Source organism: Equus asinus, chromosome 6 (assembly GCF_041296235.1).
Source record: "Equus asinus isolate D_3611 breed Donkey chromosome 6, EquAss-T2T_v2, whole genome shotgun sequence".
Lineage (NCBI taxonomy): Eukaryota > Metazoa > Chordata > Mammalia > Perissodactyla > Equidae > Equus > Equus asinus.
Window position 1 is genome coordinate 28019474 of NC_091795.1, and position 144179 is coordinate 28163652.

General features: G+C 41.1%; 2 protein-coding genes across 2 annotated transcripts; one reads left to right on the forward strand and one right to left on the reverse strand.

The window, feature by feature from the left end:
* Positions 1–36465: 36465 nt before the first annotated feature.
* Positions 36466–104957, forward strand: EIF2AK3 (eukaryotic translation initiation factor 2 alpha kinase 3). The gene is made up of 17 exons (XM_014852775.3): positions 36466–37043; positions 48646–48775; positions 67919–68113; positions 69576–69706; positions 71364–71598; positions 73067–73229; positions 74161–74301; positions 74926–75048; positions 76644–76864; positions 77226–77338; positions 80524–80646; positions 83838–83987; positions 85264–86044; positions 89939–90106; positions 95887–95988; positions 102405–102467; positions 103754–104957. The coding sequence occupies exons 1-17, from the start codon at positions 36742–36744 to the stop codon at positions 103952–103954; spliced, it is 3342 nt and encodes a 1113-aa protein (XP_014708261.1). The 5' UTR covers positions 36466–36741; the 3' UTR covers positions 103955–104957.
* A 19254-nt stretch (positions 104958–124211) lies between these two features.
* On the reverse strand, positions 124212–127134 carry SPMIP9 (sperm microtubule inner protein 9). The gene is made up of 3 exons (XM_014852863.3): positions 127108–127134; positions 126290–126382; positions 124212–124634 (listed from the first exon to the last, which is right to left on the reverse strand). Exons 1-3 carry the CDS (start codon positions 127132–127134, stop codon positions 124212–124214), a joined length of 543 nt encoding a protein of 180 aa, XP_014708349.1.
* Positions 127135–144179: the final 17045 nt, after the last annotated feature.

Below are 144179 nucleotides of genomic sequence, written 5' to 3' on the forward strand. Positions count from 1 at the left end.
ACCCAACACAAGAATTGTGTTTACCAGGGAGCAATGCTAAGAGTTACCACCAGGTGGCAGACCATCCTGTCTAGTGAGGGATCAATTTGGTCACCCGAGGTGATGGTAACCAGCTATATTTAGAGCATGCAGTCTTTCTCTGTTTCCTGCTGAGAAGAATTTCTAGAACAGCCTAGTTTCTTCAGATTTTCTGGCCCCGAGGTTTTTTTAATGTGATCCAATAATGTACTCGGTTAAACTTGGTTCAACAGCATATCAAATATTTATTAAGTTCATATGGCAGATGCTGTGCAAAGGGCAGGGACCAGAGCCATGCTAAGTGTTCAGGCTGTATGGCTTGTTTGCTTTTAGGCTGTGTGTATGTGTGTTTATTGCATTCCCTATCGAATCCTTCCAATATAAAGTCATACAAGGTATTGCAAAAAGTATTTGTTCTTTGGAACCTAACTTCTACAACCTGGGCAAAGCTAGAAAGAATAAGATCAAGTGGACAAAAGTGATTCCATTAGATTTAAAACCAGCTATTGCACTTTATCAAGACATCTGGGGTCAACTGATCCCAGTTTTCCTGGGACTTTCCCAGTTTTAGATCTGAAAAATACCATAACCCATGAAACACCTCAGTTCCAGGAAAACTGGGGTGGTTGGTCCCCCTACCTAGGAAGGGACCTTTCTCTTCCTCCTAGCCTGAGGGGATTTCAGAACAGGAAATAGGAGGGGATTTCAGAATGACCTTCTCCTGGGTTGTCACTTAGCCTGTCTTGTCATGGGGCCTGCCGACCAGAGCACCACGTCTAGCTGTCAGGCAGACCTAAAGCTACCCTTTGAATCCTGGGACAGCATCCACAAGCAAATCTGAGACAGAAAGCCTGGGAAAACGCAGGAGGGTCAGAGGAAAGCCGCTCTGAGGAAGCAGCTCAGCTGCATTCAGGCTGAGCCCTGAACGAAGAGAAGGAGGCAGCTATCCAAAGTTCTGGGGAAAGCATTGCAGACAGAGGGAAGAGCAAGTTCCGAGGCCCTAAGAAAGGGACCAATGTGAAGTGTTGGTGAAACCAGAACACACTCAGTGTGGCTGGATCAGAGTGAATAGAAGAGGGATCGGAAGTGAGTTTGTCAGGGTAGGCAGGGGCCAGGTCAGGTATGCTCTTGTGGGCTTTGGTAAGGAGCTTGGATGTTGTTCTTAGTAAAGAGAAAACGTTGATGAGTCTTAAGAGGAGGAAGGACACGATCCAGTTGGTGTTGTATAAGGATCACCCTGGCTGCTGTGGGGAGAATGGACTGTGAGGGAGCTGAAGGGGAAGAGGAGAAACCATTCAGGAGGTGCCCACTATTTGAAGCAAACTCATAGTGTCAGACTGGTAAGACTCCCATGCCATCATCTGAGGGTACAGGACATGGTGCAAGGAAAGGGGGCTGCCGCCAAGAACAGCTCCTCAACTGGAATCTCACCCCAGCTTCTCACACCCCACTTTGTAGCTAAGAAGCAGCTCAGTCACTGAGCCTGAGACCTCATGAAAAGTCTGTGGTGGGGAGCCAGGATGACTCCCCCAAAGATAGATACCTAGCGCTTGGAACACTACTGTCCACACTACTTCACCATGAAAGCAGGCAGAATAAGGAGAGATGAGGGAGTGAGGAGATGTGGTAGAAAAATGAGAGAGGAAAACGATGAAGACTTTTTAGTGCTCTTTCTTAATCCTGAAATGCACCATCACTGCCCAACCCCACTAGTTTTTCCCCTTCTGTCCAGTCTGATGCTGGAGCTGAGCAGAAAATGACTGGAAGTTTCTCGCAGAAACTCAGGATGCAACTGCTATAGTCCTTGAAATGAATGGGAGTGCAGATGCAGAACAGCCAGCCTCCTCCAGCATGGCATGCACACATCTCCGAGGTGCCAGGCCATTTGGGTGGTCAGGCTCTAGAGAGGAGTGGAGCCTGCGGTGGACCCCCAGCTGCAGGGCATTCGTGAGATTTTTGGTGGCAAAGGCAAGAGCTCCAAGAGAGAGTGATCTTTAGCAGGCCCCCAAAATAGTCATGCTGCTTGCTCTTGTGGGAACCCCGTTTCGCCCTTAGACTGGGCATAGGCATAGGGAGAGTGATGCAGGAATGAAACTTGGGAGAAACAGAGGTGATGAATTGGTCAGCGGTTGCTGATGAAAACACTCAACTACCCACTGTCAGTCTTCAGCAATACTCCACCCCCCAACCCTCTAAGTTCAAGGAGCATGTGAATTACACACCTGTGCATTCCGCTATGAAGAACATTTGGTTAAGCGTGGTTAAGAGCAGCCACCAAATAAATGCTTAAAATAAGTTAGACAGACTGCACAAAGGTGGATCTCCTGGGCCAAGAAAGATGTCACCTGGATGAGCAATGCTGGGAACAAAGAGGGACGATGGGGCAGAGGAGTAGGAAACTGGACGCCAACATGGAGCCCAGAGAGTTGCATTGGGCACAGCCTGTAAATCAATAACGGATATGCTGCAGTGACTGTGCCAAGTTCTCAAGGTAAACAAGGCTCAGAGATCCATGGCCAATTGCCTCTGTGGACATTATGTTTGATCTGGCGGGACCAGGGCGGTAGGAGAACATCCCGTGATAATGACTCATAGCTGTACTATCGGTATCGCCTGAGAATAGGGGCACCTGAGAATGGCAGAGCTGAGGCAGGTGGGTGAGCTGCCATCCAACCACCCTTGGGAGAACCAAATCTAGTCGGGCTAATCACAAGGCATTGTCAGCCAGCCTTGTTCTCTGCTCCAGCCCACGTGGGGTATGGTGATTTCAGGCATAATCTTTCTCTGAGGGAACAGAATAGATGTCTATAAAGATAAGCCTTCCCTTGTCTACTCTCTGGTTAGCTTCTGGGGAAATTTGTATAAGAAATAAAAGATAAATGACTGAATCTTTCTCTTTGTTTATAGGCCACTGTCTCTTTCAACATGGTGCTAATTGATTACTCCCCATCCTGATACTTTTACCATTGTATTTGGTCACCAATATATTTATATGTCTCCCTCACTCAAATGTAAGTCTCCTGATGGCAAGGGGGTTATTGGACATCCCCAGAGCCTAGCACTCTGCCTGGCATATAATTGATAGTCAAGATTGTTGAATGAGGGAATGGCTGTATTCTTGTCCAGGATTTTCTCTGTGTTTTTACCTCTGTGCTGCTACCACTTACCGCTTCAAAGCGGAGCTTCTCTCCTGCCTTGATCCTGAATCAGAGACAGGATGGAGCCTTTTTCATAAAAACAAAACCCAGAGCTTCCAGACTGGAACTAGACCAAGAATCTCCACACAAGATGCAGGTAGCTGGGCCATGAGGTGGCACCTTTGTTCAGACCCTTTGGACTTCTTCCTCTGCTTACCCAGCTGTGAACAAACTCTTCCTATTATAGCTCTTGTCACAGCTGAAACAGCTGGAATGTGGAATCCTTACTTCGAGAAGGACTGGGCAATTTTACCCAATACTTTGAATGTGATGGCTCTTTTTTCACTGATGTAAAAAAATCTTGCAGATCTCTACTTGTTAGTACTTGTTTTTTTGTAGTATTCGTTGACCTAAAAAAACTCAAAATGAAAAATCTACTGTAAATTCTCCAATGATTTTAAATATATTTGTATTTTATTAACCATGCAATTTCTCTATTTATTGGATTGTCATATATGTGTACGAGACATTGTTTATTCAGCCTACAGGCAAAGGCTTGGTGATCATGTAGGTTTTCAGAAGCCTGGCAATAATACCTTGGTCCCAGAAGTTGGGATGCAACATGCTAGGAAAGAGAAGGTAACTTGGCTACAAGATATAACTTGACTCCAAACTCAGGAGACCCCCATTCATATAGGATCCTAGGAAAATAAGGGAGCTTCCCCTTCTCAATCTCTTAACTTTTTCTTCAATATTAGATCTGAGTTTCCCCATCCTTCTAGAAAGGTGCTCCTTCAGGATCCCCCAGTGAAATATTTCATAACTCCAGTAGTTCTTTAGGGTTAGCTGCCAGTTCAAAGGTCTTTGACTTTGACTAGTATAAAACAAAACAGGGGGATGGCCCCATGGCATAGTGGGTAAATTCACGCACTCCGCTTTGGCGGCCAGGGGTTTGTGGGCCCAGATCCAGGGTGCGGACCTGCACTCATCAAGCCAAACTGTGGTGGCATCCCACATACAAAACAGAGGAAGATCGGCACAGATGTTAGCTTAGGACCAATCTTCCTCACCAAAAAAACAAAACAAAAGGTGAGGGACTTCCACAAATACCAGAGTTCCATGTCCTTCAAAGAATCCTGGATGCCATCAAACATGTCCATGAGAATCCTCTGGCTCTACCAATTGTCTATTTGTAAGCTATGTCTGTTTTGACCTCAGCTTTACCTGTATTCCAGATGTTACCCTTGGCCATTCAGTGTTACTGTTTGCATTTCTTCTTATAACACCTGGTGTATTGGTCAAGGTTTCATTTCAAAGAAGAGAATTCATCCCAGCTAGCTTATACAGAAAGGATTTAGTTCAGAATGTTTTAAAGCTTACAACGTTGTTGGAAGGCTTGAAAACAGAGTCTAGAAGACTGAGCATTCAGGAACAAGTCCCAAATCCACACTGAGGAAATGGGCCACCAGGGGCTGTGCTGCCACCCTAGCCCAGCTCTAGAACTTTTGCTACAATCCACAGAGCAAGATGCCACCTTTCCCACTTAACTCAGTTCTGAATCCAAATGTCCCCTGAGCACTTATGACTGATGGAATGGGAATCAGATTCAGAGCCCTAGATGTGATGGGAAATGTAGATTTTAGGTTTCCTGCCTCTAAAATACAGGAAGGCACACTAGAAGAGGCTGGAACAGATGTAGAGGGACAAAATCCGCAGCATCCACTGTACCTGACCACACTTCGTCTTGACTTTACTCCCATTGGAAGTCTTGGTATCCTACCCAGATTCTCTGGGACCCTGTTAATCCAGTGTGGGCTGTGAACCAACAGCATCAGCAAGCTTTAGATATGCAGACTCTCAGGCCTCACCTTGACTTACTGCATTCACATTTTAACAAAGTTCCCAGGTAATTTGTATGAATACTAGAGCCTGAGAAGTACTGGTCGGACACTGGTTCTCAAATTCAGTTTCACACTGGGAGAGATTTAAAAACTACCCATGCCTCCACCACCTCCAGCGATTCTGATTTTGTGGGTTTGGGGTACAGTCTGAGCATCAGGATTTCAAAAATCTAATATGCAGTAAAGTAGAGAACTACTAACCTGAAGAAAAAGAAACACTTTGCTTTGTGCTTCGTGCTTTGGCGACAGTGCTAAGGCCTCTGACTGGTCTCACAGAGATTGGATGCTAGTAACCTTGCTGGTACCCTCCCTCTTAGTCGCTGAGGGTTTCAAGTAATCACAGAGTTAGGTTACTATTCCAAGGATTTGCTATTTAATTGGAGAGACCATGAAAATCAGAAAGGTGCTGAATATTAAAATTTCCAAATTACCATGAGAAATAAATTCCAAGACAAGGGAGTTACAAATTGGACCACACCCTTTCTTAAAGTCTCCTGCTTAGATACTTAGCATAACACCCACCATATTACGTATGTCCATTAAATGGCCACAGTAGTGAATGGGATATGATGATGTACTGTTTCTTAATGGGTACAAATACTTTCAGACTGGCCATATTCATAAGAATATTACTGCACAAGCAATTAAGACTTGGATAAGAGCAAATTTTCCTTATGGTGATACCCTTGGGCTCCATGTCACGGGGCCTGGGGAAGGTGTGGTCCACTACATTCTAAAGCAGCTAACCCCTTGCCACAAAAGACCCATATTAGAACAAAATTTTTTAAACATAATGGCATTCAAGAATATGTGGTGTTATGAGTTATAGGGTATGTACATCAATACCATGTTTTGTCTAGGGTAGATGCTCACAAATATTTTCTGGCTTTGGGTACAATTGGTTTTTCATTCAAAGCTGGACAGATCCCACCACCTACAAAGACTGGAAGGTGAGCCACATAGGTGAGCAGTGCTCTTCATCTTCCAAAGTGTATATGCATTCCCCCTGCACCTCTCTGGTATGAACATTGCCCTGGCCTTCTACAGTCTGTAATGAGGCCATTTTTGATGAGATTATATAAGATTTAAGTGGCCCCACCCTTCTCAATCCCCTCAATATACATTGTTAGTGGCCAGGATTTAAAAGGGTAACATTTCACAATGGACTATGATGCCTGAACTAGTTTATTGTGTAAAATTGACAAGGAGTATCAAAATCAGTTTAGGTGACTGGTCATCAGACACTAGTTAGTGACAGAGGCCTGGCTTCCAAAAGAATTCCAGCATTGGCATCTCTGATGAGGAAAGACTGAAAAAAGAGAAAGGATAGGATTTCAGAATGAGAAGAGGAGAGAGAAATGAAACTTAGAGAATATTTAATAGATGAAACAAACAAACAAAAAACAAATAGAGGCTGGCCCCATGGCATAATGGTTAAGTCTGGCACACTCCACTTCTGCAGCCGGGGGTGGCGGGTTTAGATCCTAGGCACGGACTATACCACTCATCAAGCCATGTTGTGGCAGTGACCCATATACAAAATAGAGGAAGATTGGCATAGATGTTAGCTCAGGGCTAATCTTCCTCAAGCAAAAAAGGAGGAAGATTGGCAATGGATGTTAGCTCAGAGCGAATCTTCCTCACCACAAAAACCAACCAACCAACCAACCAACCAACCAACAAATAGTCTTAATGAATCTGAGGTTGAGAGTCTAGGTATGTCTAAATCACTATGGCTGAAAATATTCTCTGCCCCTCTCTGGACCTATAGAGTGTGACACAGGCTCCCTGGCCTTTTGTACCACCCATCTGTTCCTATTATACACTGACATTCCCAGATATCCTTCCATGCTCTGAATTCAGTCTTCTGAACATCAAGCTATGGGATTGTGTATCTGTCTTCCTGCTATTTTCTGGTAGCCAGCAACATACTTTCCATTTCTATCTTGTCATTCAATTGAGTTTTTAAATAATAAAACTTAAAGATTTTAGTCTTTGAAAAATGAAGAAACTCTTTGGGAAAGAGACTTTAAAGACAAAACTACAAATTTCATGCAAAACCCATATAGCTGGCTTGATGGGTTTAAGAGAACGGCTCTGTCCACTTTACACACTACTTTGGCTGTACCTGAGCTAAGTGTTTAGTTACAGCCTGACCCCCATGGATCTCAGATTGGAGAAAGGGACAAGCAGTGTGAGAGGAAAGTGACTGCGAGGGACCTTGGAGGCTGGCAGAGTGGGCCCAACTCCACAGCATACCTGGTGTGATGGTTAATTTCATGTGTCAACTTGGCCATCCCATTGTATCCAGTTTTTTGTCAAACACCAGTCTAGAGGTTACTGAGAAGGTATATTTTAGATGAGATTAATATTTAAAGCAGTAAACTTTGAGTAAAGCAGATTACCCTTCACAATGTGGGTAGGTTTCATTCAATCAGTTGAAAGCCTTAAGAGAAAAGACTGAGATCTTTCAAGGAAGAGGGAATTCTGCCTCCAAATTGCCTTCAGACTTGAGCCTCTCCCCTGGGCCTATAGCCTTCCCTCCTACCCAGAAAATTTCAGATTTTTCAGCCCCATAGTCGAAATGATGCGGGGTCAGTGAGCCGAGGAGTTGAAAGAAAGATTTCATGGACTCTCAAGGTCTGGCAGTAGTGCTCTTTTATTTAGAGAATAGAATAGCATGGGGACAGGACCCATGGGCAGTCAGAGCTTCTGCTGCCGCCGCTTCTGCTGCCCCCACTGGCATGCGGACAGGACCCATGTGCAGTCAGAGCTCCTGCTGCTGCCCCGAGTTGAGGGTTAGGGCTAATTTTATAAGGCATGGGTATGTGAGTCATTTCTTTACAAGACAAAGGAAAGAACATGAAAAAAAGTTAAAATGGTATCAGTGCAGGTGGGGTCCGGTCGTTGGGTGATCCCATGACTTTTAGACAAGAATCAAATCGGATTAAGTAAAGGTCAGAAGCCACCATCCTAAATCAGTTACATGAGATTGCCAGACAGCAACCAACTTAAGTTCTTGCCTTCCCCATTAAGAGTTTCTAGGGATAAGGTCATCTCTCTTCTTCTTCCTGGTACAGAGAGAGAGAGGCACCTTTTACAGATAGATTTACCTTACAAATGTAAATGTGTCCCAACAAGGGCAAGTTCCATTCCCCAGAGCCTCCTTCCCTGTCCCAGTTTATCGAAAGCAATCAGCCCTAAACAATCCCGATGCCAAAGAGACATGTCCTGGGGTGGCCAATTTCAGGTCCCTACAAGGTCATCCCCCCTTCCTTCACAAATGCAAATGTCTCTCCAAAGGGCAAGCAAAATTCCAGTCCTCGGAGCCTGCTTCTCATCTGCAGTTTTAAAAATAACCAGCCTAAAATCCTCATCATAAACCGTTTTAAATTAAGCAGCCTAAAAATCCTCATCAACATGAGCCAGTTCCTTCAATAAGTCTTTTTCTCTCTCTCTGTCTCTGTCTCTCTCTCTATTATATATAAATGCACACACTCTATTGTTTCTGTCTCTCTGGAGAACCCTGCCTAATACAGGAGGTGGCTCTGAGGCCCAGCTCTCCCCATTACACACATCTGGCACGCTAGTGTGTTTTATGCTCTGAGAAGGGGAGAACCATGACACGGGGCCTACAGCTCTCCCAGGAACAATCCTTCCAAAATGAGTTTCCCTGCTGGTGAGAGAGGAGATGAGCACAGGGCTTCATGCAAAAGGTTTCCAGGAATGAGGGCAGGAGGTGAGCGGACAGTGAGGAACAGCGGCAGCCTGCAGAGCAGGACCCTGTGAGCTTGGTGCAGGTCTCAGAAGGAAGGGACTGTCCCTCTAGCCCTTTCTTCCTCCAAACTAGAGAGCCAAAGGAACTTAACTAGAACCACAAACTGGCCAAGCCCAGAGGGCATTGGGACTATACCTGTTTCTCTAGAAACACAAGACTTTCTATTAAAGGCACTGAACACTGAGTTTTTAAATATTACCATCAATGGGACTTTATGTTGTGGTCACTTGCTAGTGGGGTTTGGACATGTGAGTTATAGTTGCCTGATACTAAATAGATTGGACAGTATACTGGTACAGATAGCGAAGCTACCCACAAACTCACTGTTGCAGTATTGGCTAGAAAAATGGAATCAGGTTCCTAGCAATATGCTCTTCTTTTTTTCTCTCTCCCTGGGTTAAGTAGAGTAAAGTATTTCTTAAGACTGTTCAGAGACTTTAAAACAAAGGCACTTTATGAATCTCCAGGGGATTCCAGAACTGGTGTGGACTGGGTCTCCAAAAATTATTTGTCTGTGGGACCCTATTTTCAAGAAGCATTTCTTGGGATTAGAGTTTCATGGAACACATGAAATAATATAATCTTCTTTTAAAGACGCTTTTCCTGTTACTCTCCAGCTTTCTCTTCTTTTTGCTTGCAGAACAAATTCCTTAGTGTGACACGAGAGGCCCTTCGCGATCCGCCCCCTCCTCTATAGCCGTGTCTCCCACAATTTCTGCTCAGTGATGGGCTTCTGCAACCAAATTCACCATTCCTGGAACCCATGAAGTCCATGCCCACCTTTTTGCTCACTAAAAAAGGCTTTACTGAGTTTGTAATGACAATAAAGGTCCATGTCCAAAGGTCCTGTCCTAGAGTATGCACACAAAGGGCCTTCAGGATTTTAAAACAATAAGTAGAGCCGCCTGGTCTCTGGAGGCCCTTACAGCTCTGGGGGCTGTAAGAGTTGTAAGAGCTGGGGTTGACAATCAAAGGGCTTTTCTGAAAGCTTCCCTCTTTATGGTTTCGGTTATTTATATGCCTTGGTTATGCAGAGGACCAACTATAGTTTCCTCCTTTAGCCACCACAGTAAAGCCAAAAAAGAGTCTCTTGCACCTCTGCAAGCTGAGAATATACCCAAGTGACTGCGCAGAGTGGTAAAATATGATCAGGACTGGCCGAGAGTTAAGTCGGTGCTTGTACATGGGACACTGTTCTATTCACCAGCTGTTATATTGCTACACTTCAGAAGTTTCCTTTCGGACAGAAGATTCTGTCTCCCATCCTTCAAGAACACTTAGTTGGGGTTTATATCTGCTCCTCCCTGCTGAGCTGTTTATAGCTACCTGGTACACATTCAAGTTCACGATGTGCTTGGCCTTTTAACTTAAAAAAAAACATTCTGAGAGGAACGTGGGAGGCCACAGCTGTGTATAGAAACAGCTTCTTTCTGCCTCCTTTCAGAACTAAGATCAAAGTTTCCCCGATCAATTTAGCAAAGAGGGAGATGGTCATCGGGGAGGTGGCCAAGAGGAGACGGTGGAGGACACTCCTCCACCTCACAGTCTCTCTCTGAGCTCACTTTTCCAGTTTCTGCCAGTTCTCCTAGAATAAACTGGTAAAGAAAGGCACAGATCCTTCAGGCCCCACCCTCTAGCAGCCAGGCTACAGCCACGTCTACTTCCAGGGTTTCAGAAAAACAGATACATATCAGAGTCACTATTGGCCTCTCTGAGTGAAACTGGGGCTCAGCTCCAGGGTCAGGTGATTGTTACCCTACTGGAAGCACAATTACCAAGCCAACAGGAAGAGGTTATTATAAATACATATTTCCTGCTTCTGGAACTCAGGAGCTGCAAAGAAGCGGCTCTCACAGTGAAAGGAGGATTTCAGGAAGCTACAGACTGCTGAGAAAAGAAAAACGTGGAAACATCTTCTTACCTCAAAGTACAACCACAAAAGAGGAAGCCTGTGTTCCTAAAGACAGAGAAGAGGAGCAAATGTAGCAGGCTGACAGCCATCCACATCATCTCAGCCCTTTGTGGATCATTGCACTCAGAATGTGGCTGTTAGAGGATGGCATTAAGGCATGGGATAACACTGGCCTTCACTGAACTAATCCTTTTCCTGGACCCTCTCTAATGTCAGCACTAGGAGAAGGGTGGAGACCCCATAGTCTTAATTTCAGAAGAAGTCCAGGCAAACAGTGCTTGTTCAAGTCATTCATTTATTCATTCATAATTTAACCAGTATTTATCCAGAGTCTACTAAGTGCTGGGTCCTGCAGGGGTCCTGAGGAGACAGCAGTTAACTCAGGCCGGGGGGGGGGGGGGTCATACCCCAGCTGGGGGCAGCCCTGACCCGCTGTGCTTCAGGAGAATGGACAATACTACCCTGTCACCATGCTGCCAAGAAAGAACCAGCATGCAAGGGTTAGAAATGCAAATAGATGAAAATGTAGGGCCAAATGACCTTTGGGTTGGAAGGGACTATCAAGATTATCTCTCAACGTCTTCGTTTTATGACTACCTGTGTTGTTTCTATTCAACCCAGGAAAATGACACTTACTGACTCATGCTCAACAGCATAAACACTGAATTATTTTTCTAGTTCTGGATCAGCACTAAGTCAAACTCTTTTCACTAGCCTTCTCTATGACCAACTGCCTTAATTTTTAAGAAAATTAATGGGATGGGGCCAGCCCGGTGGCGCAGTGGTTAAGTGCGCATGTTCTGCTTTTGCAGCCCGGGGTTCGCTGGTTCGGATCCCGGGTGCGGATATGTCACCGCTTGACAAGCCATGCTGTGGTAGGTGTCCCACATATAAAGTAGAGGAAGATGGGCACGGATGTTAGCTCAGGGCCAGCCTTCCTCAGCAAAAAGAGGAGGCTTGGCAGCAGTTAGCTCAGGGCTAATCTTGCTCAAAAAAAAAAAAAATTAATGGGAATTATTCTGTAACCACACAATAGAAGAGGAAGGGTGTTTGTTTCTCCTACTGTGCACATTCAAAGGTAACTGAGAAGTAAACTAATGTCACTGATGCCGTTAGTACCTTGGCTTTATCAAAATAAATGTACAAGACAGGAAGAGAAGAAGTAGGGAGGAAAAGGAGAAAGAAACAGAGCTTAAGAAACAAGTCAGGAGCTTGCTACAGTGACTCAGTATGATTGTGGGTAAAGCAAGATTAGAATTTAATAATGCCATCTCCAGGGGCTCTCATAACTGTGTCAAAGGTCATAGACCTTTCTGAAAACAGATGAATAAAGACAACAGCCACCCATTATCTAAATCTCAGCAACCAAGCTTCAGAAGGTGAAAGCCAGGAATTATGCAATGTACCCAAAAGGTCATCAAAATTATAACTCAAAGACACATTATATTTTCTATTTTTTTTATATTTTGACCCTTGAGAGAATAAAAAGACTTAGGACAGGAGGAACCCAGAAAAGCCATCTTGAAATTGATATTTAGCTGGAAACTTATTTTATTGTGTATTTAAAGATATCCGAGGAAAGAAATTCCAAAGCCTCGTGGATAAATCACTCCAGTGTTTAGTAACTTCCTTAGCTTTCCCTAAATCTATTCTCCTGAGTTTATTTAATATGCTCTGGTTTCATGATCAGGAATGTTACTATTCTATATTTTCACAATTCAGCGTCACAGCACAACAACCTTTAATAGGCAACACGAACCTCTCAAACAGTGGGATTTACGTGAGTTGGCTGTGCTGGTGAATTGGGAGAGGCTGCAAACACAACCCTCATTAACTGGGCCAATGGATGGAAACCTATTTGTCAAGAGCAAGTAGCAGAGCTCTTGCCTCGAGCTGTAGAGAGTCACTGCACGTCCTCCTGTCCAGGAATCTTTCACATTGTTTCTCCTCTTTGATTAGTTTGAGATATATTTTTTCATGTCCAGGCAGTTCTAAAACCTCTATTGAATGGGAAAAGGCAGGACAGTCCTAAGCCTTCTATTTCTCTGGTGTAGCCCTTGTTTCTCAGGCTACACTAATGAAGAGGAAATCAAGGCCCAGGTTATAGCTCAAGAGATTGACTCTCTAAGGCCCACGCAGTCTTTCTGGAACTCCAGCTCCACAGTTGGCCTTGCTAAGGTCCCATCCCAGAGTCCTTCCTCTCCTCAGTGTTAGACATTTGGTATTTTGTCTGCCCAGCATCCATCCCTGAGAAGTTGATGGAGCTACTCTGATTTCCGTGTAAGAATGCTCCCCTTCCCTACCCACTCTGTGCAGTCTTGAGGGGACTATTGACCAAGGGTGTCTGCCCTCCTCTAGCTGAGAATGGACTCATAATCCAAGGTAGGTCAAAGATTCCTCTCTCTAGGGAAGGTGAACTTTAATGGTGTGACTCCAGGAAAGAAAAGGATAGAGGTAGTTCTCTCCTGATGATTTCTCTCTGAAGAGACTGTCCCTTGGGTCCTGTTTCCTAGATTGCCCCAAAGCTGCCTCGGTTCCTACACTTTCGGAGACTTGGTTGTTCAGCTTTTCCTTTAATTCTATGAGCTATCCCATATCCTTCCAACAACAATGTATCTTTTAAAATTTCTCTTAAAATGATTAAAGTTGACTCTTGTGGCTTTCCACGGAAGAATCCTGACTGACATATTCTCCCAAAGCCTTAGGATCAGTTATCCTAAGATAGCACAAGTGCCACAAGCCACAGAATCTGGCGATCCTGGAAAGACAGACTTGTTGCCCTCTGGCCGTACAATTCACCTCCTCTAGTTTCTCAAAGACCTGGAGACCCTGGTAGGATAGTGCTGCTGACTCAACGTTTGTTCCACTCTAGACTCTGATACTGCTGGACACTGCTAACCCCGGGGTCTCCTGTGGTAACAACAATCTCTCTCTACTGCAGTGTTTGTCCTAGTTCATGTTGCCTCAATTGGGACATCCTCTAGGAATCACCACATTTTCACCTGGTCTGGCCGACACTACAGCTCTTCATGTTAATAGTTATTTTTGGGGGGATTTGGGACTAGCCACTAGGTGCTCACCTGAGAAGCAATTCAAGTGGACTTGCACATGACATGAGGGTCAGGTTCTAAAAACAGTGGCAAGGCAAATCACAAAGGACCACCCCATATGGTGAAATACTCTGCAGCAGTGAAAAAAATTAGGAAGATTTCTGTAAGCTGAAATTAAAAGGTCTCCAAGATATATTCTTTCTAAAAAACTTTTTATTGTGGAAAATTTCAAATTTATACAACGGTAAACCAAACAGTACAATGAAGCCCCATAGCCATACCCTCCAGCTTCGACAGCCATTAACTCATGGCCTGTCTTTTTTCATCTTTACCCTCACCCACTTCCAACACTTCCTTATAGATTATTTTGTTGCAAATCTCAGACATCATATTATTATTTTATCCACAAATATTTCGATATATGTATCTCTTAAACAGAGCCATGATACTATTACCATTTCTAAAAACTTAATAATTTCTTGGTATCATTATATTGTGTTTAAATTTCCCTGATTGTCTCATTTTTTTTCTAGTTTTTCGTTTGTTTGTTTTATCCAGATCCAAATAAGATACTATGTCTGGGGGTCCACAAGACCACTCCTAGGTTGGGTGATTCATTAGGAGGACTCATAACACTCAGCATATGGTTGTACTCATGACTATGATTTATTGCAAAGAAAGGACACAACGCAAAATCAGCAAGGGAAAAGGCACACGGAGTGAAGTGCAGAGGAAACCAGGAGCAAGCTTCCAAGAGTCCTTTTCCAAAGGAGCTACATAGGATGCATTAAATTCCTCTAGCATTGAACTGTGACAACATGTGTGAAATATTGTCTATCAGGGGAACTCATTAGAGACTCAATGCACAAGGTTTTTACTGGGGGCTAGTCATATAGGTACTCGCTGTCTAGCATATACCAATATTCCAGATTCCCAGAAGGAAAGCAGGTATTTGGCATAAACCACGTTGTTTTTATGGTGTGTGCACAGTGAGCCATTCTTATCAGTTAGGGACTGATGAGAACCATCCAGAATCCAAGTTTCCAGGTGCCAGCCAGGGGCCAGCCTTGCAAGCAGGCTTTCTAAGGATAGCAGTCTCAGGCCTGCTGTGTTACCTCTTTTCCTCACAGGTGCATACATTGTAACTGGTTGATATCTTTAAATCTCCTTTAATCTAAAAGATCTCCTCCATCTCTTTTTTCCCCTTCTAATTTATTTGTTGTTTCACATAGTCTGGATTTTTCTTATTAAATCTCTGTGGAGTTATTTGAAATATTCCTCTGTCCCTTGTCTTCCCCATGAACTGGTAGTTATATCTACAGGCTTGATGCAATTTAGGTTTGATTTTTTAGATTTCTTTGGCCGCCAGATGACTTCATAAGTAGTAGTGTGAACTTCTATTAGGTAGTATATTACATCTGGCTGTCTCTCTATTGTGAACCCACTGCCATGGCCCTAGACCCTATGTCTGTAATTCATGAGAGGTGAAGAATAGCTGAATTCTGTTTCTATCATTCCTTCTTCATATGCTAGAATATTTCTATAAAGAGAAACCTCCCTCATCATATTTGATTACTCAGTGGTAGAGTTTGTATAGAAATGCTTGATCCACTATCCTCCTCTCTTCTTTTTCCAGTTTTAAACTAATGAGGTTCTCCAAAATCCTCCAAAGGTGACATACTTTTGGAGTGTCTTTTGAAATTATGGATTTAAATATATTTGATGATTTTATTTTCTTTTTGATTTATTTTTTTATTGCAGTAACATTTATAACATTATATATATAACATTATATAAATATTTATAACATATTTATAACATTATATAAATTTCAGGTGTACATCATTGTATTTCACCTTCTGTACAGACTACGTTGTGTTCACCACCAAAAGTCTAGTTGCCATCCATCATCATACAAATGTGCCCTTTTACCCCTTTTGCATTTCCTTTGCCCCCTTCCCTTGCAGTAACCACCAATCTATTCTCTATGTCTATGTGTTTCTTTGTTGTTGTTGTCGTTTTATCTTCCACATATGAGTGAAATCACACAGCATTCAGCTTTCTCCATCTGACTTATTTCACTTAGCAGAATACCCTCAAGGTCCATCCATGTTATTGCAAATGGCAAGATTTCATCTTTTTTATGACTGAGTACTTATTCCACTGTATATATCACATCTTCTTCATCCATTCACCCACAGATGGGCACTTAGGTTTTTTCCAAGTCTTAGCTATTGTGAATCATGCTGCAATCAACATAGGGGTGCATATGTACTTTCGAGTTAGTGTTTTCATGTTCCATGGATAAATACACAGAAGTAGAATAGCTGAATTATGTAGTAGCTCTAATTTTAATTTTTTGAGGAATCTCCATTCTGTTTTCCATAGTAGTTGCACCAATTTATACTCCCACCAGCAGTGTATGAGCGTTCCGTTTCTCCACTTCCTCTCCAACACTTATTTCTTATCTTTTTAATAATAGCCATTCTGACAAGTGTGAAGTGATATCTCATTGTGGTTTTGATTTGCATTTCCCTAACAATTAGTGATGTTGAACATCTTTTCATTTGCCTGCTGGCCGTTTGTATATCTTCTTCAGAAAAATGTCTGTTCAGATCTTCTGCCCATTTTTAAATTGTTTTGTGTTGTTGTTGAGTTGTATGAGTTCTTTATATATTTTGGATATTAACTCCTTATCAGATATATGATTTTCAAATATTTTCTCCCAGTTAGTGAGTTGTCTTTTCATTTTATTGTTGGTTTCTGTTTTGCCATGCAGAAGCCTTTTAGTTTGATGTAGTCTTATTTGTGAATTATCTTTTGATTCCCTTGCCTGAGGAGACATATTCAAAAGGATACTGCTAAGACTGATGTCAAAGAGCATACTGTCTATGTTTCCTTCTAGGAGTTTTATGGTTTAAGGTCTCATATTCAAGTTATTAATCCATTTTGAGTTCATTTTTGTGTATGGTGTAACATAATGTTCTACTTTCATTCTTTTGCATGTGGCTGTCCAGTTTTCCCAACACCATTTATTGAAGAGACTTTCCTTTCTCCATTATATGTTCTTGGCTTCTTTGTCAAAGATTAGCTATCCACAAATGTGTGGGTTTATTTCTGAGTGCTCAGTTCCATTCCATTGGTCTGTGTGTCTGTTTTTTAGCCAGTACCATGATGTTTTGATTACTGCATCTTTGTAATATACTTTGAAATTAGGGAGTGTGATGCCTCCAGCTTTGCTCTTTTTTCTCAGGATTGCTTTGGCTGTTCAGGATCTTTTGTCATGCCATATAAATTTTAGGATTCTTTGTTCTATTTCCATGAAAAATGTCATTGAGACTTTAATAGGGATTGTATTGAATCTATAGATTACTTTATGTAGTATGGACATTTTAATTATGTTAATTCTTCTAATCCATAAGCATGGAATATCTTTCAATTTCTTTGTGTCTTCCTTGATTTCTTTCAATAATGTCTCATAGTTTTCAGTGTATAGGTCTTTCACACCCTTGGTTAAATGTCTTCCTAGGTATCTTATTCTTTTGTTTTGATTATAAGTGGAATTGTATTCTTGATTTCTCTTTCTGCTACTTCATTGCTAGCATATAGCAACATAACTAATTTTTATATGTTGATTTTTGTACTCTGCAGCTTTACTGTATTTGTTTATAATTTCTAATAGTTTTTGGTGGATTCTTTAGAGTTTTCTATATATAAGGTCATGTCATCTGCAAACAGTAACAGTTTTACATCTTCTTTTCCAATTTGGATCCATTTTATTTCTTTTTCTTGCCTGATTGCTCTGCCTAGGACTTCCAAAACTATGTTGAATAAGAATGGTGAAAATGGTCATTTTAGTCTTGTTTCTCTTCTTAGAGGAATAGCTTTCAATTTTTCACCTTTGAGTATAATGTTAGCTGTGGGTTTGTCATATATGGTCTTTATTATGTTGAGGTACTTTCCTTCCATACCCATTTTATTCAGAGTTTTTATCACAAGTGGATGCTGGATCTTGTCTAATGCTTTCTCTGGATATATTGAGATGATCATGTGATTTTTATTCTTCATTTTGTTAATGTGGTATATCACATTGATTAATTTGGGGATCTTGAACCATCCTTGCACCCCTGGATTAAATCCCAATTAACTAATTAGTGTATAATCTTTTTAATGTATTGTTATATTCAATTTGCTAATATTTTGTTTAGGATTTTTGCATCTGTATTCATCCACAATATTGGCCTGTAATTTTCTTTTTTTGTGTTGTCTTTGTCTGGTTTTGATATCAAGGTAATGTTGGCTTCGTAAAATGAGTTAGGAAGCATTCCCTCTTCAATTTTTTGGAAGATTTTGAGAAGGATTGGTATTAAATCTTCTTTGAATATTTGGTAGAATTCACCAGAGAAGCTATCTGGTCCTGGACTTTTGTTTTTGGAGAGGTTTTGATTACTGTTTTGATCTCCATAGTAGCAATTAGTCTATTCAGATTCTTTATTTTTTCTTGATTCAGTTTTGGAAGATTGTACAATTCTAAGAATTTATCCATTTCTATTATATTATCCAGTTTGTTGGCATATAGCTTTTCATAGTATCTCTTATAATCCTTTGTGTTTCTGTGGTGTCTGTTGTAATGTGTGCTCTTTCATTTCTGATTGTATTTATTCAAGTCTTCTCTCCTTTTTTCTTAGTGAGTCTAGCTAAAGTTTTGTCAATTTTGTTTATCTTTTCAAAGAATCTGCTTTTAGTTTTATTGATCTTTTCTATTGTCTTTTTAGTCTCTATTTCATTTATGTTGTCTCCTGATTCTCATTATTTCCTTCCTTCTACTAATTTTAGGGTTCATTTCTTCTTTTACTAGTTCCTTTAGGTATAATATTAGATCATTTGTTTGAGATTTTTTTTCTCTTTTTTGAAGTAGGCCTATATTTCTATAAACTTCCCTCTTAATACCACTTTTGCTGCATCCCATAAGTTTTGGTATGTTGTGATTTCATTTTCATTTGTCTCCAGGTGTTTTTTGATTTCTCCTTTGATTTCTTCATTGACTCAATAATTGTTCTGTAGCACTTTGTTTAATTTCCACATATTTGTGACTTTTCCAGCCTTCTTCTTGTAGTTGATTTCTAGTTTCATACCATTGTGGTTGGAAAAGATGCTTCATATTATTTCACTCTTCTTAAATTCTTGAGACTTGTTTTGTGGCCTAATATGTGATCTATCCTGGAGAACATTCCATGTGTATTCAAAAGGAAAGTGTATTCTGCATTTTTTTGGTAGAACTTTTTGTTGGTATCTATTAAATCTATCTGGTCTAATGTGTCATTTAAGGCCAATGTTTCCTTGTTGATCTTCTATCTGGATGACCTACCCATTGATGTAAGTGGGGCATAAAGTCTCATACTTTTATTGTGTTGCTATAAATTTCTTCTTTTATATCTGTTGATATTTGCTTTATGTATTTAGATGCTCCTTATTGGGCACATAGATATTTACAACTATTATATCTTCTTGTTGGATTTTTCCTTTTATCATTAGGAAGTGCTTATTTGATGATTTTCAATCCTGTTGATGCTCATGTTGTCCCATCTTTTCCCAGAGGGAGCCCCTGCAGCCTCTGCTGGTCTTTGAAAGCTTTCTTATTTTCTTGTAAGACAAGTCATTCCAAGACCATCTTGTACATTTCTTGTCCAAATCTGGAATAAGCTATTTCTCCTGGAATTCCTGGCTCCTTTAAGTGAAAATTTGCATTTCAAGATTTGGGTGCTAGAGTACCAAAATATTCTTATATTTAAAAAGTAAAGAGGGGCTGGCCCCGTGGCCAAGTGGTTAAGTTCACGTGCTCCACTGCAGGCAGCCCAGTGTTTCATTGGTTGGACATCCAACCTGGGCGTGGACATGGCACTGCTCATCATACCACACTGAGGCAGCGTCCCATATGCCACAACTAGAAGGACCCACAATGAAGAATATACAACTATGTACCAGGGGACTTTGGGCAGAAGAAGGAAAAAAATAAAAACTTTAAAAAAAAATAAAATAAAAAGTAAAGAAAAGAAAGATGCAGAATAGAGCAACGTATATTCCAAAAGTAGGAAAATAATAAATATTTGCACTAGCTGAATTTTCATTTAAAAAAACTCTGGAAGAATTCACAAGAAACTAATAAGAGTGGTACTTAGTTGGGGATAGGAGGAGGAAGTAATGGGTGGGTTTTAAAAATCACCTTTGAAACCCTTTAAATACCACAAAGAAGAGTATACAGATGTATAAACTCTTAATAAGTCAAACACAGACAACATTGGAACAGGTTGCTTTTCCCTTTGATGAACACCAGATGAAATTATAGACTTGAGTTTGGAGGTCATTTTGAGTGACAAAAACATGTCTTTAAACACTAGAACCACACTCAGCACAGCATGAAGTCATACTAGGAGCGGTAATTAGGAATCAAGCCCAACTGCAGAGATTCTCAACACTGGCTGCAAAATAAAATCATTTGAGGAAGAAGTAAATTATTTCTGTTTCAGATTATTTGATCTTATGTGTAGCAAACCCTAAAGATCCCACCAAAAACTGTTAGAACTAATAAATGAATTCATCAAAGTAGCAGATATAAAGTCAACACACAAAAGTAAGTTGCATTTCTATGCACTAACAATAAACAACCTGAAAAAGAAATTAATAAAACAATTCCATCTACAATAGCATCAAAAAGAATAAAATATTTAGGAATTAACTAAGGAGGTGAAAGACTCATGCAATGAAAATTACAAAACATTGCTGAAAGAAAGTAAAAAAGCATAAATAAATAGAAACACATTCATGTTCAGGGACTGGAAGACTTAACATGTTAAGATGTCAACACTAGCCAAAATGATCTACAGATTCAATGCCATCTCTAGCAAAATTCCAATGAAATTTTTTGCAGAAATAGAAAACCTTATCCTAAAATTCCTATGAAATGTCAAGTGACTGTGAATAGCCAAAAAAAAAAACTTGAAAAAGAAGTACAAAGCTGTATGATCCACACTTCTTGATTTCAAAACTTACTACAAAGCAATAGTAATCAAAACAGTGTGTTATTGGAATAAAGTCAAATTTATAGACCAATGGAATAGCGTAGATAACCTAGAAATAAACCCTTGAATATGTGATCAAATGATTTCTGACAAGAGTGCCAAGACCATTCAAGGGAGAAAGGGCAGTCTTGTCAACAGACAGTGCAGAGAAGACTGGATAACCACATGTAAAATAACGAAGTGAGACCCTTATCTAACACCGTATACAAAAATTAACTCGAGGGGACAGCTCCACGGATGACTGGTTAAGTTCATGCTCTCCATTTCAGTGGCCCAGGTGTTTGCCGGTTGGGATCCTAGGCATGAACCTAGCACCACTCATCAAGTCACGCTGAGGCAGTGTTCCACATAGCAGAACTAGAAGGTCTGACAACTACAATATACAACTATGTTCAGGGTGCCTTGGGGAGAAGAAGAGGAAGAAGAAGGAGAAGGAGAAGGAGAAAAAGAAGAAAAGGAGGAGGAGGAGGAAGAGAATGGGAAGAAGAAGAAGGGGAGGAGGACAAAGAAGAAGAAGAGAAGACTGGAAATAGATGTTAGCTCAGGGCCAATCTTTAAAAAAAAAAAAATTGAGTCAAAATGCATCAAAGACCTAGATGAAAGACCTAAAACTATAAAACTCTTAGAAGAAAACATAGGACAAAGTTTCATGACACTAGATTTAGCAATGATTTCTTGGATATGACAGCAAAGATACAGGCAACAATAGAAAAATAGACAAATTGGACTTCATAAAAATTTTTTTAATTTATGCGTCAAAAAACACTATCAACAGAATAAAAAGGCAACCTGCAGAATGAAAGAAAATAGGTGTAAATCATACATCTGATAAGGGATTAATATCCAGAGTATATAGAGAACTTCTAAAACTCAACAACTAAAAAACAAACAACCCAATTAAAAAATGAGCAAAGGACTTGAATAGACATTTCTCCAAAGAAGACGTATGAATGGCTAATAAGCACATGTAAAGATGCCCAACATCAGTAACACTAGAGAAATACAAATCAAAACTACAAGGAGATACCACCTCACACCCATTAGGATGCCTACTATAAAAAAAAAAACAGAAAATAACAAGTGTTGGTGAGGATGGGGAGAAATTAGAACACTTGTGCACTGTGGTGGTAATGTAAAATGGTACAGCCACTGTGGAAAACAGCAGGGAGCTTCCTCAAAAAATTAAAAATAGAACAACCATATGACCCAGCAATTCCACCTCAGGGTATATACACAAAGAACTGAAAGCAGGGTCTCAAAGAGATACTTGTGCACTCATGTTTATAGCAGCATGATTCACATTAGCTAAAATGTGGAAGCAACCCAAATGTCCATTGACTGATGAATGGATAAGCCAAATGTGTTATATACGTAGAGTGGAATATTATTCAGCCTTAAAAAGGAAGGGAATTCTGACATATGCTGCAACACGGATGAACCTTGAGGATATTATGCTAATTGAAATAAGCCAAATACAAAAAGACAAGTACTGTATGATTCTACTTATATGAGGTATTCAGAGTAGTCAAAATCATATAAACAGAAAGTAGAATCATGGTTTCCAGGGGCTGGGGGAGGGGAGAATGAGAGTTATTGTTTAATGGGTATACAGTTTTCATTTTACAAGATGAAAAGAGTTCTGGAGATGGATGGTGGTGATGGTTGTACAATATTATGAATGTATTTAATATCACTGTGTACTCCTAAAAATGGTTAAGATGGTAAATTTTATGTTACTTGTATTTTACCACAATAAAGAAAATTGGGAAAAAAATGATTTGAGAGCTTTTAACCAGTCTAATGCCTAGGCTGAACTCTGACCAATTAATTACATCAGTCTCTCTGAGGGTGGGATCCAGGCCTCTGTATTTTTTTGTTGTAAGCTCTCCTGGTAATTCAAGTGCAGTCAAAGCTGAATCCAAGCACACTAAAGGTAAAGCATATGCCACTTCTCCCTCTCAAGCTCTTGAGGAACAACACCGAGTGGAATGTTGGATAGGATCACCTGTATATTAATAAAATATAAAAACCTGTATTATTTAAATGGTTATTTCTCTTGTATCTTCTCTTTCCACCCCTTCCCACTTTTGCTTCTCGCCCTCTTCCTCCCTTCCTTTCTGCTGAGTACATCTAACTGAGTTTGTGTAAGTTCAGTGTTTGTATGATGCTCTGTCCTTCCTCCATCTATTTGTCCTCCAAAGCAGAGATTCATGCCTTCACTGCCTTTCCACCTCCCAATTTACATCTTGTCTCAAGATACAGTTGCAGTCCCTAATTCCTCACCCTCTTCCCTTTACTTTTCATTCCAGAGGACCATAGCTCTCACCTAAATAATATGCCTGAGGACATGCCTGACTCCCAGCATTCCCAAGATGGGTATGCCCATCAGGTCCCTCTGGAATCCTCATTTTCTCATATTCATGGCACCGTGTTGGGTAGTCAGTTACGACATATCGGTAGATTGAAGAGAAGAAGTCTTCTTTGGTTTCTCTGAGAACAGGTGTGGAGTTAGTTGTTGACTGAGTTGGGTGTTAAAGGCAGGACACTTAGGGGAGTTGGAAAGAAGAAAGCTCCTTCTGTGCACCAGGCCCTATGCGAGGCCCTAGGGATCCAGTTATGAAAGGCACAGCACCTGCTGTAAGGGAATCATGGTCTAAGGGGGAAGCAGGTGATTAAACTATCTTATGGTAAGTACTGTGCTAGAGGTGTTCATGGGTCTTATGGGAACTTAAAGAAGGGAACCAAAACTACCATGGGGGGTAGGGGAGGAGTCAAGGAAGGCTTCTTGTAGGAGGCTTCATGAGGACTGCATTTTATTTTTAACATAAAAAATACACAGGTAACATAGGTTCATTGTAGAAAATTAGAGTGAATTAAGAAAGGACACTAAAGATAAACATAAACATCTTTCTAAAAATGTTTTAACTTGTGCCAAGTTGGAGGGAGTTATGAGAACAAACGTGTGATCACTCCATTGTGCGTGGTGCTGTCCTGAGATGCCATGCTCAGTGACAAGTGCCTGAAAGTGCTGATTGTGTGCTTTGCTGAAATCAATATTCTGCAAAGAGGCAGGGTCCATGGGGAGGCAAGAAGGAAAGGCCTGGATCTTAAGAGGAGCTCCCCTCCATCCTCTGACTTTTGGCAACAAAAGTTGCTCAACCAGTTAAAAACCTTGGAGGGGTCCATCTGTTTGGGATGTGCCTTGGGCCCTATTTTATTTTTCATTGCATCTATCCCATAAGCACCAAGTGTGTGTCCCCAACTGCCTGAGGGGTGCAGAATGCAAAAGGGGGTATAGATCAGATGTTCCTCCAAGGAACTACCAATTTTGCTAGGAACATATAAAATGAACACTGTATGCTCCCAAGGACAAGAATACTTCCTGTCCAAGTATGAAATCTCAGCACACAGTGGGTCTGCCACAGACTAGGCATTTGCAGTCTTTGTTGAAGAACTGAACGAATGTATGAAACAAGTAGAAAACACTGAGTCGGTTTACAAGCTCCTGCCCAATTTTATGATAAACACAAGGGCAACAGAGACTTTTTTGGTTGTTGTTAATTAATTAATTTATTTATTTATTTATTTATTTAAATCGTAGTAGTTAATATACTATCATAGTTCCTAATTCAAAAGATACAAAAGGATATACATTTAAAAGTCTCCCTCCTGGTTACACAACTCTGTCACTATATTAAAAACATTGAATTGTATACTTTAAGTAGATGAATTGCATGCTATGTGAATTATATCTCAATAAAACTGCTAAGAACGGAAAAAGTCTCCCTCCTAACCTCCCAGCCTTGTCCCTTGGCCCATCATTTATTGTCCCAGAGGCGACCTTGTGATCTGTTTACTTCTTCTGGAGAGACCCAGATATAGATAGAATATGTGGATATATTTTTTCCTTCACCCTCTTTTTAATACGAAATCCTATGGCAGAGTCGTAAAAGAATTAGGATCACAGCATAGAGAGAGACTAAGTCCGACTACCTGGACAATAGATTAACAGCCCATGTGGTCACAGAATGGAGGTGCAGGCAGCAGAGCTATAAACTGGATTATCTGGCAGTAAGTGGAGTTGAGACTGTGTTTGGAGTAAGGGTGGGAAATGCAGCAAATCAGAGACTACTAGAAAGCCTATGGCTTCTTTTCATTATTATTATTATTTTATCGCGGTCATATTGGCTTATAACATTGTGTAAATTTCAGGTGTACACTACTCTATATCAGTTTCTGTATAGACTGCATCATGTTCACCACCAACACTCTAGTTTCTATCTGTAACCATACATATGTGCCCCTTTACCCCTTTTGTCCTCCCCCCAATCCCCTTCCCATCTGGTAACCACTAATCTGTTCTCCTTATCCATGTGTTTATCTTCCACATATGAGTGAAATCATATGGTATTTCTCTTTCTCTGTCTGGCTTATTTTGCTTAGCATAATGTCCTCAAGATCCATCTGTGTTTTGTAAATGGGACAGTTTTGTCTTTTTTATGGCTGAATAATGTTCCATTGTATATATATACCACATCTTTTTTTTATTCACTCATTAGTCGATGGGCACTTGGGTTGCTTCCACATCTTGGCTAATGTGAGTAGTGCTGCAATGAACATAGGGGTGCATAAATCTCTTTGAATTGTTGATTTCGTGTTCTTTAGATAAATACCCACTAGTGGGATAGCTGGATCATATAGTATTTCTATTTTTAACTTTTTGAGAAATTTCCATACTGTTTTCCATAGTGACTGCAACAGTTTGCATTCCCACCAGTAGTGTATGAGGGTCCCCTTTTCTCCAAATCCTCTCCAAAACTTATTTCTTGTCTTGTTAATTATAGCCATTCTGACAGGTGTAAGGTGATATCTCATTGTGGTTTTGATTTGCTTTTCCCTAATAATTAGTGATGTTGAAGATCTTTTCATGTGCCTGTTAGCCATCTGTACATCTTCTTTGGAAAAATGTCTGTTCAGATGCTCTGCCCATTTTTTTGAGTTGGTTGTTCATTTTTTTATTGTTGAGTTGTATGAGTTCTTTATGTATTTTGGAAATTAACCCTTTGTTGGATATATGATTTGAAAATATTTTCTCCCAGTTGGTGAGTTGTCTTTTCATTTTGTTCATGGTTTCCTTTGCTGTGCAGAAGCTTCCTAGTCTGATGTAGTCCCATTTGTTTATTTTTTCTTTTGTTTCCCTTGCTTGAGTAGACATGGTGTTCAAAAAGATACTGCTAAGACCAATGTGAAAGAATGTACTGCCTATATTTTCTTCCAGGAGTTTTGTGGTTTCAGGTCTTACATTCAAGTCTTTAATCCATTTGAGTTAATTTTTGTGTATGGTATAACATAATTGTCTACTTTCACTCTTTTGCACGTGGCTGTCCAGTCTTCCCAACACCGTTTATTGAAGAGAATTTCCTTTCTCCATTGTATGCTCTTGGCTCCTTCATCAAAGATTAGTTGCCTGTAGATGTGTGGTTTTACTTCTGGGCTTTCAATTCTGTCCCACTGATCTGTCTGTTTTTATGCCAGTAGCATGCTGCTTTAATTATTATAGCTTTGTGGTATAATTTAAATTCAGAGAGTGTGATACCTCCAGCTTTGTTCTTTTTTCTCAGGATTATTTTGGCTATTTGGGGTATTTTGTTCTTCCACATAAATTTTAGGATTCTTTCTCTATCTCCATGAAGAATGTCATTGGGATTCTGGTTGTGATTGCATAGAATCTGAAGATTGCTTTAGGTAATATGGACATTTTAACAATGTTAATTCTTCCAATCCATGAGAATGTAATATCTTTCCATTGCTTTGTATCATCTTCGATTTCTTTCAGCAACGTTCAGTGTACAGGTCTTTCACCTCTTTGGTTAAATTTATTCCTAGGTATTTCATTCTTTTTTTGGCAATTGTAAATGGGATCGTATTCTTGGCTTCTCTTTCTGCTTGTTTTTTACCAGTGTACAGAGAAATGCAGCTGATTTTTGTATGTTGATTTTGTATCCTGCAACTTTGCTGCAGTTGTTGATTATTTCTAATAGTTTTCTTGCAGATTCTTTAGGGTTTTCTATAAATAGAATCATGTCATCCGCAAATAGTGAGAGTTTCACTTCTTCCTTTACAATTTGGATCCCTTTTATTTCTTTTTCTTGCCTAATTGCTCTGACTAAAACTTCCGGTATTATGTTGAGTAAGTGTTAAGAGTGAGCATCCTTGTCTTGTTCCTGTTTCAGAGAAATGGCTTTCAGTTTTTCTCCATCGAGTATGATGTTGGCTGTGGGTTTGTCATATACAGCCTTTATTATGTGAGGTACTTTCCATCTATACAGCCTAGAGCTTATTTTTGACATACAGGATCCCCAGTCTATTGCCACCATGGAAGGTGACCAACATATCCCAGTTTGCCTCGGAGTTTTCCTGTTTTGAAACAGAAAGTCTCAAGGTCCAGAAAATCCATCACTCCCAGAACTGCATCCTGGCAAGTTGGTCCTTCTTGTTTTTTCCAAAAGACAGTGAGTTTTATTTTATTTTTTCAGGATAGAGGTTTGATCTCCTCTCGAATGTTCCAGGGTGGAGAAAGACTAGGAGGTGCACTCTGAGGTCACCGTCACCAGGGGCTCTCTGTGGTCATTTCAGTTCCATTTTTCCATAATGTTATGTCCCTTTTCTCTACAGAAAATATCCACACAATTTTATGTTAAAAAAATCTAAACAACCAGGTAGCAATAAGTAAAACAAATGCGAAGTGTCACTTTGTATCACTAAGCTTAGATGAAATTATTTCTCACATGGGGGTCAACAATATATTCTTAATGGTCCACAAGTACAGAATAAGTTTTTTGTTTTGTGTTTTTATTTGAATGGTAATCCTTTAAATTAAATATAATCCTAGGATCATCTGGCTAAACCTCTTTGGCACTTCAGGCCTAAGCCGGCATTTACGTTTATCAAATTAGCACCAACTAATACTATTTTAATTGTCATAGGCAACAGAAAAAATATAAGCTGTATATTTATATAAAAGATTCATTTCTGCTCAATAAAACCCAAAAGATATGGTGTCCTCTGAGAGCAAATATTCCATCCACATGGTTCAAATAAAGAAAAGTGGTGGAGAATCAAATCCTCACAGAGCTTGTAATTTTACAAGGGGGCCAGACTGAAAAATGTATCTTCGCTGTCAGAAGGTGGGCAACTGCTTCCAGCTCTGACATAAGAGCTGGTTTTAAACCACATATCTCACTGAGAATGACTGTAAAGTTAGATTTAAAAAAGAAACAAAAAAACAAATCGTTGAAGGTATCAGAAAGCAACCAAGGCATCTAGGACTTGAAGGACTAAGAATGGGGAAGAAAGAAAATGCAATGAGATCAAGGTAACATTCTCCACCATTTCCCTCCTTGAGACATTTGCTGAGTTATAAGCAGAAAGTGCAGGACCCAGAGGTCAAGCAGAAAGGTGCAGATAAGAGTCTAAAATGTAAAACCCTCTCACTGTGCTGAGGAGTCAAAAATTGGAAGTCAGGGTCCAGCAAGAAGTTGGAGCTCTGAAAAATAACTCCAGGCTTTCAGCTGGGACTCCAGATGGACTGCAGATAGTAGTATGGACCAAGTGGAAACAAAAAACCTAAAACCTGGCCCCACACTACCACATTCCCTAATTGGGGTAGGGTAATCTGCCCCTACTCTTTCTGCCAAAAGAAAATTAAATTACCTCTGGAGAAGGAAAACATCATGTAGAACTTCTATGATTATTCATACACATTGTCTAGTATTTGAGCAAAAATCTACCAATAAATAGAACCAAGTGATAGAAAATCAGAAGGAACAAATGAAAATGGATCAGATCCACAGGAGATTGAGATATTGAGGATATCAGACATAGACTACAAAATAATTATGATTAGTATCCTAAATGCATTTGTTTCCTCCATGTCATTTCACGGTTTGATAAATAGCTCATTTATTTTTAGCACTGAATAATATTCCATTGTCTGGATGTACCACAGTTTATTCATCCTTTCACCTATTGAAGGACAGTTCGGTTGCTTTCAGGTTTTGGCAATTATGAATAAAGCTGCTATTAACATCCATGTCCAGGTTTTCATGTGGACCTAATTTTCAGCTCCTTTGGGTAAATACCAAGGAGCACAACTGCTGGATTGAAAGAAAAAAGTATGTTTAGTTTTGTAAGAAACCAGCAAACTATCTTCTAAAGTGCCTGTACCATTTTGCATTTCCACCAACAATGGTTGAGATTTTTTGTTACTCTACATCCCTGCCAGCATTTGGTGCTGTCAGCGTTTTGAATTTTAGCTATTCTAATAGGTATGTAGTGGTATCTCATTGTTGTTTTAATTTGCATTTCTCTAATGACATATAATTTGAGGGTGTTTTCATATGCTATTTGCCATCTATATGTCTTCTTTAGTGAGGTGTCCAGGTCTTTTGCCCATTTCTTGATGGAGTTGTTCATTTTCTTATTGCTGAGTTTTAAGAGATCTTTGTATATTTTGGATAACAGTCCTTTGTCAGATATGTCTTTTTGCAAATGTTTTCTCCCCGTCTGTGGTAAAGTCGACTTTAAGAGGGGCCGACCTGGTGGCGCAGAGGTTAAGTTCACATGTTCTGCTTCGGCGGCCCGGGTTTGGTGGTTAGGATCCTGGGTGCAGATCTATGCACCGCTTGTCCAGCTATGCTGTGGCAGGTGCCCCACCTATAAAGTAGAGGAAGATGGGCACAGATGTGAGCTCAGGGCCAGTCTTCCTCAGCAAAAAAGAGGAGGATCGGAAGTAGATGTTAGCTCAGGGCTAATCTTCCTCACAAAAAAAAAAAAGGCAAGAAAGATTACTAGAAATAAAGAGGGACATTCCATAATCACAGATGGGTTGACTGTTCTCCCTCTCCCAAAATGGCAGCCTCAGCAAAAAGGCAGAATAAGAAGGGAAAGACTATCTCCTTAACAGACTTTCTGGATGAGGATGGGGGGACTGGTGGAGGAAGCACCTGTGTCCTCAAACCAGTCAACTGGACTAATGAAACAGACAACCTAGAAGGAGATGTTTCAACCACTTGGCACAGTAATGGTGACCACGTGCACTGGCTCCTCCAACTGACAGTTCCATCCTGCCCACTGCTCCACAGGCTGCTCAAGAACCCAATATTGTACAGAGCCATCTTCTCAAATCACTGCCTTACACTGCTTTTCTAGGGAACCTGCCTATGATGTGACGGAATACTCCACTAAGGATTTCTTTAGAGGATGAAATATCAGTGCAATATGTTTACTGTGTGAACCCAGCAATCTGGAGAGGTTGAAAGATTTGAATTATGCTGAGTTTGAGGACTTGAGTTCAGATTCCTTGCTCAGTGCCCTGAGCCTCAAATGAAGTCTCTGAGTAACGAGAGAATTTGGATTGACGTTGCTAATCGAGCACAAGATAAAGACAGGAATGATCATTCTTTTGGCCAAGATAGAAATTGGGATTCTGACAAAACAGGTGCAGATTGGAGAGCCCACCCTGCCACAGAGAGCTTTGAAGACTACCTGCCTAGAAGAGGTGATGATAGCTTTGGGGACAAGTGTCACGATCATTATGATTATGATTCAGACTGATATGATCAGGATTGGGGTGGGTATTGTGATAGCCCATCCTGGGATATGGATTGATATAGGTGCCAGGATTGCTATGATGACTGAGGCAGCAGAGACTATGACTGAGGCTATGATTCCGGGCTAGGCAGTGGCAGAAGAGCATTTGGGAGTGGGTACAATACGGATGATGACTGCAGAGGAGGAGGGGATCGCTATGAAGATATGACAGATGAGTGATGGGTCATGGAGCTCCAGAGACTATTAGAAAGACTAGAATGGGGAACCTGAGCCCCATTCTCTGACCTTCTGGTAAGTCTGTCCAGGATCACACTTGGAGAAGCATTGATAAACTGCTTCCTCACTACAGCTGGAACAATCCCTTGTCTTTAGGCTAGATCTTTGGGGATCCCAGGCCCTTTTTACACAGGACTTAAGCACACTCATCCTTTTAAAGGTTGAGCCAGCCACCAGAAGACCAGGCTTGTTAGGTGTTCTGCATTCCCTAATCAGAACCTCCTGAATTCCTCTTCTGTCCTATCATCTAATCTGCACCAAGCAACTTGTAATGCTTAAGAAAGGTGCACCCCTAAACTTCTTATTTACATGTCATATGTCACATAAAACCAAACCACATTTAATTTTGTTCATCTTGTCACTTAACTGGCTAAGAATCTTTGAAATTTTAGTTTTCAAACAAGTAAGATCTCAGTTTTTCCATCGTCCTGACTTTTTCAGGGCAAGGTAGAAGAGAAAAGGTCTATACTGATTTTTTTTTCCTTTTTGGTCAGCTTTATTGAGGTATGATTTATAGACAGTAAAAATCATTCTTTTTTTTATTGAGTTATTGATAGGTTACAATCTTGTGAAATTTCAATTGCACATTAATGTTTGTCAGTCATGTTGTAGGTGCACCACTTCACCCTTTGTGCCCACCCCCCACCCCACCTTTCCCCTGGTATCCACTAAACTGTTCTTGGTCCATAGTTTTAAATTCCTCATATGAGTGGAGTCATACACAGATTATCTTTCTCTTGCTGGCTTATTTCACTTAACATAATTCTCTCAAGGTCCATCCATGTTATTGCAAATGGAATGATTTTGTTCTGTTTTGCAGCTGAGTAGTATTCCATTGTATATATGTACCACATCTTCTTTATCCATTCGTCTGTTGATGGGCACTTAGGTTGCTTCCACGTCTTGGCTATTGTAAACAGTGCTGCAATAAACATTGGGGTGCACAGGACTTTTGGGATTGCTGACTTCAGGCTCTTTGGATAAATACCCAGTAGTGGGATGGCTGGATCGTATGGTAGTTCTATTTTTAGTTTTTTGAGGAATCTCTATACTGTTTTCCATAGTGGCTGCACCAGTTTGCATTCCCACCAGCAGTGTATGAGGGTTCCTTTTTCTCCGCAACCTCTCCAACATTTGTTGCTATTAGTTTTAGATATTTTTGTCATTCTAATGGGTGTAAGGTGATATCTTAGTGTAGTTTTGATTTGCATTTCCCTGATGGTCAGCGATGATGGGCATCTTTTCATGTGCCTATTGGCCATCAGTATATCTTCTTTGGAGAAATGTCTGTTCATGTCTCCAGCCCAAAAAATCATTCTTTTTATGTGTACAGTTCTACGAGTTTTGACAAACTTGGATAACCACCACCACAAACAAGATTTTGAATATTTCCATCACCCTAAAAAGGTCCCTTGTGACCCTCTGTAGTCAATCTCCTGGCCTTTGTCACTATAGTTTTGCCTTTTCCAGAATGCCATATATATGACACATATCATATATGTATACTGTATGTCATATATAATCATACAGTATATATTCTTTCGTATCTGGCTTCTTAAACTTAGTACAATGCTTTTGAAATACATCCATGTCATTCATGTATCAGTAGCTTGTTCCTTTTTATTGCTGAGTAGTATTCCATCACATAGATATACCCCAATTTGTTTGTCCACTCACTAGTCAATAGAGATTTTCAGTGTTTTCAGTTTTGGCAATTATGAGTAAAGCTGCTATAAACACTAACATACTGCTCTTTTTGAGGACATATGTTTTCATTTCTCTTGGGTAAAAACCTAGGAGTGGGATTGTTAGTTCATATGGTAAGCGTATATCTAATTGTATAAAAAAACTGCCAAACTCTTTTCAAAATAGTTTTACCATTTTGCATGCAGACCAGCAATGTATGAGAGGTCCAACTGCTCTACCTCCTCCCCAGCACTTGATATCATCTTTGCTTTTTTCACATCGCTGTTCTAATAGATATAGAGTGGTATCTCCATATCTTTCTATTGCTTTGAAGCAATTACTCATGCTAGATTTAGGCATAGATATAACAGATTACTCTCATAGCACTTATAGTAGATTATATTTTCATTCTCCAAAATCCTTTGTCATGTGTCTTTGCAGCTTCTCTCACTAGACGCAGGGAATATTTTCCTGCCCCATTGATGTTGGGCCTGGTCATATGCCTTGCCTCAGTCAATGGAATGTGGATAGAAGTAAGAGTACTCCAGTTCTGACTCTAGCCTTAAGAGGCCCAGTAAATTTCCACTCATCTTTCTTGTGTTTCTGCCATTGTCATAAGAAAAACAGCTTCTACCTAGATCAGTCAACCCCCAGGGGAAGGGTGTGAGAGTATATTTTTGTTGCTTTAAGCCACTGCATTTTGGGATGGTTTCCTTCACAGCATTATTATAGCAATAGCCAACTGATACAGCATGGCATATTTCACTGTGTGGCAAATTCTCTTGGGTGCTCATGCGTATAAACTCTTCCCTTTATAAATGCTTTGAATAGAGATTTCACAAAAGAAGATTGCCAAGCAGTATTCCAGGAAAGCTCTTTGACAGAGGGCAAATTCAGGGGGTACATGTCTCTTGTGGTTCCTCTTTTTCCTACCTGTAATAAAGAAGTGATGCTGGAGTTGCCATCCTGACACCATGAGATGACAAGCACGAGGAACACAAGTCGTGCATGAAAGACGGAAAAACAGAAGGAAAATAAGACTAAATAAAACATAATTGTGGAGCTGTTGTGTCAGTAAGAAAAATAAATCCCTTACTTGTTTCGGCCACTATATGGAAGGTTTTTGTTATTTACAACCAAATATAATCTCAATAGATACAGACTTTCTATATTGGACTGAGTCTATGATTCTAAATCTCCGAGCTGTTTTCCTGACCATCTGGACCATGCTCAGTTTCAGAATGTTAACTGTTTTGGGCAGCCCTGGCTCATGTACCGAAGCACCAGCTTCTTTTCCTGGCTCACACTCATTGATCAGCTATTATGCCTGGTCCCAATTTTTCTTCCACTTCCGAGAGGCACTCAGAGTTCTGTGCAGTCACCATGACTCTTCATGCTGTCTTAAAACTGGCAGACTCTCTTCTCCATCCTCCAAGTTATTTTCCCAGTCAGCTGACCATGACTCAGGACTTTTCTTCTTTTCCCAAAATGAAAATAGTTGCATGTATTTTTCCTGAGTATAAAGCCTGACTCTCCTTACTGGCATTTTCTGCCTGTGCCTTTTTCATCACAGCACTTGTCTTTGTTTTTATAATGTAAATATATGTGTAATGATGATAGTAGTGCCTGTCTCCCTAACTACATAGCTGTTAAGCTTCAGAAGGGCAGGGACCATGCCTGTTTTGTTCACATCTTTATTCCCATGGGTACTCCCTGAATGGTAATGAATAAATGAATGAACAAGCTGCCACATCATTTACAGATGGCTAGCAGACTCCTATAGCTCAGATTATTGTTCATGCCATGATCATTTTTTGAAAAAGTTATAAAACCATGAAGACTAGGTTCACTAAAATATATACACTAGCTAATTTCAAATAGGTCATTACAAGTAGTCAACAATCATTTTTCATCTCATTAATTTTCTAATACCTCCCTCATATTATCTATTAAATCCCTCACAGGCAGGAGATCTTATCTCCTGTTTTGTGGAGCAAATAATGACCAGCTAGTTTGAGCTCTATCATCTATTTTATCTTCATTTCAAAATAACTTCTTCTTATTAGGTAATTCCTAATCTCTACTTTCTACGTGGAAGGCATGCCCCTGTTTCCTCCAGGTATTCTGGGATCTTGCTTCCTTAATCATCCCCTTCTGTCTACAGCAACTACAATATATTCCTTTCCACTTGTCTCTTCCCCTTCTGTCCTGTGGAATAAATTTGTTCATTCATTGAACACATATTTATTAAATGCTTACTAAACACCGTGCACTGTTTTAGGTTCCTGGAATACATCAATGAACAAATCCTCATAGGACTTATATAGGAGTGGAGGGAGACAGGCCATAAACAAAACAAATATGTAAATGATAGTATTTAGGGTCTAAGGAGAGAAATAAAGCAAGGGAGGAGTTTAGGAAGAGAGGTGGGGAATGGGTTTCAATTTTAAAAAGGGTGGTCAGGAGAAGCTTCACTGGGAAGGTACCAGAGCCTTGAAGGGAGTGGGGGAACAAGTCCTGTGAGTTTCTGGGTGTTATGAACTAAATTGTGCCCCCCTACCTCCCCCTCAACAAATTTATATGTTGAAGTCCTTACCCCCTACCTCAGAATGTAACTGTGTTTGGAGAAAAGGCTTTTAAAGAGTAGATTAAGGTAAAATGAGGCTCTAATGAGGATTATGACCTCGCCTATGCAGAAGTAGGAAAACCAGTGAAAAGTGTTTTATACAGGAAAGACTGAGCAACTGGGTTAAATATAGCTGATAAGATGAAGACTGAGAGTTGTCCTTTGAATTTAGCAAAGGTGGCAAGAGCAGTTTTGGTGGAGTTGTGGGCATGAAACCCTGACTGCAGTGCGTTTGAGAAGGAGAGAAGAGGAACTGAAGACAAGGAGTTTAGAACACTGTAGAGGTTTCAGTACTGAAGAACAAGGAAACATGGTGGAAGGTGGAGGGGGAAGTGGAGATTTTTGTTTGTTTTGCTTTTGGACAGAAGAAATTACAGCATGTTTGTATGCAAATATTTCTTAACAATCTCCAGAGTTTTGACGGGGCGATAGCCTCCTAGCTACAGCCTTCCAACTAGTGGCCTCATCTCTGATGCTGTTCTTTGCATCACTGCTGCCGGATGCATCTTCGTAAACCACAACTCTTATCACTTCACTCAGGCTCAGAAATTTTCAAGGTGTCATTAACTGCGGTACGAAAAGTTCCAATGCCTTAGCTGAACATTCAAATCTTCTCCAGTTGGGCCTTTTGCAGTTTTATCTCTTTCTTCAGTAAAGCCCTATAGTGAGGTACAAAGCATGCCAGACCAGGGTCAGAAGACTTGGATTAAAATCATGGTTTTGCAAATAACTAGCTACGTGACCTTGAACAAATTACGTAAGTGCACCGGGTCTGGGCTCCTTCCCCTTCATAACGAGGAAGGGGGCGTGTCAGGTAGTCTGGATCATCTGTAGGTCTCTGGCATCTCTAACCGGGTGTAATTCTCAGCACTGTTGCGGCCACAAACAGCATCCTCCCCTGAGCCCGTCCTATCCCTTCCACCTCTAGGGACCACACGTCTTGTGCGGTAACTTATTTTTCCTGATTCGCTTTTGCCTTTCCAAAGGACTAGGCTTTAGAAGAGCCACAGAGGCAGCTCCTTTAATGGTCGGCAGCCTCCCCGCCACCAGGGACTCTCCTCCACAGTCAGAATCCGCCACGTAGTAAGTGCCGCTTCCAACCAATCAAGAAGAAGTTAACTCAGACCTTTGAGGGGCATCCGCTTCCACCAATGATCTTCAAGTCTTCTCTAGCGCCTCACTTTGAGGGGCAGGGCCAACTACCGCAATGGCCAATCTGCTCCGGGGAAAGGTATTCCGGGGTCCACCAATCAGGTAAGAAAGCTACAGGGAGGGGCGTTTCTCATTGGTAACTACGTCCGGAAGAGGGCCGGACCCCGGGAGACGACAATATGATTTGATTGGCGGGCGTGATGTTGACAATCCAGGAAAGCCCACCTTCTTCAATAGCACCAGCTTCGGTCCCCGGAGTGGCGGTGGGCGCAGCCAATCGGAGAGGAGACGCGCGGAAAGTTTGTTCAATGGGCGATGTCTGAGGGAGGTTGTCACTCAGGTGGCGGTGGCAGAGGCCGGGCTAAGACGTGGCCAGGGGGACGCGGCTGGCTGTCCAGGCATTGGGGCGGCGTCGGGGTCCCTAGCGCGTCTTCGCCCTAGTCGGGCTCCGAGCGGCAGGAAAGGCAGGCGCCGGCGGCTGCACCTCCATGCCCACGCGGGGGGAGGGCCGCTGATGGAGCGCGCCACCCGCTCGGGGCCGCTCGCGCGGGCGCTGCTACTGCTGCTGCTGGGGCTTGTGGCAGGGACGGTGGCCGCGGGGCGCGCTCCCGACCTCCCTGTGCCGACGGCGGAGGCGGCGTTTGGATTGGGGGCTGCGGCCGCTCCCACCTCGGCCGCGCGGGTGCCGGCGGCGGGGTCTGTGACTGCGGCAGAGGTGACGGTGGAGGACGCCGAGGGGCTGCCGGCGGCCGCAGGCGACCAGGAGCCGCAGGAGCCGGAACCCGACGACGTGACCGAGCTGCGGCCACGCGGCAGGTGAGGGGCGCGGGCTCAGTGTCCGGACCGCGGACCCGGGGAGGCGATTAGCTGACGCGCGCGCGCCGCAGAGGATCGGGGGTCCGAGATCCCCCGTCGGCTGTGGCCTCTCGCTGGCGGAGGACAGTTAGTGACCTGGGGACAGCGCGGGGCCACCGTCCCATCCCCCTGGCCAGCGACAGACTTCCCTCCGCTCCCGGGCGCTGGCGCCTCGCTCGTGGGCGACAGCAGCATCCTGGAAGGTGTCTGGGATGCTCCGAGATTGGAGCGCAGAAATGGGAAAGAACGCCACTTTCCCTCTTTGATTTTTTCAGGCTTTATTCTTACCCCAAGGAACTTCCAGCTCTCCTTTTTTTTCTTTCATCAGTCACCCAGTGACTGTGCTGGTGTGACAGCTGTTTGGGGAAAGGACGTTACAAAGAGATTTCTACATTTTCCCTTTCAACACAGCCCTGTAGTGCCCACGCGCCAGGGTTGAGGCCAGTATTTCTCTAATTGAGATCTGCGGAACACTTGCATCAGGATCACCTGGGGATGCTGGTTAACTGTACAGATTTCTAGGCCCCACACCAGATGTACTCAATCAGACTTTCTGATTCATACCCCAAGGTTAGCAAGTGCTCCAGACAATTCTTGAACCATTAAAATTTAAGAGCTATGGGTAGGTTCTTGAATTTTGGCAGTTTTTTGACATTTAGAGGGTTTACCATATAAACACTTAATATAGGGTCGTCTTGGTTGAGTAGCTGAGCCTCCTTAAAAATTTTACTTCAAGATACATGTTTTAAAGCAGTTTTCAAAGTGTGGACACGAATGTAAGGCATTCTAATGGTAAAATATTTTGCAGACAGCTGATCTTAGCACAGCCGGGGGAAAAAGTGATGCCCCATTTAACAAATGGAATGATAAAGGGAACATTAGATAAATTAAACTAGGGAGGGTTACTATCTGGTTTGGAAAGTGTGGTTAGGTTATAATGTAGTAATTACTAGATCATAACAAATTAGATTTAAATTTCAGTTAGCTATCAGGACTTTGATCTGTATATTTGGAGACTACTATAAATAGGATAAGTACTAAAATTCTGTAGACACCGCTTGAATGTTTATATGTAGATTTTTTTTTAAGCATCAAATATTTGACAAAATTTTCATAGGCTTTGCTAATGAATTAACTTTCCTGGTAGACTGTTTTTGTTTATCTTAAAGAAACTTCTGAAGCACCTGCTCAAAGTAAGTTACATGAAGTGGAGTAAGATGTTTCATTTTTCTTAGAATACAAATCCACTGCAGCAGGTACTTATTGGGATGGCATGGAGTTACAGAGGGTAGCAGATAGACCCTCTGGACCCTCTGTAACCGGCCCTCCAAGAGAAGCGTGCAGTCCAGGAGTGAGGATTAAATGAGAAAACCCATAATGACATTACCATGCAAAAGTGGTGCAAATTAAGTGCTGTTAGTGTCTCAAGGTTTTTGTGGTGTTTAATGGGTGGGGTATGGGGGTGAGGTAAGTGAGAAGATAAGAAAAGGCTGTCGCAGAATGAGTTGGTTCCTGAAAAGATGGGCAGATACTGGACTTGAGGAAACTGCAGGAGGAACAGAAGCTGGGAAGTGTGTTTAGAGAACATTTGGTTTGTGCACATCTGTGTGTGTGTGTGTGACCTGTGTGTTTTTAGAGAGATACAGACATACATACACGTGTCCTGGACAGGGAGGAGTAGAAGATGAGGATAAAAAAATAAATTGGCGTCATATTGTATATATGTAGCCTTACACTAATAATATCATCACCACCTGGGAGCATGTTAGAAATCCAGAATGAGGTGCCACCCAGACCCACTGCGTGAGTGTCTGAGTTTTAACAAGATCACTGTGTGATTCACATGCACATTACAGTGTGAGAGGCATTGTATAGAGTATCTTGAATGCCAGGCCTGAATGCAGTTTGTGCTTAAGGAATATTTCTCCAGCAATACTGTATCCTGATAACTTGAAGTCAGGATACCACAAGGAGAGTGTTTTAGTGGATCAGATGAGAGGCTTACTGTTAAGTGGATATAGGACAGTAGGGAGAGATTTGAGGCAGAGTCTTGGTTGCTGGCAATTGGATTGATTCCTCCTCGCTTGGCACCCCCATCCAAATACTGAGACTGGGTGGCCAGAAGGTGAAAGCACTCATGTGAAAACTGAGAGATTGGGGGAGCGGGGAAGAAAAGGTAAGGGGTTTGGTGTTGGACATGGTGACACGGAGGTGCAGGCAGGACATCCAGAGGGAGACATTTGATAGGCAGGTGGCAGTGAGTGATCAAAGTTGTTGAAGCTGGGAGAAAGAGGAGCCTCATGATAAAACCTCAGGAAATGCCTTGTATTTTAGAGAAGATGAGCCAGCAAAAGAGACAGAAATCCAGCTGGCTAGGCTGGAGGTGTAGGGTGGGGACTGAGAAGAATGAGGGATTTGGTGATGAGCCCACTTAAAGAATTTAAGTAAAGCAGTCGAGAGTACTCAGATTGCAAGAAGTTAAGGATTCATCCTTTTCAGCCCCACTTCCTCCTTCCCTCACTTTTAAACCTGATGGGAGGCAGGTTTTAGGACCAGGGACCTCTAATGTTATTTATACAGTTAGAGGAGGGAGCCTGTATAGACAGGTTGAAAAAGAAAGGAATAAAGGAGGAGGTGAAGGTAGTTAGGATCTACTTGGTAAACAGAAGGACTGCTTCTTTCTCAGAAACAAGAAGAATGAAAATAGAGGAATTTTGCGGAGCAGAGAGTAAGTGATCTTCGGCAAATGGAATTGGCTGGGAAGAGATAGGCCCAGGTTAAGGGGTCTGTATGGTAGCTTAAGATAGTGTGGAAAGTTTGAGAAATCGTAGGTGAGTAAATGGTAAGGTCAACAAGAGATAAATATGCAAAGTTTATAGGACTTTTTTCTAAGTGCTCTTAAAAAAAGAGTAAAAAACCAGACAATATCAGTTCCATAATAATAGACCAATATCCTGTTTGTTTAAAGGAAGAGGATTAGGGGAGCAGATTTGAATTAACCAAGCGTTGATTACAAACAGCTGTGAAGAGCTATGGCACTTACGAAACTTCTAAAAAGAGAGAGGTGGAGAATTAAAATCTTTATTTTGCATGTTGTCTTTTGATGCCCAAGAAGCAGTACGAGACTTGCTAATTCATTGTTTTTTCTCTTGATGACGTTTTTATTGGCCTCATTCTAAATGCTTACTCTGCATCTCAAGCATGTGAATGAGTGAGTAAACTATTTTTTTTCTTGAGAAAGTAGCTAAAATAAGCTTGTTTTTCTGTTAGCAGTCTTGTCAGTGCCACTTCTGTTAAACATTACATTTAGTTGAAATTTAAATGGGATGGTCACCGCAGAAAGTTGGAATCTCCTCTCACTGTTAGGTTTTATGCCCCGTGGCATTTGTGAGTTACCAGTTTTCTGACTCCAATACAAATTGCAAATTGCAAAACGTCACTTGGGGTTCTTGTGATGGGATGAGCATCTTCGAGGACATTTGAAAACCTGGGAAGTTGTAAGGAACTAGTTTTATCTTAACAATCACGCTAAGTGGTAAAGTATTTGTTCCTTTTTCCTCTGTCTCTCGTTCCCCTGTAATAAGTGTGCTAAGTCTGACGTTAATCTATGGTGCTTCTTCAGTTTGTGCATCTGGAAGCTGAATTTTTTGGATTTAATGAGATAACATGGAAATACTTTGCAAATGTAAGATGATTTAATTCCTCTTTATTTCTCTCTCCTCTCTGCTTTCATAAACTGATCTGTTGTGAATCAATGGTCCAGAAATCTGGTTTTCCTCAGATTTTCAGCATACATGCTTTTTTTTTAATATGACCATTGGATAATAGAATTTCAGAATACAGTGTTGAAAGGGAACTTAGTCATCTGGTCCTAACACTGGTCATTTTTCCAACCCTAGACTTTTAAAATTGACTGAAAATCACATTTAAAGAAATTTATGCATAACTTTCAAGACAAGTTGTAAGCCAAACTAATTCTCTCTTTTTTTTTTTTTTTAATTTTACTTTTCCTTTTTCTCCCCAAAGCCCCCGGGTACATAGTTGTGTACTTTCAGTGGTAGGTCCTTCTAGTTGTGGCGTGTGGGACACCGCCTCAGTGTGGCCTGATGAGCAGTGCCATGTCTGTGCCCAGGATCCGAACCAGCGAAAACCTGGGCCACCGAAGTGGAGCGCGTGAACTTAACCACTTGGCCATGGGGCCGGCCCCGAAACTGATTCTTTAGGCGACTAATGGACTATCTTTCCTGTCTACAGGTGTCTTTTTAGCTTAATTGACACTTGGACTCTAGATATGATACGAGACAGGATTGAGGAGACTCTGTTCCTCGTTTGAACTCAGCAGCCTTTCCACTTCTAGGCATTTTGCAGCAGAGGACCTGTTTTTATCAGCTGCTGTGAGCTGTAGCTTCAGCATGGCTCTTCATTCCCTAAATACTGCTTGGGAACTCCATCTGTTTTTTTCCTTTTTTGTCAAAGAAGAGCTGCTTCTATATTTTTATTACAAAATGTTTTAAAATACAAAGAGGAACACTTGTAGGTTACAGAACTAAATGTGAGAGGGGAGATTAATTCTACTTTTTATTTTTTTCACCCTGTTCTATTTGTAAATAACCATTTTGCTTGAAAAATGTTTCATAGAATAAAGTAGAAAAAGTGCTTCCAAAAAATGTTTTAATCAATAGGAAAAGGATATCTGTCACGCTCATGTTGTCTATAACACTAAAAACTTAGATTATATTTCTTTAAGGTCTAGCTGCTATGTCAAAGTTATGAAGTATAGTTGGTAATTTTTGAGATTTGATTTGTTTTGACTTGGGGCATGGCTCGTCTTATCACATGTTTATATAAAGGAAGTTTGATTTGAAGATTTACTTAGTAGGTGAGGACTAAAAAGTAAAGTGCAGTTAGTCCCAGCTTGGTTTTGAACAAGAACATATGCTTCCTTGAGTGAGAGCATATATTTAGGTTGAGGATTCTTGGCTACATCAAAAAAGGAGGTTTAACCAAATCAAATTTTTAACTTTGTGGAGGTTTTTTTCCCCTCCCCAAGCCAGGAAATGTGCAGTTTTAAAATAAGCAGTTGTTAATGTAGAAACGATTCAATGGAGGTAATATTCTTCTGTCACCAGCTTCTCTTCCACATGGGAAATTTCTGCAGGCAGTAAGGATCCTCTAAAGTTATTGTGTGAAAGAATACAGTATCTACTTGTCAGACTCTGACAGACTTAACTGTAAATAGGTAGGTGTCCTGGGTGGCTTAAGTCCAAGCAAACAGTTTTTGAAAGTCGGGTATTCATTGCGGCATAATGCTCAGTCATTTCTGCTCAGGTGAGGGCATAGAGCAGTAACAAGATCAATGGCATCTTGATGAGATTTCTGGAAGGAGTAAAAGCTGCACATTATAGTAATATAGTAGTTGACACTTATGCAAACTTACAGGTCACAGAATGATAGAATTAGAGTTAGAAAACTTAAATTCAGTCTTCTGTCCAAAACCTCTTATTTGCTGCATGACCTTAAGCTAGTTACATCTTTCTCATCCTCTTTTTGGTTTTTCTTTTATGTGAATAATAGTGTCTGCCCCACCAAGATTTATTCATTCATCAAACGTTTATTGCATTTTATTGGGGACTAGGCACTGTTAGGTGCTGAGGGTAGATAAATGGACCAAGTCTGCCAGGAAGATACTTGTGTTAAAGAATTAACTGTAATGGATAATAAGTGACATGAGAGTAGTATGGGAGTGAAGAGATTGGAAGTGTCAAGTGAGCCAGTCCTTGAATGTGAAGTGTCAAGTACTGTCTAGGCAGCAGGGTTGATGTGATCAAGGGCACACAGCAGTGGTTCCCAAGGCAAGGCTCTTGGATGCTTATGGATCTGCAAAGGTAAAAATGGGGATCCACAAGATTGTCGGTATTTTAAAATAACCTAATGGAAATTGGACATTCAATGAGGAGAGGGCTAATTAAAAAGTTTAAGTTTCTTGGCTTTGAACTAGAATTACAGCAAACTTAATATGGTAATTTTAGCTACTTCTCCCCAGAAATCTTGAATATTTTGGTTGGTACTTAAATATTTCCTCTAATGATGGCAGAATTCATTAGACGTGATGTTTATTGGGCAAATGAAATCATTTAAGGTGTGAGACAAAAAATAAATGAACCAGAGAACTTTGCTGAAAATGTTAGAAACCTCTGTGTGTGACAGTAGGGTAGGGATTATGTCAGATTATGTGTGGCTTTATGTGCCATACCAAGCAGTGTGGCATTTATTCACTGGGCACAGGGAGCTTCAGAAGTTTATCAGATCTCTGTTATAGAAACAAAACTGTTGAAAGAGCAGAGGGGAAAGAGATCTGAGGCAGTAAAATATGTCAGAAAGGCTTTTAAGGTGTTCTGATGAGAGATGAGAATCTGTTCTAGGACAAGGCCAGTGGTGGAAGAAAAGATTTTAAAAAGATTGAAAAGAAAAGGTTTAAAAGAAGCTTCAGAAATAGAATCAAGAGTACATGACTATTGTCTCAGTGTAGAGCATGAGAGACAAGTTGACGTCAGATTTAAATCTTAAGTGATAGGGTGGATGGAGAAAGATGTGGGAGAGAAGTTAAATTTTCTGAATGTGTTGTGGCAATAACAAGTATGCAGAACTAGAGCTGGGAGAGAGACAAACTGTTAATACTGCATAGGTTTGGGAGCTGTCATATTACATATAGTGTTGAAGCTATGGACAGTGGCTCCAGCTAGAACTCCATGGCCTGCTTGTTAGAGATTGAAAGCTATAAGAATGATAAGTGAGGATGGAGGGGGACGTGGGGCATGGGGGGACTGGTCCTATAGAAGCCAGGGAAAGAAGAATGTCCAGAATGAGGGGCCGGCCACTGCTTGAGGTGCTGCTGCAAGGACAAACCTGATTAGGAGAATGGATCTGGCCATTAGGAAGAGGTCACTGATGGCCTTGTGTGAAAGTCGCTTCAAAGAGTCGAGTCATGGGAGAGAGAACAGTGTGCTTGCTGCTGAATCATCCAGACAGATGCCTTTGTAAAATAAAGCAAAGTGTAAGTGAGAAAGAGAAGTTTTAAAAGAGTTTACTGACAGAGTTGATCAATTGACGTTCTTCATTCAGGTAATACATTATTTTTTTTACTCTAAAGAAGTAGCCCTTTGAGGTAAATCAGTGTTTGCCAAACTGGCCTTATCATGAGACTGGCCTGAGCTACTTGTTAAGCTGTGCTCTCTCAAGCTCTCTGTGGGGATGGGAGCTGTGACCCTTTACTGGTTTTTAACAAGCACTCCGGATTAATTTTATGGTCTGGCGAATTTGAGTTATGCTGAGCTAGGTGAAATAGTCCTATTTTACTTATGAAAAACAAGTTGAATGAAGCAATGAGGAGAATAAGACAGAGCCAGGGGGACATGCTCTCAGGCCTGATTTCAAAGCCCCGATTCTTTCCACTGGAAATGCTGCCTCTACAGTCGCTTCAATTCTTGAATAAGTTAAGGGTTTTTCATCTTCACAGAAACCTCAGTATAAGGTGAGTGGATCATATGGAGATAAATTGCCTTATATTCTCCCTATTTTGGGGAGGGGGGATTCATTTTTCATCTCTCATTGATGTTTGTTCTAAACACCACATCTTCTTGCTGCCTGTGATTATCCCAGCATTCAGCCTGAGGACTTTCTTTCACAGCAGTGTCTGTCTACTTGATGCTTTCTCCATCGATAGTATGTCGATGAGCATCTCTCCCTTAGGCTGTGATTGGGTATAATAGTCTAAATCCTGGCATCTCTTTTGCCCTGGTAGTGCTGCTCAATTCCAGCCACAGCAGAAGGGGTACCTCCCTTCCAGAGACATACTCAGGTAGGAGCCTATAGTGAATATCACAGCCAGCTTGTAGCAGACAAGAGGATGAAGGATTTTTTTTTTTTTGACACCCGAGAGAGTCTGTTAAAGGGATTTATTGTTATTCCCATTAAGAGGAGTTAAAATAATTAAGGGTACCTATTCAAATCTAAGAACCAGATTACATTAAGTATCAATAGCAGTTAAGAGAGTGATGTACCTAATTGTTCCTGCCCATATGTTTTTGTTTCTTTTAATTATTGCTCACATTTACACATACTTTAAATATAGTAGTTCCTAGTCTGAAAATATCTTGTTTGTTTTAAAAAGCAGAATCTTTGACTCAGTTAAATGCACCCCATCTGGTAGGTTTTCAGTGAAAGACTAATTAGGTGTTAAACTCAAATGACTTATTAAAATGTGTCCTTATATACACATAAGACACACATATGCATATTTTATTATTGGATTTTTCTTTGTTTTGAAAAGGAAAGCTAGAATTTTATCTTTCTTCTCTGTATATGTCTCTAGCACACGTAGCTACATATTCGGAAAAATTATGGCCTTTTAAAATTATAGGTAGAATGCCTATGGTGATAAATAAACAATGTTGGCTCTGAATTTTTAAAAAATAGTGTCTGAAGTGTTCCAGTGGTCTCTGTAATTTTTCATGGGTTAACATTCTTTGCTTATACTGTTTTGTTTCAATTAGAGTTTTTTTTCATTCAACCATTTATTTGTGGTTGATGGTTATTTAACAGAAAAACTAGACATTTCTACAAAGGGACTAGGAACGAGTTAACTTAGCTCTGAGCCCTTGATCTCTAACTTAATTGGATTCTGTTGCTTTTATTTGTAAATTGGCACATCTAAGGTGTGAATATTTTATATCCGTCATTATAAAATAATTTTCTTACTCAAAGTCTCCTCCTCCTCCCCCAACTCTCAAAAGATTTCTCTAGAAAATCTATTAGAAGCTCTTCAGAAAGCAGGATAATGTGTGGGGAGGGGAGTTGAGTTGTTCCCATTCTTGCAGTCTGTTATCTAAAATTACTAGAGTTCGTAGTGTGGCAGAAATCTTTATTTTCACAAATTAGACTAAGTTACCACTTGAAAAATTCAAAATGAGAATTAGTGTATAGTTTGGGAACTAAATTAACAGTTTTTATTCATTTGATAAACAGGTTCTTTGAGAGATTTCAAATGAGTTTACTTGAACTGTTTTGTCTTGGTCAACTTTTAGCTTTACTTTGAATTTGTATATATTGTATGTCAAGTGAGATAGAAAAGATAAACGTTGTATTTCATAATCCTAACCAGGAGCATAGTTATATGTGCTTGGAATTTGCCTGGTCTTTGAAGCAGACAAATATACCCAACAAATTCCCAGAACAACTATGCAATACATTCTTTCATTCAAAGTCAAATTCATTTCATGTTCGTTGGCAGCCTGTCCAGGCATATATGTTCCAGGCAGAAGGAACAGTAGCTGCAAAGGCCCTGAGGGAAAATCATACGTGATGTGTTTGAGGAATTGGGGGAGTCAGTCTGGGGGTGTTGATTTTGGATATGTGAACTTTGAGAAGCCTGTAAGATAATCTGAATCTGTGGGCAGTTAGATACGTAAGTCCAGAGTTCAGGGGAGAGGCTTGGAACCAGAGATATAAATTTGGGAGTTGCTAGCATACAGGTGGTATTTTAAGCTATGAGATTGGATGAGACTACCCAAAAAAGTGCATGTAGGTAGATAAAGAATATTTTAAGAGATAGGAGGGATGAGGAAGAACCAGAAATGAGTCTGAGAAAGGGTAGCATAGAACTGAGAAGAAAAAAATCAGTTGAGTATGGTGACCTGGAAGCTGCGTGGAGTGTGTTCCATGCAGGGCAGGAGAAGTAGCTGGTGAGGTGCTGCGAGATGGTCAAGTGAACCGAGATGTGACCACAGGATTTTTTTCATATGAAGGTCATTGGTGACTCCAACAAGGAACCCGCTCAGTGGAGTGGTAGAGGCAAAAACTTGATTAGAAATTGTTCAAGACAGAACGGGAGGAGAGGATTTGAGACATGGAGTATACTGTAACAGCTCTTTCAAGGAGTTTCGTATCAGAGTGGGGCAAGAGATGCATTGGAAGCTGGAGCCGGGAGAGTGGTTGATTTTGTTTAATCTGGTTTGGTTTTTAAGTTGGAGAAAGTAATAGCAGGTTTGAATGCTGAGGGGAATGCTCTGGGAGAGAGGGGATAATTGATGCGAGCCAGAGAGATTTGCAGGAGCAAGTCCTCACCTGTGCACCAGAGAGAGCTCTGTTGCCTGAGCAGAAGTGCTGGTAGCCGGTGGCAATATGGAGAGTTCACCTGCAGAGGCAGGAGGGAAGGTAAAATTCATGGGGCCAGGTGCTCATAAAGGGATAGATGTGATGGTGGGAAGCAATCTGTTGATTATGTCTGTTTTCCTTAGTGAAACAGGAGGCACAGTCCCTGGGATGCATGAGCTTAGAGAAGCTGGTGTTGGAGGAGAAAGGAGAAATGAACTACTTAACCCAGGACAGTGGGAGAGTGGATAAACTGGGGACGTGTGATAGGATTGTTGAGCATCATGAATAGCCCTTTTGAGGTTGGTAGTTATAACTAAAGTGAGACCAGTCAGCATAGTTAGGTTTTCTTCAGCCGCATTCAACTGTACAGATGCAAGAATGAGAAAAGGCAGAAAGTTGGATATAACAGGGTTGGAGTTCTGCTGGTCCAGTGCGGCATGTGAGGGAGGGGATAGGGAGTTGAGGGTGTAAGCAAGGAAGTGCTTCGAATGAAGGACTATGGAATTGAAACTGGATAAGAAAGAAGTGAAGGCATAATGGTAGAGAAAGTCACAGTAAAAGTAATAGGATCAGTGACCTATAGGTTCTGGCGGGGTCAGAGGTTTGTTGGAGTCAGGGAAGTAGAGGAAGTGAGCTGGAAAGAGGGCTTGGTGGCTGGGGGTGGGATGCTTGAAATTTCAGTGGGACAAGGAAGTTGCGATTGGTAATGACAAGGGTTAGGGTCTAACCACAGGAGTGGCTGAGGCAAGGTAGACAGATAATGACAACCCAACAAAGATGTTACTAGTGACAGTAAACCAGGACCTAAAATCCTCAAAGAGTGAGGCTAGTGACCCAAGGGTCAGTGGACAATTACTAGGAGGGCTAATGGATGGAACAATCTGATCCTGAGGATTTTTAGAGAGGAGAGAAAGAAAATAGTCTGGAAATGGTAGCGAGGTGCAAGGAGTACACCTACCCCATCCCTGGGCCCAGGGGTCAGGGGTTATGGAGAAAAAAATTCTCTTTGCTTCTGAAGCAGTGTCTTCAGGGACAGCCAGATTTCTATTAGAGCAAGAAGTTATATGAACATTCAGGGGCGAAGGCTTCAGGAGTTGGGGAAAGGTTGAGGAGGACCGAGCAGGAAATGTTGAGTTCACATGGGCATGAGAGCATGGGAATGAGGGGTGACTTCAGAGTCTGGGGCTTTTCATAAGTGACATACACAGATAAAGGACATAGTGTGATTTTTCTGAGAGGGCTGAAGACAGATAGTGGGGGCAAGACTATAAGTGGCGTGAAAAGGGGGCCCCCTTTCTATCCTACAGATAGAGGCCTGGGGAGGGGCTGGTTTCCTTTCGAGTGTGTGGAGTAAGTGCCCAATATCTTAGATATCTTTTAAACTTTGTCCTATTAATTTTTAAATTCACAGATCGTTGGTGATTATCAGCACTTTAGATGGGCGAATTGCTGCCTTGGATCCTGAGAATCATGGTAAAAAGCAGTGGGATTTGGATGTGGGATCCGGTTCCTTGGTTTCATCAAGCCTTAGCAAACCAGAGGTAAGAATTTTCTATTAAATGTTGCCTGGAAAACTTAGTTATAATGAGCAACTGCTGATGTAATAGTATGTATTTTATCATTCTAGGCTCAATTGCCTACGTTTCAGGCCTGTCTGCCTTTTACAGTCTGTGTCCCCTTGAGGAAATTACTTAACTTTTCTGTTCCTCAGTTCCCCTCCTGTGAAATGAGGTGGGTAATATCACCTACTTCTTAGGATTGTTTTGGCATTAAATGAGTTAATCGTGTAAGTGAGTGACTGAGGATACCGTCTGCTGTATCAGTATAACTCATTATCTGAACTGTAACATGATCATGATTTCTTATTATTATCACAAGTTCCCTTGAAATAGTAAAACAAATAAAAGTAACTGTTTTAATAGTTAGAAATACATGCTACAAAAATCCCATAAATTTTTTCCCTCAAGTGTATATCCTAATTGTAAGCATAAATCATCTGAAGTTTTCTTGGAATATAATTTTAAACAAATTTGGTTATTTGCAAAAGAAGAAACCTTTTTTCCAAAACTACTGTGGCACACACTCAGAGGCTTGGACAGGGGACAGATGGCTTAACCCCTCAGAGCTTTAGTGCCTTATCAAGACAGTGGGGACACTGCCTACCTTGATGAGGTTGCGGGGGTGGTTAGGTGAGGGAAGTTTATTTTCCTCACTGTTAGTCCTGACTCTGATAGATTAAGTCTTTCTCCTTTCTGGAGCTTTTTTCTCCTGTTTAAATCATTTAAAGTAAGTCCCTCTTTTGAGTTGTGACTGCTGACATGAAAGCAGTCACCTCTGTCTTCCAGAATACCTCAGCCTTCTCCCTTATCAAGTTGTTCCTATAGGACACTCCGTAGGGTACTGTTTTTTCCTTTCATGATCAATTTTTCCCTGTCAAAAAGCTTCCTAGCAGGTATTAAGTTTAGAAAAGACAAACCTAACATGAGGGGCTTGAGAATGACCTGATTAGCGGTGATGGAATTTTCTGGTAGTAAAGCTGCTCTCCCCTCTGCTCTCTGGTAAAACCAGCCTGGATTCTTTTCTGGAGCATCTAGGCAGGAACTTAGGGAGATGGCACTGCCCAGCTCCACATTTGCTGTGTTCCAAGCCCTGCCTGGACTTTCAGGGTGTCCCCTATTTCTTAGACAGTATGCTGAAAATATCTGGAGAATAGTGAACTTCCGTTGTATTGTGAATTATTAATACAAATAGCAATTTGATTGTAAATTACATTAAAAATTTTGAACAAGTATAATTTTCAAATGAATTACTGCTCGAACTAAACATTCGTTGTGTTCTGCTGGCTTCAGCTTGGGTATGCACGTTTTGCTTTCTTTTTAAACTAGACATAAAAGATGGTCAGCAAAATCAGAAGACCGTAAGCTGTTTACATCTGAGGTAATACTGCGGTGTGCTGTAGTGGTACAAAGCATGTGTGTGTTTGCAAACTAAAATACACGCACAAAATAAGTTGCATGCTATGACAAAGTAGAATGCAAACAGTTGTAATAACCTGCGTGCTATTGAGTGTGTGTAAATTATAAGCAGCTAGTTATACTCAAAGGTTTTCTTACAAATCGCAATTATGTTAGCTATTTTTTAAACTGCAGTTCAACTTTTTCATTGTCCCTAGTTCTTATCATTTTCTGTGGCTTATTAATGGTCTCTTGTTTTTGGGGGGTCTTTTTTCGAGGAAGATTAGCCCTGAGCTAACATATACCACCAATCCTCCTCTTTTTGCTGGGGAATATTGGCACTGAACAAACATCCGTGCCCAACTTCCTCTATTTTATATGTGGGACGCCTGCTACAGCATGGCCTGATAAGCCGTGCATGTGTCCATACCCAGGATCCAAACTGGTGAACCCTGAGCTGCTGAAGCAGGATGTGTGAACTTAACTGCTGCTCCACGGGGCTGGCGCCTAAGGGTCCCTCATTTTAAGTGTCCTCCTTCCCACTCACTCCCAACCTTAGATCCTTTGGATAGAATGCTTTGAAATGTTGAATCGCAAGCATATTCAAAAAGTGTTATTGTGTCATTACACAATAAATGAAAAGCTCACTGGCCACCTTTTATGCAGAAGAATTCTGAGACCTCTTTGCATTATCTAGATTTTAATTTTCTGCTTTACAGGAAAAAATTAGAAAATATAAAGATGTCGAACCATCTGTGGTAACAGAATACATTTACTAGATTTTACAACTGCCCTAAGTTCTTGGGACCATTTCTTGAGACTGTGTGTTTACTATGTAGACATACTGATGACAACAGCATTGTTCCCAGTGCTAAAATATACATGTGATATACTTTACACACAGTGTAATCTTCACAGCCATCTTTCTGAGGTTGATGTGTTAGTGTCATTTTGTAGAAGAGGAAACTGAAGCTCAGGGAAATTATTTGTTTGAAGTCGCAGACTAGATAACAAAGCTGGAATTGAACCGAGGGTTGTCTGACTGTACTCGATTCTGCCTGCTCTGAAGCCATTTCCTCATTTTGTGTACATTTCCCCTTCACAACCCAGGCTGTTCATCTAGTATAGCGGGTCTCAAACTTTATGGTCTCAGGACCCTTTATATTCTTGAAAACTGTGAAGCGTTCCAAGGAGCTTTTTTCCCCCATCAGTTATATCTATCTATACTTAAACCATGTTAAAAATTAAAACAGAAATTTTAAAAAGACTTCTTAAATCTTTAAAAGGAAACAATGAGCCTGTTGCATGATAGCATAACTTATTTTTATGAAGAATAACTATATTTTTCAATACAAAAAATTTAATGATAAAAGTGGCATTATTTTATATTTTTGCCAGTCTCTTCAGTTCATGGTTTAATAGAAGAGAACTGGATTTTTGTATCTGCTTTGCAGTCAATATGTTGCATTGTTGTTTTGGTTGAACCATATGAAGAAGAATATCCAGGCACATACATAGGTAGTTGAAAAAGGCAAGAGTATTTTAGTAGCCTTTTCATATGATTGGGTCGTTCTTTCTTGATACCCCACCAAAACAAGTGGAAGTTTCTTAAACGTTAGTTGTGCTGTGGAATCTGAAACCATATCAATGAACATTTTGTACTCTGTTACATTAACATCCATTTGTCTGTCTTATCTTTTACTCGCGTATGATTTTCTAACATCATTTGGAAAATATTAATTCACTGAGTTGCACAGATCTTCCAAATGTTGATACATTTCCTTATAGAATATTTTAAAAAACTGAATTTGTTGCTTTCACCAATGACCTCATTAGAAAAGTCCTTAAGTACTGGGAAGCTGTCAAGTTCACATTGGTAGATACGGGTTTTCCAAAATTCTAATTTTCACTTGGAACTTGAATTTTATCACTAATATAGTCAGTTGTTTTCTTTGAAGTGAGAGGTTCACTTTGTTTATTTTTGAGAAAATGTCTGCCAAATACCCTAGTCTCACAACCATAGTTTTTCTCTCAAATTTTCAAGTGAAAATGGAGATTTGTGAGCAAGGCTGCTAATTTAGCTTAAAACTCCAGTCTCGTGAGCACTTTTCCTCAAGGCGTGCTTCACCCGGTGGCAGAAGTGCTCAATGCATACCTCCTCATTGTTGTGCAGAATGCAAAAAGACATGGACTCAGGTCACAATTTAGTGAAATTAATAATTTTTTATTGTTTCATCAAAATATTCTTGAATGAAAATGTCATTTTTCTTCTTTTCGTGCTACGTGTGTGTGACAGTGAAGAACACAAGGATTACTAGTTTGGTGCTTGATTCGTACTAGGGCGCCAGCAGTTTTGGTCACCATTGCTTTTACGCCATCAGTGCAAATATCACACAATGAAAAGATAGATAACACCTTCTTATGAAAACTGACCCTCTGCACCTCTGAAAGAGTCCACAGACCACACTTTGAGAATTGCTGATCTAGTATATAATAGAAATATTATAAGAATATTTGTGAGATTATGAACATATTGACAAGGAGAGTGGAGTGTATGGTGAGCTTGAGTCATCTGTTATTCAGCAAGGTGTGTGTTGCTCAGCTTCTAGAAGTTATGTTCAGAAGTTGGACAAAACACCACAAAGAGAGGATCAAAAACTGTTATTTGAAATGCCCTGAATTGAATGCATAGAGTAACAATACTTTTCTAAATGCATCTGATACAATACTTTATGAGTGTCTGACTTTTTGTGAGAAATGGTTAATTTTGTCTGTCTGAAGCCCAGCGTTTGGTAGGAAAGGGTCATGTAAGGAGGAGGGCTAGGTACACCAGGCAGAAGGAACGGGTGTAGAGATGTGGCAGCAGCCACCCAGGTGACAGTAAGTAGATCCATGGCTTCATCTGGAGACTCCTGTATTAGAATGTCACGTTCTCCAAGCTTTCGTCAAGAGCGGTATGAAGGTGAAACACATTGAATCCAGAAGGCCAGAGAAGACGTATTCTCTGTGCAGCAATTATTAGAGTTACTTACTAATCTAATAAGGAGGAGCTGAAGAATAAAAGATTTGATAGACTGTAATAATTTTGAAGTTATTAACGAAAGAGGCATTGCTTATGGCTCACGTGTACTTTTGCTGGAATGATAAAGTAGAAGCCGCGCAGGAGCGCTTTAGGCTGTGTGGGGTTGTGGAAGGAGGGACTGGGATTCAGGAGCTTCAGTTCTAGTCACCATTCTTCTGTTCACTGGCTGTGTGACCTGACTGCATTCTTTAATTCAGTCCTGCTTTCATTTCCTGCTCTGTAGAATTATGGGATTGGACTGACTCTCTAAAGATTGTTCTAACTTCAGGAATCAGGTACCATCAAATACATGAAACACCCAAATAAATTATCTACAGCGATTTTTGAACTTCCCTTTTTTTGTACTACATTTCAGAATTCTTTTTAAAAATAAAGGACAAATTCATTAGAAATTACTGTTAGGTGCATATCTCATTGCCTCTTGGCCTGCTCTAATGTTGTTCTTAACCGTTTCTGATCCAAAAGGCATATAAAATAGCGTATTATGTTAGTGTGTTTTGATTATGTCGGTGAAAAAAATAAGTTCCCAGAGGATAAGAGATACTGACAGTTCTATCAAAAACAAGTGTTTTACATTATATTTAGAAGGAGTTGTAAGCTGCAGGAAGATTCAGGTGCCTTGGGACACAGATCTGATTTGCCACTCTTTCCTCTTGACTAGGTATTTACAAACTTCCTCAAAAGAATACTTATATAAACCAAGCCACAAGAGTGTGTGTGTGTGTGTGTGTGTGTGTGTGTGTTAGAATAAGTGATGAACCCAAGGTAACAGATGTGCCCTAAGTTCTAAGCCTAATACTTTTGATGGTAGCTAAGAATTTTGTTTTTACTTTTCAGAAGGACCACGTGAGATGAAATCTGATTTGCTTTCCTCTGGTAATTTATATGCAGATTCAACCTTGAAAAAGCCCTAAGTAGATTTGGTTCCTCACTGACTGTCTTAGAATTTTGTTTTGTAACATAGTAGCATAGTTTTTCTTTGGGGACTCTGGTGGCATTTGGATCACACTTTACCAAATCTGAGTAAATGTAATATCCTTAAACTATCTTCTTCTGTATGTCTTGGAACACATTCATAAATACAAAGACCTTCCTTATCTTTATTTAGAACGTGTATTATAATTATGTGTGTATAACTACTTTGTCCTTAGACAATACTTTTATCTTTTTCTTTATTTAGAGATCCTATATTTGTTTTTTGTTTCGGTTTTCTGTTAAAATACCCCCTTTTTTTCCCCTCTTAAAAAGAACAAACAACTCTATTATAAGTCTATGGTTAGAGTTTGGGGTTTCGTTTTATTTCGGGTATGTTTCTCCCCAGGGGACATCGCCTTTCTGTTTCAGACAGGTGCAGAAACAGACAACTATGATGCTGGAGCTCTCCAACCTCCTCCCAGCCGCACATCAGAGTGCCTTCATTAAGAAGGGCCTTCAAAGGTGGGAGGAGCCTTTGCAAAGAGTACACTTTTCATGGTTACTGATTTGTTCCAAAAGAGTCCATTAGTAGACCCTTTTGAGTGTTGCTTTATTAAAAGAGGATCTGTAATCTCTTTTAAAGATTCTTTAACTTGTTCTGAAAGATGTCTGGTCATTTTGCAGTTTTTCATTTGTACATAAACCAGCATTTTTTGAGCCTGGCTCGGTCATCTAAGATGGTGGTTTATTTTGAAAAGTCACTGTCAGTCATGTAGCAAGCCAATATTTGAATAATTGCTTAGGTTAATTGCTTTTCTTTTAATTATAGAAATGAAACAGTGCTTTGATTTAATTTTGTTTTGTTAATTTCTAGCATGGCTGAAAGCAATGCTGTGAACCACACCAATTTATTCCAGCATGCATGTTGCCAAGTGAGAAATTGATATGACTGTATTTTTTAAGAAATTGACTTCTTAAGCACATTGCTTATCTACTTCATGACTGTACATTAATCTAAGTGAAGGCGGAGATAGTTACTAGAATCCTTGTTTTCATCATGAATGTGAAAAGTATGCTTAAAAAGATAGTCTGGTAGTTTTCTTGAGGTAATTTTTTTTTGTAGGTTGACTGTACGTTAAGGAAACAAAGAATGAAACAGTTTTTATCTACTTGGTATTTCACTGCTTTGGGGCATTAATTCACTCTTTTTGATGGTAGTATATAGCAGATCACTTTGAAGTTTGGTTTTTTCTTCTGCATTTTTTTCTTTTAAATCTGCATTGCCTTTTAAGCATGTCATGTGGATGCCTTCTCTGATTAATATCCAGTTCTACTGAAAGATCCCATCATCCCTCATGTTAGATTATCTCACTGGTTGTTAACTATGATGCCCTCTTCCTTAGTCTTTGAGGTACGAGTCCCAGGAGCACTTTACTTTTAACAAACAAGCTTCCTTTATTCTCCCCATCAAAGTTCAGTGTTGTCAGGGAAATAAAAAAAGTATTTGCTCAACACGACAGTGTTGGAGCATCTTTTTTTTTTTCTTTTAAAGTCACGAATAGTCAGTTCTGGCGTCTAGTAGTCTGGTCAATTGCTCATTTTGGTTTATTAAGAGTTACCATTTTATGTTCCGTACATGATGTATCCCTTTTGACGAATTAAAATATACAAAATTATGCCTGTTAACTTTTCTTTAATATTGTTTATCTTTGGGATCAATAAAGTACTTTGCAATCCTTCAAAATTTCTTATATCGTAATCAAAGAAGAATTTTAGGGCCGATAGAGATCTCTGGGAAATCAAAGACAGGTAACAGTTTGATATATTTAGTTCTTATATTGAATTCATCTTTATCTGGTGTTGAGGCTTTGTTTTTAAATGGGTGTTGTGAATCCAGAGCTGGGAAAGAAATAATTCACCTGGCATAATTAAGCTTTCTACTCTCACCTGAATTTACTTTTGGAGCAGCTATTTGAATTCTAAAAGCCTTTTTGAAATTTCGTGTTAAGGAATCATAGTTATTTTCTGAAGTTTCCATATAGAGAATGAAAGAAGACTCATGATGAATTTATAGGTGGTCAGATTAAGAGTTTATGTTTTTGTATAATAAGTATATTAAGCTTATTTCTTTAATAAGTATATATATATTATGCACACACACGAATTACATTAGAAGTTCAAAATAGCACCTGGGATCATTACATCTACATAACACCTGTTGTTTGATTAGCACTTTATAGCTTGCAAAATGATATCAAACCCATTCTGCTTTAATCCTCGACATAGCCTTGTAAAATAAATGTTCTTATTAACCCCCAGTTTTCACATGAGAAAACTGAGGCTCAAAATGGTTCCGAGATTTGTCTGATATAGTAAAGCTGAGACTCAACTCTAGATCCAATTTGCACTTACTCCTTGCCCTGTTTCCAATATTTCATGCTTTCTGAAATACCTCAATACCTACCGGTGCATTTGTGTTTTCTGTACTAATAATTATAATTCTTAATGTGCTTTATCAAGAATAATTATTACTCGAAGACATCATAAGGAGACTTAGCATGCTGCTCAGCACATTGTGAGCACTTAACTGCCTCTAAAGCGAGCCCAGTGGGAGAGACAAAGGTACCTGAACTTAATACATCCAAAACCCAGCTCATCATTAAGGGGCTGGGGGGTCTTACATGGTTGTGTGCTGGGATGCAGCAAGATGAGATCCTTGCCCTCGTGGAACTTACATGGCACTATGTGGAGCCAGCTCGGGAGACAGATATGAAATAGTTATAATGTAAATAATGTGATTGAGTTGTGGGAACTGCCCCAAGGAAGGGCGGAACTAAGAGAAACTTAGGAAGGATGCCTGACCTACCTGGCTGGAGGATCAGAGAGGGCTTCTCAGAAGAAATGGTGTTTACAACTGAGATGGTGTGAGGAGAAGGGGCTTCCTTGGCAAGAGATGGGTAGAGAGGTGGGGCAAGTACTGCTTTGGGAGAGGAAATAGCCTGTATCAAGGCCTTGCTGTGGCAATTATGGTGTGCTCAAGGAACTGAAAGAAGTGAGGGTGGCAACAAGGATGAGGGTTGGGGAGAGTAGTAGAGATGAGCCCACTGAGGGAGGCCAGGGGCAGGTTGTGCAGGGTCTAGTAAGGTGTATGTTAAGCATTCTGGATTTTATCCTCAGCCACAGGAAATTGAAGGATTTTAAGTGGGAGAGATTCCTCCACAGTCAAAATGGAAAGAGTGTCCTGATGTTCTCTTTTGCTGTGAGCCTTGGAGTTAGACTAGTGAACCAAAGGGTTGGCTCAGTGAGGTGTTTGCATTACAGGCATACCCTGGAGATATTGCAGGTTTGGTTTCAGACCACCGCAATAAAGTGAACATTGCAATAAAGTGGGTCACACAAACTTATTGGTTTCCCAGGGCATATGAAAGTTATATTGACACTATACTGTAGTCTAAGTGTGTAATGGTATAATGTCTAAAAGAACAATGTACATACCTTAATTAAAACCTTTATGGGTAAAACATGCTAACCATCATCTGAGCGTTCAGTGAGTCGTAATTTTTTTGCGGGTAGAAGGTCTTGCCTCAATGTTGATGGTTGCTGACTGATCAGGCTGGTAGCTGCTGAAGGTTGGGGTGGCTGTGGCAATTTCTTAAAATAAGACAGCAATGAAGTTTGCCACATGGATTGATGCTTCTTTTCACGAATGAGTTCTCTGTAGCGTTCAGTGCTGTTTGATAGCATTTTACCAACAGTAGAACTTCTGTCAAAATTGGAGTCAACCCTCTCAACTCCGCTGCTGCTGCTTTATCAACTAAGTTTATGGAATATTCTAAATCCTTTGTTGTCATTTCAACAGTCTTCACAGCATCTTCACCAGGAATAGATTCCATCTCAAGAAATCACTTGCTTTGCTCATCCCTAAGAAGCACCTCATCTGTTAACGTTTGGTCATGAGATTGCAGCAATTCAGTCGCATCTTCAGGAACTTTTCCTTTGCATTCCCAGCTTGGCTGACTGGCACAAGAGGACTAGCTTTCAGCCTGTCTCAACTTTCAACGTGCCTACCTCACTTAAGCATCATCACTTCTGGCTTTTGATTTAAAATGAGCAATGTGCAACTCTTCCTTCACTTGAACACCTAGAGGCCGTTGTAGGATTATTAATTAGCCTAATTTTAATATTGTTGTGTCTCAGGGAATAGGGAGGCCTGAGGAGAGGGAGAGAGACAGGGGAACAGTGGTTGGTGGAGCAGTCAGAACACACAGAACACTTACTGATTAATTTTGCTGTCTTATATGGGCACCCCAAAACATTTACAATAGTAACATCAAAGATCACTGATCTCAAATCACCATAACAAACAATAATAATAATGAAAAAGCTTGAAATGTTGAGATAATTACCAAAATGTGATACATAGACACAAAATAAGCAAATGCTGTTGGAAAATGGTGCTGATGGACTTGCTGGATGTAGGGTGGCCACACAGTTGCAATTTGTAAAAAAATGCAATATCTGCGAAGCACGATAAAGTGGAGTGCAATAAAACACGGTATGCCTGCATAAGCCAGTTATCTCTAATTTTGGGGCTATTATAAACATTCACAAAGTATTTATACCAGCTAGCAGTTGGGGAAACCTGGAAGAAAGCAGGAAAAATCCCTAAGATCCTACTAAAACCAGTCTCTCCTGTACTGTACCGAGTATACCTACTGTATACAGTCTATATGGACTGTAGAGAATGGACTGCAACAGGAACAAGAGCAGAAGTGGGGAGACTAGTTAAGAGACTGCAGAGTGCAGATGGGGATGATCGTGTGGACTGAGGTGGTGACAGAGGAAATGGAGTGAAATAAAGTGATGGATTCAAAAGAAGTTTAAGGAGGAAGATCTTTATGGAATTAAAAGACCAAAGGAGGATTTAGTAGTAATTTAAGAACAGGTGTAGAGAGGAGGAACTTGAGTTTGTTTAGCCACAGTGAGTTTGCAGTGACTGAGCGTGTCCAAGCAGAGATGTTAAGGCGGCATTTGCCTGTATGGGTCTTATGTGCACAGAGGAAAGATCTGGGCTGCAGAGAAAATTAGAATTGCTCGTGTCATGGGAACTGAGAGGAGCGATCACGCTGAAAGAGAGTAGGGTGAGAAGATTATCTGCAACCAAACTTTTAGAATCTCTAACATTATAAAACTCCGGTCAGGAGTGATGAGTCAGAGAAAACTGAGAGAAAAAAGCGCTTCAGGGATAGATTGGTATTATTAGGATTTTAGGGATTTTCCTACTTTCTTCCAGATTTCCCCAACTAACTGCTAGTTGGTGTGAATACTTTATAAATATTTATAAATATAAATACTTCCACAACTAGAGATAACTGGCACCTGGCTCACTGAGAAAACATTTTGATTCATCAGTCTCATGGAAAGTCTCGTAGCAAAAGAGAATGTCAAAAATCCTTTCCATTTTGACTGTGGAGGAATTGGGGGAGCAGGGAAAGGAGTGGGAAAAAGCAAGAGGCCTGTGGATACCCAGAAGGGTAAAAACATTAATCAGTAGTTTGGAGACCAAGAGACATACCTTTTATTTTTTTATTTTTATTTATTTTTTTCTTTTTTGTGAGGAAGATTTCCTCTGAGCTGACATCTGTTGCCAGTCTTCCTCTTTTTTTTTTTTTGCTGTTTGAGGACGATTAGCCCTGGGCTAACATCTGTGCCAGTCTTCCTCTATCTTTTTGTGTGTGTGTGGGTCACTGCCATGACATGGCTTGATGAGTGGTGTATGTCTGTGCCCGGGATCCGAACCGGCAAACCTGGGCTGCCAAAGTGGAGTGCACCAGACTTAACTACTATGCCATGGGGCTGGCCCCCAGCATACTTGTTAAAATAGCTGTGGAGAGTAATTTTGAGGATCAAGTGCAGTAAGTTAATTTGAGGAAGTTTGCAAATGGTAAGGTGTTAGTTTTTGTCCAACGTCACGTAGTGAGTGGCTGGTGGAGTCAGGGACTCAGGAATGGGGCTGGATGGGGTGCAGTCATCTCCTTGTGGACACGTCTCCATTTCTCATGTTGGGTGCCTGCTATTGCCCCACCACCTCAGTTTGCTAAACAACCAGCTTGGTGAAGAAAGTAATCGTTCTTGGCAAAGGGCATTTCCAGGTGAGAAAAAAGTGCACAACTTAACACTTTTAATGGAGTGTTTTTCATGTATTTTACATCTTCCCAATCTTAGTGAATTTGATCTTTTTATTAATTCCCTGGGATCATCATTGGAACACAGTTATTGTATTATCCTAGAGATGCTGGGAGTTTTTGAAATGGGACAGGACTGTGTGGCGCTTTAGTGAATATTCTAGGATAATTGGGGTTTTTTTCCATCCTTTTCCCTTATAGTCTGTGTTCATTCTCCCTTGTCTCTACGCTTGATGAGACTGCGTCTCACCACATGCTTTCCCCCGTTTTCTTCCCTCTCTCCTCTCTTTTAACTCTTACTGCTTTTTAGCTTGTGCTTGGGTCTTGGCCTTCCTCACTGCCAGGGCCAGTGTGTTCCTTTTCCCTCTTTCTTGGTTAGGGAACACACTGGGTAAAACTTTTTGGATTTGAAAGTGTTTAATTTCTGAGACTGTTTTCTTGAGAAAATGCTAGCGTATGCAAATCCAGCTTCCAAAGCCGAATGAGAGAGAAGTTCTTCTCTACAGAAAAATTCTAATAAATGCAGAAAGAATGATAGAATTAGAAATCAATATATTCCCCTTGTTGAAATAGTAGATGATCAGTTGATACTCAAATGGTGAGAAGTTAATGGGACACTTTAAAATGGAGAGATCAGGCTGACTCCCTGGAATCCGCTGATTATTTGTACCAAATACGACAAGATAACAGGGATTGGCAAATTTTTCTGTAAAGGGCTAGGTAGTAAAGGTCTGGGGCTGGGTGGGCCATACAGTCTCTGTAGTTGTCGGGGGAAAGCAGTCACAGACAGTACGTAAGTCAATGAGCCTGACTGTGTTCCGATAAAACTGTACTTACAAAAACAGCAGCGAGTTGCATTTGGCCCATGAACTGTAGTTTGCTCACCTCTAATGTAATAGGAAGTACATGGCACCACCTATGGAGTCGTCTTGTCCAAAAAATTGGACCTGCATCAGGTCAGAGCTCCAGGTCTAATCACAGTTTTCAGGAAATTGAGGGAATGAGACACAAGGTAGATGACATGCAAAATCCAGACTCTGAGGCGTTCTATAGGATGAATAATCTGGTTTCTCAAGTAAATCACTGTATGAAAAAGGGAGTGAAAGGGGCTCTTTTGGGGAAAAAAAAGGAATCATGTAATATGTGGAGTTTGAATTGCTTGTTGGAGCAAACCAATTGTATAATATATCTTGAAGACAATCAGGGAAATTTGAATATTAGATGATTTTAAGGAATTACTCTTAATTATTTTAGGTGTAATTTTGGCATGGTAGTTACTTCTCAGCAATGAATGCTGAGGTATTTATAGGTGAAATGGCATGATGTCTGGGATTTACTTTAAAGTACTCTAGTAAACAATATATGTAGTGGATAGGTGGAGAATTGATGAAACAATTGGCAAAATGTTGATAATTGTTGAAACTGGATGATAGATATATGAAGGCTTATATTGGTCTCTTTACATTTTGCATGTTTCAAAATTTTCATAAGTTAAAATAAAGTCGAACATACCCCAAAAAGTGAATGTGTCGATGAGGGGGTGGGGTGCATGGAAAAAGAAGGAAGAACCAAATGAAAAAATATTTTTTCATATAGTTGGAGGAATTTTTGTTTTTGTTTTTATTGCTGGTTCTATTTGTTTTCGTAGTCGTACTTCCTTTATTTTCTCAGTTGAAGTTCCTTTTACCACTTCAAAATAGAGTTCTTGTTTTCACATTCTAATTTCAAATAGCAGTCCCAGATTACATGTGCCACTAGCACTCGTTAGGCCATTTAGACTTCGTTTGGAAATAGAAATTGAATTACTTTACTAAACTGCTTTGTGTGTGCATGGATAAAGACCTTGATTGGATCTTTGGTACTAAGTTTGCTAGCCAGTGTGCAAACCTTTTATTTTAAAATTATGAACAGGAAAAAACAGAAAAAGAATACAAAATAACAAGAACTTATATATTTTTAAAATGACTGAAGGAGGATGCAAGTGACACAATTAGTTTGAGATGCAGAGCAGCGAATCAGAACAAATAGCTAATTACAAATCAGTGGAATGTAAAAGTGCATCACAGTAACCCACATTTTTTTTTTTACCAATGGGTTTGCAGCTGACTGTCAGGGTGACTCATTCCTATGCTGGGAGAGTGAGGTAATGCTCTTGTGAGGGGTGATGTCATCTCTCTACCTGAACTGCATGCATATCGCTTCTTGTGGCTCTCAAGGAAAAGCACCATCTGCTTTCACATATGCAGCCTGAAGGACTACAAAGATTGGTGCAAAGGTTAGCAGCCATGTGTATGACTCATAAGCAGCCAATTAGTGAAGAGCAGCTGTTTAAAAGTGAACTTTAGTTTAGTGGTTACCAAGGGGAAGGTGGGTGGGGGGTGGACAGAAGGGGCGAATGGGCACATTTATATGGTGACTGACAAATAATGATGTACAATTGAAATTCAACAATGTTGTGCACTATTATGACCTCAATACAAAAAAATTTTTTTAAGTGAACTTTTAAAATTATAATCCAGAAATATGTCATGATGATTCAGTATTGAATCATAATGCTTTTTTGTTGTTTTGGGTTTTGCAAGTTTTCTCATTAGGTTTATGCTGATGAAGATTTGACTTTTAAAATAAGGCAGTTTTTCTCGATATGGGCAATCATATCAAATCATCTTGGTTGTTTAAACCATATTTTATTTTTTCTCTTTTTTTAAAAGATTTTATTTTTCCTTTTTTTCCCCAAAGCCCCCTGGTACATAGTTGTATATTTTTATTTGTGGATCCTTCTAGTTGTGGCATGTGGGATGCCACCTCAGCATGGCTTGATGAGCAGTGCCATGTCCTCACCCAGGATCTGAACTCTCGAAACCCTGGGTTGCCAAAGCAGAGCTCGAGAACTCAACCACTCAGCCACGGGGCCGGCCCCTAAACCATATTTTCTTTTTTTTTTTTTTTTTGAGGAAAACGAGCCCTGAGCTAACTACTGCCAGCCCTCCTCTTTTTGCTGAGGAAGACTGGCCCTGAGCTAACATCCATGCTCATCTTCCTCTACTTTATATGTGGGACGCCTACCATAACATGGCTTTTGCCAAACGGTGCCATGTCTGCAGCTGGGATCCGAACTGGCGAACCCCGGGGCCGCTGAGAAGCGGAACATGCGCACTTAACTGCTGCGGCACCAGGCTTGCCCCACCATATTTTCTTAATTGCAGATGTTTGTTTTACATTTGGAGGCATGTAGATCATCCTTGAAGCAAAGATGAATTTTAGTCCATATCAGTTTGACAGTTTGGGTGGTTTTTTTTTGTTCCCTTAGGAGCCATCGTGCTCCCTAAGGACGTGCTTTAGGGGAAAAGAGATTATTAATAGAAGACGAACAAGTCAAAATAATTGTTAACTATTTACCACAGACCCACTAACTCCTCTTCCTCTTCCTCCTAGTGATGCACACCTACTTTCCCTGTTTGTACTTAACTAGTACTACTGTTGACAAGACCAGACCACTGAAACACCTTTTTCAACTTTATCATAGCTTGTATTTACTTTTCTAGTAAATAGAATACAGAATGCCTAACATAATATGGAAGGCAGAGAATAGTAAATACTTGATTTTCTAACTGATATGTGACTCAAAGTGTGAGATCATATTGGCTTAATACTATATATTCTCTCAGGGTATGTGTGCTATGACCTAAATCTGTTCTTAATGGCAACTTCAAGTTGGACAGTCTACAAAAGATAAAAAGTTTTGATGTTTTGAAAATAAAATGTTATCTATTGTTATCAAGAAAGATAAGAAAGCAAAGAATGAAATAGTAATGCTAAAACTCTAAGGTGATATGAGGTGGGTTACATACCAATGTCATTTGAAAGTTTATTAAAAAGCAAATGTTTTTTCAATAAAGAATAATAATTGGAGATCTTTAAATACCTTGAATTATGATGAACCTTTGATTTAATGGTATAGCCCTCTGAGTTTAGTTACAGAGCTCCTGCAAGCGTCTTGAGTGCCTTTCTTTTCTTTTTAACCTCTTATTTGGAAATAATTTCAAACTACAAAAAAATTGCACAAATGAAAGTGGCACCAAAAAAAAAACCCCAAAAACCTAACCCTTAGATATCCAGATTTACCTATCCCAAACCTTGTTTGCTTTATCATTTGAGTGCTTGTGCACTCGCGCACTCTCTCTGTCTCTGTCTCTTTCTCTTTCTCTTTCTTTCTTTCTCTCTCTCTCTCTTCTTTCCTAACCCCTCCTGCACACTTTTTTTTCTTGAAACATTTGAAAATAAATTGACTATTCATCACGGCCCTTTACTCCTAAAGACTTCAGCGTATATTTCCTAATATATTCTTACATAATCACAGTATAGTTATCTACTTCCTAAGTTTATATTGGTACTTTCCCTTCCGTATTCCAGCTTTACCAGTTGATCTGGTAATGTCTTTTATAACATCCTCCACCCCCGGTACAGCGTCTCTAGTGTAGGGTCAGGTAGTACATTGATTTGTCATCATAGCCTCTTTTAATCTGAGTTTATCCACAAACTTTGCCTTTTGTGACATTGACATTTTTGAAGAATACAATCTTTCTGTCCTTTTATTTAAAAAGTGAAATTTCTTCATTTTATACTTGTCTGATGTTTCCTTCTGATTAGATTTAGGTTGTGCATTCTTGGCTGGAATACCACATAGGTGACACTGTGGCCTCTCTCAGGGCATCTTGTCTATGGTTAATCAATGTTGTTAATTTTGATCATCCAGTCAAAGTACTGTCTGAGTTCTCCACTATATAGTTACTGGTTTTGTTTTCAAAAAATTTCTTGTAACTAATAAGCAGTCTGTGGGGAAACACTAAGAACATGCAAATATCCTGTTCCTCATCAAAATGTCCACCTAGATTTAACACCATTGCTGATTTTTGCCTGATGCAGTCTTTACTACAATGGTTGCAAAATGCTAATCTTTCCAACTCCAGCTCTCCTTTCATACTGACCGGTAGACACTTAGCATTTTATTTCAGTAATAGCCCTCCCTTCTCCCTCATATATTATTTATTTTATCTATTTGTTATCAGTATGGACTCATGATTTCCTTATTTTCCAATGCTTTATAATTCAGTACTTAATTGGTACTTAAATTGTTCCCCATTTGGTCAGTGGCAATCTCCCATCTTTTTTGATCACGTCCTTACTTTCGAGAATAAGATGTTAAAGACTCATCTTGTACCTACCATGTCCCACCCCTGGGATCAGCCATTTCTCCCAGGAGCCTTGGTTCCTTTGGTGGAGAAGGGAATTAGATAACAAAATCTGGGCCCTAGCTTTGAGTGTATTACTTTACAGCCGCTGTATAAACACTGTATCAACATAAATGTAAAAACAGCATACCAGGTAAATATTTCTCAGAGGTACAATAAGCAATTTTTGAGAATGTAATGGTGTCTCAGTTTATAGTTACATCAAAAAGTAAAGTACATTAAGGAATGGGAAGACTTTGATCAGCAAACTGACACTGCCAAAATTTTCTTGGATTTCAAAGCAAAAACATAAGTGATGCTAGCTTGAAGGACAGATAGGATTTCAGTGGGTAGTGTTGGTACAGGAGGGTGTTCCAGGAAGAAGAAATGACATTGACAATGACATAACCGAACAATAAAAATAACATGAAGTATCATGCTTAAGTAATGATGCCTGGTTTCCGCCCATGTGGGGAAAAGTGAAAAACAGGAGGAAAAGGTTGTTTGAGGTCATGTCTAGAGAACTTTGAATGTCAGACTTAGGATTTGGGGTTTTTAATAAGAAGATAATAGAGAGTTGTTGAAGATTTTTGAATAGTGTCATAACAGGCTTAACTCTGAGACTCAGAGATTAATCTAGAAGATACGTAGAGGTTACATTGAGGAAATTTTCAGTGAAGAACTGTAAAGAGGCTATTGTAATAGTTCAAGCAGGAGATAGAAGGATTTGAAGTAGAAAATGAAAGAAAGAAATGGATTAGAATAGTGTTTTTCAACCTGTTCCCCAGAACCCCAGGGGAGAGGGCAGAGCTGGGGGAGGGGAGGATGTGTGAGCCAGGCACCAACTTAGAACTCTTAGCGACTTTATGGGAGTGTTCAAGTAAGTATCCCTTTAAAGATGGGATTCTGCTGCTTAAGGAACAAAGAAGTGCATAGAAAAGAATTTTTTTTAAAAGAGTTAAAACCAACATTTGTTTGGAGTTTTGTTTTTTTTATTTTTAAACTCATGCTTCTTTCATATTCCCTTTTTTTGAAATTTTGAGCCTGGATGATCAGGAAAATAGATGTGTCATTAGCTGAAGTAAGTCAAATTGTATATATTTTTAAATGCCAAAAGATCAGTGTCACAAAGCCATGCACTGATACTCTTTCTCAAGAAACAAGATGTTCTTGGCCAAAACCTTGAGAGTCATCCTGAGCTGTTTTTTTCTTGATCATTCCATACAGGGAATCCGACATGAAATCCTGTTGGCTTTACCTTCCGATTGTATCCCAAATCTAACCACCTTCCGCACCCCCGGTGCTGTCACCCCGATCGATGAGAGCCACCATCATCTGGTGCCTTCCGCTTGCTCTCGCTGCCTCCACCCCTGCCTCTGCAGCCTGTTCGCTCTCACTGTGCTTCCTCAAACACAACGGACATCCTTCCACCTTGGGGCCTTTGCAAAGGCTGTTCCCCAGATATCAGCATGGTTAACTCTCTCACATTGAGATTTTGCTCAAGTGTTAACTATCTCACTGGGGCCTACCCTGAGCTCCTTGTTAACAGTCCCCTCCCCTCCCACATGCGCATTTTCCAGTCCCCCTTTATCTTGTTCTATTTTTTTCCCTATGGCATTTATCACCTAATATACTCTATAATTATTCATTATGTTGTTTGTCTCCCAACACAAGAGTTTGAGCTCACAAGGGCAGTGATTTTTCTTTTTTTTTTAACTTGTTTTGCTCTCTGGTCTATCTTAAGCAACAGAATAGTATCTGGCACACAGTAGGCCCTCAATAAATATTGTTAAAAGGAGGAAAGACAACTAAGAGCATAAAATCAGTAAGCTTGGATGCTAGGCTTCTAGCTCATAGTAGATTTGAGAAAGTAAAAAAAAAGAAAAGATGGGACACTGCTTGAATCAACCCGTGTTCCTTGGATCTAAGCCTGTGACAGTAATTGGCCTGGATAAACTATGCCTGGAAAGCACTGCATATACTAGCCATTCGCTAGAAACCATATTGTACTACATTACAATAGTAAATACCGAAAGAACTGCTATAGTAATGTCTTCTTGAACTCACTTGATCACAGAGCTCTCTTCTGATAACTCACTTTTCATTAGGGGATGGTCTTGGCCCGTGGCAAACAGAGTTTGAGAAAAACCATCCTGGAGTATCACGTGTAGGCCCAGGAGAGATTGACAGTTCTTTTAGGTTGCTTTGGTTGATGAACTGTGCTCAGAAGGAGGCTACAGTACATCAGGCTCAAGGCTCAGCTCTTAGTTACTACTCTTAAAGTTATGATCCTTTTAAAAGTTAACTTTTATTTTAGGTATTTGGGAATAAGATGATCATTCCTTCCCTGGATGGAGACCTCTTCCAGTGGGACCGAGACCGTGAGAGCATGGAAACAGTTCCTTTTACCGTTGAGTCACTTCTTGAATCTTCTTATAAATTTGGAGATGATGTTGTTTTGGTTGGAGGAAAGTCTCTCACTACATATGGACTCAGTGCATATAGTGGAAAGGTGAGTAAAAATGTTGAATTTATTTGGGGAGAAATCAGATTAAATAGGGATAGAAGAAAGAATTTCTTATACTATTACTGGGTGAAATTATAATTTTTCCCCGAGGATGTCGTTTGTTTTAACAAAAGACCTGTGAAGTAGAAAGGGGAAAATATTACTAAGGAGAAACTAAATTTATCCAAGATAACAGAATAAATAACAGAGCCAGGAACAGCAGGAGGCAGAGAATTAATAAATATGATCTACTGTGTGTTTTTCATACATTATTTTGAAATCTTCACTGTATTACTAGGGGTTACATATTTTTGTCTCCATTTGGACAGATGAGGAGCCCTCCAAAGATTAATAAGAATCTCAATTAGAATAATTGCTCCTACTCATTTATTTATCTAGTTTGATCCTATAGCAAGAGGATCCAAGAGGAAAGTTTGTGTTCATTTTACAGATGAGAAAACTGAGACTTTAAAAGGTTCAGAAACTTCCAAGGTCAGATTTGACTTAGATATGTCTGATGATAAAGTCATGCTCTTAATGACCTAGACTTTCTCCAATATTAACTCTTAGGATAATATAATCCAATTCTAAGATTGGGTCTTGTAATGTAAATTCATTGTTAGGAATAACTAATTAAAAACATCCTTTTTTGAAAGGTAAAAATCTTTTCTTAACTCCTTAACACCTTGATTTTGAATATTTTTTGTATATGGACTTAAGACTAAAACAAGGAAATATAGGAAAATGAGCTCTTGCCCTTGAGGTTTTCAGCGCTTCCTTATCTAAGTGTTAGGCCCATAGCACCTTCTTGCTCTTGCAGATGCTGTTCTGCTTTTTCCACCACCTGTATCTGCCTCATACGGAGGAGGCCTTGCGAGCCTCTGTCTGCTTCAGTATTCTCACCTGTAAAACACGGGGATTGAGCCCAACCATCTAATTCTCTGATTTGATGTGCTGGTACAAAATTCTGATATTCGAGCAGGAATGCTTCTCTTTTTGAGGACTTTAGATCATAGCAAGAGTCTTCCTTTTTCTTTTAATGAAGATCTGCAGGAGATCCTTTTAAATACTATAGCTATTAGAAAAGGTTTAAATTTTTAAAAACTAAATACTTCTGTTGTATGGAAACTCTGAGGTTGATTTTTTTTTTTTAATTCACCTGGAATTTTATTCATGTTGTTATTGCTAAGCTATCACAACTGGTTATCCATTTCTTCTTGTATATTCCATGGAAATCCTCAAAGACAGACTAAAATTATCTAAATCCTTAAAATTATTCCCTGAAATAAATATTCATTTGTAGTTTTATGGTTCTAAATTACTCCTTTTAGGAGTTGGTAATTTAACTGATGCTTCCTAAGACTTGGGTACTTTTTACACATTTTTTAAATAAATTATAGAGATTCTTTTAATGTCTCTGATCTCCTGTAACTTATAATCTTTACTGATTTTGTCTCGGTCTTTTCAGGTGAGGTATATCTGTTCAGCTTTGGGTTGTCGCCGATGGGATAATGATGAAATGGAACAAGAGGACATCCTGCTTCTGCAGCGCACCCAGAAAACTGTTCGAGCTGTTGGACCTCGTAGTGGCAATGAGAAGTGTGTATCAAATAATGTCGTGTGTCAGATAATTTAGAAGTACAAGAACACCAAAATTCATTGGATTTTTCTTTGTGGAGATTTTCTGAACTATTTTGTTGCCCTAAAGCATACTACTTTTTAAAGAGAAATCTAGGCCCTAAATTAAAAATGGTCTCATGGTTATTAACAGATCCTGGACTTCTTACCACATGCTTCAGGATATGGTAACAAGAAGGAGTCCCATGCCATGTCTGCATATTAGTTTAGTCTTAGGTTAATGATGTTTTCATAGCAACCTCACTGATTGAAGTTCTTTGAATGCAGAAAGCTTTTCTGACGAAGCTAATGTGCTTTATTTTAGCGTGTGCCTGTTTGACCCTTAGCTCTCTCTAGTAGGTAGTTTTATAGTTTGACTACCTCAATTTTAAAACAATACTTTAGTCTGTTTTCTTAAAGTGTTACAGTATAATTTATTTGGTCAAATTCTTTTTTGTTTCCTTTTTCAAATAATGAATTCCTCATGTAATTTTTATGTTTAAATAGGTGATTAAAAAATAAGATTGGATTAGACATGCTGGTCCTAAATCACATGCTTGATTTTTTTCAAACCTAATACTTAAATTTTAAATTGCTCATATAGTAAAAATAATTTTAGATCCCATCTTTGTCTTTTGAAAGTGAACAGACTTTTAGATTTTGTCTGATAGAATATAATTCAGTTTCCTTTCCCGGAAATTATTTTCTCAAATTCGGTTAAGAATGTATTCTTTGTACGTTAACTGGACTGTGACCTTTGATCTGCTGACAACCTGACCTTCTTTATCCTGTTAGGATTTTGTTTCCTTCAGTGTTTGAGTGTTTTCCTGGCTGTTCAGGCACCATAGAAGCAGATGTTCAACTTAGCAGGATCTTGAGTTACCAGAATAGAAGGAGTCTGGGGTCTAAAATCCACGTTCCTTAAGTACATATTTTTTAACAGATGTCAGAATTCTTTAGCCATTTTATATCAAAGTAACAAGAGCTTGTGTTGTCAATAGTTGTGATTTTTCTATATATTAATTATGGTGGAAACATTATCACTGCCACTTTATGGATAAGGACACTGAAACTCAGACAAGGTTAAATGACTTGCCAGGTCTCAGTCAGTAGAGATCTGAGACTGGAGCTGAGGTGGCATGACTTGAAGGTTTGGTATACTGGGTCACGTTGTATTTCAAGGCTGTGTTTTCATATAAATCTAAAATTGAAGCGTTCGTCTTGCCTTTTACTTTGATTTTTTGGGACATATTAATTTCTCTGTACTTGAATGAAAATTGCCCAGACCATAATTAAGAGGTAAGGCAGACTGCATGCTGCCTCAGTTTAAGGTGACATGTTTGAGAAAATCGCTCTGATTTGGAAATGTGAACATTTCTTAATTTTTAAGAGAAAAATCTATCCCACAGCTGTTGCCATTTCGCAACTCTTAGAACCATTGTTTCTAAAGGGTCAGGACAAAGTTGTGCCCTCTTGTGGCATAAATTGGCAAAGCCCTCCTTTCCTCAAGATTGTGTTGAGTTGTTCTTTTTCTCGTCACAAAATTTTAGTGTTTGCTGCTTCAATCTGGGAGAGTTCTTTATTATTGGGTCCATTTATTTAAATGTGAATTTCTAAAACACACCTTTGTAAATTTAAGGTGGAATTTCAGTGTTGGCCACTTTGAACTTCGGTATATTCCAGACATGGAAACTAGAGCCGGATTTATTGAAAGCACCCTAAAACCCAGTGGAAGCAAAGAAGAGTCTAAAATTATTTCAGATCTGGAAGAACAGGAAGCTGCCATGTTGGACACAGTGATAAAGGTCTCAGTTGCTGATTGGAAGGTTATGGCGTTTAGTAAAAAGGGCGGACATCTGGAATGGGAGTACCAGGTACCTAAAACCACTGAGAATTTATAAATATGTTTCTTCCTTTCTCAGTTTGACCAAACACATTGGGGAGAGGGAAATGACTGCCGTTTTGGATTCTCAACTTGTTCTCTTTGATTTAAGAAATTTGTGGTTTTACACCCATTAGAATGGCTTTTATGAAAAAGACAAAGGTAAGTGTTGGTGAGGATGTTGGTAAACAGTGTACAACAGTGCATCTTTGTACATTGTTGATGGGAATGTAAATTGGCATAACCATTATGGAAAGAAATATGGAGCTTCCTCAAAAAATTAAAAATAGAACTACCATATGATCCAGCAATCCCACTTCTGGTTATACGTCCAAGGGAAGTTGAATCAGTATCTTGAAGAGATATGTGCACTTCTATGTTCAGTGCAGCATTAGTCACAATAGACGAGATATGGAATCAGTCTAACTGTCCCTCAATGGATGAATGGATAAAGAAAATGTGGTGTGTATGTATGCACAATGGAATATTGTGCAGCCTTCAAAACAGAAGTCCAGGGCCAGCCCAGTAGAGTAGTGGTTAAGTTCAGGGCACTCCGCTTCAGTGGCCTGGGTTCGTTGGTTTGGATCCTGGGCATGGACCTATACCACTCATCAGCCATGCTGTGGCAGCAACCCACATATAAAGTAGAGGAGGATTGGCATGGACGTTAGCTCAGGGCTGGTCTTCCTCAGCAAAAATAAAAAGGAAATCCTGTCATTTGTGACAACAGACAACATGGCTAAACCTGGAGGATATTATGCTAACTAAAATAAGCCAGGCACAAAAAGATAAATACTGCGTGGTCTCACTTATATATAGAATCTAGAACAGTCAAACTCATAGAATCAGAGTAGAATAGTGGCTGCCAGAATATGAGGAGTAGGAGAAATGAGGAGATGTTGGTCATAGGGTACAAAGTTTCAGTTATGTGGGATGAATAAGTTCTGGGAATATAATGTACAGTGTGGTGACTATAGTTAACAATACTATATTATATACTTGAAATTTGCTAAGAGAGTAGATCTTTTTTTAAAAACTTTTTTCTAGCTTTGTTGGGGTATAATTGACAAACACTATGCATCTGAGGTGTGCAACATGATGATCTGGTAAATGTATACATTGTGAAATGTACTTACCGCACACACACAAAATAACTATGTGAGGTTATGGATATGTTAGCTTGATTGTGCTAATCATTTCACAGTGTATACATATATCAAAGGATCACATTATACACTGTAAATATATACATTTTTTAACTTGTCAATTATACCTCAATAAAGCTAGAAAAATAAAAATTTAAACAGAAATTTGTGATTTTAAGTGGTATTTTTGGAGTTGGAATACAAACATACTGCTGGAAATTATTTAAATTTAAATATTTTTATGTTTAATTTAATGTTAATAATAAAAATATTTTTTAAAATTTTATTTCAAATTTATTTTCCATTTTTGTTTAGTTTTGTACTCCCATTGCATCTGCCTGGTTGGTTAAGGATGGCAAAGTCATTCCCATCAGTCTTTTTGATGATACGAGTTATACATCTAATAATGAAGTTTTAGAAGATGAAGAAGACATTGTGGAAGCTGCCCGAGGAGCCACAGAGAACAGCGTTTACTTGGGTAAGTAGATGTGTCTTACCTAGTGATAGTACATATCGACGTAGATTTTGTTCTTTCATTGTTCTATCCTACTTCAGCTGTGCCTAGAGTAGTTTTAATTCCTAAATATGTATTCCAGCTTAGATTGCCCTTAAGATTTGTACTTTGGTTTCCATTCCTGCTGTGTTTTTCCATTTATCCAATTCTGAAACTTTTAACTACTATAGTGTATTCTGAGACCTATGTTAGAAAGGCTTAGAAATGTTGCCATTATGTAGCATGGTTTCAAATTAGTTGTATATCCTCAAAATCTAAAACTTTCTTCAGTTGTATTTGCATCTATATCAGGTTACTCCCTCTTAAACATTATGTTTATTTTTCCTATGCATCTCTACAACTTATCTGAGAAATAAAAACGAAATTTTGAAAATCCTCAAACCTGATTTTTCGAACTTGTGTTCGTGGTCAAATAGTCATAATATTCTTTAAGCTCTATCAATGTGCTACGCACCCCTCAATTTCAAGGAAATGCAAGAATTTGAAAGATTAACATGTCACACATGAGTTATGATAGTGTTTAACTGGATTGTTAGCAGTGTCTCTGGAATTACAGGTGTTTAGGTTTCCTTGAGGAGGAAGTTACTTCATCTAAGCTATTAGTTTTTTTGAGTACTGTGACTTCTTTTCTCTGAATTTTCCTACTGGAAGGGTTTTCCAGTGGTTACTGAAAAGTATTATTAACTTGCGTGTACCTTCCTATCCTATTTTCATTGAATAACATTTGGGTCACATTTGAGTGCTTCAGGCATTATTTTTCTGTGAAGAGATCTATGTAGCACATGAAGAAATAAAGAGAATTAATTGAATTTTATTAAATCAAAATGAATCTTTTTGGAAAAACTTAATTGGTGCTTGATTTTAAACGGAATCGGCTATGTTCTCGTTGATTCAGGAATGTACAGAGGCCAGCTGTATCTGCAGTCGTCAGTCAGAATTTCAGAAAAGTTTCCCACAAGCCCCAAGGCCTTGGAAAACGTCAATGATGAAAATGCGATTATCCCTTTGCCAACAATCAAATGGAAACCCTTAATTCGTAAGTAAATTACGAACCTTTATAAATATTATTAAAGATGTTTAGAAGCCTAATCAGGACTGTCTTTGCCCTGGTTTTGAATATCGCAGAGATCATGACAATTGTGTACTCTATATTTTCTGTTAAACTAGAAAGGTATTTCAGATGTTAATGAATTTTAATTCTCATTTAGCACATGATTTCATTGAAGCAGCAGTTGCTTTTGTAGAAATCAATGTTAATAAAATGTTTCTCTGTACAACTTAGAAAAAATCTTAACCATTCATTGACCATGCCTAAGAATCATTTAGCTCTTAACATATTTATATTAAGAATATTCATGAAAAATCATCTGGTTATCATGTCATATTCTTTAGACCCTTAGATGAATAATTAGTGATTCCTTCAGTTATCTTTCTGTACCCTGCGTATTTTTTTAGCACACATGTCATATCATATTTTAATTACTTGTTTAAATTAACTCATCTTTTCTACAAGACTGTGCTTTTCCAGGGAAAGAACCTTGAGCCATTTGTTGACTTGTGTGTTTGAACTGAACTGTGGTTGCATATCTGCTTTTTGAATGAATGAAGTACATGGGTTTTCATTAAAGTTGTATGTTAAGATTTTGCCATTTTCTTTTAGATTCTCCTTCCAGAACTCCTGTCTTGGTAGGGTCTGATGAATTTGACAAATGTCTTAGTAATGATAAGTTTTCTCATGAAGAGTACAGTAATGGAGCACTTTCAATCTTGCAGTATCCATATGGTAAGTTTGATTACGCTTGGCTTGAAAATACTGAGTTTTATTTTATTTATTAATTTGAAATTAATTAATAGAGTTCAGATGAGACGTAATCACTTGGAGGGTGAATATAAAATATCTTAAGAGGCTATATTGTGAATGGTGGCCAAGGGTCTGAGCTCCAAAGTTGGATTGCCAGGGTTCAATGCCCAATTCTGCTGCGTTCTGTACACCTGACTTCCCTGTGTCTCAGTTCCTTTATCTGTAAAATAAGGATAGTAATCCCAATATCTGTTTGTTTCATTGTTGTGAAGTCTAAATGAGGTAATGCATGTATAGTCTTAATTAGCACTGTGCCTGGCAAATAGTGAATGTTCAATAAGCATTAGTTCTTGTTATTAGTTCTCATTTATCAGCCAATCTAATATAGTGTATATAATAGCCTGTATAATGAAGAAAACAAGTGTTTCCTGCAGAGCTACATGAAAATGCTATAAAATAAGGTTATTTTAATTTTGTCCTCAGACAAGGGAAATTAGCCCAAAAGTCAAGAATAGGTGAAACTTGACATGAAATATATTCTTGTGTATTTAATGTGAGGGTGTCTTCAGTTAAGAAAGTCTTTTGATCAGTTAGATATGAAAAAATCCTCAAATCTGCATTAGACAAAAACATAGACTCCTCATCAGTTACCCTAGATGCTAGAACTGGGAGTTTGTTATATAATTTAAATTGATTAAAAAAAAACAGAGGGCTCTGAACTGGAAACAGCAGCCTTTATGAGATATGGATCAAAATGCAAGGTAAGAGAGAACTGCGTAATCTGCCCACATGGTGCAAAGTAGAAGACAGAAAAGCCAGGCTGCTCTTCTAGGACAAACTCATTGACAGCCTGAGATAAACCAAAGAGCGTGAGGGAGCCATTTTCTTTTCAGCTTGCTAAGAATGATAATGGTTAAAGTTGGTCTTTTATTGATGCTAAAATGAAAGGAAAGTTTAAAATCCCTGAAGGGAGTTTGGGTACTATCTGATTCTTTCTTGCATTTAAATGATTGGATTATTAATGAGGTAATGAATGAGGTGGCCCTTAAGTTTTTTTCTAGTCTTATTATTCAATATAAAAAAATTTATGATGCTTATGAAATCAAAGAAAATATATTTGTGTAGTAAAAAATAAAAACGTAAATGAGGCTGTCAAAGTGTATTACAGAAGAGATGAAACTTTAAAGAAAGGAATTTGTGTTATAAGTCTTAGGAAAATAGTTTTTAACAACTAAAGGTGGATCTATATGAGTTTATCTTTATTATTATTATTATTGTTATTTATTTTTTGGTGAGGAAGATTTGCCCTGAGCTAACATCCATTGCCAGTCTTCCTCTTTTTTTTGCTTGAGGAAGATTAGCCCTGAGCTAACATCTGTGCCAGTCCACCTCTACTTTGTATGTTGGACGCTGCCACAGCCTGGCTTGACAAGTGGAGTAGGTCCATGTCCAAGATCAGAATCCGGGAACCTGGGCTGCCGAAGCAGAGTATGGGGAACTTCAAGCACTCGGCCACAAGGCTGGCCCCCAGTTTATCATTATTTTTTTAAGAAAAGTTTTGAATGTTTGTTTTGCAGATAATGGTTACTATCTACCATACTACAAGAGGGAGAGGAACAAGCGGAGCACTCAGATCACAGTCAGGTTTCTTGACAACCCAAACTACAGCAAGACCATCCGCAAAAAGGATCCGGTTCTCCTCTTGCCCTGGTGGAAAGAAATAGTTGCAACTATTCTGTTTTGTATCATAGCAACAACTTTTATCGTGCGCAGACTTTTCCATCCTCATCCTCACAGGGTAAGACATTTTTTAGGGTCTAATTTATTTCAAAGTGTTGGGAGATTAGAAAACTTATTGTGTGTGGTGGGGGCGGGCGGCGAGGGGCACCTTTACTTAAGTTTTACCATAAGATCCTTGTTGCCCATACTCATTTCCACCTCCTTACCTCCTCTTCATTATACAACCCATTGCAACCTGGCTTCCATGCCTGTCATTCCACTTCTCTCTTACAAGGGAAATGTTGTATTTTGTATTCTTATAATGCTTCTCTTTTTCTCGATATTGTTTATTTTCCAATGTTATTTTCTGGCCTAAGATTGTTAGCTAACTGCAGTTCAGCTTTGTTGCTGACAGTGATCTTTTTTCCTCACCTTATCAGCAAAGGAAAGAATCTGAAACTCAGTGTCAAACTGAAAATAAATATGACTCTTTAAGTGGAGAAGCTAATGACAGTGGCTCGAATGACGTAAAAAATTCTGGCTACGTATCACGGTAAGAGTCTTATAAAACAAATATGTGTGTTTTAGCTTCTGGTGGCAACTGTTTGAATCAAAGAAATGGTCTCTAAACTAAGATCTTGTTTAAATTTTTTTTTCAAACATCTAGGTAAATAAAACAGACTTAACCCTCAGGTATCTTAAACTTATTCAAGGTGGTATGTACCCTAACAGGAATAGAAATAGAGTGTTAGAGAAGTTTAGAATTTCAGCCACCAGAGGCTGGCCCAGTGGCATAGTGGTTGAGTTCGCTTGCTCTGCTTTGGCAGCCCAGCTTTCACAGGTTCGGAGCCTGGGTGTGGACCTACACACCACTTAATAAGCCATGCTGTGGCAGTGTCCTACATACAAAATAGAGGAAGATTGCCATGGATGTTAGCTTATGGACAATCTTCCTTACCCCTCAAAAAAAAACCAAGAAAAGAATTTCAGCCACCAAATTAAGTTCTTAAACAGATAATTATTGAGGGTCTACCATGTACTGGGCTTTGCATGAATAGTACCAAATAGGAGTTATTGCATTATTAGAGTATATGTAAATCTCCATATGTTACTGAATTGTCAGTTATTTATTTCATCTTTATTCTGTCTAGAATAAGAAGTAGAAAAATGGGGGAAAATATACCAATAGAACAGATCGTTTTTAAAAGCAGAAGAGGGAAGTGGGTTACCTAAAAAGAAGGTAATTCAAACACTTTGAAAGTAAAATAAAAGTAGAGAATTTGTTAGCATTCTGTCAGCTGTTCAGATTTTGATGCTTTGTGGTACAGGAAATGGTGCTGTGGTTAATTTTTCATGTTACTTGGATTATTGCTACTTTTTTCCTTTGTTTTTATATCATACACTCTGATATCATACATGTCAGGGATATGAGGTCAAAGAAAAGATATAGAACCTTATTGCTTAATATCTAGGGTCATGGTTTTATAACAGAAAAGATTGAAAATTACAGCTAAAATGAGTGATATTTTGATTATCTGTGGACTTAATTTATCTAAGATACATTCATACTGTATTATCAAGAATTGAGAATTGACTGTAATCACTTTGTTTTAGCTACTAGTTTTCCAAAGCAAGATTGACTAGGTGACTAACAAATGGTTAGGACTTTCATACCATTTCTAATGATGGTGTGGACTAATACGTCGGTGGCCGGCAACACCAGCAAGCAGTGACAGAGGGACCCGACAGCTCCCCACGGGTAATCCACTCCTGAGGCCATTCGTTGTTCTTTAAACATTTACTCTGAACAGCTATGTGCTGGTCCTGTCCTGGAGGAGCTTAAAGTCTGTGGGGGAAGATAATACTGGGTAACATAAACATGTAGGAAAAAACCCATGAACTAAGTGACTGACTCTGGGTTGTGATGATTCAAGAGGGTGTCGTAAATGAGGTGGCATTTTAACTGAACCTTAAATTGTGAGTAAGAGTTAGGTAGAGATGAGGGGAGGAGTAGGGTATGGTGAATAAAATTTGTAAGGCTGTTGTGGAGAGAATTCAAATGAAAATTCAAATTCTAAAATTGAATGGCTTAATTTTCTTTTAACTTTATTCAATAAAAAGAATACAGCTGATTGTTTTTAAAATACAGGAGCCCCATAATGATTCCTAATGTTTATTGAGTGCCTGCCATGTTCTAGGCATTATTAAGAGCATGAACTCTGCTTCAATCATAAGTTCTAGTCCCAACTTTGTTGTTTGTCAGTTGGGACCTTAGGCAAGATGATACTTAGATTTCTAGAGTATATAATCATATATAGGATGTTTTCCTTTTCAGAAGGTACATTCATTTTCATATGGGTGTTTTCTTTAAGATAGGAAGATAATTCAGTTGGCCCTCCAGGAATAGGCCGTGAATTTCATGGGCTTTTGCAGTTGGGGAGATGGATTTGTACTGAAGTACCTTGACTAGCTATTTTTAGGAATACAGATTATTACTCTTCATTCTCTGTGAAGGTAATTGGCCCTTAGAGGGTTGGATCTGTTGCCTGTCCTCCTTAACTCATGTTCTAACCAGCTGAGCCAACTACTAAATGAATACATGTATGCAAATCATAAAGTAATAAACTTAGCCTTATAAGTGACACCAAAGATAATCTAATTCAACTCTCCCCTATGTGGCTGGAAAAATAACTTCCCCAGCATGCATTCATTCATTTATTAATTCATGCATTATTCAACAGATTTGTTAGACCTTGTAGTTGTCACATAAGCCCAGGTGCTAGAAATACAAAGGGAAACAAGAATGCTTTCCTGCATTCACGTGCCCCACAATTCAATGGCAGTGGGGAGAGAGAGCTGCATACAAATAACTGCAAAATACTGAAATTAAGTTTAAATAGTTGTAAGTGTTATGTGCAAAGTGCTATGAGAACATTAAAACGGGTCTAGGAAGACATTACAGAGGTGGCGAGATGAGCAGAATGAAAAGAGAGTAGCTTTTCATGAAGTACAAAGAAGTAGGCCGTCCCAATAGAGTGAATAGCACAAGCAAAGGCCCCAAAGTTGTGAGTCTGGTGCAGATTGGCTGGAATATACAGTGCAGATCAGCGAGGTTAGGCACTAGAGGGAGAAATAGGCTGCAATGTGGAGGTCCATCTGTAAGTGACAGATGGTGAGTTAGCTTCTGTCTGAATACCTTTGGTGATGAGCATACCGACTTGTGAGGCAAGCCAGCCAATTTCAGACAGCTTTGGTTCCTAGAGAGGCTTCTGGCTAAAAAAGTACTTAAATATAATAGGATTGATTAAATTTTTCCCATAAAATTTACAGGCACTGACATAAGATTAAAATACGTTTTCTAATTGAGTACAGAATGCCCCAGGAGTAAAAGGTTAGAGAATTAAGGATAAAATATTTTGGTAAATGATGGAAAGCATTGGATAGCACAGAACAGTAGTACAGCTCTGTCAGAACAAGTGATTAACAAGTGATTCCTAATGAAGCAGAAGCTTTTTTATTTTTTAAAAAATTTCCTAGGAGAAAAATTAGAATGTATTTGCTTCATTTATACAAACGGAAGAACAAAAAATGCTATTGGAATTAAACTATACTCTATTAAAATAAGTTCTGTGAGACTTACTGAGTTTACACATTTTTATATATCATAAAATAAGATTGAACTACTTATTACCTTACTACAAAATTTAAAACTATTTTTAACTTTTTTTTTGCCTTTAGGTATCTGACAGATTTTGAACCGGTTCAGTGCATGGGTCGTGGCGGGTTTGGAGTTGTCTTTGAAGCTAAAAACAAAGTAGATGACTGCAATTATGCTATCAAGAGAATCCGTCTCCCCAACAGGTGATGGATGGTACTTTCAGTAACCTTGGAGTTTGCACTATATTATCTAATCTCATAGGCAGTGTGTCCTTCTTACTATACTCCACAGAGACTAGAGAAAACGTAGTTTCTGATCATCTGAATCTCATGTTCTAAGTACCACCAGGTAACCAGCTGTCTAAAAGATGTGATCTACTTTGATTGTTTTGTGTCTACTTAAAAAATCAGGGGCGAGCCCGGTGGCACAGCAGTTAAGTGCACACGTTCCGCTTCGGCGACCCGTGGTTCCCTGGTTCGGATCCCAGGTGTGGACATGGCACAGCTTAGCAAAAGCCATGCTGTGGTAGGTGTCCCATGTATAAAGTAGAGGAAGATGGGCATGGATATTAGCTCAGGGCCAGTCTTCCTCAGCAAAAAGAGGAGGATTGGCAGTAGTTAGCTCAGGGCTAATCTTCCTCAAAAAAAAAAAAAAAAATCTGCCCTGTTTTTGATTCTTCACAACTTAGGACTTTCCCATAGTGAATTTTAATAACTATAGGCTTTACTCCATAGCACCATTTAAAAATAACTTATATTTATTATGGAAAATAAGAAAAGTATTAAAACAAAAACCATCTGCGTCTGATCTATCCAGTAATAACCAATATTAACATTTTAGAGTATTTCCTTTGATTTTTCTTTTCCTGGTTATAAATTTACCTAATTGGTAGCACAGTTACCAATGTAGTACAGTTTCATCTATTGTTTCCTGCACTGTATCCTCAGCATTTTCCATGTAATTATTGAGTATTTTATTAAAATGCTAAAATACATTAAAAGTATTTTATAATAGTCCAGTTAACACATGTGCTTTATTTTGTTTAACTGTTTCTTATTGTTCAACATTTAGGTTTCTAATTTGTTGCAATTAAAAATAATTTTGCAGGGGGCTGGCCTCATGGCCGAGTGGTTAAAGTTCCACATGCTCCACTTTGGCAGCCCAGGTTCACAAGTTCGGATCCCCGGTGTGGACGTGCTCCACTCATCAGCCATGCTGTGGAGGCATCCCACATAGAAGTGGAGGAAGATTGGCATGAATGTTAGTTCAGGGCTAATCTCCCTCAAGCGAAAAAGAGAGGAGGATTGGCAATGGATGTTAGCTCAGGGCAAATCTTCCTCACACACACACACACAAATTTTTGTAGTGTTTATCTTTTATATAAATTTTTGACCACATCTGTTTCCTTTGGCTAGATTCTTAGAAGTGGAATTTCTGTCTCAGAGCAGTGTGATGCTTAAGATGAAGAGCTTTCAGTAACACCTCCCTTTCTGTCTCTTGTAGAAGGCTCCTGTGGATTCTTAATTAAATGAGCACTAATTGCTGGGCTGTCCTTCTAACTGTTTAAATGTCCTTTAAACATTTCTGTCCAACAGATAGGGACACAGGAGTGGGATGGGTTTGAGTACTAGGGAACTAATTCTTTTCTTTGGTACATAGTGTTTGAGTAGTTTAAATATTAATATATACTAAGCACCACATCGGATGTAAAATTAAGCAAGACTTCTGCCCTCAAGAACCTGTAACTCTTTGATGCTTTCATACATATACTCAAATATTCCTACAATGCAAGGAGGATTGTGACCTGTGGCTTAGCTTCGTAAATAGCTTCTCATGAAGAAAGCAGAAATGAAGCTAAAAGGCAGTCAAAGAAGGCAAACTTTGTGGAGGAGATGATGTCTGCACTGAGTGTTCAAGAGTAGCCTGTCCCTCAGTAGATGGACATGTATGGGAGGGATGGCCAAGTACATGAAATGGCCTGAGCAAAGGCATTAGGCAAACACTTGGAAATGGAATAGACTATGGAGGGTGTTCTGCCGTAGCTGGAGCAAAGGGTAAGAATGGGTAGTGGGGAGGGGCTGGCCCCGTGGCCGAGTGGTTAAGTTCGCGCACTCCACTGCAGGCGGCCCAGTGTTTCGTTGGTTCGAATCCTGGGCGCGGACATGGCACTGCTCATCAAACCACGCTGAGGCAGCGTCCCACATGCCACAACTAGAAGGACTCACAACAAAGAATACACAACTATGTACCGGGGGGCTTTGGGGAGAAAAAGGAAAAAAATAAAATCTTTAAAAAAAAAAAAAAAAAAAAGAATGGGTAGTGGGGGATGTGGAAGAGAAGATGGAAGGGATGGATTGCAGTACCCTAAATACCAAACAAAGGAATTTAGATTTATTCCGTAGACAGTTGGGTCTTTGAGCAGAAGAATGATGTGATCAAGGTGGAGGTGGCTCTGGAGGTGATGTGCAGATGGCTGATATGAGGAAAGGGTCAGAGATTAGAATGTTTACCAGGAGATTTTCTTTGCAAAAGTTCAGTCCTAAGATACAGAACATTAGTGCAGCAGCAGTGAAGGTGGAAGAGAGAAGGAGTAAGAAATTGCAAAGGAGGAGCTGATAGAGTTTGCTAACTGAATGTGAGGACTTAGAAGATGAAGAATTTAAAAAGGTACCAGGATTCCCGGGTTGGGAGAGTGGGGACATTAACAATGCCAAGCACAGAGGGGAAAGTGGGAGTAGCTGACAGTCTCCTGGGGAGGGAAGAGGATATAACTTGTATTTATTATGTTGTTTCAGGTGATGGTAGGACCCTTAGAAATGTGAGATTAGAGCCAGCAGAAAAGCTGTCAAAGAAGATCAAATCCAGATGTTTTTCTAGTTAAACGTCATTGCCTGTGATATTCAGTAATTTGAATAACAAGTTCAGGCTTGCTGTAAACAGACAGACAGACGGACGTGCTAATACAAGCTTTTTGGATTATAGTATGTACCCTGTCGGTGTGGTCATTCTCCATCCTCCTGAGCTGCAATGCTGAGCTCTTTTCTGACTACTTCCCTTAACCTATCCACTCTCCTCCTGATGAACGAACATTAAGCGATAATCTTTACGGCTCTGGAGTCATTCATTCTTAGTCAACCAAGAAAGCTTTATTTGAATGAGGCAATAGGTATGTCTGTAGCACTTACTTCTAGAAGAAAAAGAGTACTAAAATACGTGTGTATTTTTTTTAATACAAGACTTACTATGTAGCATTTTAGAATTGTGTCACTAGGCTAACTCGTCTATTTCTAGTTTTAAGTTTAAGAGAGAATTTTGTTTTATTATTTTTTACTGTTGGATATGATTGCTTCTTCAGATCTGAGCAACCTTCAATCTCTTTTTTTGTCTGTTTCAGGGAATTGGCTCGGGAAAAGGTAATGCGAGAGGTTAAAGCCTTAGCCAAGCTTGAACACCCAGGAATTGTTAGATATTTCAATGCTTGGTTGGAAGCACCACCAGAGAAGTGGCAAGAAGAAATGGACGAAATTTGGCTGAAAGATGAAAGGTAACTTGGTTAGACATAAACTTAAAAACTAGTTTTCTTTTGACTGGTTTTTTGCTTATGCGAACAAAAACTTTAGGGATTTTTTTTTTTTAAAGAAAACAGCAGATTTTTGTTCTCTGTCATCATGTTTTGGAACATCCTCTAGCTAGCTATTTAGGTGAAAAGTTGATTTAGTCTTTTGCACATGAATTTTTTTCCAGTTTTAGAACATGAATTTTAAAAATTATTAGTAGATGGGGCCCTATGAATTGTGATTTACCAGGGATTTATAGGACTTTTCTCAAGAAGAGGTATTATCTGCTTTTGTCTCCAATTTTTTACTTTAAATTTTTATTTAGTTTCTTAGTAGTTAATTTACAACTCCTTTTTAAAGTAGTTTAATGCTATTTGCAGTTAAAAATACATAAGGTTAGGCAACTTGAAAATAATTCCCATGTTAAATATGCCGTGCTGGAGGAAGGAAAACCTTTTTAAAAACTACTAAATGAGAGCAAAGAGGGAGCAGGCTGCAAATAGACTACCAAGCAGCTGGAGTAAAATTTCTGCCTTTTTTTTTTTTTTTTTTAAGATTTTATTTTATTTTTTCTCCCCAAAGCCCCCCAGTACACAGTTGTATATTCTTCGTTGTGGGTCCTTGTAGTTGTGGCATGTGGGACGCTGCCTCAGCGTGGTTTGATGAGCAGTGCCATGTCCGCGCCCAGGATTCGAACTGACGAAACACTGGGCCGCCTGCAGCGGAGCGCGCGAACTTAACCACTCGGCCACGGGGCCAGCCCCAAAATTTCTGCCTTTTTAAAGTACCAAACGCAGCCCTAGATCCACATGAAGTAATTGGTTACAGTGACACTTGTTATAGATGCAGCCAAGAGCCAAACCATGGAAGGACCAGGCGAAGTGGCCCCTTGTCTCCAGGCCCGGTGAGCTGCTGCCCTGATTTGAACAGCGGCTTCAGAATCATGGTCACTGAGGAGTCCTGTCCTTGGTGTTCTCCTTCACCGTTTCGCGTTTTGCACAAAAGCCTTGGCTGTGCTGGTGTGACAGCCCCAAATAACTGTTTCAAGTATGAAATTAGGCTTTCAAAGTAAGTTTTTTGGAAGGAATGGATGGAATGTATTGTCCTTTGTCTCCTATAGCATGTTTTTATTGAATCTGTACGTTGTTTGTCATTTGGTAACTGGCTTTATTATTGTTGAAACTTTTAAAACAGAGAGTGTAGTTCATATAATTTAATCAACTCATATTCACTCTCATCCCTTTGTATTTCTCCTACTTTTAGCACAGACTGGCCACCCAGCTCTCCTAGCCCAATGGATGCACCATCAGTTAAAATACGCAGAATGGATCCTTTCTCAACAAAAGAACATATTGAAATCATAGCTCCTTCGCCAAAAAGGAGCAGGTCTTTTTCAGTAGGCATTTCCTGTGGCCAGACAAGTTCATCTGAGAGCCAGTTCTCTCCACTGGAATTTTCAGGAACGGACCATGGAGACATCAGTGGGTCGGTGGACGCAGTGTACAATCTCCAAGACAGTTGCCTTACAGACTGTGATGTGGGAGATGGTACTATAGATGGCAATGATGAGGGGCACTCCTTTGAACTTTGTCCTTCTGAAGCTTCTCCTTATGTCAGGTCAAGGGAGAGAACATCCTCTTCTATAGTATTTGAAGATTCTGGCTGTGATAATGCGTCCAGTAAAGAAGAGCTCAAAACTAACCCACTGCATATCGGCAACCATGATGCTGATAAACTGACTGCTTTGAAGCATTCCAGTAGCAACTCTTCTTCTGAACCTACTTTATCTGTTTCTCCTCCAAGACCAACCACTTTAAGTTTAGATCTCACTAAAAACACTACGGAAAAACTCCAGCCCAGTTCGCCGAAAGTGTATCTTTACATTCAGATGCAGCTATGCAGAAAGGAAAACCTCAAAGACTGGATGAACAGTCGATGCACCATAGAGGAGAGAGAGAGGAGCATGTGTTTGCACATCTTCCTGCAGATCGCGGAGGCAGTAGAATTTCTGCACAGTAAAGGGCTCATGCACAGGGACCTCAAGGTCTGTATTTGTGGAACACTACTCAAGAGTTTCAATCTGACATCTTATGAATGGGAGCAGTATTTGGAGTACTTGTCAGTTTTAACTGAGGTACCCCTGAGAGTGGAAGAAAGTAAAGGCATCAGGAGCAGAGGTCTGGGAAAGTAGCTTGAAAAGGCCACTGTAAAAATGAGAAGTCTCAGATTTTAAAAACTGCAGGCGGGGCTGGCCCCGTGGCCGAATGGTTAGGTTCACGCGCTCTGCTTCGGTGGCCCAGGGTTTCACTGGTTTGGATCCTGGGCACAGATCTGGCACCACTCATCAGGCCATGCTGAGGTGGTGTCCCACAAAGCAGAACCGGAAGGACCTGCAAGTAGAATACACAGCTATGTACTGGGGGGCTTTGGGGAGAAGAAAGGAAAAAAAAAAAAAAGATTGGCGACAGGTGTTAGCTCAGGTGCCAATCTTTAAAAAAAAAAAAAAACCTGCACGCAAATTGTGAATTCTCCTCTATGATGTGTTTATGTCCATTTTACAGTAAAAAGTATTCCCAATCTCCTGATGAAAAAAAAAAACCTTTATGTGAAATCTACCATGAGCAGATGTACCGTTTTCCCTAGGGCTTTGAGCAACTCTGACACAAATTCCCCTATGGCCCCGAAGTAGTGAAAGGATCGGCAGGGCTTCCTTGCTTAGCTGGCTCTGAATTGGGCAGATCTCCACACTTTTTGCCCCTAGTCCTGAACTTTTAGGCTTCAGGGAAGGAGATGAGAAGCTAGACAGTGAAAGGTAGCAGATGGTTAGCCAGGTGATGCTGACAGGTCTAAAACCTTTGATTCTATTTTCAATGTATATAGTGTTGACTATTGTAGCAATACAGTATGCTAAATTAAGATTCTTACTAAAACATGCAATATTTCCTTAGTGTGTGTTTCTGAAATAAGTATATAGAACTTTTATTTGACTAATGTCTGCCCTATTCCATTTGCTCATAGCGATCATCAGTAGATGTGTACTGCATATATAAATATTTTTCTGATGGAAATATCTTAAATTCTTGATAGATTTACACTCATTTTAAGTATTTTCAGCTTTTTATGTAACCACATACTTTTTGTCTCAGGCACCAAAGCAGCTATTCGGGTGAGTTATTTTCTTCTGAAGTCAGCTGTAGGTTTTTTGATCCTTGAGTACATTTTAAGCGTTTGCAATAATAGGAGCAATAATTAGAAATAATTCCTATCTTTCAGAGTAATTGTTATTGAGTTATATATAATCACTGTGCTTCATGGATTTTGATGTTGGTGGGCCCAAACTGATGTCAGGAATTATTTAGCACCGAATGAAAAGTTCAGAGATGATTTATTTTGGTTGGAAGGGAGAAGACAATTTCAACAGGCCAGATACCCAACTTGAGTGCTGGCTATTTGAATATGGTAAACATGTATCATTTGGTGGGAAGCAATGAGCTGATATACGGCTTCTTCTTGTGCTTAACACTTACTGTACACACAAAATGCCAAGTTGAAAGGCAGTATAATTGTGTTTTTACTAATATTGAACATTCTTCTGATTTTATAATGTTGGTGAGATATTGGTGAGTATTTGTTTAATGGTACAATTTTATCTAAAGATTTTTCCTATGTTTGTCTATGCATCAAAAAAATTTCAAGAAGAAAATTTATTTTCCTTTTAGCTTTTCTAGAAATCAAAAAGTTTATTCCTTTCTAAAGATAAATTCCTTTTAGAGATTGCTAGTGTGGCAGAAGAAACTCCCCCAAGATTTTTATTCCCAGTTGAAAAGGCTATGCATTCTGTTCATTCCTACATAAGTGTTTGAGCTCAACTTTAACCCTTCTAGGCCCATCGCCCTTTTGTATTTTGGTCAGTTTTTGTCATTAGCACTCTCTGGCCCATGATGTTCCAGACTGACTTCTCATCTTTTCTTCTCTTGTCTCTAGTTACACTGGGCTTTTTCAGTTGCTTAAATACCCAGTGTCCTCACAGAACCTGGTATTTCTCCTTCGTAATTCTCATCACACTTGTGTTATTTATCCTCTGGTTTTCACAGGGGCAGGAGCCGTGTCTGTTTTGTTCACCTGTTATATCCTTAGCACAGTGCCTGACACATTCTGTATGCTCGTATCATTTTGTTTTGAATATTCTTCTGTTTGCAACCAAAAGCATTTATACTATTGTAATCAAAAAAGGAAATTTATTGGCCCATGTAACTGAACTGTCCAAGAGTCAGGTAAAGCTTTATCCAGGATCAAGTGATGTGACCAGACCCTCGTTTCTCTTTCCCCCACACCGCCCTTTTCTTGTTTCCTTTTGCAGGCAAACCCTCCCTTCATAGTCTCTGGATATCTGCCAGCGAGTCTTAGGCCTACGTGTTTTAATGTAACTACCTTTTGGAGGTAGTGGGATACGGAGTGGGGAGAAAATTGTCTCTTTCCCCAACTATTGATCAGAAGTCTTGGATTTTCTTCTAATTGATAAGCCAAGGACACATACTCACCCCTAAATGAGTCTCCTGGCTAGGGGATAGGATTACGCTGATTGATTTATGCAACCTCAAGATAGCTTCCACAGGAACCCTGGGGTTGCTGCATAGTCAGGATACTTCTGGTGGAATCACAGGGGTATAGATGCTGGAGAACCAAAAAAATATCTATTGCAATATTCAGTAAGTAACAGCTGACACCAGGAGATGGGAGGGGGGGCAAAAGTTGAAATTTAAGGCAGCATAGTCTATTCTCTCTCATATAGGGTTATTTTTGGGAGAGCAGGAGGTTATTACTGTAGACTTTGGTTATATGCAATAACTTCATTGCTTCAAAGTCAGAATTGTATAATGAGATTTTGGAGTTTGGGAATAAAATGTTATTTGTCTGGCAGTATTTGAAGCCTGATGAAATTCAATTTCATGAACTAAATGACCTTCTTTTTCCCTGTTTCAAGGGCTGTGAATGGTGGTCATGTTAGCAGGGTTGGAGCAGGCTCTGAGGGAAAGATGGTATATTTCGTGCAGGAGATTTTGTGTGAGGAGCCCCGGAGGAATGTGGTTAGATATATCCTATAAACAGTTGCATGGGAGAGTTTGGAACTCGGGATAGGAGTCTTGGAATGTCTGGGAGCATATTGGTGTTAGAAGAGGCAGCACACAGTTGTAGTTAAGAGCTCAGATTCCTCTTGAGGAGCCTGCTTTCCCCTCTCAGACACAGACTTGAAGATCACTCTGTTCCCTGCATTCATCAGAGAGTTGTGATTAGCTACCGCAGGGCAAGAACTGTCCTGAATGCTGGACATGTGGCAGTCAAGCAGAAGTCCTTTACTCATGGAGCCAGACTGCCTGGGTTTGAATCTCTGTTCCACACTTGCCAGCTGGGTAGCCTTGGGCAATTTACTTAACTTCTCTGGGCCTCGGTTTTCACATCTGTAGAATGAAGGACTAACAGAACTCATGGGGTTGTGAGTATTGCGAGTTAGTAGTAAACAGCTTAGAATGGCTCCTGCTACATTGCAAGTGCTATATGTGCATTTGCTATTATTATTACTGTTATTATAATCATAGTTTAAGTCATAAATGTGGAGAAACTTGCCAATGGAGAGTATAGAGAATAGTAAGATTGAGGATTAAGTACCCTGGACCCTGGGGAGTGTGAATCTCTGAGGGTTTAAACGGATGTTCAGGAAATGCTCTCTCTCCTGCTACCCTTCCCTTTTCTTTACTCCCAGTACTTGCCTAGCATCGAAGGATTGTTTTCCTTTTCATATTAGCCCATTTTGAAGAGAATATGCTTGCGAATGTCTAATTTCTTGTATGTATTTTCTGTAATCATTTAAATAATTCTCTGCATTTCCTCCCCTTCTCCACGCACACCCACCATGGTCTGGTCTGTGTTACTTTTCCAGCCTTCCAACATATTCTTTACAATGGACGACGTAGTCAAGATCGGAGACTTTGGGTTAGTGACTGCAATGGACCAGGACGAGGAAGAGCAGATGGTTCTGACCCCAATGCCAGCATACGCCAGACACACAGGACAAGTGGGGACCAAACTGTATATGAGCCCAGAGCAGGTGAGTTTTTTGTTTTCCTTCTGAATTAAAAGTAGATTTTTGGTTAGCATGGCAGCAAGCTAGAAGTGCCCCATGAATCTCCATCCACATTCTACCTAAAATACCCAATAAAATAAAATCAGGAAGTTATGGAAACTGGTAGTGGTGTTCCACAGGCAACACAGCTAGGGTGCAGTTTCTACAAGCTGAATCGGGGATGGAGTAAGAAAAATTCTCACAACGCACAAAACATGCTCACCCTCTGGCAGAACCTGGCAGAACCTGACAGCCACCAGAAATTTAGAAAGAGACCTTTAATGCCGGCCTCCCAAACTTAACTCCAGTTGACCTTGTGTAAGCTACGTAGGAACTGTTTTCAGAGCCAGCTAGAGCCAGAGGTACTGTACTGAGCTGCTTGCTACAGTAATTCACGGGCAACTTCTACAATGTACCATGGCAGGAAATAGAGGTAGATAGGCTGGGATACGTTGCCTTGTGGGATGCTTAGTCTCCAAAGGAAAAGCACCGTAAACAGGACAGAGACTGGAAGCCTGGTGGGAGCAGGGCATCCTGGGGGCTTCAGAGTAGCATGCCCAGCCACCTCCAGGCTAATGATACTCACAAGCTTCTCTATGCCGAAATCAGTGGTTCTCAAACTTTTTGATCTCAGTACCTATTTACTTGTAAACATGATTTCGACTCCAAGAGTTTTTCATATGGGATTTTCTCTGTCTGTATTTGCCATATTAGAAATTAAAATTGAGACATTTATAAAATTTTATTGATGCGATTAAAAATAATAATATTAGACCCATCACATCTTAAAGATATTTTTATGAAAAATATTTTCCAAGACAAAAAGAAATTAATGAGAAGATTGGCATTTGTTTACATTTCTGCAAATCTCTTTAATATCTGACTTAAAAGAGTTAGCTTCTCATATTTGCTTTTGCATTCAGTCCTTTGTAATATGTTATATTGGCTGAAGTAAATGAAGAAAATCTGACCTCACCCAGATGTGCACTTGGAAAGGGAGGAATATTGTAGTAGCCTTTTCAGGTAATGGTGGATATTCCTCTTATGGTGCATCAAAACTCAGTGATAGTTTCTTAAGAGTCGTTTGCCCTATGGAATCTGAAACCATATCATTAAACGTTTTGTACTCTGTTACGTTAACATCCTTGGCCCATTTTGCACTTCGAAGGGATCTTTTACCCATCCATTACCCAATGGATCTCATGATTTTGTAACACTGTGCATTAGTAATTTGGAAACTATTGGTTCCCTAAATTAGGCAACTTTTCCAAAAGTTGTTGCAATTCGTTACACCATAGTTAAAAAAAATCTCTTTGATTAATATCACCAGCAGTCTCTCCAGAAAAGACTTTAAGTATTAGGAAACCGTCAGGTTCCCAGTGGTGAAGAGTTGAAAAAGAGTCTCTTAAGGAGCGAGCCCAGTGGTGCAGTGGTTAAGTTTGCAAGTTGCGCTTCGGCGGCCTGGCGTTCGCCGGTTCAGATCCCCGGGTGCAGACCTACGCACCGCTTGTCAAGCCATGCTGTGGTAGGCATCCCACATATAAAGTAGAGGAAGGTGGGCATGGATGTTAGCTCAGGGCCAGTCTTCCTCAAAAAAGAAAAAAGTCTCAAGTGAAAAAAGCAGGTGCAGAAATATGTGCATAGTGGGCAAGCTTTTGTGTTGGGGAGGGAAAGATAGATATTATTGGCTTATGTTTATATAAAGAAACTTTGGAAGGATGTGCAAATAAGCAGTCATGTGCTTATATAATGAAGCTCTTTCAAATAAATTTATCTCCAAATAGAACTTTGATAGCTTCCTATGAATTTCAATATTTTTCATTTTGTCATGATTTTCTTAGTTCTTTGTAAGCTTTTTTTACTTCATTATTCACCTGATAGTTGTTGAGGAGGGTTTTAAAAATTTCTAGCTAGCCGGAACAGAAGCAAAAACAAATAAAAAACCAAAATCAAAGCAAACTACTATAATCTTTTTTATTGTATTGTTCATAGACAGTTACAATTTCTGTGTTTCCAAATACACTGATGTTTCTTTGTGGTCTAGAAGTTTGAAATGAAAGTATATCAATTTATTCATCGATAAATGTTCAAGTGCCAGCTATACATAAGGCCTAGTATATTTTTCATCTGGCTTCCCCTTTTAACCTTTTTTTTTTGAAAAAAATTTAACCCAATCTGAAGTTTTTCCTTTCATAGGGAAATTTAAACACATTTATTTATTGTTGTAACTAATATTTGGCTTTAGCATCACGTTAAGTTTTGTTTTGTGTTTTGTGTTTCCACACCCTTTCCTTTGGTTGTAGTTTGCATTTATCTTCTGCAGTGATACAGAAGGTAGAAATATTATTTTTAATTCTATTTAGGAGTTAGGATCTGGATTTAGATACATCAAATACAAATCCTTACTCTCATCTTTTCTTTCTCAGTTCTTACCATCTTCCATTTCCTGCTCTTTGTTAACATCACGTGGGAGTTACAGACTTGGCTTATTATGACCACTATATTTAAAATTATGGAGCTTTTACTAAGAACACAGTTTGGGTTTGAATGTAAAATTCAATTTCAATTTGGTATCCATATTCACAAGTCATTGATACATATAGTTAATTGGCTTTGATGTCCATTGCCAGTATTTTTATGTTTCCCTTCTTAAAATTCACTTTCAATAGGTAGCACATTCACATGGTTCAAAAAGAAGCTTAAAGTTTCCCTCCCACCCATCCCTCACCTGCCTAGTCCCCACCAGCCACTTCCCTTCCGCCTACTGTCCCCATTCGTTATTTGCACATCCTTCCAAAGTTTCTTTATGTAAATGTAAGCAAATAATATCTATCTTTCCCTCCACAACACAAAAGCTTGCATACTATGCACACATTTCTGCACCTGCTTTTTTCACTTGAGACTTTTTTTTCTTTTTTGAGGAAGATTGGCCCTGAGCTAACATCTGCTGCCAATCCTCCTCTTTTTGCTGAGGAAGACTGGCCCTGAGCTAACATCCGTGCCCATCTTCCTCTACTTTGTATGTGGGATGCCTACCACAGCATGGCTTGACAAGCGGTGCGTAGGTCTGCACCCAGGATCCAAACTGGCAAACGCTAGGCCGTCGAAGCGCAACTTGCAAACTTAACCACTGCACCACTGGGCTCGCTCCTTAAGAGACTCTTTTTCAACTCTTCACCACTGGGAACCTGACGGTTTCCTAATACTTAAAGTCTTTTCTGGAGAGACTGCTGGTGATATTAATCAAAGAGATTTTTTTTTAAATATGGTGTAATGAATTGTGACAACTTTTGGAAAAGTTGCCTAATTTAGGGAACCAATAGTTTCCAAATTACTAATGCACAGTGTTACAAAATCATGAGATCCATTGGGTAATGGATGGGTAAAAGATCCCTTCAAAGTGCAAAATGGGCCAAGGATGTTAACGTAACAGAGTACAAAACGTTTAATGATAGGGTTTCAGATTCCACAGGGCAAACGACTTAAGAAACTATCACTTACTGAGTTTTGATGCACCATCAAAGAGGAATATCCACAATTCCTCTGAAAAGGAGGTAGTCTTTGCCACTTCACATACACTGCTGTGCTGACTATATTTTAGTTTGCAGCTGGGGGGGGGTGGGGTGTGTGTTGGAGGCAAGGGTTGCCATCTAAGTGAGGAACAGATTGATGACAAGTGATATTTGCTATTGTTGAAGATCCTAGAAAGTCAAGGATAGCTGTAGAAATTTTGTCATGGCAGTGTACAGTAGTTAAAATAAGGTGATTAAAAATAGACAGTCGTAATTCTCTTCTTAATAATCCTCTTTAAATTCAGAAACTGTCACTTTATGAAACATCCTTTTAAAAAGTCTCTCAAAATACGTTGTATGGATTGTCTTCCCCAAGCCTCAGAAGTTGTTCTAAAACATTGCTTTAAAATAGTTTTTATCAAAGCTCTGAATTTTCTTATCCTTTTAGGAGAAAATGAGCAGAGACCACAGTTACTTTGTTCTTGGTTGTGATTGCACAGTGATGCAACAACCAATGTAAACTCTAAAAGGGTGTATCATATTCTGCCCCCTTGAGATTTTGTACTTAATTCCTTATTTTTTGGATATTTTGTAAAGATCACTTTTTATGTGTTCATGAGCCTGCATTTGTTTTTTTAAATGTATTAAATAATGCTTTTTTCACATTATATATTAACCTATCCTCTATGTAGGGAATGTGGAAAATATAGGAATGTATAAAGAAAAAATTGTCTAAAATTTACTAAAAAAAGCTCTAAAACATTAACAGTGGTTATTTCCTTTTATGCGTATATTTACACATCTTATTTCTACATACCTTATTGTGGAAAACAAAATTGTGATTCTAATCCGTACAATTTTGGATACAGTATTAAAATGTAAGCATTTCTCACATTATTAAATGTTCTTAGAAAATATTTTCAACTGCATAGTATTCTCTCTGTTAAGCAATTTATTCAACGTTAGTTTTGGACGTTTTGGTTACTTGTAAATTTTGCTCTCAGGAACATCACTTAGATAACTATCCCTGCGTACAGAGTCTCTGTCCACATGTCCATCTACCCTAGGGTGGATGAAATTAAATAGGACCATTAAGTGGGAGTAAACATTTGTTGCCAAATTGCTTTTCATGAAGGTATGTTAGTTTATATTCTCCAAACAGTCTAGGAGGGTGTCCTTTTCACTGTACCCCTGTAAGCTGTTTTTGAACATGTTTTCCTCGAATGCTTCCTAAACCCCAGGGATAAGAGGTAAGGGGAGAGAGGACGGTGATGCAGCTGACACCGTCATTGAATCTCCCCATCTGATACTCTGTAAGCATGGAGGCAGACTAGCTCATGGGAGGAACAGGGAGACAGGTACCAAGTGTGGGTTAGAGAGGAGTTGCGCAGGGCTTCTGATCGCCCGCTACTACCTTCTGACTCCCCCAGTTAGGAAATGCTGGTGTGGAGCATTCCCAAAGTGACATCCTTCTTTAGCCTCTGCCAAATGTCAAATTATGTGCCTAAAGTAATTTTCACAAATAAAAGGGTTCTTCTGAGTCCCAGGAGGTCGCTTTTAATTTGAATGAGGCTTTGTTTAATAGAGTAGTTGGGTTGTAATTCATCTGTTCATTTTAACAAATCAGTGTTTATTGAGTGCCTTCTCTATACTTAGCCCAGTGCTGGATGGTAGGAATACAAAAGAAGCATTCCCTTCCCTCCAGGACTTTATAATCTAGTTGTGGAGAATAAGAAATATACACATGAAAAATACAACTAAGAATGCAAAGTAGTCCATAATTAAGTGCCACAATGAGGGCTAACCACAGTTGATTAGTGGTTTGGAGTAATGAAGATTTTCTCATAAAAATGGGTGAGACTAAGATGATTAGAAATGAGAGATTTACTTTAGATAGTGTTCTCTTTGAAAAACTTCACCTGGGGGTAGTGGAGCAGCTTTTACTGGCTCCCACAAAGTTTTTTAGCATTGCAAGGCTCCAGGTTTCTGCCGGCCTTTTCTTCTGATGCATATCTCAGAGCTATAGCTGGGCTTTCCTTCTGTAATGCTGAGTAGTTTAATTACTCTTGCTGTAGAGAGTTGGAGAAAAGAGGCTTGAGAGGTTATTAACTCTTTGCTAACATTTTTACATATGCAATTACATTTAAACCAAGAAGGGACTAAATTAACTCTGGGATGCCCTAATGCCATGTTACCAATTGTACTGTCTCTGTTAATTTTTTGCTAATATTTCTTCTTTATATGGGATTTCAGATTCATGGAAAGAACTACTCTCACAAAGTGGACATCTTTTCTTTAGGCCTCATCCTATTTGAATTGCTATACCCATTTGGCACTCAGATGGAGAGAGTCAGGGTAAGTTCCCCCCTCCTCAAAAAAGGTGGAAAAAAGAAATAGTCTAAAATTTACGAGAAAGAGTTTTAAAAGAAGAGTAAATTATTCTTAATACCAGCAGACTAGTTAACTAGAAATGGAAGAGGTCATGTGAGCTATACAGGAAGGATTTGTGGACTATTTGTTTCCATTTAAAGCTCAATATTCAAAAATTATTTAGTTGAGTTGTTTATTTCTTGTTGCTTAAATTCATCATAACTTAATATCTTGCACTCAATAAATTTGTAGTAAGTGCAAAGCTAAGGGAATTACAGGGTAATGCGGGTGGGGGTTAGAGAGGGAGTGACGGTAGTGGTTGGTCAGAGAAGAATTTTCCAGAATACAAGTGGCCACACACTTGTATACTTAAAAGCTGGCAAACTAAGCATAATTAGTTTTTTTTTCTTCTCAAAATGAACCATGATCATGGCTTTTAAGGAAGATAGCACTGCAAGTCTTTTAAAAGTAGGCCTCTGTCACATTCTTCCCCATCCTTCATAAGTGGTCACCCTCAACTGTTGTATCTGTTGTCCTTGGTGCTTACCTCCTTATTTCCAAAGTTTATGCTCTTGTCATCATTCTTAATTTATCAGTTTTAGACCTTACCTGTTGACTTCTGGCTATACTAAAAGATGACGTAGTTCTGACATAGAACCCAAGGACTCCTGTCTTCTAACTGAAAGGACCTACCAACCGTTCTGTACAATAAATGGGGAAAAAAAGAAAGAGGAAAATTAAAAAGAACAAAATGACTAAAGTTCAGAACACCAGAGATAAAAGCCGTAAAAGCTTCCAGAAAGGAAAATAAAATAGGTCCAACATATGTAAAGGATCAGGAATCATATGGCATCAAAATTTATGTAGTTATAAGTTTATCAAAGGACTCTATCAAGACAGTGAAAATATAATCCAGGGAATGGGAAAAAATATTTGTAAATCATATATCCAATAGGGTTTTAGTATCCAGAATTTATAAAGAACTATTACAATTCAACAACAAAAAGACAACCTAATTAAAAAATGGGCAAAGGATTTGAATAGACATTTCCACAAAGATATACAAATGGCCAATAAGCACAATATCATTATTCATTAGGAAAATGCAAATCAAAACCACAATGAGATAGTACTTCACACACTCTAGGATGGCTGTAATTAAAAAAAAACAGAAAATAACAAATGTTGGCAAAGATGTGGAGAAATTGGAACTCTCGTACATTGCTGGTGGGAATGTAAAATGGTGAAGCTGCTACGGAAAACAGTTTGACAGCTCCTCAGAAGTTAAGCGTAGAATTACCATATGACTTAGCAGTTCAACTCCTAGGTATATACTGAAGGGAGATGAAAACATGGGTCCACACAAAAACTTGTATACAAATGTTTATAGTAGCGTTTTCATAATAGCCACAAAGTAGAAACAACCCAAATGTCAATCAGCTGATGAGTGGAAAACCAAAATGTGGTATACCCATACAATGGAATATTGTCGTTAGTGCTGTAAAGTCAATTCCCATTCCTGGTGACCCTGTGTACAGCAGAACAGAACCCTGCCCGGTCTTTGTGTGCCATCCTCTCACCTTCCAGCACTGTATCAGACATTGCTGTGCTGCTATTCACAGGGTTTTCATGGCCAATTTTTTCAGAAGTGAGTGGCCAGGTCCTTCTTCCTAGTCTGTCTTTAGTCTGGAAGCTCCACTGAAACTTGTCCTTTCTGGGTGACCCTGCTGGTATTTGAAATACCAATGGCAGAGCTTTCAGCATCACAGCAACACACAGCCTCCCCAGTGTGACAACAGACAGATGGGTAGTGCGGTTCCATGACCAGGAACGAACCCTGGCCGTGGTGGTGAGAGTGCCGAATCTTAATTACTAGATCACCAAGTGGAATATTTTTCATCCATAAAAAGGAATGAAATACTGATGCATGCTACAACATGGATGAACCTTGAAAACATTATACAGAGTGAAGGAAACCAGACACAAAAGGTCACATATCATATGATTCCATTTATATGAAATGTCCAGAATAGGCAAATCCATAGAAACAAAGTAGATTAGTAATTACCAAGGGCTAGGGGGAGATAGGACAGGAGAGTGACTGCTTACTGGGTACAACATTTCTTTTTGGGTGATGAAAATGTTCTGGAATTAGATAGTTGCGATGGTTGTACAACATTGTGAATAGAATAAAAACCACTGAAATATACACTGTAAAATGGTTAAAACGGTGAATTTTATTTATGTGAATTTTATTTCAATGAAAATGTAGTTATGTAAAAATGTTGGTTAAATGAATAGTAGGTATTTATGCAAATTCATGCGAATATTGTTCTATGCTAGACCAAATAATGTACTCTGACTTTCTTTTCTTTCTGATGCAATCATCTTTTTCAGAATTGCCATTTCGCAATTGCTTAGTTTTCTATGAACCTTTATTGTAATTTTAAATAAATGTTCGAAATCTGTTACATATCATTTTCTCTGTGCAATATAGCTTTTATACATTATATATATGTAAATATTTTGTATATGTGTGTATATATATATTTTCCCCCCCTCTAGAGTCCTTCTTCCCAAAGCCTTTGTCCTCCAGTCTGTACTGATTATCCGCCAGACCTTCTATAAATCGTCACCCAAGAATATACCTCCCCACTCTCCTGGGTTGGATCCCTTGTTTCCTAGGCTATGTAGTTTTCTTCTGTATTTTTCTAGAGCACATTTTCCAGTAAATTCCTGAGAAAGAAATTTTTGGAGTCCTCAGGCGTCTGAAAAGGTGTTTTATTCAATCCTCACACAATTGATAAATTGCCCAGGTTCAGATCTAGGTGGAAATACTTGCCCTCAGAACCTTGAGAGCATTGCCTCATTGCCTCGTAGCTTCCACTGCTGCTATTGCAAAGCTGACACCATTCTGATACCTGATCTTTTTATATGGGATCTGTTTGACCTGCTTTTTTCTTTCTGGAAGCTTTTACAGCTTTATTTTTATCAGTGCTGTTAGAAGATTCAGTCCTTTGCTTGATTCCAGCCCCCTCACTGTACGTAACACCTGGCAGCTCCTTTCAGTTAGAAGAAGTGAATCCTTCAGTTCTAGCAAATTTCTTATATTATTTCTTTGATAAGTTCTTCCCTAATTTTTCTCTTTTCTTTTCCTGGAACCCCTGACTTAATCCTATAAATGCCTTGTTTTTTTCTCGTATTTTCCATCTTTCTGTCTTTTTTTTTTACCATTCTTTGCAGGAGTTCCTTAACTTGTTATTCCAGCTTTCCTAATTACTTCTTTATGTTGACAATCCAATTTTTATTGTCCATGATTGTTCCTTCTTTATAGCATTCCACTCTTTTTACATGGATTCAGGATCTTCACTTATCTCTGAGAATCTCAGTTATGTGTATGTATACGTTTTAAGTTTTCTTCTTTCTATGGTGTCTCTTTCCTCTGGATTCTTTTTTTTTTAACTTTCTATTTTGAACTTAGTATGAATCCACAGGAAGTTGCAAAGATAATACAGAGAGATTCAGTGTATCCTCCACCCAATTTCTCCTAATGGTTACATCCTACATAGTTGTAGTACAATATCAAAACCAGGAATTTGACACTGGTACCGTGTGTGTATAGTTCCGTGTTATCTGATCTCAGGTGCAGATTTGTGTAACTACCCCTGCAGTCTAGATACAGAGCTGTCCATCGCCACAAAGAACTCCCCTGCTGCTCCTTAGAGTCGCACTTACCGCCCTCCCCACCAAGACCTCAACTCTGGGTTTTTGAAATGTTTGTTTTTCATATTTAAGAATTGGGCTCTAAATTGGCGACTAGAAGTAGACTTCACAGCAAGGGCTGCAATCCGGTTCTTACCTTGGGGTGTAGGGGAGAACTCCCCACCTGTCAGCATCTATAGGCCTTTTTTCTAGCACCAGTCATTTTCTGCAAAGAAGAAGGCTTCATTCTCCTCCCTGAGAAAGAGTAGTGGAGGGCTGGGGATGGAGATTATCTTACTATTTAGCAGGCAGATCTTCACTTCATCCTACTGTTTTCATGCCCACGTCCCAGCACACTCTTATTCCTCTCTATTGAGTGACTCTAAGTCTGGACTTCCTTGGTTCAGTTTCTCCGGAGAATGAACCTCATATGTTCATATGGGGATATATTACTCTGTCTGCAGACTTTCAGATAATTCTCCTATTGTCATCCTTGAGCCTTACCCCCACACTCTCAGGTTCTGCACAGCTAGTCAGTTCCTTCTTCATAGACATTCTCCCCTGTGGGCACCCTGGTCTTCCTGCCTCTGTTCTGCTAAGGTAGTTGCTATGCTTCCATCTACTTTGTTTCTAACAAAAATGTGATCTTTTCTTCCACTGCACTCATTCTTATAGACATTATTTATATATTGTACATTCTTTTGCACTTGTTTCAGTGAAACTGTTTACTGCAAATGTAGTCAAAAATCTGCCATGTTTAGCCAGAACTCTCTTCTGAAATCCTATTAGGGAATGTAAAACAGACTATTCAATGATTTGACCAAGGTCTTCTTTTTAATCAATTTTATTGAGGTATAATTTACAGACAATAAAATGTGCCCACTTTAAATGTACATTTTGATGAGTTTTAACAAATTTATACACCACATAACCACCACTACATTCAGAATATAGAACATTTCTATCACCCAGAAAGTTTCCCTGTGCTCCTTCCCAATCCATCCCTTTCCTTCAGCCCCTGCCCTTATGTCAGGCAACTACTCATCTGCTTTCTGTCTTTTCTAAAATTTCATCTTAAATGGAATCATACCATGTATATGTTCTTTCGTGTCTGCCTTCTTTGACTCACCCTAAAGTTTTTGAGATTCATTCATGTTACTCAGGATGTCAGTAGTTCATTCCTTTTCATTATTAATACTCCACTCTGTGTATATTTATATACCACAGTTCATGTATCCATTTATCTATTGAGAAACATTTAGGAATAAAGATGCTATAAACATTTGTGAGCAAGTCTCTTTGTAGACATATGTTTTCATTGGTCTTGGGGAATTACCCAGGTAGGATGGATAAGCTATGTGGTGAGTGGTTTAACTTTATAAGAAAGTATCATTTACATTCCTACCAGCAGTGTCTAAAAGTTCTATTTCCTCCACATCCTTGCCAACAGTTATGTTTTGGTCTTTAAAATTTTAGCCATTCTAATAGGGGGATAATGGAATCCTATTATGATTTAAATTTGCATTTCTCTGATGACTAATGACCTTCATCGTCTTTTCAAGCCCTTTGCCAGATACATGCATTGTGGCTATTTTCTTCCAGTCTGTGACTTACCATTTCATTTTCTCAGTAGTGTCTTTCAAAGGGCAGCAAGTTCTAATTTTGAAGCTCAGTTTATCAATTTCTTCTTTTATGCTTATGTTTTTGTTGAAAAGACTTTCCATTTCCCCCATTGAATTATGGTCAAGGTCTTTTGAAAATTCTAAGTTTTAAAATAAAAATGTTATGTGATTAATTCTGTGAGTCCACACTCAAGGCTAATTTATCTGTGCTTACTTTGGTATGACCTACCTATTAGCCAGTGACACCCTCCCCTCCAGGGCCTGCAGCATAGATTCTTCGAGTGAAGTTTCTGTTTTCCATTAGTGCAAAGTAACAAATGCCAACCCAGTCCTTATTTTTGTTTTTTAAGTACACTCCAGCTTATTTCTCAGGAAATATGAAGACATATTTGCTTTATTTCATTTTTCAAAACTTATTTTTGTTGTCATTATAAAAGGAATATCAGGCATTGTGCTAAATAAATTACCTCATTTAATTCTCAAAACAATCATGCAAAGTGGGCCCAGTTACCCCTGTTTTATAGATAAGGAAACTGGAACATAAAGAGAGTGATAATTTGTATGAAAATTTCCCAATGAACTTTCAATAGCTTAGTTTTATACTCTGTATTTAGCACAATTGACCCGGTTTTCTTCGCTCAAAAAGAAAGAAGAAAGAAAAAGAAAAAGAAGAAAAAGAATATACCCTTTCATATCAAATACACAGAGCTTGGAGACTAAGAGAAAAGTTACCCACTTAAGGACACAAACGTATATTCATGAGTGATTGAATTGTTTTTGACACAAATCCAGTTCAGTTAAAATCCAGGTGTCAGTATCATATATTCAATTCAAACATAATTATACCTGAATTATTTTCTAGATTTTGACAATTTGATGGTGTTACATATGTGCTCAGGAAGCACTTTTGTGTAGATTATCAAATTAAGAAATGCTGTTGATAAGTTTTCCATCTGTTTAATATCCAGCCTTTCTTCTTAGGCACTCTGTTAGAGCATCAAAAAATATTTTTATGTTTAAACAGATCCATATGTCAAAACAGATTTAAAGATAAGTAACACTTTTCTTCCATTTTAGATCTTAACCGATGTAAGAAATCTCAAATTTCCACCACTATTTACTCAGAAATATCCTCGTGAGGTTTGTATAATTCTCATCTTTTATTTTGTTCAGAATCATATTTAGAACCTAAAGGGTCCTTAGCAGTCAGTTCATTGGTTTCCCATTTTACAGATGAGGAAGCCAAAGGTCAAGAGAGGAAAGGAAGCTGATTCCAAGAGCACACAACTTGTTAAAACCAAAGACTGGCCTCAGCCCGGGGCCCTGTGCTCCACGCTGCACGATCCTATGTGAAAACTGCAGCAACCTTGCCTTCAGTACAGCTGAACTCCTAGCGCACTCTCACAGGATTAGAGTTGCTGTTAGGACTGTGCCATTAATCTCTTCATCTTAGTGAACTGGGGAGAGATCTTAAAAAATTGGCTTCTTTAAAGAAAAAAAAAGGCACTCATTTCCTTTGTTTATGTGTGTTGGGGTTCAGCCACTCAAAGGGACACAGTAATGGTTCAGAAGAGTGGGAAGGGAAAATTAAGCTGGTCTTGATGATGAAAACTTTTAAGTGTCTTTTTGCAGCTCTTATTTATTTAGTAATATGTTTGGTGCACAAATTATCATTTTAAAATTTATACATTGATAAATCTTCAATTTTCTTAAGTTGAAGTCAGTTAGACTGTGGGCTAATTATCAAACTGGAAAAAGTCTAAATTTATCTTTCAATATTGTAAGTATAATGAAGGATTACATTAAACATGAACTTTATAATAATATAGAGATACAGTAATGTAAAATGAAATATGTTTCACTAAAGATTATTTTGTTATTACGTGTTTTGTAAAGTTGATGAGTAAATTCCCAGGGTGGCTCTTAAGAATACATTAAAAGGGGTTCAAAAAAAAAAATCAAGAAAAGGTGTTAGGTACTGATCTCTGGCATGCTTATTTTTTAATTGAAATTTTTATTCAGATAATTGTAGATTTATATGCAGTTGCAAGATGAATTAATTTTTAAAGTCAGATTATGTCTGTGCTTCAAGGATGTGATTTATTTTATTATATGTTAGAAAACAACCAATTACCCCAAAATGGTCCATATGTATTTGGGGGAGGGATTGCAGACTATGAGCCACAGGCCAAATCCAGCCTGCTCCCTAATTTTGTAATAGCATCTTACTGGGACACAGCCATGCCTGTTTGTCGACAGACTGTCTGTGGGTGCTTTTGTACTTGAGTGGCACAGTTGAGAAGTCACCTCGGAAACTGACTCGCAAACAACATATTTACAGAAAAATTTTGTTGACTCCTGATTTAGGGGACTGTTTAGTGGTCTAAACCTGACCCTTTTATCACAAAACAATTTTTATATTTCAGCACGTGATGGTTCAAGACATGCTGTCTCCATCCCCCATGGAACGGCCTGAAGCTACAAACATCATTGAAAATGCTGTGTTTGAGGACTTGGAGTTTCCAGGGAAAACAGTGCTCAGACAGAGGTCTCGCTCCGTGAGCTCATCAGGAACAAAACCTTCCAGACAGCCCAGCAACTCCCAGAGCCCTTTGCCGAGCAGTTAGCCTTAAGTTGTTCCGAACTCCGAACACGTGACACAGAATAGCCTCCTCTTACATGTGGCTTTCCAAAATCGTGGACTTGAGAATGTTGTTCTTTGCTCAATTTTGTTTTGGACTACTTTTTCTAAGTGAAATTTAAACTGGACTTTGGGGCGTCACCTAATTTGAGCCAACTCTTGATTTTTGCGCTACTCGAGGAGAGGGCTATCACTCGATCGCGTGTGGTCCTTTTTCTTCGTTGGTTTCTTGAAACTGGCTGGCCACGCTTTATAGCCCTCACCTTTTGCCTAGGGACGTGGAAGCAATCCCTAAAATACAGAGAGAATTAAAAGGAAAATATTTTTATACTACAGAAGAATGAAAATCCCTATATGTGGTAACTATATTGTTCTAGAAATATGCTTTCTAGAGATACGGTGGTGGTTATGAAACTGATTTCCAAAAAAGCTGACTCCGTTTTTGTCCCTGGTGGGTAAATTAGGAATCTGCACTATTTTGGAGGACAAGTGGCACAATTGTATAATGGTTTATGTCCCGAGCTAGTTTTATAGTGACCTTTGTAGCGTTAAATAGCTTTATTCCTTAGATGGTTCTAGGGAGAATTTTAGGAGCTTTTTGTACTTTTACCTCCGATAAAGGGAGAATGAAGCTTTTTATGTAAATTGGTCGAAAGTTTTGGTTTGGGGAAGAAAAAAGCCGCAGTAAGAAATGAATCATATATTACAACTAACTTCTTCAATTATGGACTTTTTAGACCTAATAAATTCTCAAGTGTCTCATATGTAATCCTGTAGGTTGGTACTTTTCCAAAACTGATTATAAATAATAGTTTAATCATCTAACTTGCTAACATGTTTTTATTTTTCACTGTAAATATGTTTATTTTTTATTTATAAAAATTCTGAACTCAATCCATTTGGGTTGGTGGTGTACAGAACACACTTAAGTGTGTTAACTATTGTGACTTCTTTCAAGTCTAAATGATTTAGTAAAAGTTTAAAAATTATTTATGGTCGACTCTTATTTTGGGAAATTAGCCCTAAAATGGTAGTTTTTCAAATTTATAAAATAGTGTGATAGATCTAGGAAGGTCATACTCTACCCTCAAGAAAACTTACTCCTATCCAATTCCAAACAGATATCTTCTCTGTTATTTCCCAAAGACCTAACAGGACCAAGTCCTTTTCAAAATTCAGTGGAGACATAATCAAGAGACATTTGTGCAGGGCCTACTCTGTGCCAGGGACCGGGAACATAAAGAGGACCCTGCCCTAAAGGGAGACCTGGCAGACAAGAGGGCCGGGGTGATGCTGGTTGTGTTGGTATCACAGTGTGTCTGGCCTGTGCCGTATGGAGGCCCATGACGTGCTGGACTGACATGGCACAAACCAGCTAGACATAACCTTTAATGGTCAAATGCATGATCACTTTCATTTTACAGACAAATAACGTCTGCCCTGCAAAGTTATGAGCAATTCGTAAGCTGGAAAAACATATCACCGATGTTCATACGCTCTATCCACACTCTCACTTCACAGTGCGGCTTGAATATTGCCTTTCTTCTCAGGTTCTGCTCTTCTGGCCAGCCCATCTTCTTTCTTCATCTCTTGCTTGGCCAGCTTCAGTCGCAACCTCCTTACTCCTTTCCTCTTCACCCAGTCAGGGATCCTGTTGATTTCTTCCCCGCACACCCAACTCAATCTCAGCTGCATTTGACCCTCGCAACCACCCTGGGAGCTAGCCATGGCAGGCTTTATTACTGCCATTCTACCTCTGGTGAAACTCAGGCCCAGAGAGGTGCTGTGGTCTGTCCAAGACCACAAAGCTAGCAAGAGCAGAATCGGGACCAAATCCCAGGTGTTCTGATTCCGGGTCAGGGTTTGTCTACTCCCTTGGACCAAGCTGTCTACAGATTTGCAAATTTCTTACATGATATAATCAGGCCCTCTTTCGTTTTAATTCTGCCTGTGCCTTTGCTGGTTACCAGTAGGAAAGCAGGCATAGGAAGTTTAGGGGCTGGGCCAGCAGGACCTAGCGTGTCCTCAAAGGAGGTCAGAATGGAGTCTCCTGCCTTCTCACCCAGAGCCTTTCTCCTGACTCCAAACCCTACCTCCCCCCGCAAGCTGCTTTTCTGGCATCCCTCTGAGCCCCCTCTCTCCACACTGGCCTCTCCTTTTAGCACTTTATACTTGACAACGCTTAATCATTGTCAGGCCACAGATGAGCCAGTAACTGGTGCAAGTCAGCCTCCTTAATACTGAGGTCCCAGTGGGTAGGGGCGCATCTTCTTGTAATCCCAGCAACATCTAGCATAAAGCCTGGTACTTTAATCACATATCTGTGGAGTTGAATTTGGAGAACATAACATGTAAACCCGACATAGCCGCAGCCCTTAGGAAGTGAATAGCTAAAGGAGGAGGGAAAGAAATGTACCAGTTGCTACAATAAATATTTAGCAAAAGTGAAGGTGAAAAAAAGGTTGAACAATTTTGACTCTACAAACAGATAAGAGTCTCAAATCCTGCAAGGTTTCTAAAGGAAGAAGACCTTATGCTTTAATTTAAAGGTGAGGAGATGGGCCAGCCTGGTGGCGCAGCAGTTAAGTTCGCATGTTCCACTTCTCAGCAGCCCGAGGTTGGCCAGTTCGGATCCCGGGTGCAGACATGGCACAACTTGGCAAAAGCCATGCTATGGCAGGCATCCCGTGTATAAAGTAAAGGAGGATGGGCATAGATGTTAGCTCAGGGCTGGTCTTCCTCAGCAAAAAGAGGAGGATTGGCAGCAGACGTTAGCTCAGGGCTGATCTTCCTCAAAAAAAAAAAAAAGGAGAAATGGGCAGGGACACTTAGCATCCACGTGGCTTTGCCTGATGCTGTCCCCTTTAGTCTAACTCCCTCTCCCTCATCTTTGACTGGAGTGCATTACATCCCCCACCTCCAGCCAGGCCCACGTGGGAAGGCTTCCGATGGGAGAGCCAAACACCCCTACTGACACTGTGCCAGGAGAAAGCACACATGCATCTTCCAGTTTCTGCCTTTCAGGAAGGCAACAGTCCTGAAGGGAGTGCTGGTCCAGAGGTTAGGAAGACTGAGAAATTCTGAAAATGAGCTACCTACTCTGCTCTTTCCTAGTAGATATTTATGAAGAGCAGACATTTATGACGTTCGAGGTGGTTTTCTTTTTCCGTATTCTCACTGATACTTTTCTCCATGCATTTACAACAAAAGCAATGATTTTTTCCGAGAAAGTGGAGACAAGAACAAGCTTCCAAACCAACCACTGGCCGTTGAGCGACTCAGTCTTACTCCTGGAGGACTCGAGGGCTGAGCAGGAACTCTGGATGGTTTCTGGCCCCCCTCCGGGGACATTTGCTCTTTCCATCACTGGGTTTGCCAGGCACTGCTTGAGGCGACTCCCTCCAGATTCTACCCCTGCAACCACGGTTGCTGCCACCAGGGGGCTCGTTTTCCCCTTTTCACAAACGGTTGAGGACTGAGATAAAAAAACGTTCCTCTGCCTGTAAAGGTATTCCCCTCCTCCAAACATACAGCACCCCTTGAGAACAACGCAACAAGCGTGTGCACGGGTGACTGACATAAACATACAGATATGGTAAAATTCAACCGTACCAACACCCATAATGCTTTTGCTGTGAGCTGCTTTTAAATTCCTCAAGAGGACAATGACTTGAAACAATAAACACAGGGGCAATCTGTGCGCGGCCGCTCCCGGCGGTCTTCGCATCCCTAACCCCTCGCGCGGCGCCCCCGCTGTGTAGCGGCGGAGTAGCTTCCTTCGATTCTTCTGCACCATCCCGAGCACGGAGAAAAGATTGGGGAAGGCAGCGGGAACAGCCCGCGGGAAGGCTGGCCGGGAAGGGGGGGAATGAGAAAGAGCGATCTCAGTAGTGGAAGCAGAGAGAAATAGAGCAATTTGAGAATTATTTTTTAGGCAGAAAGGCCAGGACAGTGGAGTTAACTGAATGTAGGTGAAGGAGAAGAAGATGGCTCCTGGGCTTCTGATGCAGGAACTTGGATAGAATCCAGAAGAAGGAGGGTGTGGTTTGGAGACAGATGTTCTTTTTTGAAAATGATGAGTTGCCCAGGACTCTGTGGTAAAAAGTTGGGGCTGTATTCCGGAGAAAATGGGAAGCCGTTGAAAGTTTCTGAGCTGAGGGAGGACAAGCTGAGATTTGAGGATCACCGGGGCAAGTTGAGAAAGAGGGTGCACTGGAGGGAGGAGGGGCTAGAGACGGGAACCAGGCAGGAGGCCTTTATCCCGCAAGAGTCAGAACCTAAGCTAGGTCAGTGGGAACAGAACAACATCCCTTTTCCAGCAACTAAAGGCATGCTGGCCTCCAACAGCCCGGAGGGGGCTCCTCTGTGACTGCTCTGTAATGTGTTTTGAAGGATTTCTTCCGGGGATGCTGCAGTGCGTGGCTCCCTATCTGCTGTCTTCTGAGACGAGGTGAGCTTTTTTTTTTTGAAGACCATATAAAAATGTTATTTGTTTTAAGAATGTGCTACCCTCAGGTACAGGGATGACACATACATGCAGTATATGTACTTCCCATAACAAAGGTTTAAGAGCCTCTGATCAGGGGCCGGCCTGGTGGTGCAGTGGCTAAGTTCAGGTTAAGTCCACCGGTTCTGCTTCTCACTGGCCTGGGGTTCGCCAGTTCGGATCCCAGGTGCTGACATGGCGCCGCTTGGCAAAAGCCATGCTGGGGTAGGCGTCCCACGTTATAAAGTAGAGGAAGATGTGCATGTTGTTAGCTCAGGGCCAGTCTCCCTCAGCAAAAAGAGGAGGATTGGCAGTAATTAGCTCAGGGCTAATTAGCTCAGGCCTCAAAAAAAAAACGAGCCGCTAGTCACAGGGAGCTATTTAATTACAATCAAATAAGATTTTAAAAATCTGTTCCATACACACACTAGCCATACTTGGGAGCCAGAGCACATTTCTGTCATTGCGGAAAGTTCTGTTGGACAGTGCCATGTGAGATCTGGCAGGAGGGGGAATTCCCTGTTTCACAAACCAGGATACAACAGCAGTTCAAACAAAAGGTCTCACATATTTATTGCTGAACCAACCTACTAGTTCAGAAGCATAGAAACAAAGAGAAAAATCAGTTCTTGAATAAAACACATCCAACTGTCCAGATAGTGACGTCTTCAGAGTAATATGGTAAGATGTAAGTGACCTTGATACAGCATAAGTATGTGTGCCATCTCATCTGCGATTCCTTAGAGACCCAGCTTGGTTCTTCTCCTATGTCTCTGCTTGGAGTTGTACCTGATTTTATTACCAGTTTTCATTCAAATCCATTGAGGAATGGGATGATTCTGTTTTTGTTTCTTAGCCAGGAATGGCTTGATCCTAAGTCTTGTGAGAAGACACGGAGAGAAACAGAAGCAACTGCACACACCACGCTCGCGAAGAAAGAGTGACGTGAGCTTTTAGGCAGCCCCCAGAGAACATGGGCAGAAATGATGACAGCAACATTGGGATCAACTCCTCTCTTGCTAGCAGCAACAATGTGGGCAGGAAAAGGAGAGGGGACAGTGCAGGTTTTGCTGGCACAGAGCTCAGGTGCCTCTGGGAGGAGCTTGGGAGCATTTTCACTACCCAGAAAGGTCACAGACCTGCCCAGAGGCAGTGAGAGGGTTTGATACTGAGAAGTAATGAAGAGACAAGGGTATTCTCTCTCCCAAAGGCTCTTTTGAAGAAATCCTCAGGGTAATGGCTGACTAAATGAAGATACATTCATACCATGGATATTATGCAAATGAGTCAGCAGCGTAAGTGGAATTCTTAAATGTCTGTTAAGCAGATAAGTGACAAATCTGCAAGTTGCCGAGGTGTGTGAACCATACAATTGCAACAAAACGAAACAGCTTCTATATCTGTTTAAATGAAATATTTTCATGGTCATAAAGTTTAGAACTATCCACACCAAAGGCCACACTGGTTGCCTAAGGAGAGGAGAGAGAGTTGGGGAGGGCGGTGAGGGAGGAGATTATTAGCTCCAATATGCATCTCAGTATTGTTTGACTGCTTCCAACAGATGCACTACTTTCGGGATTGATAATATTGAATTAATAAAACAAGAAAAGAAAACCAATAAACAGCATTTACAATATTTTAATTGATCTCATCTTTGCATCCTGCTCTATAGTTTTGAAGGATTTAACATGGTCTCCTTTAATTCTGCTAGGACCTTGGCAACTCAGATATTTTCACTGCTGTTTTACATGTGAGAAATAATGCAATTGTTAAAATAACTACAGTAACATAACAGGAAGCTTGTAATAATCCATTTGTCATTCCACCACCCTCTTAGCATAACAATTCCACTTCCTGAATTCCCTTCAGTCCAGAGGGCATTTTCGAGGAGTGACAGGTGACAAGAATGAGCTGGGCCTTGGAATCACAGCTGGCAGCACTACTGTTTACTTCTTTACAATTCCCCGCCTCCACCCCCCAGCTCTCTGTTGCCCCAACTGCAAATGACACGTTGTGAAGATAAAAGCGATAGGATATATAACGTTTAGCATAGAATCTGGTCAGTAGTAAGCACTCAGTAAGTAGAGGCTTAAAATGAAATCAGTTTCCTCAACTCTGAAATGGACATAATTGGCCAAGAGTTATTGCAAGGATTAAGTGACATAAGTATGGGTTAAAGAGTTATACAAATATGTGCCTATACGCAAATCTATGATTATACGATGGAGGGAAAAGTATGGAAACAACCCCTGGCTGTTACTGTTACTGTTACTGTTACTCAAGGAGTGGGAAGGAAGGAAACAGAAAGCGAAGGAAAGATAAACAATAGCCTAATAAAATATATACCTTATAAAACTTTATAATGTTTCTGCGAAAATGTAGACATCGAATATACATATGACAAGGACTAGTGGCTGGCATTTGATTATGTGAGGATAACGTGTTATGCAAATATGAAAGTATGGTTATTATTAAAGCAATCGAGAGATGTCCATTGTTATACTGAGGGATTTGGGGCTGCCGTGTGGGGTGGGGTGAGGCGGTGGTGCTGAGAATTCCTTCTTTCTTCCAGGACTTTGACCCCAAGCTGGCGGTCAAGAGGGTAGCCGGGGAGTCTTCCGTCGTTTGACTCCGCAGGGAGCCGGCACTCAGCGTGGCCAGAGGGTTTGGAGATCAAAGATATGTGGATGCGCTATCGATTCTCTGGGCTGGAGCCGGAGTCTGGCTCCGGCGCAGCCGGGAGCGGCGCCAGAAATTGTCCATGCAAAGACCGGGCCCGGGGAGGAAGAGCTCAGACTGGTCGCGTGGGGGCGACAAGACACCGAGCAGAGGTTGGGGCTCCGCGTAGAGGCTGGGGCTCCGAGTTCTCCGCAAGGGCCATGGGATTTGGGAAGACCGGTTGTACCAAATCAGTCCAGTGGCCTGTTTCTTTGTGGGGCAGATGCGGGAGGGCGGGCTGGGCAGCGAGTACCCTCGGCAATGGGGGTGCGATGCGAGGCTGATGCTACGCGGGAGGAAGGGGAGGCGGGCGGGAGGAGCCGGTCCACCGCCGGGCCTTAATTACCACCCACCGCCCGCCCTCGCCCTCCAGTTGGATGAACCGCCCGGGGCTCAGGGCTGCTGGGCGGCAGGAGGGTGGGCTCCTTCGTGGGTTTCAAAGGCAAACATTTCTGGAACGCGTGCTGCATACCAAGTCCTATACTAGGCGCTGTATATTCATGAAATCGTATCTAATCCTCACAACCTTGGGAGATATTATAGCGCCATTTTATAAAGGAGGAAACTGAGGCTTACTAAGTCTAAGGATTTACCCCCAATAAGTATAATCTGGCAAATCAGGTGAATTGTAAATATTTTTAAATAAATGAATGAAAAGGATTCAACCTCGCTACTCATCAGGGAAATACGAATGAAAGCTACAATGGGATCCCATTTATCCATTCTTCGATAGCAAAAATTTTAAAGATTTACCTGTGTGGGTGAAAGTGTGATGAAAAAAACTCTGTTCCCCACAGTTAGGAATGCAAACTGGGATGCACTTCAAAGAATTTTTTGGTCAGTATCTGTCTAAATTTATAAGCCAATTCCTCTTGACGCAGCAATTCCACTTTTGGAGTCTGCTCTACAGAAATAATCACACAGGTATGTTAACTTTAGTAGGAAAAACAAATAGAGGGGTTTTTTTTTTTAAGTGATTTACCTGCGGTTACCTGGCTAGTGAACCAGGCTGGGGGGCCGATCTGGCTCTGATTCCGATAATCACTGCTGGGGCATCTTCACGAAGAGGGAGAGGGAAGGGTTCCAGTGGAAGTGCTGTTCACCTGCAGCAGAATATCCCGGGGTGATTGCTAAAATGCACATTTCTTTTGGGGCTTCTTCCAAGATTTAAAGAATCAAAAGCTTTAGGGGTGGTTGTTCTAGAACCTACATTTTTAAAAAGCTCCTTGGGTGATTCTAAAGCACTACTTCTCAATCTTGACAGCAGATTAGAATACTGGGGCCTTTAAAGAATGCCAGTATCCAGGCCACACTCCAGCCCTATAAATCACAACCTCCGGGTGTGGGGCCCAGGCATCAGGATTTTTTAAAGCTCCCAGGTGATTCTCATGTGCAGCCAAGGCCGAGAACCACAGGCCTTGCCACTCATACTGTGGCTGCTGGACCAGGAGCATCCACAGAAATGCAGAATCTCAGGTTCTACTCTAGACCTGCTGGATCAGAATCCACATTTCAACAAGAGCTCCAAGTGATTCATAGGCACATTAATGTTTGAGATAGATTGTGGGTGAGGTTTCAGATTTACTTCAACACTCCTCCTGTACCTTAGCCCCAGCCTGACTGCTTAGAGCTGGCACCAACAAGATAAAAAGCAGCTGAGCCATGGTTAATTCCACTAATATCTTCTGAGCAACTCTTAAGAAAGGGGCTGTTCTAGAAGGAGCTATGACTCTTCCTCCAGATCCCTGAAATCTAAACAAACATAGGTTGAGGAAGGACTGGCCCGGAAAAGGTACAAGTGCAGACAATCAGAACTCTAGGTTGAGTAAAAGCTTAAGGTAAATCAACAATGTGAAGCATTTAGTAAAACTTCAGATTCAAGTAGGTTGCATTCATTGGGCTCCATCACCTCCCACTGGACCTCGAAACTGGTCTCCCCACCTGCTATCTTGAACCAACTCATGGTAACATGACAGAGAATGTTTTACAGCACAAATCTGGCAATGCTTCTTATTCCCTGCTTATTGTCCTCTGACAGGTCCTGGTCATGATCAGATTCAAAGTCAAATTCATGAGCTTGGCGTGCAAGACCCTCCACCAACTGACCCAGCTAAGCCTCAACTCTGGATAACCACCGTGTGCCCACTCTCTGTTCAGGAATAATGACTGAACCACTGGCCTTTCCTCAAGCTTCCGTGCTCCTCAGCTTCTCCCTTTGTCAACTCCTCTCTACTCCCTCCACCCACACGACCCTCACCTGGAAACTCCCCCTCGAAGGTTAAATCTCAGGATTTCAGTCTCTTTGACTTTCCTCCTGATCAGCCTTCATCCCAATGAAGGGCAGAACAAGATGTCAGTAGTAGGAGGCATGTTACCTGGCTTTAGATTTGAGGACCTGTCCCGCTTTTAAGAGCCAAAACCCACCCACCCAAGCTTGGACAAGTTAGGATACAAGTTTAGATGTGTGTAAACCAAAGCCAAATCAACAGTGCCATAAACCAATGGTTCTCAACTTTGGCTGGGGAGATTTTTAAACATCCAGCGCTCAAGGTACACCCCAGACCAATTGCATCAGAAATTGAGGACAAGGGGGCAGTCATCAGTATTTTTTTAAAGCTCGCCGTGTGCAGCCAAGGTTAAGAACCATTGGTGGTTTATTTCTCTCCCATGGGACACTCCAGAACTGATATGATGCTGTGTACCACTCAGGAATCCAGCCCCCTTGTCTCTAGTTGTACTACCTACAAGGTCCAATTTGGCTCATAGCTTGTCCAAGCTGCAGGATGCAGGAGGGGAGGATGCATACATCCCTTCTGGTTACGGCCCATTGGCTGGATGTCAGATGGCCACGTTTCATACAAGGGAAGCTGGGAAAAGTCTTTTTTCCTAGGTGGCCATGGCTCAGCTAAAAATCTTGGACATTCTGTTAACATAGAAGAGAAAATGGCTGTTGGGAGAAATCTAGCAGAGCTCAAGCCAAGAAGAAATTTCTAAAGAAGGGAACTGACACGTAAAGGAATAGGCAATGCACTTCCTGCCACCTGACGAAGGAGTCACACCAGAAGAAAACTATTGCTCCAAGATGATCAGATATTCACTCAGTCTGTCCTTCAATTATCCATTCTCAAAGACCAGGGACACTTACACTGGCCCAGCTGTCTTCTCCATCAGGTAGCCTTGTGCTTGCCACGAGTCTCTCACCCCCCAGAGCTTCACCTGTCTGGTCTCAGGAAGGTCTGCTCTGACCACCAAAGCCAGAGGTGTGCCGCACTCTGTTAGTTCATGTCCTTTTTTTTCCTTTGTATTTATAATCTGAAGAGATAGATTGCTGGAGTTCCATCCTAGCTCAGCAACTCCCTAGCTGTGTGACTTTTCTATGCCTCCGTTTTCTCATCTATACAATGGGGGTAATAATAGTGCCTGTCTTCATAAAGTTGTTAAAAGCATTAGTTATTTTCTGTACAATAGTTAATGTTAGCTATTATATCATTTTATCAGCTGTCTCTTCTTACTGATAACGAAGCTCCCTGGAATCTTCTTGCCTTCTTGCCTGACTGTTCACTGTGGGGAAAACAGCCTCCGGGACAGTGGTTGGCACTTGTACAGCCCTCAGTTTCTCCAGGAAATTGAACCTCGTGGTGAGCACAGTGCCCACTGCATTCTCCTGCCCGTTTCAGAATGGCCTGAGGAGCTGTAATCCAGATGGCCAGATCAAGCACCAGAGGCTGACTCTGCACATCAGTTCTGTGTCTTAACAAGCCCTCAGGTGACTCTGATGCAGCCCAGCCATGGAGTGGGGGGTGGGAACAACTGGGTTAGATGACCTGAAAGTCCCCTCCAAATCTACATGTTATGACCCCATTGCATGTTTTTATTTTAAATTTAATTCTTAAGGCAGTGCATGTCCCTGGTTAAAATTCTGAACAGTACAAAAGGACATGAAGTAAAATGTGTCTTCCGCCTTTGAACCCCGGTCCTCCCTCCAAGGGCCATCCCTGTGTTCAGTCTCTTGTGTGTGCTCCCAGAAATCTCCCAGCCCATGGCAGCATGTAGGTATCCCCTTTCGTCACAAATGAGCAGAGACGATACACACCTGCTTTCCTTGTTTACTCGTGCATAACAATTATGCTGCATCTGCACGTACAGCTGCTCGTGTTCCATTTGTGGCTGCGCCGTGAGGCTAGTTGTTGGATGTTTGGATTTGTTCCAGGGCTTTGCTATGATAAATAATAATGCTGTGAATATGCCTGTGCGGTCATCGAGTGCCTGTGTGACTCTATCCATTGGGACAAATTCCTAGGAGTCGAATTACCGGGCTGAAGTGTGTGTTCTTACCCACCAGAAAGGCTGCACTAACTTAGTCCTAACAACAGTGGATAAGAGTTGTCGTCTCTGCCCTTCCAACAGCATGGTATCAACTATTTAATCTCTCCTAATCTGATAGGTGTAAAACGACATCTCTTTGTTATTTACATAGACATTTATTTGATTATGAGGTTCAGCATCTTTCCCCGTGTTTTAAAGCCACGTGTCTCTTTTTCTGTGAACTTTCGACGTCTTTGCCCATCTTCCTGCCCCCTCACCCACCCTTTACTTCTCAACAAAGCTTTTCAACAGTTATCTGTACAAACCCAGTGCTGCCATTTTTCCTGTCTCATTCTCTCTTGCTCGGCCTCTCCCCTCCCCCTTCGCCCTGTCTCCCATTCGCACACACACACACACACACACCCTGCCTTTCCAGGTCTCCAGTGACCTTGTTGCTGCATCCAGCGGAAGGTCCTCAGTCCCCTTGCTTCCTGGCCCAGCAGCAGCATCTGACGCAGCTGATCGGCTGCTCCCTGCCTCCTCCCTGACACCTCTCTTCACCTGGTTTCCAGAACACCATGGTTCCCTGGTTTTCCTCCACCATGCAGGTCCTCCACATCTCCTTAACTTCTCAAACTTGACCTGCCCCAGACCTCATTCCTTGGAGCACTTCCATGCCTTGTCAATGGGCTCAGGTCTCCTGGTTTTCAATACCTTCCATAGGCTGTTAAGCCAAGTTTCTATCTCCAGCAGGCCCTGACCTCTCTCTTGACCCCTCCCCTGTGTAGCCAACTGCCTCCTCAAATCTCTATTTAGATGTCCTAGAGATGTTTCTAACCTAACATTTCCAAAACCAAACTCATCTTCCCCTCAACCCCATTTTGACTCATTTCGTCCTCTCCAACTCAACAAAAAGCAGGTCATCTCTCCAGTTTGCACAAGTCAACAAAACAGAGTCATCATTGCCACCTTTCTTTCTCTCACAGGCCCCCCAGCCAATCTGTTGGAAATCCCATTGGCTGTACCTTCACCTACACCCCAAATCCACCCACACTTCACCCTCTCCCCCTCCTCAACTGCCACTCTGGTCCAAGTCACCACCTCTCACCTGCATCGTGGTAACCCACTTGTCTGCTTCTGCCTTTGCCCTCTCAGTCTGTTCCCAAGCCAGTGGCCAAAGTCTTTAAAAACAGAAACCAGGTCATGGCATAGCTTTGCTCATGAATTTCCAGTGGCTCCCATCTCATTTAGAATAAGAGCAGGAGCCTTTACAACCGCTCACCAGTCCCTAGACAATCCTGAGGGACCCCTGTGACTCCTCTGACCCCATTCTGCTGCCCTGACATGGCTTCCCAGGCCCGTCCCCCTCAGGGTCTTTGCCTGGTCATGCGACCTCACTCATCCCCGTGAGAAGGTCTCTCTCCCCTCCAGGGCTTTGCTCAAATGTCACCTTCTCAGCAAGACCTGCCCTGACAAACCTATTTAACCTATTCCCCGTCACCTCTCTCTCATCTCCTGTCTGCTTTTCTCCACGCCGTTTCTTGCTGTCCGACATATACTTTCCTTATTTAGTTTATTGTTATTTTCCCAAATGGGTATGGAGTCTCCTTGTCTTATTTTTATTTTTGCTATATTCTGAGCACTTGGAATTGTGCCTGGCACATAAAATACATTAAATATTTGCTAAAAGAGTGGATGATTGAATTAAAAAGTAATTTTTCTTCTGCGTTGTTGGTCTTTTTCTTCTTTGTGTGTTTTGTCATTTGTGTTGCAAATATTTTCCCAGTTTGTTCTTTGCTTTTGGTTTTGTTCATGGCATTTTTTCCATGCAGAAATTTCGATTATTATGTAGGAAACATATTAATTTTTTTAATTTATAGTTTCTAGGCTTTATTCATACTTTGAGAAGCTTCCCTTTCCAATGTGTGTATATGTATTTTTATTGTGATAAAATGTACACATAACATAGCATTTACCATTTCAACCCTTTTTAAGTATACAGTTCAGTGGCATTAAGTACATTCATATTGTTGTGCAACCCTCACCACTTTTCATCTCTAGAACTTTTCCTTATCCCAAACTGAAATTCTGTGCCCATTAAACACTCCCCAATTCCTTCTACTTTCTATTCTATAAATTTGACTACTCTAGGTACCCCATATAAGTGGAATATACATATTTTTAATGTTTTTATTAATGGACTCATTCTGGCATGTAGCTTGGCCAAAACATTCTTGGGATATTTCAATATGTGCATGCTCTGATCCACCCTCACCCCCACGCCCACCCATCCAGCCCCATTCCCCCCAGTTATAAGTTTATCTCCAGCAGAGATTCACTGCTATCTGCCCCGAGACTTCGAGGAACTCTGCACCCTCTGTGGCTGCTTCTCCAAGTGTGATCCACAGAGCACCAGCGACCCAAGCTCCAGGTGAACTGGATAAAAATGCAAATGCTTGGAGTTCACTCCGGACCTACTGACTCTCCATCCAGATCTGGGGGAGCTGAGGAATCAGCATTCTATCGAGGTGCTCAGATGCCATCCCCTGCTAGGCACTCTTTCGGAGTCCGTGATCCACAGTGAGTGGCTACGTGATCTAGAGGAGGGCACATTGCAGTCCAAGCCCGGGGTCTGTGTCCCCGCTCAGCCTGATTACTTATTCCTCTGTGAAATGGGAGTAAGAATTCCTGTGTCACCGAGATGAAATGAGAATTAAGGGAGATACCATCTGTGGCTGTGTTTTGTAAACGCTGAAGAATATACACATGTGAGGGCTATTAGCATTATCTTGGAGCCTCCCAGTCCTATTTCTTTAGCCTCATCATCTAGGCCCCTCCCCAGGCCTGGGAATGACAAAAGCATCCCGTCAGGTTGACATCATGGTGGGGGTGGGGGCACAGTGTGGGGCAGCAGCAAATCTACAAGCAAGTGCAGGAAAAAGGTGTCAGTTCACTCTCTTTTATGTTGACACTTGAAAGGAACACTTTATTAACCTTTAAAAACTTTTTTCTAAACTGCATGCATGTACATTGTGAGCTGGGTGTAATTATCCTCATTTTATAGATGAGAAAACTGAAGATTTTCATGGAGGGAAGAAGCCAAGCTTCAAATGCTGTGACATTTGGCCAAGTCACCTGAGCCCTAGGTTTCCTCAGCTGTTAAGTGGGGTGACAGCTGTATTAAAACAATGGTTATGGTGGGCATTTAGTAAGGTGCGTGCTGCGCCTGGCGCTGGGGCTGGCACATCCCTGTGGCACCATGGGTCCACCTCCACAGCACCTGCTCCAGAATTCCGTCCTCTCGCCCTTACGTTGAAGGACCTCAGGGGGCTCTAAAGAATGCAAGAGGAGTGCCAACAGACGGAAGTGGCCGCAGGTATGTAGCCATGTTCTGCCCCAGGAATAAACTGTGTGAGGAGCTGAGTCTTCTTCTGAGACTATTAAACTATCTGTTGACCAAAGCAGGCTTCTCCTGGATCTATTGATTAAACACAGTTATTGGGCCAGGCCAGTGATGAGACTAGGAAGGCACAAGGGGGTGGCCCAAACCCAATCCCACAGTCCTCTGTCTTCCCAAAGATGACTGCAGTGAATAGAGGGTAGAATTCAGTGGGCAAAGTTGTGGGCCATCCTTGGGAGTGTCTGCCAAGGGAACTTCACCTGACGTTGCCAGGTAGTGAGAGCTTTCCTGGTTGAAGGGGGACCCAGAACCCAGCAGGGAGCCTGAAGCTGCTGGACACACAATCCTGGAGAGCAGCTACAGACAATGCCTGGAGGTCTGGCCGGGGCCAGCTCATTCCAGTGCCTCCCCTTGGAAAGCCGTTCTCCCTCTCACCCCATCAATCATTCCTTCAGTATTTATTGAGCATCTGCTCTGTGCCAGGTTCCAGGAGCAGCAAAGATAAATAAAACACTCTCAGAGATAAATAGAACAGTAAGCATTCTAAAGATAATAAAGCTTAAAAAAATCTAACAATTATTGAGCCTTTACTATTTGCCAGGCTCTAGGGGTTCACCATGTAATCCCCACAGCGCCCCTCTAAGAGATGTTGGAATGAAGGGATGTGGGAACACGCAGGAACAGCAAACTGTTAGGAGAGTGTCAAGACAGGCTTTCTGAGGAGGCAATAATTCGGCTGCGGGGAAGCAGGAGAAAGGGCTGTCTGGCAGACAGAAAGGACCAGCAAGTGCACAGGTGCACAGAGGTGGGAAATGTTGAGTGTGCGTGTAGGTAAGGCAGGGAGATGAGCTTGGGAGGGTTGGTGCCACATGTGAAGGGCCCCAGAGGAGTGGCTATCAGGGAGAGGAGAAATAATCAGCCGGGTGTTGTATTTCTCAGCGGGTAACATGGGGAGGAACTGCAGGGGGCGCTCTCAGATGCCGGGAGAGGAAGCCTGCTGCCCTGGGGTCTGGATGAGGGCCAAGTCAGAGAGATTTCTGAGGCAGAACTCAGGACTTCAGTGGCTCTTTCCCAGACGCAGTCCAGTTTATCAGCCTTCAGGCCTCTCTGTGGGAAGCACCTCAGATGCAGCATGTTGGGGTCTCGGCTCATCCTCTCTTGAGCGGATCCCTCCCTGGGCTCCCCTGCCACGGTCCTCTCCTGTTCCAGGGGACCCAGGTCACAGCTGGCTTTCTCGCTCCATCCACTCCTATGGTGGCATCCAGGCACATCTCTGTGATCCATTTTACATCGCAAGCACGGCGAGTCACATCCCTTGTAAGTCTGTGATGCAGGTTATGACCTCCTGGACATCTCACATTCAGAACTCCTGAAAGAGAGCTCTGGACCGATCTTCTCAGTGCAGGCAGTTGTTCACACCAATGGCTGGTTAATCAACAAAACCTGGCCGTTAGAAAGCAAAACAACTACCGTATTAAAGGGCTTTCCATCATTTATTTATGATAAAAACAACATGTGACATTCCAAAAACGAATAAAACCCTGGGGTTGGAATCAGATCTGGGATTCAAATTCCGGCTTTGCCACATGTGGCCTTGGGCCAGGCACTTAACCTCCCCGAACCTCTGTTTCTTCATCTGTATATGAGAATGAAATCACGCCCACGATGTGTGCAACAAAGAGTCTGGCATAGAATAAGTGATTGGTAAAAAGTAGCTATTGTTATTAACGTTTTCACCTCAATTAAATTGTTTTATGGAATCAATTATGTGTTAGAACTGTCAGCTGATCCACATGACCGAACACTCAAAAAAATGTTATTAACAAACATTGAGATTAGTGAACTTTCGTCCATAGACACTTCCTTTTGTAGACACCTTAGAAGGCATTCGGGTTAAAACAGATTCACTGAAGATTGTCACAGGTAAAGGAGAAGGGAACACCTTGGTAAGGAAGCATTTTACAACTGATGAGAGATAACGATCATTTACAAAATTATTCAGCCTCCTGGGGATCAAAGAAACTCTTCTATCAAACAAACAGTCTTCCTCTCTCTCTCTTCCTTCCTTCCTTCTTTCTTTTTCTTTCTTAATAAGAGTAGCAAGGATGACAAGGATATTATGAATTAGACGCACTTATAGATGGCTAGTGGTCATCTAAAGGGGTACATCTTTCTTTTTTCTTCCTTTTCCTCCTTCCTCCCTTCCTTCCTTTCTTACTGTTTTAATGTTTTATTACGGAAAATTTCAAGCATACGCAAAAGTAGAGAGAGTAGCATAATGCACTTCCACGTACCCATTGCCCAGCTACAACTTTCACTTCCTCGTTAATATTGTTTCACACATTCCCCTAGTTTAATAACACTGGTCATTTTGCTAGAGCATTTTAAAGTAAATTTCAGACATCATCTCTCCCGTAAATATTTCAAAATGAAGTATCTCTAACATAAGCAAATGCCATTATCACACCTAACAAAATTACTAATGATTCCTTAATATTAGAAATATGCCTATTTAGAAAGTGGTTTGGCAATATGCCTCAAGAACATATTCATACACTTTGACCCAGTAACTACACCTCTCTTTTTCTATCGAATTACAGAAGAAAAGTCGTAGCCATATTTGTAAGAGAAAAGTACACAATTGGAAACAGCTATGTCTAACAAGAGTAATTATGGTACTTTTGTGCAAAGATACTTATAAAGTTTTAAAAGTTAATGCAACTAAGACCAAGCAGAATTTAAAGTTAGGTGTTCAGTGAGATTTGTAAATATATATATAAAATGTCTCATTGAGCACTGACTATATCTCAGGCGCTGTGCAAACAGCGTTCCCTCAAAAGATAGGAGATTAATGCCTCTTACAGATGAGGAATTGCTGTTCAGAGAGAAGTACCTTTCTAGAGTACCCCTCAGCTGGTAAGTAGCAAACTCAGGCCTGGGTGGAACCCCAGTTTTGTCTGGCTCCACAGCCCAAGAATTTAACCATTGTCCTGCTGCCCTGGGCATCAGATGTTGACAGTGATTGTCACTGACTGAGCAGTGGGGTTAGATGGGGTTTTTCTTTTTCTTCTTCACATCCTTCTTCACTTTGCAAAATTTTCTACTGAAGGTATTAATTTTATACTAGAAAAAAATATGTTCAGATTACATATTTAAAATTAAAGACAAAACATATGTGGAACATGGCTCGATGAAGGGCTAACATAGCTAATGTGCAATATCACATTGATAAATTCATGAGAAAAAAGATAAACAACTCAAGAGAAAAAGATGCAACTCAGAAACCCAATGGCTAATAATACAAAAAAGATCCTATATCTCGTAATATCTAGGTAATTGCAAATTGAAATCATGATGATAGCATTTTCTATTTATCAAATTGGAAAACATTAAAAAGCTTGATAATATCCATGTGCTAATGAGGAGCTGGGAAAAGAGGCACCAGGACCCACAGCTGGCAGGGAGTGGGCTGTGCTGGCAGTGTCTGTTCATACTAAATACCCATCCCCTTTGACCCAGCGTGAACCCAGTGCTTGTAAGATTCTGTCTTACAGAAACAAAAGCATCATTTGTGAGGATGTATGTTCATGAGTAGTTATTGCAGCATTTGTAGGGAGGAAATTGGAAAAGCATGACTATCTACCAATAGGGAAATAGTTTAATGAATCAAGATCTGTCAGTTCAATGGAATATCGTGCAGTCATTGAAAATGATTAGATCTGTGAGTAATGACCTGTGAAGAGAAAAGGAAGCTGTCTTCTGTATAGCCTCATTACTGAGGTGTGGTCTAGTGTCCAGCAGCATTGGCATCACCTGGGAGCTTGTTGGAAATGTAGAATCTTGCCCTGACTCTACAGCTACTGAACCAGAATCTGCATTGTAACAAGATTCCCTAGGGAAGCGCTGGTGGAAGAGAGCTTTTCCCATTGGGAAAGGCTTCTCATGTATTGTGGCAAAAGTGGATGGTTATCCACCAAAATCCATCCTCTCCTTCTATACTAATAACTTTTCATTTTTAGGTGGGCACGTGGCCACCCAGGATAAAGATTATATTTCCCAGCCTTCCTTGCAGTTTAGTGGGACCATGCGGCTAAACTCTAGCCAAGATGACATGACTAGAAGTGAAGAATATGATTTCTGCATTGTGCCCCTAAAAGAGAATGCACCTGTATTCCCCTGGGCGTTTCTTGCTTTCTGCCAATTGAAAAGTGTCAACAGCTGAATGTCACCATATCAGTCTGCTCAGGCTGCCATAACAAAACACCATAGACTGGGTAGCTTAAGAGAAATTTCTTTCCTCACAGTTCTGCAGGCTGGAAGTCCAGGATCAAGGTGCTGGCAGAGTTTGGCTCCTGGTGAGGCCTCTCTTCTTGGCTTGCAAATGGCTACCTTCTCACTGTGTCCTCACAATGCCTTTCCTTGGGTTTGTGTGTGTGTGTGTGTGTGTGTGTGTAGAGAGAGAGAGGCTCTCTTTCTCTTCCTCTTTCTAGAAGTCCACCATCCTATCGGATTGGAGCCCTACTCGTAAGACCTCATTTAACCTTAATTACCTCCTAAAGGCCCTATTTCCAAATACAATCACTTTGGGGGTTGGGGTTTCAACATACGAATTTGGAGGAGACAGAATTTAGTCTATAGCAGCCACCTTAGACTCAGAGACAAAAGCCACAGCAAAGATGCTCCACCCTCCTTGACTGCCTACCTCCAAACTGTTAGACAAGACAGAAACTAGCGTGTTGTTCAAGCCACTGTATTTTGGTTCTGTTTGTTAACGGCAGCTCAGCCTATATCCTAACTGACTCACACATGTATATGTTCACAAAAGCTCCACTGAGCAAGAAGAAAAGCATGAAATGATGCCCTCTAAATGGTTACTGTTGATCGCTACAGGGATGGGAGTCGTGAATAAACTAAAATAAGAGTATCGAGGGGAAAAGTTATCCAACAGTATTTCAAGTTTTACAATCACACCCAACATTCAGATGACTATGGGAAACATGATTTTTCCCATTTTGTAAGTAAATGCCTAAAACAGTAAGAGTCTTTACAGCAGGACTCAATTATAATGAACCATCACACAAATCCAGCCCTCCATACATACCCATTTTCTTTCTTCCCCCCCTCTCCCTCCTTCCCTCCCTCCTTCTGGGTTGGGGATGCTGTGTCCCAGGGCAGGCAGGGAGCAAGGTGGAACAAGTACAGTCCCTGTGCTGCTGGAACATCTTTCCCAGGTTTTATTTCCGCTTCTCCTCTCTGTACTCCGAGGGCAGAGCAGGGATTTCCTTGTGAGAGGGAAGGATTTCCATAGTGCCCCTGGAAGGCATTCTCACCTTCCTACTGGTAGAATGGCATCAAGGGTCCCCATCGGTTCAAGATGGGGACCTTGACTCTACAGTGATGAGGACAGGAGCAGCCAGGCAGTAGGATGTAGCCTTTGTCCTCCTCTGCAGCAGGCTGGCGCTGGGGCTCCAGCAGGCATGGAAAGTCGGCGCTCTGGTGGACCAGGTTTGGGTCACCATGGGCCAGGTACAGAGCATGGGAAACTGGGTACATGGAAGGGCAGATACTGGTGAACCTGCATTCGTCCTCCGCAGTGGTCACCAGGTCCTGTGACGGGAAGAAACCAGGGTGTCCCAGGTCTTTGGCAGTCATGAAAGGTCTTTTGAAGGCAGGGTATCCATCCTCCAGCTTGGGGTTGGGGCTGGGGATTGGCCTATAAAACTCTTTGTTCCGGAGTTGGGTGTCCAGCTTCATTTGCTGCGGAGACAAACCACACATGAATGAAGGACTGAGAGAGATGAAAGATGATGCAGCTTGCTTGGAAGTACCCAAGACAGAGCACACTTTTCTCTATTTTTTAAAGTTTCCAATGAGTTTTTGGATGGTAATATATACAACAGAAGAAAATACTGAAATAATACAAAAAGGTTTACACTGAAAAGTAAGTCTCTTTCCCATTCTCCTTTTCCCTTGGTTGCCATCTTCAGAGGCAACCACTGTCATCAGTGCTTTTGGCATCATTCTAGAAATATTTTACATAAGCGCATACGTATATATCCACACCCCTGGTTTGCACACAAGTGATGCATATTATAATTCCACTCTGCACTTTGCTTCCATTAAATAATGCATCTCAGAAATTGTTCTACCTTTGTTTGTATAGATCTTATTTTTTTTAGTGGAGATCCTCAAGATAGGAAAAGAGTTCTTAAACAAGACTTAAAAAGATCAAATGATAAAGGAAAACGCTGATACATCTGGCTATATTAAAATAAGAATTTCTATTCACTGAAAGACAGAGTGAAAAGACAAACCATAAACTGGAGAAGAGTTTTGCCACTTACATAACTGGCAAATGGAAGATGTCCCGAATATTTAAGGAACTCCAATAAATTAATAGGAAAAAGGCAAGCTACTCGATAGAAAAATGGGCAAAAGACACGGACATGAGCAGAATAATAAATATCCAAATTAAATGAAAAGATGCTGAACTTCATTAATAATCAGTGAAATGAAAATTATGACCACAAGAAAATATTATTTCAAACCCACCAAACTGACAAAAATTAAAAAGTGTGATAATGGCAACATTGGAGAGCTACAGGACTATCTGCTGGTGAGAAAGTAAACCAGTGCCACCACTTTGGAGAACAGCAATGTCACCTACGACAAGCAATTCCACTCCTGGGATGGGTGACCTCTTGCACATGAGGCTGCGCCTCATCTCCGTTGATACTCATCTCCAGTATTTGGGGGTCGGGAGTAACAAAACAGTAAACTCAGATGTCCACCAACAGGAGAAAGGACAAATATACGGCAGCATATTCATGCAATGTCATACAACACAGCAGAAAATGAATAATATGCCATAATGTTTAGAAAAAATAAAAGTCACAGAAGAGTACAAATAGTATGACCCAATATATAATAAAGTTCAAAAAAGGCAAACCTGAACAATTTGTTTAGAGGGATATATACACACAGGGTAAAGTATTTAAAACACACACACACACACACACACACACACACACACACACACACGGCAATGATTAACCCATAACTCGGAACAGTGGCTACCTCTGGAGGTGGGGGAGGGGTAGGGCAGGGAGGTGCATACGGGGGCTCTAAGGCACTGTTAATGTGCTATGTTCAAAGCTGGCTGATAATGGGTACATTGGTGCTTATTTTATCGATATTATTTAAACTGTAATTGTATGTTATTTACACTCTTTTGTTTGCACAACATATGTTAATGTATATTTTAAAACATACCCACACATACACATAGAAATCCCCTTAGATCTCCTGGCATCGGATATTATTCTAAGTGCCCCCAATGTCCACATACATAATAAAAATGAAATCAAGATTCCAGTGGGCAATTGAACAGACAAGACTGAGTGACTGCTTACCTCTTGCGATGTGACCTGGGAGTATTTGTGCTTCCCGTACGGTTTATAGTCGACCATGTAGGAGCTTTGGTAAATGTCTAAGTCCACAGGGGCCTTAAGGACAAGGAGAATACAAAACAATAGATCCCATCTTGTTCTTCCACTTAAATGCATTCAGTGGCTTCTCACTGTCTGCAGGACAAAGGCCAACTGTTGGCCTGGCACTCGGAGCCTGTCATGATCTGCTGGCCTTTACTTCTCACCTGCTGGGCTCCCCTCTGGGCCCTCTGCACTCGCGCCTCACTTCTTTCCACTCTTCACAGCTGCCTGGCACATGCTCTGATCTCCTGCTAGAAACGCTAGTTGCACTCCTCGCTGACTGGCAAACTCCTACATATCCTCTAAGACCTAGATTAAATGTCACATCTCCAAAACATCTCTCCCACCATTTTCTTCTCCACCTCCCAAGAATTAAACCCTTTCTCTTCTGCTTTCATAGTACATTCTACATGCCTCGCTACAGCACTTATTGTGGCGTACTATAAATGAGTTAATGAAATTCACTAGATGAGGACCTGATCTTAGGCGTCTCTTCAGCCTCAAAGCCCAGCATGGTGCCCGACACACCGAGGATGCCCAATAAATGCATTCTGAATACATAAATGAACCCCCTGACAACTGTAAACCTTTAGCTTTCCCCTGCCTGTTTCAAAAAAATCCATTGTTCCAGAATGATAACCAGAGGGAGCCCCAAAGAGCCTGTTCCTCCCCCCGAGGGCTGCTTGCTGAGGCTGCCCAATCTTGAGATGGTCACAGGGACAGAATCTCCCAGCACTCACCTGTCTGGGGTACACCACACCTGCCATCACAGACGACCTAGACACAGACAAGTTGGTTAGCTCCGCTTCTGCCACTGGCAGGGAAAACAGCCACTGTCCCCAAAGCTGTGCCAACCAAGCGCTACGCCCAGTCCTCTTAGCCCCAACTTGCACATTATGCAATCATCCAGGGAATGGTGGTGGCAGCAGGGATAAATGGGCTGGTGGGCAGGGGCCCTGGGACAGTGGGCTGGAGCAGGACTCAGGAGGAATTAGAGCTGTTTTATCTCTCAAGCAGAAGTCTGATAGCAGGGCAAGTGGTATGCTGGTATGCTTAACAATCACCTTTGTGGGGCAAATAAGCCCCAATTTATAGCATTTGTCAATTTCTGTGTTGTAAATGCTCCCGCCTGGCTCATTTTGAGCTATCAATATCATGTCACTGACACCAAGTTGCCAAGATGTGTACTGAATGGGCTCTCAGAGCCAGAATGAGCTGCTCCAGCACATGGGTCCCACTGAACAGGGCCCTGAACTGCCCTCAGGAAGCAAGGCTCATGCCCAGGCCTTAGAGGCAGTCTCATTCAGAAGCACCAACTATGTTTTCTGGTGGAAATTGGGGGCAGCCAGGGTAAAGTTGTGAGATTCTGCATTCCCAGTTGAACAATAGCAGCTTGTAGGTCCAACCCTGGCCCTCGCCCCCCAGCCCTGAAATCCTAGGGGCTTCACCTTACTGCCCGGGCACTGGAGAGCTCTCTGAGCTCATCCTATCTTGTGTGCGTGACCCCCTAAGTTCTTGACTGATGCTCCATTTCATGCCCACAGAACGCTGCCTTGAGCCCTACTCCATTCAGTGGGCTGTGGCCCAGCAGGGTGGTTGCCAGACCTCAACTGGCCTTTGTGTCCCCTCCTTTTTGCGCATAGACAACTTTTTTCTTGAGGCTGGGGACCAGCTTCAGTGCAAACAGTACCTACCCCTCCTTCTGCCAAGGGGATGACGATGCTCCTGCCCTTCCAAGTCCAGGTGCCCCTGCCACACGGAGAGTCCTGCTGATGTGTCCCTCTGCCACGCCTGCCTTTGAGATGAATCCTGACCTACATGATGCAGGCTGTTTTGGTCACAGTCCCCAGTCATAGTGATGGGGTGGCTGGCCAACCTGCCTGTATGTCAGTGCCCATGTCCATGGCTCACCCTTTCTCACAGTGAGCTGCTGGTATCCCAGCACACCTCAGCCAACATGAACCCTGGCAACATTGGAGGGTACCCAGGAGGCAAAGGCTTTCCAATACTCTACGGAATTGATCTATTTTCAGGAGAGGGAGGTAAACAGAACCACAACTAGATTATGACGTCAGACTATGTGTGACTGAATCCACTTATACCAAAGCCCCTCCAATCCTCTGTTGCCTGAAAGGTTGGCTTATCCTTCCTCTAGCCATCAAAATTCTACCTTCTTTCACCCAACTATAATCCAAAAACAGAAAATAACAAGTGTTTGCAAAGATACAGAGAAATTGGAATGCTTGTACGTTGCTGGTGGGAATGCAAAATGGTGCCGCTGCTGTGGAAAACAGTTTGGTAATTCTTCAAAACATTAAACATAGATTTACCATATGATCCTGAAATTCAACTTCTCAGTATACACCCAAAAGAACTGAAAGCATGAACTTAGATACCCATACACCCATGTTCATAGCAGCATTATTCACAATAGCCAAAAGATGGAAGCAACCCAAATGTCCATCAACAGATGAATGGATAAACAAAATGTGATATATACACACAATGGAATATTATTCAGCCTTGGAAAGGGAGGAAATTCTGACACATGCTACAACATGGATAAATCTTGAAAACGTTATGCTAAGTGAAATAAGCCAAACAATAAAGGGCAAATATTGTATGATTCCACTTATGTGAGTTATCTACAGTATCAGATTCTTAGAGACAGAAAGTAGAATAGTGGTTGCCAGAAGGCTGGGAGGAATGGGTATAATTTTTCAGTTTGGGGTGAAAAAGTTCTGGAAATGGATAGTGGTGGTGATTGCTCAACATTGTAAATGTACTTAATGCCTCTAAATTGTACACTTTAAAATGGTTAGAATGGTAAATTTTATGTTATATATATTTACCACAATAAAAAAAATTCCACTCTTTTTAAGGGCCCCCTCTTCATGAAGCTCTCCTTGGGGTCTCACTAGATGCCATCACAGACTCCTTTCATTTTTCTAACCAGTATTTACTGAGCACGTATTTTGTGTTGGGAACTGTTCTGAACCTTGCAGATTCAACAGTGAATAAAATCAATGGAAATGCCTGCTTGATCAGAGCTTACATTCTGATGAGAGCAAAACACAGAGTAGACAAAGTAATAAGCAGTTCAGCCTCCATCAGATCCAGGAAATAAACAAGACAATGTGTGAGAGAATGACTGAGTGGGCACTTCAGATGGGGGGTCTGAGAAGGCCTCTCTGAGAGGTATAGTTAGAGCAGAAATATGAAGTGTAAGAAAGAACAAGTCACGCAAAGATATGGAGGAAAGGGGCTCCCAGCTTGGGGGTGAGCAAGTGCAAAGCCTGTAAGACAGGAAGAACTTGGAAGAAGACGGGCCAAAGAGAGGAGTGGTTGAGGGCATGAGGCCAAGAGAGAGAGTGCATTGTGAGTCTCTGACTTTCTCCTTCTTTCTGTAATGGCATGCCAATTTCACTTTAGAGAGTTTGGTCAAGAATAAAGTCAGCAGAGAAAAGAAGACCCCAGAGATGGAGACAGAGAGTGACTGCATCATGAGCCCTTGGATACAGCCACGCCTGAAGCTTGAACTACATTTAGCCTTTGCAGTTTATGTCAGCCAATATTTTCCTTTTCTTGCTAAAGCCAATTTTAGTTGAGTTTATGTAACTTACAGCTGAAGCAGTTCCAAAAAATTCAAGGTTGGAGAGCTAAAGTAGTTATTTCTCCTAACAAACTGTGGATCCTTCAGGAAAAAACTAGGTCTTTTTATCCCTCAGTGCACTCTCAGCTAAGTGTAGGGATTTAAGAAGTGCTTGCGAATTTGATAAAACTGAAGGAAATGGCAAAGAACAGGGTAAAGCACAGACGGCTGCAAAGATGGCAGAAGAGGGGGCAGCTGGGCCGTGACAAGTGATTTTGGGGCCTTACTGATATACTTTTCAGGAAAATATCACCAAGTAGATTTTGGAGTCCTGACTTCAAATCTTGATACTATCCTCATGCCCTTGAGTAAATTATGTTTGTTCAAAAGAAGTCAGTTTGATCATCTGTAAAACAGGCATGTAATATCCACCTGGAAATGAAAGTGGGAAGTCAAGTGGATATGTCTGTGAAGGTACTTGGTGATCTCCATACCAATATTCACCCATATTTTCTGAGTTTCTGCTCTGTGCCTGACACTGTGCAAGGGCCCATGATTAGAGCAGTGAAATAAAACAGACACGGTCTCTGCCTTGACAAAATTATGGTATAATTTTAGACACATATATCAATAGTCGCACTAGTAAGCCTTTAATTACAATTGTGACAAGTGCCATGAAGAAGAAATATGGGTGCGGGGACCTGACCTAGTCTTGAGGGGTTGGTCAGGAAGGAGTTGCCTCAAGTGTGACATTTTAACTCCGTCCTAAAGAGCACTGCGTGACTGCCGCAGGGCTGAAGGGACACGGATCTTGTGTGGAAGAGAGAGGCTGCTCTCCAAGAGCGGAGTGAGGAGGGACAAGTAGGAACTCCAGATGAGGCTGGAGAGGAGGTGGGGGCTTCATCTAGCAGGGGACAGGAGGATCGGTGGAGTTTATCCTGAGAATAATGGGAAGTACTGGGGAGTTTAAGCAGAAGGATGAGGCGATGGATGTGCATATCAAAAAGAACTCAGGTGGACAATGGCCTGGGGGAAGGGGAAGAGAGTTCGAAGGTCACTGGGTGACAATGGTGACTGGGACAGGTTGGAGGAGATGGTGGGTATGGAGAAGAGTAGGGGGATTCAAGAGGCATCTGGAAGCAAATTCTATAGGATTTAATCATTATTAGGAAGTGGCAGGGACAAGCCAGAGAGAGGTATCAAAGATGATTCCCTGATTTTTGGAATGAGTCATTGGGGTAGGATGGTCCTTTGATGAGAGGGGAAGTGCTGGGGGAGAAGCCGATTTGGGGAGTAAGACCATTCGTGCAGTTTGGGTCCTACTGCAGTTGTGCAGCCTGTCTGGGTTCCAAGTGGAGCAGGGGAGTAAACACTTGCGTAGAAGGATCTCTAGCTCAGGGAAGAAGGCTCTGGACGTGTGGTACACACCCTGGAATTGCGGTGATACAGGTGGTATTTGAAACTAACAGAAGGAACTTATCTTATTAGTTGCCTTAGCCTCCCACACAGCCCTGCAGTGCGATGCTGCTCTACAGAGCATCCCGCGGCCTCCCTAAGGGGGTATTCAAGGGCAGCAGGAGGGCCAATCAGCCAGAGGGGTAAAGAGGTCACGGGGTCCATGTACTCAGGCCTCTTTTTGGTCCCCTGTGTTTGCTATCTTTGCTGCACTTGGGTTTCTCAGAATCTCCTGTCTTCAGAATTAACGCAGCAACAACATTAGTGCAGCAACCTGCAGGAGCCCGCTGACTCAGCGTGGGCAAGTGACTTCCCTCCGTGAGTCTCCGTGTCCTCATCTCTTCACCGAGAATTGAAATGCTGCGTTGTGTGTGCATAGGCTCCTTCCATCCAGACTACAACATAACCAGGAAATTTGTAAGCTCACCCTGAAACATTGCAAAACGTCAAGTGTACCACTTTTCCAGTGTTTACAGAATGACACGTGTTATTTTCTGGAGTACAAAACGCAGGTAAGTTTCTCCTGGTTCTTGCTGTCTCCTTTAGCAGCATGCAAGGGGGATCTTTTCCACATTTGTAAGGGATGAAAAATAAACCAGAAAGCAAACCCTGTATTCTTCTCTAAGCCTAAATTGCACAGAAGTGTTGGGTTCAAACTGTGTAGGCTGAGATAAACTAAATTGCCTTACAGAAACCAGTACCGTATGAGTGTATTTCTAAAAGCATGGTTATGGTGAAGTAAACGGTATAAAGGAGCACACACAAAACGACATTGTGTGGACAGGATTCAATAAATGGTGTATACAAAGCACACGTGCACCAAAGTCTCTCAACAAGACCCTCCCCTCCTTCCTCCAGCGAGGATGTTCACCTCCACATCTTCATTTCCTTACTGATAAAATAGTTGGCCCAATATATATTCACAGGGTGGGATGAGAAAACCAAAGGAGAAAACATGTACAATGACTTGGCCTCTGGTCGGGTATGCTGTAGGAGCTTAATTATTGTAACCTGCATTCATCTGAGAGAGACTTCGCTGGGCCTTCCCTAGTGGGAAAGCTGGGCCCTGAGTTTCTGTCTATGCAAATTCAGCATGTTAATATTGTAAATCACAGGAGGAAATTCTTCTCCCAAACCAGAAGCCCTCGAGTTCCTCCAGGCTTATATTAAAGGGATTACAATCCATTTCCTTCCTAATACGGCTAATGCTCTATGGGAAGCCCCCAGGCCAGGGATTAAAGCATTTACGCCTTTAATTAGGAGCAAACCTTCCCTTAGAGCCTGAAACACAAACAACAAGTCGACACTACAAAGGCCTCCTCCCAGAGCAGAGGGGATATTGATCCCTCTCCAGGAGCCAGGAGCCTCCGAGGGCTTAGCAAACGCTGCTTTTCCCAAACGGGGTGCCTTAGCTGGGAGGGCCCTCAGCAGAAATAGAAACCCCATCATGTGAAGAACAAACAAACAAACAAAAAAAGATCATTGGCGTTAATCAGAATTGGCCCCTGCTGCACAGGAGGGCGGGCGGGCCCTGCGGAAGTAATGCATCTTCAGAGGAGAGTGGGGACCCTGGATTGTCCCACAGCCTTGCTCTTCTAGACTTTCCCTGGGGACTCACATCTGGGTCATTAGCTTTCAAGTGGATGGCTCTGAAAATTAAGACGTGTTTGTGCTTTGGAGAGGTCTGTCCCCACACGGATGCCTTCACCAGCCCCAAACATAGGGTCTGTCATCCTTTTCCATTCTAGAGTCAGAAACTAGCTGGACCACCTCTTGCAGGGTTCCTCCAAAGGCAGCCCAGGGACCCTCTGCTTTTGAGTGCCCTAGGATACATATGAAAATCCAGATTTCTGCTTGCACCTTCTGTGTCAGAATCTCTAGAAGAAGGGGCCAACCCCAGAATTTACCTTTAAACAAGTTTCACTGGTGATTCTTAGGATTCTTATGCATGCCTAGAGGAAGCCTGGCTGGGCCACCCCAGCTCTTTATAGGGGAGAGAGATGAGGCCCAGAAACTTTCAGGGACTTGTACAGACAGCAGGTCAGGGCCCTGCCTGTCATGCGTGCAGGATGGTGGACGTGCACAGTACATGAGAAATGATACCAAAAGAGTCCATGAAATTGTTAAATAAGATAAGAACTTGGGGCCTTCTGCTTCATTTGTTCAACACGCTAGTATTGGCTGCCTTGTGAGCAAGGCATGGTGCTAGATGCTGTGTGTGTGTCCGTGTGTGTAGAAGTAGGAAGGGGGTGTTGTTGGGGTGATGATAAAAGATGAAAAACGCAAGGTTCCTGCCATCTAGCACTTTACAAATTGGTGAGGGGGAGGAGGGAAGTGGCCAAAGAGAATGAGCAAGCACAGCTAGGGGACTGCAGAGGCGGCCATCTGGTCTAGAGAGGAGAAATGGCAGAGAAGGTGTGGCCTTGAAATCAAGTCTTCAATGAAGAGCCTTCTTTGTCCAAATCTAGCTCATCCCTGAAGGTTCTGCCAACCCCCAACCTCTATTGGGAACCACTTCCTGCCTCTCATGCTTGACCACATCCCTCTTCTCTGAACATTTATGACACTGCAGCAGATATCTGTCACTTAATCGATGCCATTTCCATGTCTTACTTAGTTATGCATTTTTTACTTCCCCAAAAGATTTGAACTGCCTTTTGCTTCTCAATTTCCTCTGAGCCCGTAGACTAGACCCGTAAGTATGAATGCCCTGCTCAGCCCAATACCTGACCCCATAGTACATGCTCAATAAACAAGAGTAGGCGTGGAACATGTCACTCAAGAGAACATGATGGAAGGGACTTTTTAAGAAGACTAGTGTGGGAGAAGTGTGCAGCACAGACAGGAAAGAGGAGAGTACCGAGAAATGACAACAGCTGGGGGCTCCTACAGTCAGCCAGGCTCTGAGAATTGACTGGACGTTTGGTGACAATGGTAGCAACAGAGCACATTCTCTGTGCTGGGTGCTGTCCTGACAGCTTCACCATAACCCTGAAATATAGATCCCTTTTATTCTCCCCATTTTGTAAATGATGACAGTGAGGTATGGAAAGAATAAGTGACTTGCTCAGGGTCCCACACAACTAATAAGTGACAGAAGCAGGATTCCAGCTCCAGACTCCTGGGGCCAGAGTCTACGATCTCAATCACTGGGCCATGTGGCCCCTGCACACCTGGAGAGAAAGAGGATGGGGTTCTAAAGAGAGCAACCTATATGCTGGAATTTGGCAGACAGTCTTCATTTCAAACAAGGTCCTCAAATTCCCTGAGAAAGTGAAAAGCGGCCCCTGACCTGGAGGCTGGCACCCACAGCCAGGCTGCGGTGTTCTCCTGTTGAACATAAACAGTTTCACACAACACCCACATCAGACAAGACCACTGTGACCACAGTGAATCAAGACAAAAACAGGACCCTCTGTAATTATGTCTGAACCCACACAAAGCAGGAACATCATCCAACACACAAAAGTGACCCAACACCTCTCTATCCCAGTTAGCAAGTGACCGCTGCTTCTCTAGCCTCAAATTTTTCCTCCTGCCTGAGAGAATTATTAAGATACACAATTATAGAGTTATACCTGCTTCCTGACAACGTACAATCCAGAGCGAAGCCCCACTTCCTTGAACTCTCCCTCAAATCACCTAACCCAAGCCTAAATCCAATAATAAATACTTTCGCACCCCAAAATCTGAAAGCTCCCTGTTGTGCATCTCTCCCTTTTTGCAACTGGACATAAACCCAGTTTGTTCAGTTCCAGGTGGGTTCCTGATGGTCTTCGGGCGGAAGTCATCAACATCCCATTGGAAATCCCAATGTTTCCCAGAGTGCTTCGCCTGCTCAGAAGCTGAACTTTGCCAGGCTGTGCCACGGTTGGGGCCTCAGAAAGGGTCACTATAACCATCTTTGTCTGCTTCATTTTTCTATTTCTGTGATCTCCTCAGCAGAAAGGGGAAAGAACTCTGTCAAAGTGGGGGTGAGGATCACATCAACACCAAAGAATTGTGGGAGGAGATTCGGCAGTGGAACATGCGGCCGTGTCCAGCACGGCGACTGGCAGAGCGAGCTCACACTGCGATTCTTAATTTGTTTTATTTTCTTGTTCAGAAAAGCTTCAGTTCTTTCAACGGTGCGCAAAAACATTTTAAAAAATGTATCCAGATTATCAGTTTCTCTCTATTCTATTACAGTAAGGCTCAAATTGTGTGACACAGGTGAGGAATGAGTTCTTCAGTGCCCTTAAATCATACATTTTCCCAATAAATGAAGCTTACCATTTTAAAAATTAAATTTTTTAAAAAAAATTAACCTCTGTTTAAAATGTTTTAAAAAATTATATGTTTTGCAAAGGATTAAGCATTTTACAGAATAAAAATACACAAATGACCTATAAACACATCATTGCAAATTAAAGGAATGCAAATAAACATATCCAATTTTCCACCTATCAGAGTGCCAAAAAAAAGTTTAAAATATAATTTCCAGTACTGGCATGAGGAAACAGGTACTTTTTCATACACTACTGTTACAAGTATAAACTGCCATAACCTTTTGAAGACAATTGGAGGCACCTGCCAAAATTTAAATGGCTGCGTCCTTTGACCTAGCAATTGCACTTCTAGATGTTAGTCTTATATCAGTGATCACTCACATGTGCAAAGATAGGTGTGACATGGTTCATTATGCCATTGCTTGAAATAGCAAAAACCCGAAACAAGCTACACCAGCAGGAACTGATTAAATAAACATAGTTTCATCCACCCTATGAAATAATAATATGTCTTTATATGAAATGGAAGCATGTCTGTGTCTGTGAGAAGGAGAAACTCTTTCTGTGAAGATATTAAAGAATTATCTTGATACCATTGGAGATGGCTCAATAAAATCATTTTGTCCAAAGGCTTGGAAATGCAATGAAAAATTATATCCCCTAGGGTCTCTTTCCTATGGTAATTCTTATATTTCTTAATTTCTTATAATAATTCTAAGACGCATCCTACGAATGCTCAGTAACTATTGATTATTGTGATTGTTGATGATGATGATGATGAAGATGGTAATGGTAAAGATTCTATGCCCAAAAGAATTAGAAGAAGAATATTGTCCATAAAAGATCTTACCCTGCCTAATAGTTACTGTGACATATTAGCAATGCCTATTTTGCCTCCTTGTACCTCTGTCAACTTTCCTAAATTCTTTCAAATGCTTTTTGGGCCATGAGTCTGGGGTCAGTGGTGGGTCAGGCCATTTAGATGTTGAAAGGGCAAGGTGATCAGTAAGTCACACTCCCATTCCCCCACTGCCTGACCTGGCACTGGCGGTGTAATCTGTGAGAGGATCTCCCTTCATGCCATCACATTGGAATGAAGTGCCGAGAGGAGCATCTTCCCAGGAATCGCGTTGACTGATGGATCAGCCACTTTGAGGTCAGTCCCCTCATACCTCATAACGCAAACCTGGCAGCAGGAGGTTGGGAAGAAGACTGACTTTTTGGGTCACAAACACTTTCAGGATAAGTTGCTGGATCTTAAAGCATGGTCCTTGGACCTCCGGGAGCAATTGCTAAGAATACAGGGTCCCAAGACCCCACTGCATATCTTCCGAATCCTAACTTGATGGGGGCGGCTGGAGTCAGGCAAGGGAATCAGCTTGTTAAACAAACTCTTAAGTGGATTCTTTGGTACCCTGAAGTCTGGGGACAATTGAGGAAGACCTTGGTGATATTTCGCCCATAGGCAAGTCTTTGAGGACCCCGTTATGACTGATTAGACATTTGCGTGAAGCATTTTTGCAAGCAGTCAAGTGACCCTATATCTAGTCCATTACCCTGGTGTAGAGAATTATTAGAAATAAATGAAACTTGATTTCAGTGGGCTTCTTTGTGTATATTCCAGCAAGATCAGATGTAAGATAATACCGAAAACAATAACATTAGGAAAAGAAATAAGAAAATTTCAAGACATATTATGCATATGACATTATACATGCCATTTACTGATTCACTTAATTAGCATTTATTAAATAGCTCAGAGATATATACAAGAATTCATTTTTAAAAAAGCTTTAAAACTTGAAAAAAAAGTCTTGAGTTCTCAGAGATTTCCTCCCCCTTTATATTCATTTATAACATCTAATATACACAGGTAGAATTTTGGTTTTTCGTACTCTTTCTACGAAAATCTTGTGTGTAACTGTTTCAGTGGTTAAAACCAGTTAACCACCTACATGTAACAACACCTGGAAGCTTTCACTGGTTCCCCCCTCCCTCCCTTCTTTCCTTCCTTCAAATATTTGCTGGGCACCTGCTATATGCCAGGCATTGGGAGTATCTTAGTGAACAAAGGACATGCCCTATCCTCTGTGATTCCACTCTCTGGGATGGGTTTTATATACATAACTACTCACATGAATGATTAGAAATAATGCACAAACACACATGATCCATAGCAGTCCCTAGTTATGGTTGTGGCTTGGGGAAGCATCATGACTCTGTGCAGGGAGTACAGCCCTGAGTTCAAACTCAGCTGTCTCACCATTTGTGCGTGTGATTCCTGGAAAAGTTATTTAACTCTGCCTCCTCTTATAGAAAATGTGGACAAGAATGCCTACCTCTGTAAGTAATTGAATCGATGAGAAGTAACACATATAACCTGGTGCACAGTAAAAGCCCAAGAAATGATAGCTACCCATCCCTCAAAGAAACTCAACCCTATATGTAAAAAAGCAATTACACAGACAATTCATTGAAGTTCTTGTTAAATTTATCAGGCCAAAAACTGAACTTCATGCCCCCAAAACTTGCTCTTCCTGGTCTTTGTGAAGAGGGTCACTCATCAGCCCAAGCCAGAAAATCGAGAGCCAAGCAGTTAATCACTAAGTCCCCAAATGTGTCTGTTTTTCTCCCTGCCCTTTGCCCAGCCGCCAGCATTTTTAATGAGATCGACCCCTGAAATGGATTTCTAATTAGCTTTTCTGCCTCCGCTCAATTTTCCACCCTACAAACAGGATCATCTTTCTAAAGACAAGTCCAGTGAATTCCTCCCCTGGGTTAGAACCCGCTATGCTCCTTCATGCCCTTAGGACAAAGCCAAACCTCTTCACTTGGTCCACAGGCCCTTTCAGGTCCAGGCTCTGTCTATCTCTTTCTTCGTCCCATCTCCAACATCACAGTGAAGCCAGTACCTCACACATGCCCAGCCATCTCTGGGCTTCAGGCCTCTGTATACTCTTCCTCCTCCTCTTCACCTAGTTTTCCCAGATGGTCACTTCCTCCAAGAAGCCCTCCTTAATCACCTCTGGAGTATGTTAGGTGCCTCTACAATGCTCCCAAGGCACAACTTCCTCTGTCATGATGCTTATCATACATCCTGGCTTCTGGCTGTCTATTATCGCACAGCCTGTGGGGTCATTTGCTAGAGTTCTAACTCCAGCCCTGACACTTAGCTACTAAGCCCTAATAAATTTACTCAACTGCACTCGGCCTCAGTTTCCCCAGCTGTTGTGGATATTAATAGTACCTATCTCAAAGGTTTGAGGTGAGGATGAAATGAGATCATGCATGTAAAGTGTGCAGCACAGTGACCTGGCACAGAATGAGAATTCAATAAATGCTGGCTATTATGCTAGCTGTCATAACCACTAAGGATAATGGCCATTACGGTTGTCTCCCCAGTATCCATTCTGTCCTTCCGCCATTGCATAGCAGTTATGCAGTTTGGGTAGAATAACCTGCACCACCAGCTCCACAGACGGGATCCGATTCATCCAAAAACAGTTCTCAAACTTCAACGTGCACTGGAATCACCTGGAGGGCTTGTTCATCACAGACGCCATTCCTAGAGTTTCGGATTCAATTCCGATCCCGAGGATTTGCACTTTTGGCAAATTCCCAGGGGATGCTGATGCTGCTGGCCTGAAGACTCCACTTTGAGTAGTACTGGTCTAAGCCAATCAGAGTATCTTATTTCCTTTGCCTTATGATTGAGTCAGGGGTGGACACATGGATGTATGACGGTCCAGTGACTGCAGGACAGCAGCTCTCTCCCTCCCTGAGTGTAAAGCAAGTTGCCACAAATACTGCTGGTAGCCCTCCTGCAACGATGCAAGATATTTGGCTCTTTTGAGCAAAAGAGAAGTCAACCCCAGGCTGGAAGTGATACAGAGAAGAGGGAAGGCCCAAAAGAACCCCAGAGAAATGAAGTAGAGTCCAGGCTGAATGGCGCTGTAACCCTTAGACCACTGGGCTTTTTAGTTCCCGGAGTTAACAAGTTCCTTTTATTGTGTAAGTCAATTTATGTTGAGTTTTCTGTTACTTGCAAACAAAATCTCAACTGACATTATCTGCTCTGTGGGGGTGAGATTTGTCCCCCTAATATTCCATGCTGGGCCTGAGCTTGGCACAAAGCAGGTGCTCAATAAACATGTGTCAATCCATGCAAGGACGTCCACTCTCTTCTCACAGAGGACCCAGGATAATCTTAACCAGGTGGCTAGAAAGCAGTCCTGGAGCTGGCCTGGGCCTACTTCTGCCTGCTGTCTGTCCTGCTCTCCCTCTTCTGAGCATCCCACTCCACCTCCCCTGGGCTGTAGGATGCTGGCTCGTTTCAGGTTCTGATCACCACCACTACCACCTTGCAAATGCTCTCATTCTTCTTTTAGTAATGAGTCTTGATCATCTGATTTCCACGGCAATTTTGCTTTCCTCCAAAAGGTTTGCAGAATAAGGTGCCTGCTTTAATCACCAATGGATGGGTGCATGATGCGTTTTGTAATACAGTTGTCTCTCATAACCATGGGGGCCTGGTTCCAGGATGCCCTGCAGATACCAAAATTCATGGATGCTCAAGTTCCTTAGTCCTCCCCTCTTATCCACGGGTTCCAGATCTCCGGATTCAACCAACCACAGTACTGTTTTACCATACACGGTTGATTGAATCCACAATTGCGGAACCCCTGGATACAGAGGGCCCCGATTGTCCTTAGTCTCTCACCTCACCTCTCCTGGGCACTCACTTTCTCGGAGCTCTCTATTACATTTATTTTTTCTGCCATACCCAGCTTTCTGTGCATGGTGGTGGTGGCCCCAGCAGTTAAAACTCTCTTCAGTGGGAAGTTCCCTGTATCAGTTCCTAAGGCTGCCAGAACAAGTTACCCCAAACTTGGTGACTTAAAGCAACAGAAATTTATCCCCTCACAGCTCTGGAGGCTACGAGTCTGAAATCAAGGTGTCAGCAGGGCTCTGCTCCCTCTGAAGCATCTAGAGGAGAATCCTTCCTTGCCTCTTCCAGCTTCTGGTGTCCCCAGGCGTTTCTTGGGTTGTGGCAGCTTAATCCCAGTCTCTGCCTACCTCAGTCTTCATGTGGCTGTCTTCTCTGTGTGTCTCTTATAAGGACACCCTCTTTGGATTTAGGGCCCACCCTAACCCAGTGTGATCTCATCTCTATCTTTACCTGACTATATCCGCAAAGACTCTATTTCCAAATAAGGTCACATTCTGAAGTTGCGGGTAGCCCTGAATTTCAGGGGACCTTATTTAACCACATCCCTGTAGATCAGGGGCCTTGCTAAAACACATCCCCCATTCCCCCAGCAACACCATTCGACACTGCCTGGCAGCCCCTGCAGGGCTCTGAGCCTGGCTGTTCAATGACACTGAGCCACAAATACATATCTCAGCCGCCCCTCAAAATACCTATCTTTTCCTTCAGACTCACATATTCCAGCTTCTACACACCAGCAAGCACAGTGCCATATCCTCTTTGTCCCTATGCTCAAATCGTAGAAGGGCAGAGCAGGCAGGACCTTTGGAGATGCTGTGAAGCACTTTCATTTTACTATAACCAGCCCCCACCTCAGCCCCGTGAGTGATGTCTTTTCATTCTTCTAGGCTTTACAGACCAGAATGTTCCAGGCAGAGAAGGCCTTCTCCAAGCTCCAGAATAGAGAGCGCATCTGACGTATTCCTCGTCTGCCCTTGTGGACAGTCCCTGCTTGGTGAGGCCAGTTGCATCTGGCTCTACCCCTTGAAACCTCAACGTGTCCCAGACGTCTGCCCACCTCCTGAGTTCTATCAGATTTGAGCACAGGTTTTCCTCTCTAACCGTCTCCATCCAAGTCAAGCATGATTCCAGGTCATTGCAAGGTCCACCCTACAGCCTGGAGCAGCATTCCATCACCTTCTCCATGCCAGTTAAGTTCTCCTCCCTCCACTTTAACTTCAAGGTCCCATGTGTCATCTCTCATCCCCTCTAAACCTTAAACACCCACATCCCCAACCACCAACTCAATTCCTTCCGGCTTTCTCACTCTTTCCGAAACACTACACTTTCATCAACTCCACTGTAGTCCCTCACCCATTTCATTTTCAGTCTCTTCCTGTTTTCAGCCTCTTCCCTCCCAGCCGCACCCCCATGGCCCATGGCTTCAGCCACTCTCTTATCCTCAAGCCCCCTTACCACAGTGTTCATCTGCTGCAACGCTCAGCAAAATCTCAAATTTAGATCATCCAACTGTTGTCTTCTCAGCACCCCATCCAGAACTTCCAGATATCTCTATTAGGATGCCCCACAGATGCCTCAAACTCAGCATATCCAAACTGAGAGCATTCCTCCCCTGGTAATCCCAGCCATATCTAGTACCATTCTGGCTGTAATAGCAATAACGATGACAACAACATTCATACATATAACTATATATTTCTTGGATGCTACAACAAGTAGTGTAACCCTATTAACGGCATTTTCACCCTTGCAATAAGTTCTTTTCTGTAGATGAGGTGACTGAGGCTCAGAGAATTTGTGTAATTTATCCAGACTCACTGTGAGTGACTCAAATGCAGACTCCTCTGTTCTCTACAAAAGGCCTCACTGGTCCCCTAAGCCACCTGAGAGTTGGTTTGATGCCTCCTCCTCCCTGTCTCCCACATCGCTGGGTCCTATTGCTTTACCTCATTCCTTCCTGCCCCCTTATCTGCCTCTCTCTCTCCATCCTCATAAGGCTCCTTGGTCTCATCATTAGCTCTTCTCCTCTGGATAGCTGAAGGAACCTCTAGCCTGGATCTCTGCCAATCCACCTCCACCCTCTGTCCCAGGACACTTCCTAAAGCCTAAATCTGTGCAACAGGCTTCTTGGCAAAGCGGAGTCATGGTAGGGCCAGAGATCTTCCTAGAGCTCAAGAAGCTGCAAGCCTTCAAGGCACACCGTCCCTGGATAATCCCCCATACACATGACTTATTTGTTATTAATCAATGAACTGACAAATACAGATGAAGAGGCTACAAAGGGTCCAGCAGAACCCGAGACTAAAACAGAGGTCAAGACGCAGTTCCTATAAATTACCTGGAGAGCTTCTTAGCGATTCTGGTGCCTGGGCCTCAACCCCAGAGAATTTGATTCAGTGGAGAAGGGCCAGGGGATCCGCATTTCGAACAACACCCAGATGACCCTGTTGCAGGTGCTTCCTGAACCCACTTAGTGAAACAGTGACACCGAAGAGTCACCTCCAAGAGGCAATTACGATGCAGGGAAACAGGCTGACACAGGGTCCTGTGGGAACCCAGAGAGGGGCTCCGAACTCAGAGTAAGCGTGTGGTAGGGATGGTGAGGGCGTCTAAGACTTCCTGGAGGAGCTGAGCCCTAGGGTGGCAGCTGGGGTGCGGTGGCTGCGTGCACAGCTGTGTCGTGCACAGCTGTGTCGTGCACAGCTGTTCTCAGTGACAAGGACCCTCTCCTTCCCACACACACCTCTCAGCGGGTAAGCTGGTCTTTGCTGAATCATACCTCTCGTTTGAGATTGCCTTTGATCTTCATTTGAACTCAATTTAACTGGTAAGCAAAGGTTGTGGGGCCCACACGGGGCCTATGACTGGTCAAAGCCAAGAAGGTAACAGCTTAGATTCTAACACTTGATTACCCAGAGGGATGGATGTTATGGAAAGAAAGTGGACTTACTATTCAGAAACTTGTTTTCTTGGCCCAGCTTGCCGTAATCAGCTGTGTTACTCTAGGCGGCTCATTTAACCTTTCGGAGGACAGGAAAGACATAGAACCAACAGGACCTGGTGATGAGAGAGAGACAGAGAGATAGAGAGACAAAGCTATTGAAAGAGAGAGACATCATCAGAACCTGGGACCTGGTTCCTTCATGTCACTAAAGGTCTAGAGGGCGGGGGAGTCCTTGTCCTTTTTTTCTCCATTATATCCCTAGGGAGCAACCATAATAGGGCCTCCAAAATAAAAAAAATGCATAAAAATAAAAACAGTAGGACTCGGGGGCTGGCCCCATGGTCTGGTGGTTAGGTCTGGCACACTCCACTTCAGCAGCATGGGTTTGGTTCTCGGGTGCAGACCTATACCACTCATTAGCGGCCATGCTGTGGCAGCACCCACATACAAAATATAGGAAGGCTGGCATAGATGTTAGCTCAGGGCAAATCCACCTAGAGCAAAAAGAGAAAGATTGGCAACAGATGTTAGCTCAGGATGAATCTTCCTCAGGAAAAAAAAAAAAAGTAAGACTCATGGTAAATTTTTCTCTCAATTCTCAGAATCAGGAAAAACTGCTTCTTTTTTTTATTTAAGATTGGCACCTGAGCTAACGTCAGTTGCCAATCTTCCTTTTTTTCTTTCTTCTTCTTCTCCTCGAAGCCCCCCAGTACATAGTTGTATATTCTAGTCGTAGGTCCTTCTGGTCGTGCTATGTGGGACACTGCCTCAGCATGGCCTGATGACTAGTGCTAAGTCCATGCCCAGGATTTGAACGGGCAAAA

Coding starts and splice junctions, on each gene's coding strand:
- SPMIP9 (XM_014852863.3), bottom strand. CDS start 127,134: ATGGCAGGTGTGGTGTACCCCAGACAG. Junction 126,383..127,107: donor GTGTGGTGTACCCCAGACAG/GTGAGTGCTGGG, acceptor CTTGTCCTTAAG/GCCCCTGTGGACTTAGACAT. Junction 124,635..126,289: donor CCCAGGTCACATCGCAAGAG/GTAAGCAGTCAC, acceptor TTGTCTCCGCAG/CAAATGAAGCTGGACACCCA.
- EIF2AK3 (XM_014852775.3), top strand. CDS start 36,742: ATGGAGCGCGCCACCCGCTCGGGGCCGCTCGCGCGGGCGCTGCTACTG. Junction 75,049..76,643: donor AATCTTGCAGTATCCATATG/GTAAGTTTGATT, acceptor TTTGTTTTGCAG/ATAATGGTTACTATCTACCA. Junction 76,865..77,225: donor TCCATCCTCATCCTCACAGG/GTAAGACATTTT, acceptor TCACCTTATCAG/CAAAGGAAAGAATCTGAAAC.